Source organism: Anguilla anguilla, chromosome 9 (assembly GCF_013347855.1).
Source record: "Anguilla anguilla isolate fAngAng1 chromosome 9, fAngAng1.pri, whole genome shotgun sequence".
Classification (NCBI taxonomy): domain Eukaryota; kingdom Metazoa; phylum Chordata; class Actinopteri; order Anguilliformes; family Anguillidae; genus Anguilla; species Anguilla anguilla.
The window spans coordinates 42,765,170-42,880,852 of record NC_049209.1 but is presented as its reverse complement, the minus strand read 5'-3'; the positions used below and the strand labels follow the sequence as shown (position 1 = coordinate 42,880,852).

At 43.5% G+C, this 115,683-nt stretch overlaps 7 protein-coding genes and 1 long non-coding RNA gene across 17 annotated transcripts; 2 read left to right on the top strand and 6 right to left on the bottom strand.

Moving 5' to 3' along the window:
* Positions 1 to 499: 499 nt before the first annotated feature.
* LOC118234910 (flotillin-2a) lies at positions 500 to 24,630 on the bottom strand. Of its 3 annotated transcripts, none has more exons than XM_035431769.1 (11): positions 24,410 to 24,630; positions 16,165 to 16,246; positions 12,602 to 12,692; positions 8,752 to 8,875; positions 8,510 to 8,628; positions 7,759 to 7,872; positions 6,488 to 6,607; positions 5,967 to 6,181; positions 5,462 to 5,645; positions 4,837 to 4,986; positions 500 to 4,495 (listed from the first exon to the last, which is right to left on the bottom strand). In XM_035431769.1, the coding sequence occupies exons 1-11, from the start codon at positions 24,456 to 24,458 to the stop codon at positions 4,457 to 4,459; spliced, it is 1,287 nt and encodes a 428-aa protein (XP_035287660.1). In that variant the 5' UTR covers positions 24,459 to 24,630; the 3' UTR covers positions 500 to 4,456. The 3 variants fall into 3 exon arrangements, with proteins under 3 accessions (XP_035287660.1, XP_035287658.1, XP_035287661.1); XM_035431767.1 differs by lacking the exon at positions 12,602 to 12,692 and adding an exon at positions 11,895 to 11,985 and having other exon boundaries at positions 24,410 to 24,629; XM_035431770.1 differs by lacking the exons at positions 16,165 to 16,246; positions 24,410 to 24,630 and adding an exon at positions 11,895 to 11,985 and having other exon boundaries at positions 12,602 to 14,534.
* A 2,674-nt stretch (positions 24,631 to 27,304) lies between these two features.
* On the top strand, positions 27,305 to 38,414 carry si:ch211-283g2.1 (sodium- and chloride-dependent GABA transporter ine). The gene is made up of 13 exons (XM_035432633.1): positions 27,305 to 27,562; positions 30,671 to 30,805; positions 30,932 to 31,136; positions 31,592 to 31,724; positions 31,944 to 32,078; positions 32,350 to 32,453; positions 33,290 to 33,414; positions 34,553 to 34,665; positions 36,325 to 36,465; positions 37,143 to 37,242; positions 37,344 to 37,444; positions 37,560 to 37,727; positions 37,910 to 38,414. Exons 1-13 carry the CDS (start codon positions 27,436 to 27,438, stop codon positions 38,045 to 38,047), a joined length of 1,725 nt encoding a protein of 574 aa, XP_035288524.1. The 5' UTR covers positions 27,305 to 27,435; the 3' UTR covers positions 38,048 to 38,414.
* A 1,717-nt stretch (positions 38,415 to 40,131) lies between these two features.
* Positions 40,132 to 72,354, bottom strand: dhrs11a (dehydrogenase/reductase (SDR family) member 11a). Its single transcript, XM_035435310.1, has 7 exons — positions 71,885 to 72,354; positions 49,365 to 49,574; positions 45,472 to 45,566; positions 43,185 to 43,314; positions 41,857 to 41,949; positions 41,642 to 41,707; positions 40,132 to 41,152 (listed from the first exon to the last, which is right to left on the bottom strand). Exons 1-7 carry the CDS (start codon positions 72,014 to 72,016, stop codon positions 41,111 to 41,113), a joined length of 768 nt encoding a protein of 255 aa, XP_035291201.1. The 5' UTR covers positions 72,017 to 72,354; the 3' UTR covers positions 40,132 to 41,110.
* Positions 72,355 to 73,206: 852 nt separating this feature from the next.
* ggnbp2 (gametogenetin binding protein 2) lies at positions 73,207 to 83,429 on the bottom strand. Of its 6 annotated transcripts, none has more exons than XM_035433346.1 (14): positions 83,316 to 83,429; positions 81,844 to 81,972; positions 80,623 to 80,703; positions 79,501 to 79,754; positions 79,121 to 79,219; positions 78,462 to 78,575; positions 78,085 to 78,294; positions 76,844 to 77,018; positions 76,319 to 76,507; positions 75,568 to 75,715; positions 75,011 to 75,136; positions 74,741 to 74,907; positions 74,388 to 74,636; positions 73,207 to 73,940 (listed from the first exon to the last, which is right to left on the bottom strand). In XM_035433346.1, exons 2-14 carry the CDS (start codon positions 81,934 to 81,936, stop codon positions 73,734 to 73,736), a joined length of 2,112 nt encoding a protein of 703 aa, XP_035289237.1. In that variant the 5' UTR covers positions 81,937 to 81,972; positions 83,316 to 83,429; the 3' UTR covers positions 73,207 to 73,733. The 6 variants fall into 6 exon arrangements, with proteins under 6 accessions (XP_035289237.1, XP_035289243.1, XP_035289241.1 ...); XM_035433352.1 differs by having other exon boundaries at positions 78,091 to 78,294; XM_035433350.1 differs by having other exon boundaries at positions 78,462 to 78,572.
* Positions 83,430 to 83,651: 222 nt separating this feature from the next.
* Positions 83,652 to 85,965, bottom strand: pigw (phosphatidylinositol glycan anchor biosynthesis, class W). Its single transcript, XM_035433353.1, has 2 exons — positions 85,687 to 85,965; positions 83,652 to 85,395 (listed from the first exon to the last, which is right to left on the bottom strand). The coding sequence occupies exon 2, from the start codon at positions 85,361 to 85,363 to the stop codon at positions 83,870 to 83,872; it is 1,494 nt and encodes a 497-aa protein (XP_035289244.1). The 5' UTR covers positions 85,364 to 85,395; positions 85,687 to 85,965; the 3' UTR covers positions 83,652 to 83,869.
* Positions 85,966 to 86,055: 90 nt separating this feature from the next.
* On the top strand, positions 86,056 to 99,305 carry LOC118235704 (unconventional myosin-XIX). Of its 3 annotated transcripts, none has more exons than XM_035433343.1 (24): positions 86,056 to 86,381; positions 88,770 to 88,914; positions 89,081 to 89,229; positions 89,421 to 89,534; positions 89,615 to 89,747; positions 89,830 to 89,899; positions 90,051 to 90,153; positions 90,276 to 90,372; positions 90,589 to 90,665; positions 90,777 to 90,867; positions 91,012 to 91,180; positions 91,720 to 91,793; positions 91,899 to 92,020; positions 92,143 to 92,256; positions 92,888 to 93,064; positions 93,243 to 93,383; positions 93,544 to 93,651; positions 94,161 to 94,231; positions 94,439 to 94,518; positions 96,196 to 96,356; positions 96,704 to 96,833; positions 97,456 to 97,541; positions 97,707 to 98,024; positions 98,266 to 99,305. In XM_035433343.1, the coding sequence occupies exons 1-24, from the start codon at positions 86,265 to 86,267 to the stop codon at positions 98,380 to 98,382; spliced, it is 2,964 nt and encodes a 987-aa protein (XP_035289234.1). In that variant the 5' UTR covers positions 86,056 to 86,264; the 3' UTR covers positions 98,383 to 99,305. The 3 variants fall into 3 exon arrangements, with proteins under 3 accessions (XP_035289234.1, XP_035289235.1, XP_035289236.1); XM_035433344.1 differs by lacking the exon at positions 86,056 to 86,381 and adding an exon at positions 87,928 to 87,951; XM_035433345.1 differs by lacking the exon at positions 86,056 to 86,381 and having other exon boundaries at positions 88,776 to 88,914; positions 89,131 to 89,229.
* A 612-nt stretch (positions 99,306 to 99,917) lies between these two features.
* On the bottom strand, positions 99,918 to 102,351 carry znhit3 (zinc finger, HIT-type containing 3). Its single transcript, XM_035433354.1, has 5 exons — positions 102,201 to 102,351; positions 101,901 to 101,932; positions 100,851 to 100,922; positions 100,652 to 100,729; positions 99,918 to 100,202 (listed from the first exon to the last, which is right to left on the bottom strand). Exons 1-5 carry the CDS (start codon positions 102,266 to 102,268, stop codon positions 100,012 to 100,014), a joined length of 441 nt encoding a protein of 146 aa, XP_035289245.1. The 5' UTR covers positions 102,269 to 102,351; the 3' UTR covers positions 99,918 to 100,011.
* A 1,424-nt stretch (positions 102,352 to 103,775) lies between these two features.
* Positions 103,776 to 104,989, bottom strand: LOC118235708. Its single transcript, XR_004766904.1, has 2 exons — positions 104,750 to 104,989; positions 103,776 to 104,019 (listed from the first exon to the last, which is right to left on the bottom strand). It is a non-coding gene; the product is annotated as an uncharacterized LOC118235708 (long non-coding RNA).
* Between the last annotated feature and the right edge of the window lie 10,694 nt (positions 104,990 to 115,683).

Below are 115,683 nucleotides of genomic sequence, written 5' to 3'. Positions count from 1 at the left end.
AGACAACTGCTAACCACGGGTTCAGTAAGTTGCAACATTGCATGTGTGCTTGCGACTCCTTATAGCTCAGCACGTCAAGAGTGTGCACTTGTGGTCACGCACAACACAGACCGCACGGAACTTGATATGAAAGTAACGCATCTGTTTAATTATAGGCATTCAGACCAGACCATCCACGCAACTCAAAGCTCAGCGGTGCACATGCACAACAAGCAGGACAACTCTCAAGGAGTGCATTTTCACGTACAACGAAGTACCACTTCCTGTCCACTATGCGATGCGCAACATTTGAACAGGAAACAATTTGGTTGCCTCCATTTCTTAACCCACAGTTTCATGCCCACGTAACGTTATGCCACAGAATTAAAGGGGTAGTGACAGGAAGTACTCTCTACTCCGAATTGTGTGTGTGTGTGTGTGTGTGTGTGTGTGTGTGTGCTAATGCTAATGACACTTTTCTCATCAAATTCACAGATCAACAAATCAGCTGGAGAACAAGTATAGTGACTGAACATTTATTACATGAATGTGGATAACATTTCAACAAGTCAGGATCCTATGGATGAAGATCACATGCACATGTTCCCATGCGGGTCTTTAGGATTCAGGAAAAGTCACACTGAGACAATTAGTGATAACTCAGGTTTAAGTAGACAAACTTTTCAACAGCACACACAGATATAAATGTATATATGCATGTAAAATGAATGAATACATGTCTAAGGAGGATTCTAAAATTTGGTCTTCAGCCAATTCTTATCTCTTTAACACTGCAAAGCGATTCTATGCTTAACACACAACTCTAACAGTTTCACAAGTGAAAATTCTACCAAGCCAAAGTGTCCCAATCTTGTTTCACTTTGGCACCCAAAAAGGTTCAAGCCAAGAAGATTGGGAATATTGTGAAAAGACCACCATAAACAAATGTTTGAACTTCACAGAGTATACACAACAATATGACGATTCTTTTGCTATTGATTTTAAAAAACGAAACATTATGAAGATACTTCAATATTGAGAAAAACTTAATGAACTGAATCAGTACAACTATAAAATAACCATAAACAGATATATATTTTTCTTTTTTTAATACTAAACAATTTCCGTAACATTGACCTTAGAGAAAGATAAACTATCTGAACATGGATGAAACAAGCTAAATCTTTGCATCAGGGAGGCAGCTGACGTATACATTACTGGTTGCCCGGTAACAAAATACAAAATGTCAATGTTCCACAAAAAAAAGACACAAAGGCCAAGTAGTGGTAAATCCCTGTGCGTAAAAAAAAAATACTCCAAAAGTGCACCTTTTTTCAGACAGCCAAAAGAAAGTTCACTTTGGTATGTAAAAATTTTCAACGTTTCATGGGGTTGGCCCGTGTATTTGAGGATTCATAAAAATAAAAAAAACTTATTACATCATGACTCATGATTTGCCATGGTCACATATGGTCTCAAAATGCTTTAATATTTCATTTCAGCAGCATAACATTGCAGTTTGGAGTGCCACTGATGACTACAAAGTTTGTGGTGAGTTTTAACAATTTTCCTGAACTCCTAGACAAAGCTAAAAAGACTCATTGCAAGAATTCTTCCAATTTGGTTTGGCAAGTACAGAATTCAGACTACAACTGTTGTAGACCACTATATAGTTTGCAGAACAGTAAAAAGACACTTAAAAAAAGGAATACAAATAACTTTTATAGCTTGACCATTGGTTAAAAACAACCTTGTGAGGTTGGAGTATTTTAGTTTCCACAGTGAAAAAAAAAATGCACATACAAAACATCTGCTAGTTTAAACAACTGAAACAACAAGGAAACAAAACCTTTGGGCAAGGTATATGACGACAAAGACACAAATGGAATGCAAAAATTAGAAACTTTTCACGCATAAAAAAGAATTATCTGTAACTATCTTGCACAGAATCACATGTTAATCGTAAAAGAAAAACGCAGAAAAGAAATCTGTCTGTGAACACCAGAACTATAAAATCATAAATAAAAACGTACACTATATAATCCCTTCTCTATCTGTTCAATTATTCACAGCCAAAAGCACAGCTAGGAAAACCTAGCTGATACACAATAGTGATTTAATATAACAGGTTCTTATTCACACTACTGTGGTGTCACACTAAACATATCAATTACCACAAGTTACAGTAGTAAAGGAGCAACAGACCTTTCCTTCTAGACGCCACACCTAATAGACATAAAAATATCTTACCACAACTACAAAGGAATTTGCAAGGTATTAAAGCTAAGGTCTTGCGAACAGCAAGGTGAAACTAGAGTCTGGTATGCAGAGAGCCTGACAATCGTATAACCATGGGCTCCTATTAAGGCTATTTCTTATGATATGGCTTGCATGGTATGCGCATGTATACATGTGTGTTTTAGTATGTGCATACGTGTATGTATTTTCATAAGACAAAATATAAATATACAAACACATAAATACATACATCTACCTGTATATAATAGGCATACGCATACATACTCGCATATTTAAATATCCATTGTCCTGCTATTTTAGAACGATGACTGGTATGACCGTTTTGATGGCCTCTGCTGTATCTCCCGTGTTGTATGCCTAGCCGCAGATAGAGCCATGTCATTCTGTCACCAAGCCACACACGAGACACCAGGTCCTGCAGCCAAAGCTCGCTCTGGAATAACAAATCACTTCCTGACTGACGGGGGCTATGCAACAGGCAAGGCAAGCAACAGCAGAAAGTGTAAGACACGTCAGAAAACTGGGGGGGGGGGGGGGGGGGGGGGGGGGTGGAATGTGGGGTGAACCTCTACAGCGAGAACAGCACCGAGAACCGCAAACCAGCCCCGGAGGTCATTTTACAGGCTGAAAGATAGTACAAAAAAAATCTCCCGCTGAAGCGCATGGCTCGCGGGCGGACTACGGTTCTGGCGATCGACTGGCCGCTGCGTGTGGTTCTATTTAGTGTACGTCGACCTGGCCGCCGTCGACCAGGCACATGACAGGCAACCCAAAACAGGCAGATTCATTTCGTTGACGGGCGTGTGGACGGAATGGCTAATGGAAGGTTCACGGTTCTATGGGAGTGAGCACGTCGGAAGGCAGATAACTAGCTGGGCAGGCACCAAAATAACTAACTGACTACACAATAACTAGTCAAGAACTTTGTGTGAGGAAGTAGGTACACCTGCAGTCTGTGTCTTGTGACTGTCACCTTATATATACTAATCCCCCTTGATGTTATTATTCAGTGGTATTGTACACTCGACTGCCTCCACAGGGATTAAAGCTCAGCTCTACTTCATTGATTTTATATAAAGAAGTGCCCAATGTAAAGAAATACCACAGGTTGTAGCCTATGGTATTTAGGGGAGGGCAGGGACTGACAGGAAGTGACATAGCGAAGTGTCAAATTTCACTATCCTACTCACAGGATACTGTGTGTAAAAGTGAATGAGGTAGGCTGACTGACCTGTGGACAAGATGGCTACCCTCCTTTCCTACTGAGGCCGAAACAGCAGCGCAAACGCACAGACTGTCAGTTTTGGACTTTGGGGAGTCGAGCTCAGCGTGAAAGAAGGGGGTGGGGGTGGGGGGGGTGAACTCTGGAGGCTGAACTAGGAAACTCAGCAGCCAGTGAAGGGTGGCAGTGCAGACAGAACACTGGACTGCGCGATGGTGATGTGAACTGGGGAGGGGGGTTATTTCAACAAAACGGGGGCACAGGAAGGGACAGACTTAGGCTGTGTTGTCATTTCGCACTTCATCGACCCACAACTGGGTCGGCTGCCCCGTTGAGTAGGCGACGGGAGACTACCAATGACCTTTCCAACCACCCCACAGGGGGCGGAGACAAGGGAAACCGTGGCCTCTTTATAGCACAATCTCAGTGTCTGTTCAAAATGAAAACAGAACAAAAAATAATTGGGGGGGGGGGGGGGGGGGGAAGATTAACAAACAACCATAAAATCATCAATCACTAATATGCACAAGCCTCAAAAAGTACAGTAACTGTGAAAGACACTTCTAACCAAGACCATATTGGGGACTCCACACTATTGCTCAGGCTAATAGAGAGGAATCCATCTTAGGTTGCAAACTGCCACAGATTATGCTACATAGACACGCCCGAACTACAGGACCTATTTTCTCAAACCAACTAAAATTAAAGTGGGCTCCCCAGCTTTTGCTCATGCCTTTCTGTGACCACTGTAAATTTATACATATATTTCTTTTTTTTTTTTCCTGAAGTTGCTTCTAATCCTTTAAGAAATGAAAATGAAAGATGAAGGGAGCAGTGGCTCATGCAGATTTTCTGGTCCTATGGAACTAAGGCACCAGAGGTCTAAAAAAAACCCACTTGTCTGTAGAAAAAATTCCATTTTCAAGTGTTTCTGTTGAAGGCAGTCGACGTGAGTGCATAAAACGAACGCAGTGGAGTAAAAGGGGCGGATTGTTTTCACGCTTGGGGATTGGTCATCTTCTGCAGTAGAGGAATCTGTTGGAGGGGGGGGGAAAGAAAAAAACAAAGATTAGCTGGTCCAAAGCTAAGGACAGAAGCGTGTGCAGAAGTGCATGTCGTGTGATCCAACTCACGGGAAATACAAAGGAGCAGGGCTACGAGAAACGCGCTACAACAACGCAACACGACCACACAACCTGCCAAAAACAAACAGCAAACCAGACGATAACAACTACAGTACAGCTACTCAAAACAGCGTTGCTGGGTGCGCGTGTGCTGTACGGAAAGGCTCGCTTCAGGCCGAATGTGTATGAGCGTACGCGGTACCGGCGCGTCTGCGCTATCCGTGAGAGAGGGGACTCCCAGGGGCGGCTCACCTTCGTCAGGTCCACTCCCGTGAGGGCGTTGACGGACACGGGCAGCTCCGCCAGCAGGCGGTTCACCTCCCCGGTCCAGCGGCTGCCCTCCCCGCTCAGGATGACGATCTCGTTGGTCCGGGCCAGGGGCGCGGCCACCTTGCCCGCGATCTGTTAGGGGGGCACGGCGGTCGTTTGAGAACGCGAGCAGAGGGAACGCGCTTCGGGGAGGACTGCTCTCCAGGAGCTGGTCAGCCCCCCAGAACTCGCAGTTCCTTTCAAATGCTTTAAACATTATGAGCTTCCCCTGATGGGTTCAAAACCTTCCGAACGAACACAAGGGAATACGTTTCCATGTAAAATGACGCGCACTTCTATTTGTTAGCCTTGCTGACTGAAGTGGCTGCTTTCATCATTCGCCCTGGAGCGCTGTCCTCTCTGCAATGACCTAATTAGGGAATGCAACTGCACGTCCACAGCAAAATGGCTGCCAAGCTGTGCTGCCTCAGCGCGACACCGCGCTCGTGCGAGTCACGTACGCGACGGTCACAACGGCGCTAAAACCCGCTGCAGCTCCCCCCGGACGCCGAGCGGCGCTCAGACGCCCCCCCCCACCCCCCCAGCGGGATTGGGAAGGCCCACTCACCTTGGGCAGGGCCTCCAGGACCAGCGCGGTCTTGGCCGCCTCTCCGTACTGCTGGTAGGCCTCCGCCTTCAGCCTCATCTTCTCGGCCTCCGCCTTGCCCACCACCTCGATGGAGCCGGCCTCCGCCTCGCCTATCCGCCGGATCTTCTCCGCCTCGGCCTGGGCCGTCAGCACCGTCTTGATCCTGGTCAGAACGGGGCGGTGGAGAAATGGGGTGGGGGGGGGGGGGGGGGTTCATTTTACACCACAATGAAACATAACTCCACTTCAACACACAAACACTCCATCCCCACCCAGAGATTCTTAGCATTCCCAAAACTGTATTGCCGTGTACTTCCTGAAATGACAACAGGCTGTCGTCACATGACAGGCAACAGCTGGATGGGTAGGAGGGGGGTCATGTATAAATAACCCTAAAACCTGCACAAACGCCCAACGGGAATTAGCGCTAGCATGCTTGCATTTATGACGCTGCAAGGCATTCTGGGAGGACGGGGAGACCTACTTCTGTCCCTCGGCCAGCTGCTGCATCTTGTAGGCCTCGGCTTCGGCGGGCCTCTTGACCGTGGCTATCAGCTCCTTGTCGGTTCGGAGGATCTCCTTCTCCTCGATGGTGATCTGCTTCCTCCTCTGCACCACCTCGATCTCGATCTCCTCCAGCCTGATCTTCTGCTGCTCCTTGGCCGCCTGCAGCTCGTAGGCCAGCTGGGCCTCCGCTTTCTGATGTGGCAGAGAACATAGTCTCAACCCGACAAGCCCGGGCCTAATGCCTGAACTGCATCCTCACCACCAGGAAAAGAGACTCATGAACCTTATTCAAAAATGGTATATATAACATGTGCATGAGGCACTGAAGAGGCACATGTCAAAAATGCCAACTGGTTTACATTCAAGCTATACTGTAGGAGTTGCATGCAATTATTCATGTTTTATGGGAATAAGAAGAAACCCTGTCCATTAGTGATTAAAAATACCATTTTTGCGACATGCCACGTAGCAGCTTAAATGTTTCCATGTGTCCGGTACCTTGGTGTTCACTTCCTGGTTGAAGGCAGCTTTCTGCATCTCCAGCTCGCGCTTGGAGTCGGCCATCTTGGTGTCAGCCTTGAACTTGATGTCCATCATCTCTTTCTTACACTCAGCTTCCTGCATTGAGAAACGGGGGAAGAGCATCCTTCATACTGGAACAACGGCAGGTCCCCATTAAACACAAGACACAAGACAGAGTAGCATAAACATAGTGATGTCACTGTTCAAATCGAACCACATAACTGAACACAAATAGACCTTTGTTACTAACCCCACACAGGAGGATAACTAGCACAGTGTCTTTGTAAATTATGTTATAAAAACTGCATTGGTCAACCCTTCAACTTCCTCACTGCAAGGATAAATATTAAACTCAATGAGCAGTCTCTCACTCACTCTCTCTCTCTCACACACACACACACACACACACACACACACACACACATTCTGTAGCCACGTTGGCTTTTTTAAAATTAGTGGTGCCTATTTGTGGTGATGACAGGTGTGTAGAATACTTCTATCCTATGCACACCATAAACAAATTAAGTTGGACAGACAGGTGAGAGGCGTGGAGCTTTACTGGGGAAGAGTCATAAGTAGTTGAATTATGCCTGGAACACAGGATTTGAATATGTGCCTTGAATTTGTTCAAGTAGCTGATGTCAACAAATGCTGAATGACTATCTTTTACAGCAGCATAAAAACACTGCCAACAGCAAATTTCATGTAAATAATTTACAGTGGATCAACTGCTGAAATAAGGTCACTTCAACTGACAACTCAATATCTAGGCAAGAAGAGCTCAGCTTGAACCCAACGTCACACTGTGTGTCCCAGGGAACAGGGTTGGGGGCGGGGGGTGGTCTATGATAAAAAGAATTCTATAATCTGTTGTGGCTCCCTGGTGAACGATCAGGGGAGTATTTCACAAAGCAGGATTACAGAGTTAGCTGGATAACTGCACTGGGTAAAACCCGGAACCCTCCCGAACCTGGAACATGGACTGAAGTAAACAGAACTTTTCCAGGTTTTACTCAGCACAGTTACTGAGCAAACTCAGTAATCCTGCTTCGTGAAATACCCCCCAGTTCTCTCATGGGCAAATCAGTGATTTGAATCATGGCCAATGTGACTCTCTCCCCTGTGACTAGTCACATTAAGCACAACAGAACTCCACGATCGTGAAAAATCAACAAAGCAATGGTTTCTTTATAATTATTTATCTCACAAGCTTCCATCTCCAACTGACCCCCAGAAATACCCCTTACCCGGATTCCTGCATCCCTCTCCGCCTCCGCCACCCCGATGTCGGCGTCCCTCTGGACCGCCGCCGTCTGCGTCTTTCCCAGAGAGCTCAGGTATTCCACCTTATCGTAGACGTCCTGAAAAAACAACAAACCCCATTTCAGCACATGCCCATCACCTAGCACAAGCTCCGTGCTTTACCCACTGCACAATGAAAAATCTGGCTGAGCTGGACACCTGTAGTGCACTATGGAAAACCTTTAAAAGTCTAAACATTAACAGATAGCTGTTTTACAACAAACTTATCGCAAGTATAAAAGTCCCACAATCACAGTTTTTCTGTACTTGAATGTATGTTGGTTCAATTATTCATGTCCAGATCCCAGATTTGGAGTGTCAGTAGATGACGAAAATGTAACATTTCCACCATAGTTTAATGATTCCTGAGTGAGTTTAATTACCTGCACCAGAACAACATAGTTTTTACCAAGCAGGTCAGTGAATGTGTCACTTTTTTTATTCAGCAAAAATCTCTGTGCTGAACCTATAGATCAGGCGTCTCCAAACACTGGTCCAGGAGGGGAGATTTTTGTTTTCACCTTAAAATCAACAAGGTAAGGTGAGTAAACTGATCAAATCAACTGATCAACGCAGTGCTAAGTGGCTACAAACACTAACAGACCCTGAGGTCCCCCAGGACCAGAGTTGGAGACCCCACTTTAGCCCATAATTCAGACATGGCTGCCCAGTTTGTGTCCGGGGACCACCGTTTACCTTGATGGTGAAGCTGAGGATCTCGATTCCCATTCGCCCCACGTCTGGAGCCGCCACCTCCCGCACCAGCCTGGCAAACTGGTCCCTGTCCTGGTAGATCTGCTCCACCGTCAGGGTGCCTGGACACAGGGGTCAGGGGTCAAACGGTGCTCTACACAACAGGCAGGTTCTAGGTGACGTGCTCCACAGAAGGGTGTCGTGAGCATGGCAAATGACTCGGCTGAAAGTCGAAATCCGCTCACCCAGGATGGAGCGAAGATGTCCCTCCAGGGTTTGCAGGACCACGCTTTTGATCTCCATCACCGATTTCCCCAGGAACTGCTCGCAGGCAACTCCCAGCAGATCGTTGTCGGTCATAACTTTGACCTGGCGAGGTGAAATTCAGCAGTGAGTGAGCAGTGGTGGACTGAAGGGGTTCTCCAAATCTTAAAAAAAAAACATGCCTCTTAAATTGGAATGCAGCTAGTGTGGTCTCGTCTCGGATTGTTTAAACCGTTCAACAGAATGTGCAAATACAGAATTCTGTGGTTGATTACATGACCTGTGAATAATGTTTTTGCCTGAAAGTTTTTTTTGAATGTTTTTCCAGCATAATCAAAGTTGCAGACGCCGGGTTACTATGACACCAGCTGGCTCATAGTAGTGAGTGTCAAGAGCAAACTCCTCCATGAATATCTATCTACAGCACAAGGCCAAATTTCATGATAAACCCTCTGTTTTGAGTAGCTGGGATTCAGCAAGAAAAGTTGTGTTTACTTTTTACAGAGTGATCACTTCTGGGTGAAGTTTGCTTTAACAAAGAAACCCTATGACCACAGAAACGTCATTCCATTACAGTAGAGCACCAATTAAGACTATGAAATTTTAAATTATGCATACTTCACAATATGATAGTGTAGGCTGGAAAGCTACTACTGAAAGCTACTGTACAAATTAGTGTGAACCCATACATCTTGTCTTGACTCCTGAAACAGTCAATCAGCTTATAAAAAGGGTTTACAGTCTCCAGCACACTATCAACTATAGAAAATAAAATGTATGGATCTTACTGTGAACAACCATTATATTTACTAGTGTTTGAATGGAAACTCTTGACAACATCATACTGTGTACTTAAAGGGAATTTTTTCAGATCAACTAAACCACCCAGCCCCCCCCCCCCCCGCCCCATTTACAACTGTAGTATATGACCCCAGTTCTGGAACGGACAGAAATGAAATGACCACAAGTAACTTGAGGCGCTTCCTCGAAAATCAAAACCAGGACCAATTCTTAACACCCTTGAAACCTGGTTAACTACCTATATAGCGGTTACAGGGTGCAACAGGGAGCTGCATGTAGCCCACTACCTATGGCCCACCAAATTAGGGATGAGCACTGTACTGAAACACCCCCCCCTCCCCACCAAAAACAGTAACGGAAAGACCAAGGGAGCAGGTACTGCTGGGGGAAAGTGGGAAGTTACGAGCTCCGCAGGAAGGGGAAGACGATGAGGCCCTTGAGGAGAAGCAGAGGAGCTGACCACTGGAACACACAAGGCATGCACTCGGAGGGAGCAGCCACCGCTCACGGACGTGGCTCTTCGTCATTACGGGGGGGGGCGGGGGGGGGGGACCCAAAAAAATATATACAAAATAAATCTCCATCAGCGGTGGGAAAGCAAGCAAGCAAGATGGACGGCGGCTCATTCGTGACCACCCCCCGCTTTTCCACAGCAACAAACCCCCCTCCCCTCCCCCCTCCACCCCCCCACCCCCAATACACACAACAGTTTGTACAGCATGCTCTGAGAAGTTCCACACAGGATGAAAAAGAAGAAAAATCAAATGATATCAAACAAAAAAGAAGAAAGACTTCAGTGCATTTCGTGACTGCAGTTATTCTGGCTATTCTTCGTCCCTCAGCTCACAGAAGCCATTACAGATTTGAATGCACTTATACCCACGTGTGAATCGTGAGTAGCGATATATCACCATTATGGGTCTGTTTTAATGTCACACACAGGTTCTTCTTCACATGTTTTAACAGTGATGCATTAAGAACTCCAAGTCTGCATTTAAAAAAAAATATGTTTGCTCTTCGGGTGCAAGAGAGTTACTTGACCAAAATATACAAAAATGGCTTGATTACAGCCAGATGCAGAGAGACACAATTGTGACCTGCCCCATTTTTGGTATTGCCCCAGGCTCTGTTTTACAGGACTAGATTGATTTGAGTCAGTAAACAACAGATGAATGAAGCATTATGGGACACAAACACTTAGTGGGGAAAAAAACATTTTTGAAGATATTTTCACCAAAACTGAGAAAACAACTAAACCTGAACCTAGTGTGATTTTGCAGTCATATCGAAGACAAAAATACGCTTATTGCATACAATGAACTAAAATAAATATAATACACATAACAATAAACCAACGATCATATGTACAGAACCTAATGTGGCAATAAATAGATTGTATAAATGACATTTCAGTTACAGGATCAGACCTCAGTACAAGTAAAGGAGCCTTTACTTTTCAACGATTCAAACTTGTCAGTAATTCAAACGGACGTGGAGTATTCTTAGAACGTTTAATGTCTTCTTGAACACACTGCAAATCTTGGCACAGAAACAACACACATAAGGGCAAATCAAAGCATACACAAATAAACAATGGAATCGGATGCATATATATATATAGAAGGCCTTCCAAGTCCCTCTTCTCTCCCACCCTCCTCCAAGCATGAATTTAAAACAAAACACAGTAACTGAGTGAAATGCCACTAAGGTCAATGACTCTTAGCAAACACAGATATTTGCAACATCCTGTTTATTTATTTTTTTTTAAATTTAACATCCGGGAATTATATTTTTGAGAATAAACATTAAAAGTAAAATTTTCCAAACCGGATCTCCAAACCAAACCATACTTCAATGTTTACGTTTATAAAGCAATAATTCGAGTTCCGTTTAAACTGGAACTCACATGAAATGTGCCTCTGCTACTTAAATTTCAAAGAGCAAAAACATTTTTTCATCATTATTGAATGTATTGGTTAATATAGATCAATATAGTTTGGCTGACACTCTTTACCCAAGGTAATCAGCGCAGATTACATCTGACGCATTATATAGCCTATGCGTGCCATGAGAACCGTAAATACACAGTAAAAACATCTATAAATTTAGCAGATGTAATTCTGGTTCACGGCCACGAGAGGTAAAGGTTAATTTGAGAGTCTGTCGGATGCTTTTTTTGAGAATGATTGACCTTTTGTGTTGGGGTTGTGTGCGGGTCAGTGTGGAGCTCGCGCTGGCTCAGCTACAAATAAAGCTTCCTTGGAGGTCTGTGGGAGACTGGGCCAAACTGAGCTGAAAAAGGCATTCCCAGAAGGTGATTTACCTGTGCCACACCTGTGACAGTAATAGCTACACCCTCCGCTGTCTCTACATCCTCACACTTGGGCTGCAGGGTCATTATCTCAAGGGTAATCCTGCGGAGAACGTAAGAAATTGGCATGTTCCAGGTAAAGTAAAAGGAAAAAAGGAAAAAAATAAAAATAAATGGAAGAATGCCTTTAAAAAAAAAAATGTATTAAAAAAAATAAATAAATCAAGAAACACAAAGAACAAAAACAAAGAAACTTCACCCCAGAACTCTGAAGGCCCCAGTGTGTTCACAACAAGGTCAAGGCAATGGAACTGCTTTCGGAATTTTGGTCAGATTCCCAATAGGCAACACAACTACCAGCGAAGGAACACGGTGAACTTCTCAAAGAGTCATTTTACGGTTGCGTTGAATTTTTTCCCCCCTTCAGGAAGGGGGGGGGGGGGGGGTGTAAGCAGGTATTAGGTTGCCATGGATTTCCTCAGCAATCATTACAGGACCCTGTTGCCAACGCACGTGGGTGATGCCAGCAAAGTGAGAGCTGTGTTGAGAAGGCTGAAGAGGTTAGTGTCAGCTCCATCCCTTGCTGCAGGAGGGAGTCAGGCAGGAAGAACAGAGAAGCACAAAGTTAAAAGTCGTGTTTAGTTGCGTTACTCGTCCCACCCTCGCGGGGCTTGTTTTTTCTTTTTGTTTTTCTTTTTTTTTTTTTCGCGGTTCATTACCTGAGCGACCCCTGTCACGTCCAAGGGGACACCCTCCGAGGTTTCGATATTCTCGCAGCGACAGAGGATGGTCATAACCTCCAGACTCAGTCTACGCAGCAGAGGGTTGGAATAGGAGAGGCAGGACAGCAAATATACAGAGGTCGTTATATCAGAGACATCGAGGAAGGTGCCTGCTGACACTAAAAAGGAACAAAGATGTGGACCGCCTCAAGTAAGAAAACCGCTTGACTGCAGGATTTCTCGTCCAATGACCGATTAGCTCCTCAACACTCAATGGGCTCTTCAAACGCGAGTCGCCCAGACGATTTATTGCAGAGCCAAAGCCCATCGCCGCAGCCTTCGGCTGAGCCGGCCAGGGCGAATTGGGAAAGCGGATGACTCATCGTTCTCAGCCCCTTGGGGCGGGGCCCTGGCGTCTTCGCCCAGCACCAAAGGGATAAGACCGCTGAGCTAGCCCAAATTAACCTGTCCGGTGTCCCCAGTCTGGATCAGGCCGTCTGAACCCGTAATGAGAACGTCAAAGGAAAAAAAAAAATCTCCGAGCTAGAGAACAAAAATAGTAGCGTGCGATATAAATTGTGTTCTGACATACTACCCAATGTCACGCTAATGGAATTAAGCCACTTAGACTGATTAGGGCACCAGGACTACAGGACTACAGGTTTCGGGATGCAGGGAGGAAACCACTGCCTGGGTTTCAAATGCAGGAGGCACAGTTTCTCATGCCCAGTCCTCGATTCCAAAATCAAAAGCACTGAAGTAAAACTGTAAATCATTTAAAAATGGCCATCCAATCAAAACGCAAGGTTAAAGGGAACAAAACGCACACGGTCGTGGGGAAATTACAAACGGTGGCGAAATTGTACATAATCATCAACTTGCCCTCATCTATTCTTTCCCATGAGTTGTAATGGTCTTTAAGGGAAACTTATTGAGCGGCAGGAGAAATCCTCATTCAAGCACGTGACTCATTGTTTGTTCCTTTTTACTGGAAACCGACTCCCAAACAACTTAGCCCCCAAAAATGTACAAGGCTTTTTTTTTTGTTGTTGCACTATTTAAAGCGGTATATAGCATTTTAAAGATTAGGTAACGAAAGTAGGAAATAGGAAACGGTGTTCTTTGAGACACAAAAGGAAACGAAGGAAAATAAAAAGAACACTGAATTTCCTGTCTGGATCGGGTCTCCATAACACAACATTTGATAAGTTCTGCCTCTCCTTCACTTCACAGCAATAATTATTTATTATAAATAATTATAAACTGACTGACTTCAGAGAACCTTTTTGGCGCTTAACAAAATTTGAAATGATAAATCTGCTTGATGCCACAATTCTTTACAGGCCTCATTCTATTTGTGGGAGCACGTGGGTGAGAAGAATGTCTGAAATTATTTTATACGAAAAAGGTGCAACTGTCCACCCAATCTCATTCCTCCGAGTCTGATACGGAGTATATAAGCTGATGTTCTTATTCCCAGAGAATTAGGTCAGATGTTCTACTCTGTGTGCTGGGTGTTTAATGTGATTGCTGGGGTTGGGACGAGGGACTACCATAACTCCCAGAGCTTTGGTGAGTAAGAAGCTTACTGCAATCTTTGGTGGCCAAGTCCTCTTAGTCTAGTATTAGTTACAAGCGTACATATGGAAGGCTCAGATAATCCTTCAATGAATGGAAAAATGAATCGCAAATAGTTGTTCACTTAATGATTAATAGGTATTATTAACATTACAGCAATATATTAGGAAGTACTGCAACAACCCTGACAGCTGTCCAATCAATATTTGTAGTATGTGATAAGAGCCAGTTGAGGGCCTTTTTCAAATTGAGCTCATTGAAAACACATCATATCACTTATGCATCATAGAATTTGATTCCTGTTCATGATTGATAAGGAATCAAATTCTACCATCCTGAAAAGTGTGTATGTATATATATATATATAGATTTTTATATGTACAAACTAAAAACTGTGTATGTGTATCTGTTAGTTAAAAAGAAAAAACCATTCTACTCCATTGACAGGAATAATCTGAGCCATCCATTTAGAGTAGCTAAAATGCTTTGCTTATACACAAAACTAACAAAGTATTCAAGCACTAGACAAAGACCTCCATCAGTTCAAGGCACGAAGCCAAGGTCTGAACCCAGCAAGGTGACAGTTGTGAGTTCAAGACGAGGCAAGCAAGGAAGGTTAGCATGGCAGAGAGAGAGAGAGAGAGAGAAACAAAAAAACAAAAACAAAAACCAGTGTGAACACGTCTATTACTGGAATACTGTACGGTTCACATACTGTAAATAAACATCAGTGACGTTCGATTCAACTTTGAAAATGGAGACAGATGAAACAATGACAATGTTACATATTACCATCGGAACAAACACTGTAAACTGCTGTCTCCAGCTGCTGCTTGGTGGGTCAATGATTTCCAATGCAGAGGGCTGCTCTCTTTGTGAGGATAGCAGCAACCTAAGAGACCATCACGAATCATTTCTCTTTTCAGCGTGCAGCTAGTGAAGCTGAACCTTCATAACAGGAATGCGAAAAAAGGAATTTAACTTCTCTTTATCTGTTTTTTTTAACCCAGTTTGGACTGCCCAACTGTATTTGTAGGCCCCTGCAACAGCTGCACAAACCCTGGTTATTTCAAGACGACACCCTGCTACGTGCACTCTGAAATGCGCACTGCTCACCACCTCTTCTTGTTATTATTCCGCATTCCAGCAGCTAAGCCGCGCAGTCCGCGCGTCGGACGACTACAGTACCTGCGCAGCTGGCGCAGGCAGACTGCTGTCGGCTGACCGACCAGAGTCGTCGCTGTATTTTAGGAGGAGGTGAGGAGCCCGAAACCCGCCCTCCTTGGGCGATGTTACAGCAAGTTCATACATCACAATGGGGCACTGGCACTGTCAGGAGTCTATACAGACCTTGTGTTCACTGCTATTACGGTGTCAGCACATATTAGTGCATTCTCTTAGCTTACTTAAACTGCCCTAAAAATGGCACTAACAAACAGGGAATGTGTTCAGCTGGATGTACAAAACCAAATCAGCATCACGAGGCCCAGTGACCTGGAATGTGCTGTGTACATCGAACAAAACACCCTCCTTGGAGGTTTACATTTCCAAACACTCTTTGTCTCCTTCGACAATTCATTTAGAGTTTGCAGTCAAACGTGTAAAATAATAGCCTAACTGTTAATCTCTTTCAGTTTCTCAGGGAAAGATCAGTGTCTTTTAAATGCCAACTGCCATGTTCACATTTTTGCCAACAAGTTTGCGTGAATTAAACCGTAAACCATTATTAAAATAACTTAATGTTTTACTACTTGCGCCAAAAAAAAAAAAAACACGCTCCAAGACTCACAAAGAAAGAATTTGGTGATTGGTTTTGTTCAGTCAAATTTAGGGCTGCACGGAGTAATCTTTGACCGACCAGCAAGCACGGCTGTCCAGCAGACATGGATTAAGGGTGCACCGGAGGGACCTGGGGGCACAGTCAGTGTGATGAGGGGGGGGGGCAGTGGGTCCAGCCGCGCTGGCAGAAAGAGAGGCCTTACTTTTGAATGTCTGAGATCAGCCACCAGGCCCAAGCCCAGCCTCCCACCATATAAGTCTTCTGGTCTGAGCCACAGCAGCCACCTGCAGGAGGAGAGGGGAAAGCAAGGGGTTAAAAAAACCGGACCCTGGATGCCACTGGGGGGTTAAAACCAGACCCTGGACTCCACTGGGGGGTTAGAACTGGACCCTGGACTCCACTGGGGGTTAGAACTGGACCCTGGACTCCACTGAGAGGGTTAAAAAGAAACCAGGCACTGGACTCCATTAACAGTAATCTGTGCCACGGTTCCAAAGCTGTAGGGTGGGACCCATTGGTGGGATGTCAGAAGGGCTAGAGGGTCGTAACATCCAGGTGAAAACACGGTGTGCTCCTTCCAATCTTTCCCCTACACAGAGGCAGCTGTGGCGCAGTGCCACCACTGAATCTCTGGCACTGCTGCTAGATTTTGTTTTCTTTCTATTTTATAAAGCTACACTTGGAGGCAAATGGGTCCAATGGCACAGAATGACTCTGCTGAAACAAACAAGTAAGGCTGTGGCCTAAACTATCTTGTAAAACATCTTTTTTCCTCTCAACCCAACTATCAGCAGAACATTAATCTTTTGCCATATTGGCGCAAAACTTGTGTAAATGTTTGTAATAATTTACTTTCGCTTTTAAGTAAACTTGTCACGTGTAATGTCTTCGGTCGTTGTGAGTTGTTTCAGGAAGCGTTATGACAGTCATTTGTACTGAGTTGTAAACACATGAGCGGTGCATGACTGGCTTTATAATACGTGTGAACAAGATGTTGGCACGAACATCTGTGAATCACCTGAGACGAAAATTAGCAGTAGTAAAGTTTCAAGAATTCGTTGTGTACGTGTGTGTGTGCGTGTGTGCACCATAAACCTAAGAACCCTCACAAAACACATGCATTGCTTTTGGAAAGCACATAGGTATTCATATGCCTTCCATAGTTATTCACATGAACTAAACTGAACACATCACTGGTTTGCATACAAGGTATAGCCTGAGATTTTGGCAGGATGATAACCTTCACCAAAAATATTGCAAAATCGTGATAAAATTCTATCCCATCCCAATTCATCTAGGTGCCGCAACACATCCCTAGTCCAGCAGTTATTGTTTCGTAAGCATATGAACCAATCAAGGTTTCCACATTTTGTGAAATCTTAACGGCACTGACATACTAGTCACCTCCTCCTTTGTTCAGTGCACAAGTTACTTCAGAAGCCAAGCATGTCTGTGCTCGCTGGATGCACACAAATTTTCAGTTCATTTTTCCTCACAGGCCAGTTCCACAGTTGCTGCAGAAATGAAGATGAAGAGCCTTCTAACAGACCAACCTTAAATCTGACTGCTAACTTCCCGCGTTTTACCATTAGTGTCGGTCAGCTGGTCAACATGCGGTTACATTAGCCATGGACCTGGAACATTTCTTGCGCAGCCGCCACGCTAACCTTTTTTGCGAGCTTTACCTGGGAATGCTGCTGCTTTTGCTCAAACTACAGCCGTGGCAGTAGACTCCCATAAATCTTACTAGGTCTCGACCTGGCAAACTGGAGAAACACCTTACATGGAAGATCTACTCCTGCTCCTGTTCACACATGACACTGACAGGAAACAGCCAGAACACTGGTGGGTTAAAATATATTGTGTGGAAAAGGCTTACTTGTAACACCGGGCCCTGAATAATGTACTTCCTCACTGGGTAACCAATGGTGTGGTACAGGTGAAATGACAGGCCTTGTCCTCTCAAAACTCAAGTTAAACATCCAGACCTAGAGAGGCTGTTTAATAATGTCACATAGCTTTCAGCTTGAGCACAAACACATTGCATTGGACACCTTGTGTACGACTAACTGTTTGTTTTTGAAGACTGACGACAACCCCTCTGTTTTGCATCTTGTTGTAAAGCCACAAAAAAAAATCCCCTCAATCGATCCTCAACATTCAACAGTTTCACACAATCAAAAACTAGGTCACCAGAACTGTAGCCAAAAACGAAGGTGTTTATTCAGCTCTCCGTGGATCACCACAAGCCTCTTATTCGCATGAAAACTTTCACAGCCCGAGGAAGCTCAGATGATGCTCTCAAAACCCACAGAAAGAGCCTAGCAGTGCGCGCAGTACCTGTCAATGCGTACACGACTGCAAACTAAAATAAGCTGAAAGTAAACCGTGACTCCAAAAGACTGCATTTGATTTCATTCACTGTCTATCTTTCCTTCAATGCATTTCCCCCAATATGTAAACTTAAACCAATATATCCCCCAATATGGAAACTGGGGTGACATAGCTCAGGAGGTAAGACCGATTGTCTGGCAGTCGGAGGGTTGCCGGTTCAAACCCCGCCCTGGGCATGTCGAAGTGTCCTTGAGCAAGACACCTAACTCCTAACCCCTAACTGCTCTGGCGAATGAGAGGCATCAATTGTAAAGCGCTTTGGATAAAAGCGCTATATAAATGCAGTCCATTTACCATTTACCAAAAAAGGGAAAGACTTCTGAAAGTACTTCCCACAGTGAATTAGGAAGTGAAGCAGTTCCCATAAATCAGGTGGTAACAAAAATACCAGACTGATTAAATCCACACACAAAGCCCATTGAAAACCAGCCTTAATAGCCAAGAAACAGGCTTTAATGTTTAAGGAATGCATACTCTTACACACAAGGACTGTAGTCATAGAAACAATTGGCAATTCCGAGGTTCCAATCAAGCTGTCAAGTCATACCATTGAACACGGCACAGCCATTTTCGCCTTCGTTTATGCTACGGTACAAATGGAAATATTATTCTCATAATTTGTTCGAAGATTTTGAATATGTAATTGAGGGTTTGAGCTCGCAATCTCGTTGCCTAGGCAAAATAAGAAGCCCAGCTGCACTCAGCGCTCACCTGTATTGTGACAAGGACAAAACCACATTATTGTTTTGTCTGGAAGGTATATCCTTACGTAGCCTAAATAAAGTTTGTGCGTGAGTCATGCCATCCATGCAGGCTGTAGGCTATATATTAGAAAAGGAGAAGCCAAGAAAAACTGCAACTCCACCGCACCTCGGGTGTGTCAAATATTACAAGTTCGATTCCACTGGAGACAAAAATGACCAAGGAGAGAGTGGAAAGCCTGCAAGGTGTGCAAAGCGGCAAATGGCCTACCAACCCTCCAAAGGCTGACATATTTTTCTCCTCCAAAGGAGATAGGCCATTTGAGTTTAGCCATCCCAAAACAATGGCATGGCTTAGTAAGTAAGCCATGCCATTGTTTTAAATTAAGGATGGACTAATGCATTTATTTTTCTTTTTTCAGAGCAACAGTTGTTCCAGAGAGCCATTATATAGCAGTGAATGGCATCATGTGCCATTAGTATGATCTTCCTTGGTTTTATTTAATTTAAACAAAAACTTCAAAATACCGTCATTATTTCCTAGTTAGCCAATAGCCTAGCATATTTAGCCACCAGTTTAATGGAAAATTCACACAGGGCCATAATAATTATACATTTAGGCAACGTTTCATTAAAATTTTTTACATATTTTTAACTAATTTCTCTATTAAGAGATTTGTTCAAACTCAATTTTTGGAAAAACTGTCTGTGGCTTCCAATTAGAACACGAACATGGTTCTAGCAAAAAACATGAAATGGCTCAACCATCTCAGAAATGGGAATGGTATTTATTTACAAACCTTGCAAAAACAAAACCTACATTTTTTTTTTTTTACATTACATTACATATTTTACATGTCTTTAAATGTGTATTATTCCTTCTCCACAAATTACATTTGCATGGAAATGGAAACATGGAACATGGAAAAAAAACAAGTAAGCCAAATTTCAGCGAGACAAGTATTCAATTAATAATTCCTTTAACATCTATTCTAAACCCACATTACTCTTACCATATAAGGAATTTAGGGGTCCAAATAGGTTGTCATGGACTACACTAATCAGTTGCCGGCTTTCATTTGCAAACCTGAAATTCCTCCACTCAAGCCAATCAAGTCAGCCCAAAATAGAACTAGCCCCTCCAAGCTTCCATGCTACCTCTGTGAAACGCCACAAAACTAAAATATAAATGTGTATCTCATCAGAGCACTGCCCCAGCAGCCAAATGCAGCCCAGTGTGCTTCTCAGGGCTTGACCTGGTGTTGAGGGTTTGCTTTGTAACTATACTTATAAGTTTAATACTAAGATGCTGGGTTAACAGACATTTTTTCCCAATTTTGATATCCCAGCACTAAGACACCTGATTCCAATTATAAAGGTCTTGGTTGAAGGCCATGATTAGTTGATCAGTTGTCATAGTGCTGGGCTAAACAAAAACTCATACCCACATTGGCTCTTTTAAGAAAATATTGGACACCCCTGCTAAGGACCGTGAAATAAATGTTATCCCTAGAAACGAATAGACTAAAGGCATGGTTCAGGTGTAGTTTGAAAGTAAACAAGTGTATCATTATATTATTATGTATAATTGGAAAGTTTTGATTTTGTGTGAATGTTGAGGAAAGTTTGATTTCATCATGTGTCCCAGACTAGACTAAAATGGAGAATTACTTATCTTCCTACTGCATCTATGTATCCCAAGCAATGTATCAAGTGCAAGTTCGTCATTATGTCATGATATTTTTTTCACTTCATTCAACAGAGCCTGGCCGATGCCTTGACGTTTCCAACCAATCAGAGTGTTTTGGCCAGGCGTGGTCTGAAACCACCAGAAAACATTACCGGAGGCAAATTTTTCCACAGACCCGCATCAGTTCGCCAGTATTTGGGGAAAATGATTGTATTGATTGTAACGGGCAAACAATCAAACCCATTGCTTATTCTGTCCATTTTTCTGTGTATTTATTTGACTGCATACCGTAGGCCATGCTTGAAAAATTAAACTTTTGCCAAATCCTGTAGGCAAGCAAACGAGTACATCTCTGTTTGATAAAAGCGAATCCAAACATACGCGCTGAAGGTTCTTCAACAAAGTCACGCCATGTATTTGGCAAGTCCGTGATATAACAGAATTAAAATCTTCTTCGAATTTGTCCATAATTCTGTTTTGAGCAGATAATTTGGGCTTGATAGCTTTGTCTGTTTCGCTGGTGTGTGTCAGTTGGGACTTAGATTGCAGCACACACGGAACAGAGGGAGTGTCGGGGGGGGGGGGGGAGAACCAGCACACTGAGACAGACAGTTTGATTAACCGATAGGGAAGCCTCCTCCCTTTTGCCCCAGAAAGTACATGCGTTCGTCCAGACTAAGCACTGAAGGGACCCCTTTCTTTTCCAATGGAGTCCAGAGGAATCTTAACTAATACGTACACACCACATTTATACAATGAAATGAAACCCATGTACACTCCTAATCAAGTTACTCAAGAGCTTCAGTTTCCTGTTGATCATCTACTGAGAATAAAAAATACTGCAAGTCACATTGCAAGTCACATGATAGAAATCTACCATAAGAACAGCAAGCATCGAAGTGTGGCCAGGACATGCAAAACCTCAAAGATAAAGTTGGGAGTCTCAAAGACCAATGTCCGTACTGAATAACTTGAGCTGCATGCCCCTAACTGTTGAAAACAAACTTTAGCTTTGTTAATGGTTCCCTTAGCCTGGTATGTAAAGAGGAAATGGGTTGGGATCTTCTGCATTGAGGTGTGCTTGTATGTGTTAACTGGAAAACTAGACTGCAGGGTGTGAACCACAAACCAGAATGAAATCCCTAATCTACACAAACTGTTACAATTGTCAATTGTTCCATCAAACCAATCTCATTATACATTAAACATGTGCAGTGATTAAATTTAGAAGCCATTAGTCCTATTTGTTGATGCCTATCTGGTATTAATATAACCTACTGCAATACATATGGCAACACATAGGACTGAACAATAATGCACATTGTAAACAAACATAACAGCATATCGGCCATGGTAAAATCCTAAATTTGATACAAAAAATAACATTCCAAATTAGAGTATTGTTTCGGACAGTGGACTTTCACTGGTAATCCATACATGTTTTATGGAATCTGTAGGTTAAATCAATTAAGTGCACCTACCAGTGAGGCCAGCTCCTCTAGGTTACACTGTATAAATTGGGGACATTACACTGCTTACCATCACTCAATAAATCAATGTTTTTTAGCTAAACATAAAAGGAAACCCGCAGGCTTGGTACTTTTCTTTATAGATACAACGCCCCACAAATTCTGGCTTCCATTTAGGAGACTAACCAGTTTACTGAAATTATTTGAGGTACAGTGCACTGGGATGCCATTTCCGTCTTTGAATTGCAATTCTGAATCCCTGAACATGTTGGGTTGGGAGTGAGCTTGTGTTTATATATATATATATATATATAAATAAATAAATAAATAAATAAATAAAACTCCTACTATGCGGTAGTCAATTGTCCTCACTTGTGCCAGACAAGTCCGTTTGTCCTGAAGCTATAATCAGTGGATTAATGTAGGCGGCCTGAATGATGAATAGACGAAATGTTAGCGTAGGCCTATAACGTTGAAAAGATAAACGTGGTCGCCTGTGAGATTGAATCGTTTCCGAAGAATACCGTTTTTTGTCAAGTTCAAAACCTATTCCTAATATCTTTTATTTTATAATGTACTTTGAAAAATCAATTTGAACGGTCATCCATTCGAGATCACGAAACAGCCTACAGAAAGTAAACTAGACCTAACGTTAGGGCGACCTGTCAGTACGCATAAAGGACAATGCAATAAACATAAAATATCGAAGGATTCTCGTATGTCATTTTCACTATATGTGCGGATCTACGGAGTTCTGAATTCAATGATATTGAATACAGTAACCACGTACAAAATCACGTTTTTGTACCAAGGTTGTTTGAAGACGGACACTAATGCACACTAATCTCTCATACCTCCCTACGACCGTTAAGACAGGACGTTAGCTACACTTCAGATCCTACAAAAAGAAAACCCAGCTAAATCATACAAACCCTTCTGAGATGCAAGTTAGATTTGCAAGCAGATGAAACCGCGCCTATTGTAACTGTATAACGTTAGCTATCATAGAAAGTCCGGTCAGCTAGCTAGTTAATGTTAGATATCAAAAATGTAATTGCTTGTCACGTTACGTTACGTTGTTATAATGCCTGGAAATTTCGTCATCTGGTCAGGTGCTCGTTTCCCCCCGAACAGTTCGTACTCAACCTGAAAACATTTTCCCCCAGTACGTTCAATTAAATTACGTAACTCGCAACGGACTCCTATAATGAAAGTTTAGCCAGGTTTGCCGTCAATCCCTGCGCTGAGCGTGTGATACGACTCGCCAGCAACAGCATCTGGGTGGGACGGCTCGATAACGTTACGGCGGCCACCATATATATTGTATTTCAAAAGCGAGGACAGGGGCGGGCGGCCGTTGTGGACATAATACTATTCTGTTTGTTTATGTATTGTCTGTGGAAAGAGCAAAACCTAACCAGACATTTTGTAAATCCCACCTGGAAGGATTTTTTCGGGCCCAAAATCAAAAATGGAAAAAGACGACGTCTGATCGGCAGTCTACATAGGTCCAACATATACACCTGATAATTCACTAGCTAACGTTAGCCATCGCACACAGCGGATGCCATGTTGGATTTTCCAACATTGCATTAGGACGATCTTTCAGATGAAACGTTACACATAGACATTTCTTCGTTGTTAACGGAACACATGGGGAAAGCCCCATTTCACCAGAAACCATTTAGGCTAGCTCGACCCTCGATAACTTAACGTACCTTATATTAGCGCAAGTCACCAGGCTTACAAGAGCAATATTTGTAGGTTAAAATTTGCTGCTTACAGAATATAACCTTATATTGTGTGATCGGTTTACTAGTCCACTTAAAATGAGGAAAGTTGTGCAATCGTAAAGCTTGTGCTGCGCTAACAGTTAAGTTAGCTAGCAAAGTTAGCCATGATTATAATTTATATATTCTGTAGTTATAGCTAGATCTAACCTCTGTTGAATGGGATTCGTCATTATAGAAAGGGAATGTAACCTTCCATTAGTCTATATATAAAATATTAAAACATGCATTTTCAACATATAAAATCTTGCAGCAATCGACCAAATAAACTGGAACCACACAGCAGAAGACCCTCATGATTCCAAGGATTCCACGTTTTACGTTTAACCATTCGTGGTGCGCCATGTTTTATTCGAAAAGCCAAAACAAAGCATGGAGGGGCAAACTACGTTTCAAACGTTACCTGAGACCACAAGGGCTTCGTTTGGTCCAACGGTATGGCAGTTACCCATTATTCAATATTCGTCTAGTACACAATGTGCAAGTTCTTTTTCCCTTCACGTCCTCCTCGACCGATGAAGTTGCTCGCTGTAGCGGGAATGTAATAGCGTTAGCTAGCTTTTCCACATATACTCATGGCTCGCTACCTTCAGTGCCTCCACCCTAACAACCCGAGTGACGAAACGTATCACAACAGTGCTACGCACATCCAATGTTGCCAGATGCCGGGAATTCATTCCCAATAGAAACTCCTCAAAACTCCATATCTTCAATTCACTCCCGTACAAATTTGTCACAGGCCTCGTCCCTCTATTTGAAATTCATCATCTGTAATTGACTCCCACACATTTTTACTGTAAAACCAACCCTACATTTTCGTGTAAATCTCCCAATCTGGCAACCATGCGCACATCAAACATGAGGGTTGACTATATTCTCAGTTCTGCCTAAAGGGGAGTGTCCAAGGCTTTTTCCACGCACGTATTTGTTTATTTTTTATTTCCCCCCATTCTGCAGGGATGACACAACTTGCTAACAGAATAATATCGAAATATGATCACGACTGCGAAAACAGTATCTGTTGTGTAGCTCTCGTACTGCGTGATGTGACTGGAGTTCCGGTAAAAATTTGCTACCATTGATGGTATTCCATGTGGTAGGCTATTCACAACAGGGGCTGGGTGGGGCCCTTGCCAATTAATTGAGTTACAAATCCTTTCCTGGTTGATTTCCACTGCTGTGTCAAAGCCACAGCAATAGTCGCCGCTGTTTTTCCACACGAAACTGCAAAATATCTTGTGTGCATCATGGATTTACAAAACTTGATACACCAATCTTACTTGCTAAATGGGATGGAATTTCACCAATCATTTAAGACTAGTGCAGGTAGTGTACCGGGGTAGTGAGGAGGACGCGCGAACCGGAGACTCTTTCTGTATACTTAAATGCATAGCCTATGTGATAAGGCAGAGGCAGAAATGCAAACCATATTGATAAAGCATTTGCACTGCATTGGGTCTTCCTGATTTGATGCGGGAAATGCTTTTGGATGTTAGTTTAGTAGAATACGTTATTTTGAGTACATTTGGAATGCAGGCAGTTATACACATTCATAGAATCCATTGTTCATAGGAGCCCAAAACATTTAACAATTATTTTAAATTTCATACAGCAGCAACATTTTTTTCAGGAGGTAGCCTATATATTAAGCAAAATATATTCGGAACAGTTTTTAATGAATACAGACAATCTCCATGAGCACATTTTCATCACGAAACTGTAGTAGATGAAATGTGCCAAATGGTGATGCCAAATACATTTATTATAGGCTACAATACAGTGCAACAACTTATGGATCGTTGATGAATTTATATTTTATCTGGAGTTAAAATAAGCAAGCAGGGCCTGGCCTGAGAAACACTGCTGAATTAAATTAGCTGTTGCTTTCATATTGAAATGGTTTATGGTTGGCAATATGTAACATGAATATGCAGGTTATGTATCTGTAGTTTGCGCACAGCTGCCTTTTAATTTATGTTGCAGTGTTCGCTTGCCATCTAGTGGCTACAAATTGAGAAAAAAGCTATTTGTATATGAGGTCTGCATTTGACGCCTGCCCCGTTTCCAACGGAACTATAGGCCATTTCAATACCCGTGATATAAATGAAAACGTACACATAGGTGGGCATGTTTAAAGTCGAAAAAATGACAATCATGTTGGCTCATTTCAGAATGTATTTTTGCCTAAATATATATCATCTTCTTGGATAGCCATATGATTATATCTATAGGTTATTGATGTATTTGTAATTTTTGCACTTTTAATTTAATCCTTAATGCTGCCAAAGACACCAGGTAGTGTCCATTTTAGACATCAACAAACCTCTGGCTGTTCACAATCCTTACTTAGATAACCAGAATAATTTGGCCACAGTTCCTCTTAAGAATTGGGGGTAATAAACGATATAATTTCATTTTCATGGGTGAACAACTTCTGGCCAAAAATATTAATTTCACTCTACGTATGTTCATGAAGTATGTCAAGGTCCATTTGCTGGGCTTGGTATTCATTCAATCTTGAAAATCCTGAATGTTTGGAGATTGTTCCTTTGTTACTGTACTTGTACACAAATTTTCTGGCTTCTTTCCTGAAACTAATGATAACGCTTTCTCCTTGGCTCAGTATGCACTCTAGCCTGACCTTCGTCCTGAGCAAGGCAGATATTATGAGGAACTGAGTGGACTATGAGTGCCACTCTCACTCTTACAAGCACTATTGGATTGGTCATTTGATATTTACACAAGCTTTACGTGTGTTAATTTTGGGCTGTAAAACACAACATAACCATTTTATTGACACTAAGCTTCAGAAGTTACCGTTAACCATCCTTGCTAACCATTATTTTGCTTACAAAATGGAACAGATTGGTATAGTTTTAACACAGAGCTGCTCAACCCTGTTCCTGGAGATCTACAGATCTGTAGATTTTCATTCCAACTTTAACAAAGCACAACTCATTCAACATCTTTTTGCGGATTAGTTGAATCAGGGGTGGGGTTCATTTCGAATTGGAGTTGAAATGAAAACCTACAGGACCATAGATTTCTAGGAACAGGGCTGGACAGCCTATTTGTGAGGTAAATAATTATATCAATATCCAGGAAGAAAAAGCATATCAGCTAAAATACATCTGTTTCATGATTATCTATTGTAAGATAACAGCATTCTACAAGCAGTGCACTGTGCTCTATTGCCACCCAATGTCATTTGTATCTTAAAGGAGCAGTGGATTTGAACTTTGGCCGTATGAAACATATAAGACCCATAAGGATTGCCTCTTTTGTGTAACTTGCCCTCATCATCCAAATCTCTGCTAATCATTATTGGGCATAGAAAAGATTAACAGAGAAAGAGAGAAAAGATTTTTATTTTACTCGAAGTAAACAGAAGCCATCTTCATCGTGTGACACAGAACATTGTCCTTAAACATGGAGCAGGAGGTGAACAGGCCAACTTGGAGCAGGCAGATAGAGTTTACTTTGGCTGCGATTGGCAGTGCCGTTGGTCTAGGAAACGTATGGAGATTTCCCTATCTATGTTACAGGAGTGGTGGAGGTAAGACAACCATTTCATCCTGTTTTTTTTTGTTTTTTTTACCTTGCACTTCCTCTCAAGTTTCATTTCAACACCATCTCTGTCTTTAAAAAGATTTCAGTTTCAGCTAAATTCAGTTCTTTATAATAATCCCCATGCGGCAATTTGGTTGCAGCATAAAACCATGACACAGAACATACTGGTAACACACAGGCAAAGAGACAAAAAAAAGTATTTGCAGAGAGATAACAAAGATCTCAAAGATCTCTGTTAATGTTATTGCAGTTGGAATAAATAAGTGTTTGATTATACTTCAATCTAGGCAGCTTGTAATGCGAATCAGAAGGAAGAACAGAAAATTCTGTACACAGCAGATGTTTACAGTTTGAGAGGATGACCTGAGCATTCTGCAGGGCTCTTCTTTCCCACAGATGAGACGAAAGTCCTCTGTCTGACACCAATTATCTTCCCACACCGGCCGACAATGCTATTTAATGCCTTCCTGCTCTTGATGCTAAGATGATAAAACCAGCATATCACATAGAAACACAAAATTAAATATATGATTTATAAAACATTTCCATGAGACGTTTATCAACGTAAAAGTCTCATGGAAACAACAAAGCTGCTGCTGACCCTTCTTGCGCATGGTCTTTGCATTTAAGATGCAACTTAGGGTCAAATGTTTTGCTCAGGTATTTGTTACTACTGACACATTCCACCAACTGTCCTTTGATATAAGTGGGTTGAGCAGCCTGTGGTTGAGTTGTAAATTCAATGACCATGTTTTTAGTTGCAGAAAAGAGTCACTACAATATTGAACAAAGTCATTAATGGTCATTAAGGATTTGTTTTAACCATGAAAATATTATTAATGAACCATGCTAAGGCATATCTATGATGCACTGGCAAGCTCTGTCTTCAAGCACCTTTGCCAAATTCTAGCACCTTTCCCAGTATTAATTATTATAAAATGTGTACGGGAAGTTTCTTGGCGTGGAACTCTTTCCTGTGTAGGGAGGGGTGGGTGTGTCAACAGAGCCCGTGGTTTGGGATTTGTTTCCAAAGTTTGGGTACTCTTTGAAGCCTGAGTGACATTTTAAAGATGTTGTAAAAGACAAAGCTCAACCGTTCAGCACAGGCCTTGAGTAAACGACCTCCGACGTCATCGGGACCAGGACCTTTTCTCACCTTACTGCCCTTAAAGGCCTTTATTACATCTGTCGCATCAAAAGAGTTAACCCTTGTTTCAGCCTTCAGTGCCCCTATTTTATTTTTAAAAATCAAAAACATCAAATCTAATATTAAAACTTGTTTAATTCTTGTGCCTGCCGCTTATCAGTTCCAAATCCAGTCAGCTTCACCCACTTATTCTTACTGCTCATAGAGCTGGTAATGGTGCGCATCTGTCCCAAACCGAACCAAGATTATCACTGCTTAGTTCTGCCCCCAGCTTCTCTTTGTACTCATATTCTGCCTTCCTAATTTCACACTTAATTTCCCAATTCAATCTTTTCTTTTTAATCAAATCAGCTTCATGAAAGGCCAAATTTTTCTCTTTCATAAGAGCCTTGAGAGATTTGGCGATCCATGACTTATTGGCGGAGTGTATTCTTTTGTGGGAGGAGTAGCCTGTGTGCTCACAAAAATGATGTAACAACTTATAAGACCTGTAAGTTCATCAATATCTGAGCTAAAGTCAGTGAAGATATCCAGTTTGTGCGGTCAAAACGTCCTTGCAGAGAATAAGTAGAAACCTCACTCCTCTTAGTTTCTGTGTTTTCCCCTCTTTAGGAAAGTCTGGTAAACTGGGATGAGGAGCACAGTGTTGTGGTCAGCAAACTCTTGCGGTGGTTATTTAATAGACTTTCATGTGCATTTAATGGATCCATATTAAGGCTCCAGGATCTTACTATCTTACGTGGGGCAGGTGACATATTGTCAATATGATATTGATAGAAATTATGCGAATTCTGCTTCATGTCACAATGATTGAAATCCCCCACAGACCCTAGTCTACGCAGAATATGTTCAAGAAACTCTGCTGCATTCTGTTCATTTGCCTCTGAGTCTTATGTAAATCCCATGGCAAACAATTCTGGAAATTCACAAGGTCACGCATTCCCTCACAATAACAGAATTGCACCATCTTTGATTAATATAAAGACAAACACTGTCTCCCAGCTCAGTGTTTTCCCTTGATTTGAAATTGGCATTGACAGGTAAATGAGGATGCTTATGTGGGTGGCAGCACGGTGGTGCAGTGGGGGTAGCCTCACAATCTGGCCTGGGCCTTTCTGTGTGGAGTTTGCATGTTCTCCCTGTGTCTGCGTGGGTTTCCTCCGGGTACTCCGCTTTCCTCCCACAGTCCAAAGACATGCCGCCCAATGCACGCTGAGATAGGCTCCAGAACACCCGCAACCCTGCTCAGGATAAGCGGGGGTAAATAATGGATGGCTTGTGTGGGTGACAGCTAATGTGGAAGTCTATTTTTTAAACTTCAATCCACTAGCCTACTGATGACTGAGTTCATTGTCTTACAGTTATCTGAAGATGAATAAGATGGACAAACATTATTTGAGAAAAGTTTACTTTGGATCAATTTATCTTCGACCAAAATTTGTTGTGTAACAGAACATTATGGAGTAATGGTAGAAGAACAAGTTAAAAAAGGTAAATAATTTGGGTAAATATTCATGCAGTGATGTAAAATCCTAAATACAAACCATTGGGCAAAGTATACTAGCGTGAGTTTCAAGTAGAGGGGATTTGTTCAAGGTAGGATTGTATATTCATGATGCTACAAATGTAGTGGCTTGAAGATAACTACAGTATACGAACAATCCAAAATCAGAAAAGAAGCCAGCCCAGACACATTGCTGTCATGCTTCCAAGTGATTTACCTTTAATATTTTTTTAAATTTACCTGTGAGCATTTACTACTCACAGGTAAAACTGTATAAATTCTTTTCTGTTTTTAGATCGTTATTTTTATTGCCATGCACCTATAAAAATGTATGGATGTACATTTTCTCTGTTAAACTATGGTGCTAGAAGAGCCATGAACTGTAAATTCAGTATGCTGTGTGATCTGGTCTTATGTGACTTAACTGCTTCTGTTCCTCTCAGGTGCTTTCCTAGTTCCATACCTCCTCATGCTGGTGGTCTTGGGGATTCCACTCGTGCACATGGAGCTGGCACTGGGACAGTATCTCAGAAGGGGGCCAATTCAGGCACTGGCTAAAGCTTGCCCTCTGCTAAAAGGTAGCTCACCATTACATGCAAATGGTTTTAAATGTTGTTGTGAGATTTACATGTCGTCCTCAACTAAGCAATTCTGGACAGAAAAAGTAGTTGAATTCTTATCTATGTATTGTGATCTCTCCTCAGGGGTTGGCCTGGCCACGGTGGCCATTTCCTTCATAATGTGCACTTACTACAATGTCATCATCACTTGGGCCCTGTATTACCTGTTCAGCTCGTTCCAGAGCCCGTTGCCCTGGGAGAACTGCAACAACACCTGGAACAGGCCCAACTGCACTGACCATATGACCAACAGCTCCTCCTCCAGCACCGCCAGCCAGCAGTTCTTCAAGTATGTCCTGCCGCACTGTGCCTGCAAGGCCTCACCATGGCAACACAGCACGAGTCACCTGGTGGGGGGAGGGTCGGGGCTGCGGTGGCTGAAGTCACAATGTGAAAATGTGGGTGCACTGAGCTCTACTATAAAATTCAATGGGCTCATGCTAACCAAGGGACTGTTCAATTGAAAGTCAATATGCTGTAGACTCCAAACTGTGCTGAAGAAGATTTTACATTAAACAATCAGCCTTTTAACATTCTCTAATCGCAAAAGGCCTTTCAGCAGTGAGGACAAATAGAATGCATTGTTTCGTTGATTTACAAACACAATCTCACCAAACAGCATACCTGTGGTATATTACTTTGGCATGGACTCAATGGTTATCTCATAGTGCCGTGTCATGGTGGGGAGAAAGGAAGGAAAGTGGTTTCTGCTCTGATCAGAAGTGGCCTGGCGATGTCTTGCAGCTACAGGGTGCTGGAGCAGACGAGCGGAGTGGAGGAGACGGGGACTGTGCGGTGGGAGCTCGTCCTCCTGCTTCTGGTGGCCTGGGTCCTCTGCTACCTCTGCATCTTCAAGGGAGTCAAATCTACTGGGAAGGTGATCTGAAAAGGTCACAGCCCTTGTGTCACCGCAACTGATTCATGCCTCACTCATTAATTTGGTTCACTGCGAAGAATGTGTAACCTGTGCAATATTAAGTCTATTCACGGATGTCCTTCATACAGCCTTCAGGCCAGAGGACCTCAGTGTTGTCTTGGTACCAGACTGTTTACCGTGGGTGTGTTTGTGTGTTTGTGTGTGCACGTGCGTGTGCAGGTTGTCTATTTCACAGCTCTCTTCCCCTACGTCATCTTGGTGACCTTGCTGATTAGCAACATGCAGCTGCCTGGAGCCATGGCCGGGGTCCGTTTCTTCATAATCCCCGAGTGGGAGAAACTCAAGTCGGTGGAGGTGGGTGCACTGGAAGATCAGAGCGGAGTGTTGTGTACAGTAGCACAGCGGTTCAGTGAGGCGTACTTGTTGCCAGGTCTATGCTGAAATTCCATGCTTGAACAAGGCGTTTAATCGAAATTGATCTCAGCGCATCCAGCTGCATGAATGCTTAGGGTCTAAAGTGAAAGCTGGATAAAAGTCTCCCGGGATTAGCATCCACTTAGCAAATAAAGAGCATGTGAATGAAAAGAGTTTCTGGACATTCACCCTTTCTGCCTTCACCATTCAGGTATGGGTCAATGCTGCAGCTCAGATCTTCAACTCCCTTAACATTGGTTATGGCTCGTTGATAGCTATGTCCAGCTACAATGCCTTCAACAATAATATCCTAAAGTGAGATTACTTTTTATTACATTTTTACTCTCTTAATCTGTTTTGCCCAGAGGGTTTGCCCATTAAATAACTACAACAAAGAGTGGCAATGATCATGAGCTATAGAAACAAGCTTAAGCCTCGTGTATTAATGCCTTTGGAATATGATTCTTATCATCATGCATAGCTTGAAATTAATCATTGTAAATACACTATATGACTAGAAGTATCTGGACACCCCTTGGTCTGGGGCTTTTTCTCATGGTTTGAGCTAGGCCCCTTAGTTTCAGTGAAGGCAAATCTGAATGCTAAAGCTTACAATCACATTCTAGAAGATTCTGTGCTTCCCCAACAGTTTGGGGGAAGGCCCTTTCCTGTTTCCGCAGGGGACACAGTGAGGTCCATATAAAAATGATTTTGTCGAGAACGGTGTGGAAGAACTTGACTGACCTGCAGAGAGCCCTGACCTCAACCTCATTCAACACCTTTGGGATCAATTGGATAGCCAACTGCATACCAGGTCCAATTGCCTCAATGATCCAACATCTAGTATAAAGCCTTCCCAGATGAGTGGAGGTTGTTATAGCAGCAAATGGTGGACCAACTCTACTGTATATTAAAGCCCATAATTTTGGATGAGATGTTGGATGACAGGTGTCCACATACTTTTGGCCATGTAGTGTACCTTTCCTTCTATACTTCTCTACATTTCCATAATATTTGAGCATGCAATGCCACAACATGGAAGCATCAGCATTGTGAAAGTTTTAAATATACTTCTTACACAGTGAGAATTTTTGCTGAAGCAATGTTTGCATCTTACTAATTCTTCAATGGTTCTGCTCTTGCTCTTGCAGAGATACCCTGACCGTCACCATTGTCAATTCCCTGACCAGTATCTTGGCTGGCTTTGTCATCTTTTCAGCATTTGGCTACATGTCATACCTACAGGGCATTCCAGTCAGTGACATTGCTGTGGATGGTAAGTTACTGTCTGTGATTCATTTATAATTACTGGAAAGTATGGCTTGCATCCAGCAGAGAAATAACAGTGAGTGTGACTGATCATTTCCAAGCGGTTTACAAAGGCCACTTCTGTGAATATTGAATAGAACTTCAGTTCAAATACATTACATTGAGACAGCGTTTCCCAACCGGTGTGCTGCGGCACTCTGGTGTGCCGTTAGGCGAGGTCAGGTGTGCCGTGTGAAAGATCCCTTAAAAAAAATGTTCAAATGAATTTAAAAAACTTAAATGAACAAAGCCCATTCACAAAAGCCAAAATAAATGTAATTAAAATGCATACCGCTTAATTAAAACCTCAAAAGAGCATTTAGGCCTACTGTTGGCACGTCTCGTCAACGTCAGTGCGTTGCTCATGGTTTTTTTCTGTCGGCGTTACTGGTGACGCAGTTTGCAAACGATAGCAGTGGTGTGCCATGAGATTCTGTAAATTTGGAAAGTGTGCCGCGGAAGGAAAAAGGTTGGGAAACGCTGCATTAAAAATTTTAATTACAGCTAGAAATAAGATTAATTAATCATTTAGGAAATTCTACTAAAAACTTCCATGCACAAATTACATAGAACCTATATATATTATTTAAAAACAGGATAGGTAATTGTAAATTATTCAGTATAACAACAAGAATTCATTTCAAATGGAAATCAAGTGCCACAATAATGTCACCTGAACTCCACAATTTATTTCCCACAATAAAGCACTCCACAGCACTTTATTGTGGGAAATAAATAATGGATTGCTTTTATGTAAGAATTGCCATCATCATAAATAACTTTATTGGGCAGAAATTTCATGAGCATCTTGTTTTTGCACTGAAAGTTTTATTGGTGACCAAAGAGCAGTTGTGCAAAGGCCCTGCCGGATTTCTGTTGAGTTAATTATATGAATCTAGCCAATGGCATGAACAAACAATATAGTTCGATTCCAGGACATCCTGACAGAAAATTGGTATGACAAATATATTATTGAGTAATGAAGGAGGTTTGCTGAGCTCTGATTTGGAGAATGTATCATTTTGAATAGCTTTTGATTCATTACAAAAAGTTTTTTTTTTGGAATTAGGCAATTTGCATCTACACTGAATTTATTTGTTGTGCAGGTCCAGGCCTCGTGTTCGTGGTTTACCCACAAGCCCTTGTGACAATGCCGGTAGCTCCCCTCTGGGCCGTCCTCTTCTTCTTCATGCTGCTCTGTCTGGGTCTGGATAGCCAGGTAGCGTTCAGCCTATCCCTGACTTTGATGGTGGTCAAACATCGCAAGGCCACACAAATGAGCACGATGGCCTCAGATTGAATCTAACCCGTGCTGGTGACTGCTATGGCTGGCAGTGTCCGTTGCTCGAGCGACCTCTTTTGGCCACCCGGGTGTGGCTTGCCCTCCACGCAAGCGTATGATTGGGTTTCATGGCTGCAGTATGAAAAGCATTTGGCTGACACTGTGCGTTTCGGAGGAGAACCGCTCGTTGTCTTCACTCTCCGAAGCTGGCAGCAGAGGGCGTATATGAGCACTCCTATATATACGTGGTTCACCAATTGGACATTCCAAATTTGGGTGGGGATTGGAGATACAGAATTAAAAACAAAAATAAATAAAAAGTCACAAAGCATTCAAAAGCAGTATTGTAATGGTCAGCACATATTCACATATATCCACAAACATGTTTTCAGCAACATGCTTGTATGTTGTCTTCACAGTATTCTCACCATAGGTGATCTGTGTATCATATAATCAGATTATGGAGTATTCTGTATCATGGTATTGTGTAATAATGTTTCCCTGAACACAGCCAAATATTAAAGCTTTTCTGCAAATCAGTGTAAAAAGGGCATAGTCAGCCACATTGTTCTCATACATTTTTAACCAGTGCAGACGACTGGCATCGCTGGTTAAACTTTGGTTAAGCATTGCTCTGTGCACAAAAGGTAATAGCTCTGCTACACCAGTGGATTATAATTGGTAGACAGTCACAGAAGGAACTCTCTGATGATCCTTATTTATTTATTTATTTATTTATTTATTTATAAACTGTATTTCCCCTTTCTCCCCAGTTTGGAATAGCATATTATATATATATATATACAGGTATATATATATATATATATTTCTAGAACCTCCACCATTAATTCTGGAGAGCACAGACAAGTGCATGCGCTCCTCTGAAGCACACAATGCTCCATTTAACTTATCACTCTGCAGCTTACAAGGTGGGCTTGCACAGAGGTGAGTCGGGAGGAAGATTCTTTGCGTACGGCATAACAGGCAGACTTGCAGGTGCCCATTCCATCAGTGGGGGTCGCTAGAGAGCAATGCAATTCAGGTCCTTACTATCTGAACCCCTCCATAACCCTGGGCCAATTATGCATGGCTGCCAACCACAGTTGGCACTGGCGTGCACTAGAACTACAACTACACCTCAGACGGTTTAAAAGTTTTAGGTTGATCACAGTACAAGCAAAGCAGGCAACCAGGACGGCCTAGAGACTGGCTGGGGGGATTTCTTTTTGCAGACTGAAAGGGACATTGATGCTGCTGAGACAAGCCTTAAGAGGAGAACTACTATGTTTTTGTGTTTAATTCACCCCTCTACAACTGAAAGGTTAAACGATCCTATTTTCTCATTTTTGGTTGATCTAGATTCCTATTTATTGCGCCCTTCATCATAATCCTGCCTCTTTGACTATACGCGACCAAAAACGACATGCTGGCATTTCCATTTATTGAACCAACTGAATTTACTGAATTTATTATTAGTTTATTATCAGATCAATTTCATAAATTTAGGGTACAGTTCCCCTTTAAGCCCATGACTGACAGCTACGCATGGAAGGATGAGGTAGAGACTGAACGATGCCGTTTTACACCGTCCTGCAGTTTGCGATGGTGGAGGTGATGGTGACCAGTCTCCTGGATGCCTTCGACGGGGCGATTCTGAGGTATCTGAAGCGCAAAGAGTTCGTCATCCTTGCCGTCTGCTTCACAGCTTTCCTCCTAGGAATCCCTCACGTGATGCAGGTAAGAGACTCGGCCGTCTCGAACGGCTGGTATACCTGAGCCCTCTTCAGGAGACCCTTATGAGAGCACCTTGTGTCGTCAGAGCAATCAAATAATTAGTTGAAGCCAGCGACCGTTTTAATTCACGTGAACACTCTCTAAAAGGATGCGTTAATATCCAACGCATCTTTTGTGTTACTACTTTTTTTGTGTTACTTTACACATTTTTGTCATAGTTACTGCTTTTGTGTTACAAATATGGAATTTATGTCTTACAAAAAAAAAGACCATTTTACCAATGACTCTGTTGAAAGTATCACAAAATGTGTTGTCCTTAACTAGCCATGGAGGTGTGTTAAAAAATAACACATTATGTATTGTTTTTAGTGCATCTGTTTTGGGAGTGAAGTCCTATTTCCTTCTACTCCTGTGATCCTCTTCTGCCATCTTCAACATCCTACAGTTGCTTAACACACATATCAAACTGGAGTTTGAAATCACTGTTACAGAGAACACCATCATTTGAAAATGAACTCCAGAGAAAGTCTCTTGTACCAATCGTACCCTTGCCCTACTTTTGTAAATCTTGTTCTTCTAGAATCTTCCCAGCTGCTCTTCAGTACATGGCAGGCACCTGTTCTCTTTGTTTACATGCAGTTCACATTGAACCCTTGGGTAACTGTACTTCCTGTGACCAGGTGGGGATCTACGTGTTCCAGCTAATGGACCACTACACAGCCATCGTGTCCATCCTGTTCCTAGCCTTTTTTGAAGTGGTGGCCGTTTGTTGGATATATGGTAAAGTAAAGAGCACAACCCCGCTGTACTGAAAAGAAGGGAGGTCACATTTCCACATGACCTATGACCTTAGCCAAGGCATTTTTCCCCCCTCCCTGTAGGAGTAAAACGACTCTCTCAGAACATCGAGGAGATGACAGGAAAGAAGCCGAGCATCTTCTTCACCATGTGCTGGATAGTGATCTCTCCCATAATAGTCGCGGTGAGCCAGTATTCCAGCTGTGCTGGGAGCACACTCATTTTGGAGCAGCGTGGGACTTTGGCCCATAAGCAGACCACAGGGTGTTAACTGTGGGCTTGGTGTGTGTCATCCACAGGCAATCCTGGTGTTTTCCGTCATTCAGTTCAAACCAGCCCGCTACGATAGCTATGTCTACCCTCCGTGGGCTCAGGGGATTGGCTGGATTATCGCCATGGCTTCCATCATCTGGATCCCTATTGCGGCTGTTCACACGCTGTGGGTCCTGCCTGGTTCTTTCAAGGAGGTACCTTTCTCAGTTTCAAAACATGCAACTTGCATTACCAGTGAGTAGGAAAGGAAAATTGATTTTCATTTGCACATCAGTGCAATGTGACAGGTGGAGGAGTACATTTTTTTGACACTTACTTGTTCCTGCTTTTTCTTGCATGAGCTGGTAATAAGGCTGGTTTTCTTTTCACTCTGCAGAAACTACAGAAATCGGTCTCCCCATTTGCGCTTGATAATACTTCAAAACACCCTGATAATTTGGAAAAGATAACAAAGACTGAAGTTGTGACCACTGTGCCCCTTCCGGAGAAGTCTATGGTTCAGACCCATCTCTGAACTCTCATTGTCACACCTCGATGGAATCTGTCCTCTACACATACTCTTCTTCTATGGACAGCACATTAAGCTGGTTCACCTGTACAGGTCCGCACTTTTGATGGAGCCAAACCCTGAAGCCCGACTGCCACCCCTGTTTCTTCAGTGCAACCAATTAACCTCCCTAGCTATTGACATGTGACTCTTGTGTATCGTAGGACCCTCTTCAAAAATGAGATGTGACTTCTCAAGGGGCTTGTCCTGCTAATAAATAAATTTGAATTAATAACCTTAGTGTTCAGTTATGGGCTGTTTCAAATGTCTAGAAAAAGAGGAACCTTTAATATAAATCACATTATCACAAATAAATGACACTTTCGTTTTTAAACGTGAACTTGGTTAAACGTTAAACATGAGGTAAATGGCAACCATTAACCAAGCATATTGTTGATATTGTTTGGAACTGGGATAACGGTAATTTACACTACATTTCCAAACGTGTGTGGATACCCCTTTTAATTAGTGGTTTCAGTCACACCCATTGCGAACAGGTGCATAAAATCAAGCATACAGCCATGACAAACACAGTCATGGCAGTAGAAGTAGTGGATTGTACTGAAAAGCTCAGTGACTTTCAATGTGGCATTTTCATAGGATGCCACTCCTCCAACAAGTCAGTTTGGCAAATTTCTGCCCTGCTAGAGCTGCCCCAGTCGACTGTAAGTGCTGTTATTGTGAAGTGGAAACATATAGGAGCAACAACAGCTCAGCTGCGAAGCAGTAGGCCAGAAAAGCTCACAGAATGGGACCGCAAGTGCTGAAGTGTGTAGTGTGTAAAAATCATCTATCCTCGGTTGTAACACTCCCTACAGAGTTCCAAACTACTTCTGGAATCAACGTCTGGAAGCACAAGCCTAAGATCACCATGTGCAATGCCAAGCATCGACCATTGGACTCTGGACCAGTGGAAACGTGTTCTCTGGAGTGACGAATCACACTTCGCTATCTGGCAAATCTGGGTTTGGTGGAATGCATAATGCCAATTGTACTGGGCCAAATAGTGCCAACTGTAAAGTTTGGGGGAGGAGGAATAGTGGTCTGTGGCTGTTTTTCATGGTTTGGGCTAGGCCCCTTAGTTTCAGTGCAGGGGAATCTTAATCTCACAGCATACAATGACATTTAGGGTGAAGAATTTTGAGGCATCAATTGTACTGTACAGCATACAATCACATTCTAGAAGATTCTGTGCTTCCCCAACAGTTTGGGGAAGGTCCTTTCCTGTTTCAGCATGACAATGCCCTCGTGCACAAAGCATGGCCCATAAAGAAATGGTTTGTTGAGTTTGGTGGGGAAGAACTTGACTAGCCTGCACAGAGCCCTGACCTCTACCCCTACACCTTTGGGATGAATTACAATGCCGACTGGGAGCCAGGCCTTACTTACCCAATACTTGTGTATACTTGTGTAGTTACACAGCTATATTTCAAACCACATATGTACATACAACATGCAAAACCGCTGTGAGCATAGGCATAGGTTTCCAGAGTTTGCATGTGCTAACATGAAGGAAAGGAGACGCATTCTGATTTATTATGAAACGTGAAAGACCGCCCCCTTGTGGCATGGACCTGCAAGCAGGGCTCAGGAAGTTGTCATGAAGTGTCTTATCACCACGTATTGCCACCCCTCACCCGGCGATACCAAGAACAACTTGGGTGCTATTTAAAGTCCCCGTCACGCTTTGAGTCATACGCTCATTAGGGTCCCAAGAAACGTGTCCTTTTATTATCAATGGTTGACAGGCTAAGAGGTGCAAACACTTACAAAAAGGCCTTCTGTGCCCAGTGTAAGAAACAGAATCTGTCCATCCAGAGAGATGGGCCAGATGAATTGCATGCAGTGCAATCTTCATCCTCTGTGAGATTCATAATGAGCACTCATAGATGCAGGTCTTGAAAGGGCACTCCAAACACTCACAACAACAAATGCTCGCCTTTGAAGACAGCGTCCATTGTTAATACAGCAGCGCGCTTTCCCTTGACGATTCAGTATCGAAACGGACGCGAAAGAAGGACTCCAAAAGCAAGAAGCCGCCGGCAGCAAAGTAGCAATAAAATGTTTTTATTTTAATTTTATTGAGAATACCTATGATTACAGTACACACTCACGAGTAGTACTTTTAATTATACACGTGCCCATTTCTCAGTTAGAAACATTGTGTCTAAAGACATTAGTGGTTTTTCAGCAGGTTCCAAAGTGCAAACTGATTTCTGTTACATGGTTGGCATGGAGTGGTGGGGGGGGGGGGGGGGGGGGCAATAAAAGGTAAGGGGAGTTCAGAAATGCCCACAAACCTTCACCTTCACCATGGCTAACAGGTTAATGCAGGATTCCCATGGGATGTGCGAGACCAATGCGTGGTCAGGAGCGTCATGCTTGTTGACAGACAGACAAATCGGATGCCCAGTACTAAAACAGAAGAGTTTGGGAATGAAAATGGATTGTTCCCCTATGGTTATGGTATGGAACCACATCAAACTACAATCAAAGATCTAAATATATTTATAAAAATAATAAAATAATAGTAATCATTAACAGCAGTGTTTACTTTCATTTATACTCTTAAACATATATGTAATATGACTGAAAAAAAACAAACAAAAAAGAAACAAACAAAAAAAAACCCGAAAGAAAACATATGTGCAACTGATGGCAAACCTTCCCATTGTAATAATGACCGTGCACTTGGCCACACAGCTCAGGAGTGCTGCACACCAGTTTCGTACTCCTTTTGCAGGCATTCATTCATTTATTTATCCATTTTTATAAAGAAAGGCTTAAGAAAAAAAAACACCAACAATCTGACATGATCTATTCCCTGCAGCACTCCAAATCACTCTGTAGTGTCCCCAAGAGACCAATCAGACTCCCACTGTACTCAAATGAGGTTTTATGTACCACCCGAACTCCAAAAATCTGATCCTTCCAATCCAGTTTAAAACTAGTTTTGTCCAGCAGAGGTCGCTAGGGAGTCACCCAGGCTGCTGGCTCTATCTGCTGCACCAGCGGCTTCCTGCTCAGTTGCTATGACACCTGCTCTACTGGCCTCATCTGCACGTCTCCAATCTGGGTATGAGGGGGGGAGAAAATGTCTCAGAAGCAGAAGGACAAAATTTTTCAAAGAGTATTCTGGGCTGATTTCTTTGAAAAATATTTGTCTTTGAATGGAATCTCATTTGGAATATTCCTTTCCTCCTGTGCACGTACATAAGAAACGGCACTGTCACCATTTCCTGTCTGAATGTGCATTTTAATTGAGGTACAAGAAATGTAAGCACTTTCAGTTCAAACGAAAGGAACGGCCAAAATGAAAGGAATACATGTTCTAACAAACATGAGGAAAAGCTAAGCTTATCATCTTAGAGATGGGCTGAGCTTTTATACTACTGGAGAAAATGTGATGAAAGGTTTCAAAAATAGCTCCATGGAGCCGGCTAACGAAACCATTGGTCAATACACGAGATTTAGACGGCATATGGATTAAAACAGAAATGGTCTTGGCTTCGAATAAGAGGCTAAAACAAAGGCCGTGTGAAACACAGGAGTGCGGCTTACCTGAACATGTGGAGGAGCACTAAGGACGTATGTGACAGTGCTGGCTATGTCCTCTGCTTTCAAACACTGAAAAAAAGAAAGAAAAAAAATGTAGGTATGCAAAATGTGCTGACAGCTCAAAAAGTGTGAACCGCGTAATGGAAATCCAATGTCTGACCCAATCGCCCCCCCACGACCCCCAAACCCCCATCCCCAACCCCCATCCCCACCCTCACCTTTATACTCTCGTAGGCAGCAGCAGCCTTTTCTGGGTCGCTGTTGTGATGCCGGAAGGCAAACTCAGTTTCCACTATTCCCGGGGATATACTCTGTGGGAGAAGCAAAGCGGGAAATTACCTCCCGCGTGGAAGCATGACAAACACAGATTTATACCCATTTACCCGAAAGCGAAGGAGAAAAGAGATAAACAGGACGTGCGTGTAAAAACACACTCCTGAATCACAAGCGTGCATGAAAACGAAAAGCAGGCGTGTCTTCACACGGTGACAGTGAACCTGGGGTTGGTGTAGAAGCTCTTGCTGTGGTGTGTATGTTACTCAGTTTGGTGTAGAAGCTCTTGCTGTGGTGTGTATGTTACTCAGGTTGGTGTAGAGCTCTTGCTGTGGTGTGTATGTTACTCAGGTTGGTGTAGAAGCTCTTGCTGTGGTGTGTATGTTACTCAGGTTGGTGTAGAAGCTCTTGCTGTGGTGTGTATGTTACTCAGGTTGGTGTAGAAGCTCTTGCTGTGGTGTGTATGCTACTCAGGTTGGTGTAGAAGCTCTTGCTGTGGTGTGCATGTTACTCAGGTTGGTGTAGAAGCTCTTGCTGTGGTGTGTATGTTACTCAGGTTGGTGTAGAAGCTCTTGCTGTGGTGTGTATGCTACTCAGGTTGGTGTAGAAGCTCTTGCTGTGGTGTGTATGCTACTCAGGTTGGTGTAGAAGCTCTTGCTGTGGTGTGTATGTTACTCAGGTTGGTGTAGAAGCTCTTGCTGTGGTGTGTATGTTACTCAGGTTGGTGTAGAAGCTCTTGCTGTGGTGTGTATGTTACTCAGGTTGGTGTAGAAGCTCTTGCTGTGGTGTGTATGTTACTCAGGTTGGTGTAGAAGCTCTTGCTGTGGTGTGTATGTTACTCAGGTTGGTGTAGAAGCTCTTGCTGTGGTGTGCATGTTACTCAGGTTGGTGTAGAAGCTCTTGCTGTGGTGTGTATGTTACTCAGGTTGGTGTAGAAGCTCTTGCTGTGGTGTGCATGTTACTCAGGTTGGTGTAGAAGCTCTTGCTGTGGTGTGTATGTTACTCAGGTTGGTGTAGAAGCTCTTGCTGTGGTGTGTATGCTACTCAGGTTGGTGTAGAAGCTCTTGCTGTGGTGTGTATGTTACTCAGCTTGGTGTAGAAGCTCTCAGGTCGGTATAGAAGCTCTTGCTGTAATGTGTATGTAGTCTCAGGTTAGTGTAGAAGCTCTCAGGTTGGTGTAGAAGCTCTTGCTGTGGTGTGTATGCTACTCAGGTTGGTGTAGAAGCTCTTGCTGTGGTGTGTATGTTACTCAGGCTGGTGTAGAAGCTCTTACCGTGGTGCGTATGTGGCTCTTGGCTTCCCGCAGCTCTTGCCGGAGCCCCTCGGTCAGCGCGGTCACGGCGTATTTGGTGGCGCAGTAGAAGTGCTCGTCAGCGCTGGCCACCATCCTGTGTCCACCCATGCTGCAGAGGGAGGGGGGGGGGGTTATCAAGCCGCCGGTCAAAATTCGGCACCCATGCTGAGACAATGTACAAAATGATCGGTGCCTTTTTCGTGTGAATCACATCTTGTTCAGAGAGGGGAAAAATAAGTGAATTTCCAGAAAACATGACTGTTCCCGACCAGACATTTTGTAAACAGTCTTTAATGACAAACACCTGCTAAGACATGGAGATAAGGAAGAAATATTCACAATGTTCAGGCACATTTATGAATCCGATCCAAATTCCTCTGTTGTTTTTCTGACCTGAGCTTGATCCATTTTGAGAACATTTATTGGACCTGACAATGTCTTGTAACTGAATCAATGTTTTAATCTAAAGTGAACAATGTGAAACATCTACCGTGAAAAAGATAATCAAATAAGAAACTCCAAGCTCTGGATACGAGTAACATGGTTGTCATGACAAAAATGAGAAGAGAACAAACTAAATTAAGGCAAGATAAATACTGCATCTGATACAGTGCCGTGAAAAACTATTTGCCCCCTTCCTGACTTCCTCCATTATTGCATATTTGTCACACTGAATAGTTGCAGATCTTTAGACAAAATGTAATAATTGAGAAAGTGAACCTGAGTAAACACAAAACACATTTTTAAAATTTTTATTTAAAATTTTTATGAAAAAAAGTTCAAGTATCAAACATTCAAATCACCCATGTGAAAAAGTAATTGCCCTTCCCCCCCCCCAAACATAATAACTGGTTGCAACAAAATGCTTCCGATAATTTTATATCAATCTTTCACATCTGTGGAGAAATTTTAGCCCACTCTTCTTTTGCTTTAATTCAGACAAATTGGTAGGTTTTCAAGCCTGAACTGCTAATTCCAGGTCCTGCCACAGCATCTATATTGAGTTCAAGTCAGGACTTTGACTAGGCCACTCCAAACTTCAAACTTTTTGTTTCTTCTCAGACATTCATATGTGGACTTGCTTTTGTGTTTTGGATCACTGGAGAGATGACATTCTCCTTAAGAATTTTCTGGTACAGAGCAGAATTAATTGTTCCTTCAGCAATGGCAAATAGCCCAGGTCCTGAGGCACCAAAGCATCCCCACACCATCACACTACTGACACCATGTTTGACTGTATTTGTGTTACACCAGACATAATGGGACCACTGTTGTTCAAAAAGTTCCACTTTTGACTCATCTGTCCATAGAACATTATCCCAAGAGGGTTGGGGATCATCCAGGCATTTGTCTGAAAGTGTGAGATGAGCATTGATTCTCTTGGTTAGCCGTGGTGATAATGTTTTTCATTAAAGGAATGAAATAATAATTTAAAAAATGTATTTAGTGTTTACTTGGGTTCCCTTTGTCTAATATTACATTCTGTCTAAAGATCTGAAACCATTCATTGCGACAAATATGCAATAAATATGCAATCAGGAAGGGGGCAAATACTTTCTTTCAGCACTGTATGACCATGGCACGTCTGAAAGACTTTAAATAAATCATCAGGATACTGCTATTCATGCCCACATTTAATATTCAGGAGCGCACACAGTTGACAAGAGGAAGCAGAGCGGCTGGGCGATGGGTCGGTTTTTATCCAGAGCAGACGCTGTGTACTGTGCACACAGACCCGATCGCTCATGTTTGGGATGGACGAGCACCACTCAGAGGAGGAGCAATCAGAGATAAATGGCTGACTGTGTGCCTGAGTCACTGTGTGATCTGTCTGTCTGGACAGAGCGCAGACCTAATTGCAGTTCTAGACGGGCGCGTTTTTGGGGTTTTTGTCTTGCTGGCCATCCAATCAGGGTTCGGGACACGTCCATCTTTCAACGTGGAGGGAAGACACTAAATGAACGACCGTGCTAAGGAAGCACATCGGTTTTAATATGTACTTCCAGACAAGGCAAAAAAAACTTGCCACCTAATCATCCCGGCTAAAAAAAAATGTTCTCTCCCTTCAGTGGAGCTGCTCAGTGGCCAACAATAGAGGATTGTGTTGTTGTACTGGGCAGCTCCCAGGTGTGAATGTGCACGAGTGTGAAGCAGGGCGTTGCTGCAAATGAGCATCCGTGCTCAGCGAACCTACCCTGGGTAAATAAAGGTTAAATAAAAAAATAAGAATGAAGACGGAGGTGCATGTGCGGGAGATGCACCGTACCTGTTTATGTTGATAATGTGTCCGTCGTCCACGTGCCTCTCCTTCATCGACTGGTAGGCCTCGCGCGTACAGATGGACAACGCCAGGACATTCACCTGAGGAGACAAAGGCACCGAGTTCGACGGGACCCGCGTAGTCACGGCACTGCTAAAACGATGCACCTTACAGTAAAACCCAGAATGACTGTTGACCCATAATCCATTTAGGTTTGCACTGTAGTAACCAAGCCTGCTGTTTAACATATCACCGAAACACAGGAGACCGATAAAAAAATGAATAGATAAAAATAAAATCCTAGGATTGCATTATATTGCATTTCAAACCGACTGAAACCACATTCAGTGAGAGCTTTCCTCTCAGAGCCTTGGAACAGGCATTAGCCACGTTTGCCCTGGGGTGCGTGTGCTGCTGCACGTTCGACAGCAAGAGAAACAATTCCCCAACCCCATTAGAGGGTGTTCCTCCTCCCCTGCTGGGCTCTAAAACCCATTCTCCCGTGCGGCGCTTCCCCCTGGAGCCGGCATGGCTGCCTTTTCCTAAGCTTTCAGGATAATGAGCCCAGGCTCCCTCCCGCCTCCCAGTAGATGGGCCGTGACAGACAACACTTCATTTCAGCATGCATCCTCGACACAGAGGCCTGCATACAGATACCAGGCTCCACCCCAGAACAAAGAGAAACCCTCAATGCATGCACCTTGTTCTAAAAGGCTCTTTCTTCTCTCTGAATTACCCGGCCAATTTCTTTGCTTAAGTGTACGCCGCGTATCGCGCAGTAATTAAGGAGCTCTAGTCTGCTGGGCTGAACGGCAACAACAAAGAAATTTCGACAGGCTTACGCAACAAAAGAGGACACACACACAAATAAAAACACAAACAAATATAACGATACACAAATAACGAACGCCATCGTGAGATCTTTTCATCCCGAAAGACGACACTTTGGTGCGGAGCCGACTCAAGCCCCCTTTGTCTGGGTCTCGATGGGCTCTTCCCTGTGAAACGCGAGTGTATCGGGCTTTCCGGCGGCTCTTTTGTCCGCGCTAAGAGCCTCGCCGCGAGGGCAGGGCCGCAGCCAGCGACGCGCGGGGGCGCGGCGGCTCAGAGCGCGGGCCTGAGGCCCGGGCCGCTCGCCACTCTGCCGCCGTCCCAGGCCGAGCGTCGGGACGACGCGTGAGGAGGCAAAAAGAGAGAGAAAAACCACGGCAACGGCAGGAATACGCGGCGACACGCGCAACCGGGAAGACCAAACACAGGAAGCGCTTCACAAAATCATATATTTTTTTTAAATGCGGGGGGGGGGGGGGGGGGGGGGGAAAGCAGAGGCGAGGCGAGGTGACGAGTCCCACGAGGCCGCGGCGCCCCCGGGCTGAGGTAAGCGCGCCGCCGCCCGCTGAACTCCGACCCGATTTTAATCCGCTACGGCCGCTAACAGCGGGGGAGCGAGAGGGGAAGCACGGGGTCACAAATCGCCGACCGTCACCTCCGCCCGCCAACCCCGGAGGCGCAGCGAGAGATCACGAGACGCCGGGTTAATGCCAAACGAGAGGGAGAAACGAGGTCAGTATGCAGATTAGGCCTGCTAAAAATACCCCGCCGCGACGCTTTCGTCTTGGACGCCATGGCAACAGATGGATGTGCGGGAGAAATGCAGCGCCAAGGTGGATGTGCTTTTGAGCACATCGACGGCTCGTTTGAGAGCCCGAATGGCACAGGCTTAATCGATCGCACGCAGCCCCTGTATGAAAGCGAGGAAGGAAGCCATAAAGACTGTACAAGTGCTCTTCTGTGAGGAGCCAAGCCTCCCTCCCGTAGCCAATGAAGCAGCTCCAAGTGTTCATGCGTGCGTGCGTGTCTGTGCGTGCGTGTGTGTGAGGATGTGAGTGTGTGTGTGTGTGTGTGTCACTCACTCTCTCCAGCAGAGCCAAACAGGGACTCATTCCCCCAGGTCTGTACCAGGGCCTGTATTTCCAAAGTGTCTCAGAGTACTAGTGCAGGTCTAGGATCAGTTTTGCCTTTTAGCTCTTAATAAGGTTAGGACATGGACAAAGGAAGCCTGACTTTAGATCAGCACTCCTACACTTAGGACAGGTCCTTACAGGAGCCATTTCTCTCTCCCCATATCACTTTTATTTTATGTATTTTTTTCCTCAAAACATCTCCATCCCAAATTCGAACACTACATATTTGTATTTTTGAAAATGAAAAAACACTTCTCATTTAAATAAGTCTGTGGATGTGATTTTAGAAAAAGAAGGAAAGTGGTAATGATGCCTAGTTTCCAGAAGATTTGACACCATATAACCCTCCATGTAGCTCTCCATAAACACTTTTATAATTAGGAAGAGGCTGTGTTGCTAAGGCATGGCATGGTTTAGGTGGGGAGAGAATATTTTTTAATCACTATGAACACTAGACTTTTCTGAAGCTGACTAGCATGTCGCTTGGTTCATTCAGGCAAACGTTTCAAGGAATCAATCGCCAGTGCCATTCAATGGGTCCACCCATCTCACAGAAATAAATAAAGAAAGAAAGGCAGACTTGCATTCATGTACTACCTCATAGCTACTCTCATCTGATTCATGATACTGTCTCTTTCCGCTCGCCTAGTTATTTTTAAGCATCTGTTCTGGGTGAAGGGTGTTACTCAAACAAAGAGGGAGCATACTGGATGGGGTAGGAAAGAAACAGAATTGATTTCATATAAAATATTCAAAGCGGACTCTGTCCTTGCGAGAAAAGCAGATTCAGTGCTACTACTGTTATACAAGGGTGTATTTTCCAGGAAATGATTCATCTGCACTTGATGAGGACATACGAGAAGTAATTTGGCTCCCATAACAAAAATGGGAAAGATTTTGATGATCTTATTCAAGCATAAGATCATTGTCTAGCAAATCCCGACATTATCATTTATTCAAGGCAAAGGAAGACCAGAACTGAATTTTTCTGTTGCAGTATCCCTTTAAGGTTTGAGAATGGCCTATTGCTGCTTCCTTCCGGAAGCCCTTCTTCTGTTAGGTCTCCTGACCTCGAACAGTCTGGCCATTCATTTCTCACCCTGCCATTGTTCGCAGACATCCTTCTCTGCTCCTCGAGCGACTTCAACGTGTGAACGACGTGCGAGGAGCAGAACCGGTTACGCCCGGTATTAGCCGGCCATGGAAAAGGCGGCGGCGTTCGGCGCGGGCGGGGCCCGAAGCCGCACGACTCACGCTCCCCGGGGGGGACTCTACGTCGCGGCCATGCTGCGGGGATCAGGCGTGAGGGGCGCTCCCTCGCCCACGCTCGCTGGAGCGGTGGCAGATGGGAATGCGGGAGGGGGGCCAAAGGCCGTTAGGCGGGGGGGCGCTCCAATCCTCATCATTTGCTCTCGCCGCGCAGCAAGGGGGCGGGGCTATCCGGCCGCGCGGGCCAGAGACACTGCTCTCCCGGGTGCGCAGCCAGGAAACGAGCCGGTTACATACATCTGCTGCTCCCGGAGGCCGCGCGGAAACGGCCACAGCGCCCTGCGGGAGGGGGGAGACGCGCCAGCAGCAGGACACGGGGACGGCGCTGCGGCGGGGGCTTCCAGCCCGTTAAACTAAGAGGCTGAAGATATCGGTCCTTTTAACACCTTCTGCCGTAATTCCTTTGTCTCAAAACCACAGTGAAGACTCAAAGTGAAGAAGAGCACCAGGACACCGAGTTTAAATTGGGGATTGGGGGGGGGGGGGGGGGGGGGTGGAGCTTGTGTTTGGGGTGGAGTTTGTGTTGGGGGGTGGAGCTTGTGCTGTGGGAGCAGGGCTTGTGCTAAGGGGGTGGAGCTTGTGCTGTGGGAGTGGGGCTTGTGCTGCGGGAGCTTGTGCTGGAGGGGGTGGAGCTTGTGCAGGGGGGCGCGGGCAGGAGGTACTCACTTCAATCATGTTCCTCCAGCCTTCCGTCCGGCCGGCCAGCAGGGACTCGGCGTGGGCCAGGCCGGCGTTGTTGATGCACACGTCCACGCCCTGGTGCAGCGTGCGGATGGCGGAGAACATGGAGAGGATCTCCTCCTCGTTGGACAGGTCGCACTTGTACGGGATCAGGGTGCCGCTGTACCCCGCGCTCTGGCACTCGGCTGCAAGCTTCTGTAAAACCGGAAAACCGGCAGCGGAAAGAAAAAAAAACAGTTAAGCTCAGCTGGCCACCACTCCTCCGCTGCTGCTTAATTAGAACCCTGTTGCACGGGATTAATTGGCTCGGGTTCCGAATTACTGCCGAGTAATTAGCGGAGTAAAAAAAAAAAAAGGCGCCGTCTATTTTAGCCTGTCTAAACCACAACGGGAGCAAGACGGCAACACTGAAACGAACGGCTGGAGCCAAATCATAATCTTTCCATTTAGCAACAGAGGCCTGCTGGAAGGCGGCCAGCTTATGCCGAAAGATGTTTATTGTTAGCAACGCACACGCCCAGCACTGATACAGGGGACATTGATCCGTTTCAAAAACCCACACGCCTCTCCCGGTACACAACACCGCCAAACACGAGAAACTAGCAGGTCCTTGGGCTGTGTCAGACAAAACACTCAAGGCCCCGTGTGTGGGCAACGTCCCTGCTTTATGGCAGGCGTGATCAGGAAGGCCGTGTTTAATTAGGCAGAGAGCTATCGCAAATCGGCCTATAAACTAGGCGGGAGAGGCTGAGGAACACAGGAGAGCCAAAGGCCACAGTGCAGCTTCTCCCGGCTCCCTCCCCACAGCAAGGGGCCAGAGCGGAGAGCCACAGACGCTTAGTCACGAGCACGGAGCTGACGCACAGCGCGATGGCCCAGCCCTGCCTTTCAGACAATAGCAGTCTTTATTTATACATGCTATAGGAGCGGTATCGGAATTCGGTAATAACTCAAGGAGCGCACGCGAGTTCAGGTTCTCAAAGTCAGCCTGAACCTCATTTGCGCCACGCCTTCAGCGCTTCAGTGGCCAAAAAATACCGAGTTCTGAAATAGTTTTTATCCTAATCTTGTGCATATTTTAAAATCAATAAATTCTTAAATTCTCTTATTATAGATAACTGTATCCCCATACTTATCTATTCATTACTATGACTATTGTTACCTTATTTAATGTTTTACATATTAACTTCATATTCTTGAGAGATGACTACAATACATGCATTGTGTACTTGCATATGTTACATAATCAACATTATTGACTGTAGAATAAAACAAGCCCTACTCCCCCATGAAGTAACCATAAAGGTGATGTCAACCATAGAAACTACATTATAAAAACACAAAAACATCAAACCAAGGTTAGGGCTACATTTTAACCACCATTTCTCATTGAAGATGTAGAATTCAGGCGCCTTGTTCATCACATTCATATTTCTTAAAGGGCAAAGCATATGCAGGCTTTGCGACAGGAATGCAAGTATACCTGCAATTTTTTAAAAAAATCCTAAAATCGAAAATGAAAACAAACAAATGTCGCAAAGGGACAACAAGCTTAAATGTAATCTGAGCAGGACACACCAGAAATACAATATGTACCAAGAACAATATGCACTAAAAACAAAGCAACCCTTCCTCCTTCCATTCTCCGTTGTCAAAAGAATGAAGACCAAACAACTAACTCAAGAGCACTAAGTGAGGGATTTACGGGGTTAGAGATACTGTAGTTAAATGCAGAGGCAGGAATGCTGCTCATAAGTGCATTCTCTCACTGCGGCAGGCCTTCTGTGGGCAACGTGAAGGGCGTGGGGGCGGGTGGCCACGGCGGGGTCAGACCAGGTCAGACCAAATTCGACGCCTGCTGCTCAAAACAACCAAAACTAAATTAAACTTTCGTTCTCGGCTCGATTCTGTCAGGTGTAAAACGACACACCGGTTCTTTCTACGGAAAAATACCCTTGTACATTTTAGACTGCTTGTATATTTTTCCCCTAACGGAAGCAAAAGCTTTGTGGTGTGCTCTATTAAAATGTCTGTACTGAAGTTGGAATGAGCCTATACATCTTTAACTGTTAGTCTAGAGCAGGGCTGCCCAACCCTCTTCCTGGGAATCTACTGACCAGTCGGTTTTCATTCCAACCATAGTTTGACACACCTGATTCTACTAATCAGCAGCTCAACAAGATCTCTGGCTGTTGAATCACAACATTCCTCTATTAATGGCCACACGGGCAGGCTATATCTTAAGATGACTGAACATTGCTTGAGTATTAGTTACATCGGATCATTAGCCGACTTTGCTGAACGTGTAGACCCCTCTGCGCAGACAGGACTCAACAGGGAGAAACACGCAACAAACCCAGGGGCGAAGCAGAGGGGGGGGAAGCGCTTGTTTTCATGTGTGGGAGGATCAGGTGACACAGGCAGACATGCAGACTTCCCTTTCACGGCCCGGCGAGCTGACTCTTGCGAGCGCAGAGAGTGCGCCGTTATCGAATTAGAGACACCCTAGCCTCCCGGTACCTGGATCAAACGGCCGGCTAATTCGCGGCGGCACCGGCCGATCTCCGCGGCCTCGGCCGAGCGCACCTCCAGTCCTCAGCCCTACCGCCGCCAATGCGAAACCGAGAGGCAGCGAGAGCGACGGTAATAGCGTTAGCGTCACATCAGCCGTTCGGCTCAGCCAAAACTGCGAGTACCAGCTGGGCAACTGCATCTTATGTTTTCTCTTAGCTTATTTACCAGATTACCGATTTTGATCACAAATAGGGCAGCCGCTGAGGTATGGGTATGGCACCGCAGGAAAGTATGTGAACCGAACCCACGACCCACAGGTCAAAGGTTCAGGTGCTTCATTACTACCGCTGCCCGTTCAGCTGTACGACAGCGGCCACGTCATTTTCACCAGTTAAATTTTATTTTTTATTTTTGCTCATGGCTGGAACGTAGAGGACGGGAAGAGTTGACAGCACTGCGGCCTCAGACTGGACCACACCAGCACTCTGAATCTCCTCTGCTGGATCTGATGGGCTCTGACATGTCCCCGAGCACAGATGAAGGGGTCACATGATGTCTGGGTCTGGACAGCACTCAGACAGAAGTGGGGGGGGGGGGGGGGGACGACGACTATGTACCGCTCTTTTTTCTTTGGGCTCTCACCATGAGCAGAGTTTCATCTGGGACATCCACATGCCCCTGGTCTCTCTGCACATACCCAGAGGACATAAATGAGGTGAGCGGTTACGCAGAGTGCAAAAACCATCCCGAAACAGAACTGCACAGACAGTCCTGCTGCACCATTACAGAACCCCAGGAGGTAAAACAACACAGAGAAAAGCAGACTGACTCCAAGTACCTGCAAAAAGTGATCCCTTAAAGGAGACCAATCCCTTACAGAAGAGTGACCCCTTAAAGACAAGCAACCCCTTAAAAGAGAGCAACCCCTTAAAGGAGAGCGATCCCTTACAGAAGAGCAACCCCTTAAAGGAGAGCGATCCCTTACAGAAGAGTGACCCCTTAAAGGAGAGCGATCCTCTAAAGGAGAGGGACACCTTACAGAAGAGTGACCCCTTAAAGGAGAGCGATCCCTTACAGAAGAGTGACCCCTTAAAGGAGAGCGATCCCTTAAAGGAGAGGGACACCTTAAAGGAGAGTGATCCCTTAAAGGAGAGGGGCACCTTAAAGGAGAGCGACCTCTTCAAGGGGAGCGATCCCTTAAAGAGCAATCCCTTACGGAAGAGCAATATATACACTGTGAATCAATAATAACGTTACGATATCATCGGTTTAAGATGATAATACCTCCTTTAAATGCATAATCCCTAAATGATAATACGTGCTGATATGCTAAGATACACTAAGATAAGATAAGTTTATTGAATCCACCCTATTCACAGATAGTGTGTATCACAACACACACACATATTCTGTGGCATTATTTTTTTTTTCCACTATTAATAACTGCAACTGCTGGACAAAACAAAGGAGTTAACCTCCAGTGCAACCATCTTACGTCACCTAATCAAAGTGCATTGCGCGTCTAAAATAATGGCAACCTCCATAGCTCAAAATTTCTATTAAAGGCTGGCATTTAAAAAAAATAACTGAAATCTTGTATGGTTTTAACAATATATTTCCATAGTTGAGGACATTTACAACATATTAAGGCATACAAGTCTTAACAGGCAGGGTTCCCTTAAAAGGAGAGTGATCCCGTACAGAAGACTGCTCCCTTAAATGAAACGAGAGCGTTTCCTTAAAGAAGAGCGATCCCTTAAAGAAGAGCGATCCCTTAAAGAAGAGCAATCCCTTAAAGAAGAGCGATCCCTTAAAGAAGAGCGATCCCTTAAAGAAGAGCGATCCCTTAAAGAAGAGCGATCCCTTAAAGAAGAGCGATCCCTTAAAGAAGAGCGATCCCTTAAAGAAGAGCGTTTCCTTAAAGAAAAAGTGAGAATGGCAGAACCCAAGTATTTCTGGAGCAGGCACGGCTACGATCTCCGCCAAGCAGTTCAGTGGGATTACCTTCTGCTGGGGCTTTGCCTGAATGAACGATCTGGGATTTAGGAGGCTGGCCGGCCTGTCGGATGTTTAAGCTCCGAATGTAAACAACTGAACGCCGCCATTAAGCGCAACTTAAATTTGTTTGCAGTCTTAACACAAGCTTAACGCACATCACTCAACACTCAACACAAAGAGAGGGAAAAAAAACCCTAAAACATAAAAACAGAACAAAAGGCAAGCTAAATGACAAGTGTCAGATATTATATAGAAGCAGCTGACTTCAGAAGAGTGAGTGATATAAAGCTGCTACATTCTAGAAGATATGACCATGTTTAATACCCCACTCTGGAGAAAATCTGGAGAGCCATAAATGGTGAAACTCGGTGTTTAGAGGCTGAGAGGTCCGTCTGCCACCTGCACTGCCGCACAGCCCAGTCCCTGACCTGCAGTCTGAACAACGGCAGTTTCCTCTGTGAACCCAGCCTTCTGAAAGCCACTCCAGCGGTGGCTAGAATTTGAACCGGATTCAAGCGAATGACGGCACTGGATTGGTCCTCGGTGGCAAGCGTTATAGTGGAAGCATTATTGGTCTGTTTTCTTCTTTCTCTTTTTTTTTTGGTGCCAAAAGGAACATGGAGGGGATGGGAACGGAGGGTCGGGGTGGGTGGGGGCACAGGCCGGAATTTTGGCTGGAGAGAAACGTCAATCACGCAGCGTCTGATCTGGAACCGTGGCTCAGAGGCCTGTCTGTTTGAGTTCCCACTGGAACGCTGCTGTCAAGGCGTCGGTCACAGTTCACCATGAAACCACACAGCAGGACACACACACTACTGCTCTCTCACTCATTCTCTCTCTCTCATATACACACACACACTATTGCTCTATTTCTCCTCTCTCACTCATATACACACATTCATGCACACACACACTATTGCTCTCTCTCCTCTCTCACTCACACACACACACACACACACACTATTGCTCTCTCATATACACACATGCATGCACACACTACTGCTCTTGCTCTCTCTCTCTCTCTCTCTCTCTCTCATATACACACATCCATGCACGCACACATACACTATTGCTCTCACTCATTCTCTCTCTCTCACACACACACACGCACACGACTGCTCTCTCTCTCATTCTCTCTCTCTCATATACACACATGCATGCACGCACGCACACACACAGTATTGCACTCACTCACTTTCTCTCTTTGTCATACACACGCGTGCGTGCACACACACACACACACACACTTTGTAAGGGTATAGGACAGGGCATACAAAGAAGCATACTGTGACAAATCCTTAATAAAACGTGCCACATAAATAAAATTTGATTGATTGATGGATAGAAAATTTGATCACCGGTTGCCAGTCTAGGGCCTCCGATTCAGAGAGAACTGAGAGGAAGCCCAGTGGATTATGGGATAGGTAAACCACGGCCTGTCCGTCGCCCTCCGCGATGATGAGGCTTACTCAAAGCCCCTCGCTCTGCTTAACCAGAGGCCCAGCCTGTCAGCTATACCTCACACTCCATCTGTACAGCCAATGGCACTAAAGAGAGACTGAAAGGTTACCGCTGATGCTCCTCAAAACAGGTCAGAAACTGGCACTCACCGTCAACACCTCAAAGTGCTGGGGGGGGGAATGAGACAGAGAGACAGAGAGAGAATGAGAGAACGAGAGAGAGAGAATAAGAGAAACAGAAAGCGAGAGAACAAGAGAGAGAGACAGAGAGAATGAGAGAATGAGAGAGAGGACTAGCGAGCCATCGGGGTCACTCCAGCTCAAATCACACAAGTACTAATCCAGGCTGGCCTCTTATGTAAGGAGGGCAGCCCTGCATCCAACACTGCCCAGGCCACTGAAGCATTTTAAGAATGTTTAATCATCAATGGTCAACGCCGTTCCCCTTTCTCAGTGTTCAAAATCTAACGTTCAGAAGCCCCTCCCATGTTCAAGAATGGGAGGGGCTTCCGAACAGGTATCCTGTAGATGCAATGCTATCCTTAGACTGGAACGGACTTGCGCACTAATAATTTGTGTAGCCTTCTGAGAGTAGGCTACACAAAGCGGGGCAGCAAGGCCCAACAGTTCCGTTAAAAACGGCCTTCATGAGAGCACTCTATTTCAGTTCCGCCCTGTCTCTTTCAGGCACCTGTAACACACAAACGCAAATCAGCTTGTCACTTTGGATTTCTATCATCATTACCAGAGCTGTTGCCCTCAGCTGAGAGAGAGAGAGAGCGAGAGAGAGGGGGAGAGAGGGAGAGATAGAGAGAGAGAAGTGTAAGAATGGGAGGCAATTAGGGAAAGCGAGGTAAAGAAAGACAGGAATGAAACGAGACAAAGGTACAAATGGAGAAGAAAGACAATGAAGATGGAGAGCGCGTGTGAGTGAAAGTTTGAATAAGGAGGTAAAGGGATGGAGAACAGAGCAGGACCCGAGCCCCGGTCTGCCCCCATCGCCCACATGGTTACACAGCCACTGACCCGGTTTCACCACAGACTCGCAGCTCAGTGAAACACCTCACATGGAACTCCCTCCGTTTGCATGCACTTAAAACCCACATCACTCAAACCTATGGTCTCTACCAGCCGACTGTATGTCACCCACGCCCAATGTATTCCATCCATCAAATGCTCTGTGAACTGAGCATGCCCAGTCATCTAGCCAATAAGGGTCCCACAATGGGAATACGTTCTCTATTTTATTGTGTTATTCTCATTCATTTTAATGTACTTGGTTGTGTATGTTTTTTTTTAACGAGCAATTAAACAAGAAAAATAAAATCATTTTCACAGAGCACAAATGCAATATTTATTGGAAAGAACACTAAGGACACAAGGACACATCTCATCCAAGTCTAATGTTTCATATAGAAGGAAGTTTCACGTATAAGTGCTCAGACATTCTGACATAGCAATGGAAACTTCAACATCACAGCCACTTCAACAATAGAGATTTGCAACCATATCACCTGGACTACAACATTGAGCATGTGATTTTCTTAGAATATGCATTGTTACTTTTATTTTTATTAGCATTCTGGCCACAAAAGGCATACGTTTTGCTATATTAAACCAAATTAAAAGCCCAATAAATGATAGAACAACTGGTAGGTGAATTATTATTATTTATTTAAATTTTTTAAATAGGTGATCACCTGCATTCTTTACCTTTACAGACATGGGCGAGGTGAGTCATTTGTTTTGTTAATTTTTTTATTTCTCAAACGGATACCAATTACCTTATCTCCCATGCCCTGCCCTCCCAGGCCTGCTTACCTGGAACACGCTGCATATTATTAAATAATTACACGCAGGAGACTAGTCTACACATCTACGGCCAATCAAAATGCGCCCTGTCCGCAGGCCTGTCAAACTTGGGCTGTCTAAAGGTAAAAATGGATCAGTTTACTCAGCAAAACCTGCCAATCAGTAACCATATATACAATGAGGAGTAGGGGGATGGGGGGTGACCTAGGATTCTCCCCAGCCTTCAGTCGGGTTCAGGCCACAGTAAACAGATATAACCTGACAAGATCTGATAGTACCGAGAGACAGGAACCAGCATGCCGTTCGCCCCACGCACCGCCCTTATCCACCGGTGTCTGCACGCACCCTCCAGTCATGATAGCCGTCACAGTCGCTAATGGCCACGGGACAGCACTGCATTTCACAGGATAAAGGGGAGGGGCCGAGCGTGACGGACAGACGGGAGATGCTGTGACAGACTCGATGGAAAACCCAACAAACTCAGCTGTGCTGGAATCTGTCAAAAGGTCTGTCCTGCATTTTCCTTTTAATGAACGGTCCATGGATCAATGTAGTGAGAAAATACTACTCGTGTTGCTCTAGCACTGCATGCCGATTCAAAATACAGCATGCAAGTCATTACTTATATAAACCTGACAATGCAGATATCCAGAGGAAAAAAACCATGAATCATGGGGAAAAACATCCCATTAATAATTTTCTAGCTCAGAGTTTTACTGCGTTTTATTACTGTGAGGATGATAGTCAGGACAGAGCAATCTGGGAATACGCACAATAGAGAAGGAACCAGTAAAGCAGGATCTGGTTTCACCTCGCAGAGCAAGGTTTACTATAAACACAGGACTCCTGTCTCCCGTGTCACCAACACGATGACTACAAGGCTAACAAACCTTTGTCCCAAAGAGGCTCATTTCACAAGCAATATACAATAAGAATGCAACTGCAAGAAAACACAATTCTAAATGATGTCATAGCCGAGCTCGTGTTTTGGCTAAATGAACAACAAGCCGAGGAATGTGTCCCTTGTACCTGTTTGCCCTGCCAGCGGAACAGGTCCGACGTGGGGGAGCAGAGTGATGGTGAGCGCAGATGGATTTGGTGAAACTGCGTGCGTACCGCATGCTTTTTCTGCCATTCACACAGGGACAAAAATGCAGTCGGACAGGCTTTGTAGCACCATCCTCTCCTTGGACTTTCTGGTGTGCGCAGCACCACTGGGGCCATCAGCAGCAACACACACACACACACACACACACGCGCGCGAGCGCCCGCACACACACACACGCGCGCGCGCTCGCACACACACACGCACGCCGTTAGACACACACACGCAGACGCATACATACACACACATACATACACACAGATACACACAGATACACAGACACAGATTCAGTTACCAACTGAGGTAGTTAATGTATTCTTTACCAACTCTCTGGATGTTGGCTAGTTAGCGTCATTTAATTCAGCATTAATACAAAACATTGGCTAAGTGCTTAAAAAACAGCGAGGCTTGTTTTTCTTTTAACAAAATATGAATGAATCACAAACATTTTAAATGGACTAGCAACACGCAATCCCAGAAAATGTGTTTTACTTAAAAGCATCAATTGCTGAACTCAGAACTGAAAAACAGGGAAACTAATTTATATTATTTCTGCATCTTCTCATAAAAGCTATTGGATATGGAATAATCAAACATAATGCAACTTTCTCTTGCCTGTGGCCACTGGAAAACAGGGAACTAAATTACAAAATTCAGAAAGTGCAAATGGGATGTTAATACATAATACAATAATTGCATTTCCATGTATCAGGAAATGAGCCAGTTAGCGTCACGTCTTTTAGTTTTTCCAGAGCGACAAAAACAAACTAAGAACGAACAAAAAAAAAAAAAAAAAAAAAACCAGCACACTTAAGACTATACCAAGACATGGAAGAAAATGGAACATGTGAGCAGGAACATGTCACGTACATAGCATGTACACTGTCTGTTCCTATGGAGAATCCCAAGCATGCGGAATGTCATAATTAGGACCCCTGTGGTCCAGCGCTGCCTTGTGGGTCAGAACAATGCCCCGAGGAGAGACGGCCCCCCACCACAGAGCAGCGGGGGGGGGGGGGGGGGCGGCGCTCGTCTTCGCTTCCTGGCTCTCCGCGCGCTCTCTGCGGGCCAACAGCAAGACAGCAACGGTCACGTGCGGCTCAAACATGTCAGGGGCTGGGAAGGGGGCGGGGTTTAGAGAGGGCTGTTCTCCAAGGCGGACTCTGCCCCTTTCCCACAGCAAGGGGGGGGGGAGGGGGGCGGGGTGAAGCTGGTCCAAATGGACCAGGATGACCCGCTCCTGGCAGGCTGGAGCGACACGTTATTCAAACACCTGACTGCTGCCGTGTTGGACAGCCATCTCTTTCATTTCAGCACCACTCAAAAGCGTTCAACAGGGGGCCGCCGGGAATGCTGGGTAATGGCAGGCAGGGGTGTCACAGTTGGGGGGGGGATGGTGGAACTGATTACTCAGGGCCCAGGCAGGGAGGGAAAGAGGGAGGGAGGGAGGGAGGGAGGTGGGGGGGGGGGGGGGGGGGGGGCGTCAAAAGGCCCGGACTAAGAAGGGAAAGGGGGCTCACAGAGGCGGAATTTGCACAGGCCCCAGAATCTCACGCTACACCCCTGACGACAGGTGCCCCCCGCACGCCCCCCCTAGACAAGAGGTCTCGTGAAATTTAAGGTCGCGCCAGGCGCACGCGAGAGGCAGAAGCGGTGCGGGTCCCGCACGCTAGCCGCGGCGGCGGCGGCGCACATCCCTGCGCGGCTGCCCCAGCCTTCGCGAGCCGCAGACCTGACATCTGTTTCCGAGTAGCGCAGTAGCGCAGCTGGGGCTGTTGTTAAAATAGCACGCCTGCCATTTTCAATAATAGGGATGACAACATGTTCCCATTACCCAAATGTTCTTACCGCCAGTGGATTATACCATTTCTTCCGTGGCAAGGGACCGAGGCAGGAATTATCCTGGATTACCCCTGTAGAAACATTCGTTTATATATTTATTTAGTATGTTCCCAGCATCAGGAGCTGCTCCAGGACAGTAGATGCACTGTGATTTAGAGCCCATTTTCCTTTGATGCAAGGAAGCATATCTCATTTCAACTTTGGGGGGGTGGTAACAACAGGCAACAAATTTTCTATCAGTATCACCCAATGCAACATGATAATATTGTGGCGAGTCATTTATATGTCACCACAAAATTCGAGATGGAGGGGGATTGATGATGATGGCCGACTGTCCCTCCATCAGTTCCCCACTCATGGTTCTGAGGGCTCAGCTCTTTCTCTCCCCCTGGACCAGCCGCCTCAGGCAGTGAGCCACAGCCCATGACGAAATGCCCGTGATACAGCCCGACCTTCCTGACGGAATTAGTTCACTCCTTAGATAAGGGGTTCTCAAACTTTTTTCCACCAAGGACCCCTTTAATGGGAGAACATTTTTTGAGGACCCCCCTCACATAGGTATCGAACAAATAATTTCATATAACGCCTATTTCTCACGCCCCTGTATAGGCTATGAGTTTGTCATTCATATTCTATATGATTTTAATGAATGAATGAGAAATATATTTAATTAATTAAAAAGAAAAAATCTATCAGAACAATGTGGCCTATAATTTTTCAGGGACCCCCTGGCCATGTGCCACAAACCCCCTGGGGGACTGTGGACCCCAGTTGGAGAACCAGTCTGGCATGGCTCTCCAACCCTACCCACATCCCAGCAAACTCGAGCCGCCCCTCACTCTGCTCCCCTCACTCCGCTCCGCTCACTCTGCCCCGCTCACTCTGCTCCCCTCACTCTGCCTCGCTCACTCTGCTCCCCTCACTCTGCTTCCCTCACTCTGCCTCGCTCACTCTGCTCCCCTCACTCTGCTTCCCTCACTCTGCCTCGCTCACTCTGCTCCCCTCACTCTGCTCCCCCTGCCTCGCTCACTCTGCTCCCCTCACTCTGCTCCCCCTGCCTCGCTCACTCTGCTCCGCTCACTCTGCTCCCCTCACTCTGCTCCCCTCAGTCTGCTCCCCTCAGTCTGCTCCCCTCAGTCTGCTCCGCTCACTGCTCTGCTCACTCTGCTCCCCTCACTCTGCTCCCCTCAGTCTGCTCCCCTCAGTCTGCTCCGCTCACTCCGCTCCGCTCACTCTGCCCCGCTCACTCTGCTCACCCCCTCACTCTGCCCCCCTCACTCCTCTCCCCTCGCTCTGCTCCCCTCGCTCTGCTCCCCTCGCTCTGCTCCCCTCGCTCTGCTCCCCTCGCTCTGCTCCGCTCGCTCTGCTCCGCTCGCTCTGCTCCGCTCACTCTGCCCCGCTCACTCTGCCCCGCTCACTCTGCTCCCCGCTCACTCTGCCCCGCTCACACTGCCCCGCTCACACTGCTCCCCTCACTCTGCTCCGCTCACTCTGCTCCGCTCACTCTGCTCCGCTCACTCTGCTCACCCCCTCACTCTGCCCCCCTCACTCCTCTCCCCTCACTCCTCTCCCCTCGCTCTGCTCCCCTCGCTCTGCTCCCCTCGCTCTGCTCCCCTCGCTCTGCTCCGCTCGCTCTGCTCCGCTCGCTCTGCTCCGCTCACTCTGCCCCGCTCACTCTGCCCCGCTCACTCTGCTCCCCGCTCACTCTGCCCCGCTCACACTGCCCCGCTCACACTGCTCCCCTCACTCTGCTCCGCTCACTCTGCTCCACTCACTCTGCTCCCCCCACTCTGCCCCGCTCACTCTGCTCCGCTCACTCTGCCCCGCTCACACTGCTCCCCTCACACTGCTCCCCTCGCTCTGCTCCGCTCGCTCTGCTCCCCTCGCTCTGCTCCGCTCGCTCTGCTCCGCTCGCTCTGCTCCGCTCACTCTGCTCCCCTCACTCTGCTCCCCTCACTCTGCTCCCCTCACTCCGCTCCCCTCGCTCTGCTCCGCTCGCTCTGCTCCGCTCGCTCTGCTCCGCTCACTCTGCTCCGCTCACTCTGCTCCCCTCACTCTGCTCCGCTCACTCTGCTCCGCTCACTCTGCTCCGCTCACTCTGCTCCCCTCACTCTGCTCCGCTCACTCTGCTCCGCTCGCTCTGCTCCGCTCACTCCGCTCCCCTCACTCCGCTCGGCTCACTCCGCTCGGCTCACTCTGCTCGGCTCACTCTGCTCCGCTCACTCTGCTCCCCTCACTCTGCCCCGCTCACTCTGCTCCGCTCACTCTGCTCGGCTCACTCTGCTCGGCTCCTGACGTGCTGCTCACTGCAGGTGGCCTAAAAGCCCGGAAACAGGGCCCTGCTCTGACATAGGACTCAGGCAAACAGCGCTTCTGCTCTCCAGTCAAACGAACAAACAATTTAATATAAAAACCTGGCAACCCGCAGGAAGCCCTCATTTTTATGTTGCAATGACGGCCCCAGGTAAGACAGGGAAGCGGGTGAGGGCACCGCAAAGCCTGTCCAAGCCAATCAGTGAAAAGATCGACCTTTTCATATCAGTTTAGAAAAAATCTGGAAACGAGTGGGGGCAGCTCACTGCCCGGGGTTGCCCCTAACCCCCAAAACACACATTAACCAAGAGCAGCACTCGGCAGGCAAGCCTCGGCGTCCTTGCAAACAGGCTTAACGTTACCTGTGGTTATGTAATCTGCAACTGTCACGGGCCGCTATGAACACGCAGCCTTCGATCCAGTCGCGCCCAAGAAATAACTCTCGGCCGCAGCGAAACTGTTCTTAAATCACAAGTCGCAAGCGTCCGAAAGTGCGGAGGCGGCGGTACTTATGACCTGATGGTAAAGGTGATGTAGGGAAGCAATTGTCTGACACTATGGCTGCTGGGGCACGCAGAAGGTTCCGGAACTCAAAGAAATCCGCCATATAGGTCTGTAATGAGTCCACCGCACGGCCACCGCACACCACAGTAATTATTCAGAAACATAAATCTCTGTGAACCACATTTCAGAACCTCGGTCAACGTATTTACATCGGTTTTCTGAATAGATTTTTTTTTTCTTCAATAATGGAACTTTGGGGCTTTAAACCAAATGGGTCCTGATTTGTAACTTTGTACAGTATTCCCCCCACCCCCCCCCCCCCCCAAAATACACACTTTAGAAAAGTTAAGGGATTTATCATTTGTACACTCCTACAGGTGAGGTAAACATGGAGTATTTCAGTGTTGAAACGGTATCACGCAAAATTCTGACAGGAGAGATTCCAATAGAACGGAGTCCTGTCGGCACACTGTCAAGGACCAACATTGAAAAAGTGTGTCAAAAAGTTACAGGTAAGAAAATTAGCTGAGAAAGTATCTCACCTAAATTACCTTAACAGACACTTTGGTAATCAGCGTTTTTACAGATAGGGGTAACAAACCTGTTGTGAATTCCGCAAAACGACAACTGACACAATGAGCGGCACATGACCCTGCATGATATTTTGCTTACCGTGATTACCTGGGAGTTTTTCAGCAACCCAGTGGAAACATCATTCAGAGGCACTCCCACGCTACCAAGTATGACCTCGTCATTTTGTGGTTTCCACTGCAAATAGAGCCTTAAGAGGCAAATAGAGCCTTAAGATTGAACAATATGGTGCAACAGCAAACTACCCCATTATTTTACTAGCCTGGTTAAGCAGTACCCTTTGTCAACAGGATAATTGCTCAACACTGGTTAAATTACACAGTGCACTCTCCGGCTCTGCTGAAGCAACTCTTGTTTGATGTGAAGTCACAAAGATAATGGCTTTAAAAACAAAGAAACACTAGTTTCTCACGAGCACAAAACGTGGCTCAGAACCCGTCAATGACCTTTTATTACCCTCTGCTAGGAACGGTGTACAAAGGATAGGAGAAAGGGCCATTTGCAGTCAGCAAAAGGAATCAAATCCAAGCTGTCTTCTCTCGACCCTTTAACTAAAAAAATGTAATTTAACAGCCAAATTGCACATTGGTCTAACAGTAATGTAAGTAATGCATAAGCCTTTTCTTTGAGTAAATCATGGGGGGGTGGGGGGGGGGGGTTGTTGGGCAGCAAGTGTTGAGGTCACTCTTCTCAGGCCTGACCCACTTCAGAGCCATTTCTTAGCTAGACTACTCACCATAAACAAGCTGCAGCTGGCCGTGGGCCCAGACCCACTGAAGAATGAGATAGCCAGTCACTCGATTGGCACCGACTGGAGCCCTAGCCTCACACGGACACAATGAGTGGCAGCGACCGATGGAATTCAGCGGCAACGGACTCCGTCCAGGGCCACAGGAATAGAAGGAAAAGCTCAGAGATCCGGCCCCCACCGCACTATTTATATTTGATTGAGGACTTTTTGAGCATCGCGCTGAGCCGTAAATCTACCCCCGACGTGTCCGGTAACCGGGCAGCGCGGAGGGAACTCGCACAGCTGAACTACGATCCCACGGCCGACAGACTTCCACATTTCAGCCAAGACGGTCGGTCCGCTGATCTTTACTTTAAACCTCACTGGTGTTTTTTGAGTGTCCCCCTGAGGGAAAACAGATCATAAACCATCCACCATTCGATATCAGGTTCTGCGCCTACAAAATGGCCGCAGACAAACCGTTTTTCCCCACTTACCCGCCGCAGCCTCGTTTGAAAGCCCGCAGTAGCAGTTTCTCAGAAAGTCACATTTTAATTAATGGCACCTGGCAAGGTTTTAAATCAAGACGTGGCTTCGGCCGAGCAATTTCAAAGTGTTATTTACGGCTCACGGGCGCTCAGGGGGGGTCTCCAGAGGGAGAGGCTGCTGGGATCCCCTCACAATGGCAGGAGGGACGCACTCCACCGCACCGAGCCCCCCCCATGCATCAAGACTTTTACCCCCGCAATGGGCGTCAGTGCCTTTCAAAAACACTACGCATCGCTAGTCCTGCTGTGACTGCGTGCACCCCGAAATGGAAATTGCCCTTTCAGAGACAAAGATACAAGGGCTCAATTCACAAAGGTGATTTGTGACTACTTTCAAGACAATGTATTTCACTAAATTTTGTTGTTCGCAATTAGCAAAAAAAAAAAATTGCTACAACATACAAACAACAGGGTTAGCACAAACCCACCGTCCCCTCACAAGTATGGCATTCATAATGATTACCAGTTGATTTCTCTAGCAATTTCCAAGCACACGCTTTGCGAGGTGCTTTCATCAAACAAAATGACAATTTTTTTTGTTAAACACTCCAAAGGCAAGATGGAAAATGGCTGCATCTGATAAGATACTAGCTTGCACATCACTTATTTTGCGGAACAAGCCCCAGGCTAACAAGAAGAAAACAACATTTCCTTGGCTACAACAGTGTATGCGGATCAATTATTGGGCTTTGTCGCAAGAAAGAGGCGGGGTAAGGCGTTACTGCGAGAACAGGAAAAAACCAGCGCTCCTCGCAACCTCAGAAGACACGGATTCCCTTGACACAAAAAAACACCGTAAAGGGCGTAGAAACCCTCGCTAGAGCTGCCGCAGGCTTCTGGGAACCGGCTCGAGAGAGAGTGGCAAGAATGTACATCAGCCAGTTTTAAAAGTTATGGAACTAGGCTACATGTCAGATTACCCTTGTATGGCAGAGTGGCCCGGCCCAACTCACCTACTGGACACTGTAAATCCATCATCGCTGCGGGTCCCTCCTTGTGACACCACCCCACCCTTCCCCATTCAGGTCACATTACTCCATGGCTCTACGCACAATCAAACCCGTGAGCCTTCCCTTGTACTGGCACTGAGCCATGAACAACTCATTCATTTTCTGAGAATTACCTGATGCTAATGTGGGCACTCCCCAGATGCCAGCACCGTCACCCAGAGACCCTGTAGGCCTGCCAAAGCTGCAGGTGAACCTGGAGTAGACAGAACCCAGCGACTTCCAGCCAGGCTCCTGACTGAACGATTAACGAGGCAATTATTTAACTAGGACCAAATTTAAACATTAAATAAGCATTTTAAAAAGCGTGTCTTGTACGTCAATGATTCACAGTTACTACCAAACAGTACAAAATACATGTGAAAATGTGAAATGCCACTTATACACAAGCAAAACAAACAACGTGTGGTTTTATGAGCATTTTTCACATATTTGTTTCACAGAGGAAGATAAACAGATTTAGCCTACGGAGTACAACTGACACCACACCCTCAAGCCCCAAGAATAGGAATACAGTGAAACAGTAGGAAAAATAGCCATCACTTACAGTAACTATTGCGACATGCAAACCGGTCCTTCATATACTGTTGAAATTTGTTATTGGAACAAGCAATACATTTTAGTGACAGTGCACAAAAACAAAACAAAAAAACAAAAACAAATTGTGTGTGTGTGTGTGTGTGTGTGTGTGTGTGTGTATATATATATATATATATATATATAGAGCAAAATTGATGAACTGTACAACAGTCCAATAGAACAACTGTCAAAGCCCTGCTATATAAAGTAGGCCTATTTCCCTGAGCAATGTTGAGAGCAGTGTAGCATTTGGATTGTGTCCAGTGCGTTCCATGGCTACTGATTTCATACAGCCGAACCACTTCAATATAGTCTACTATCTAATGTACCTTTCTATTGGTAATGGAGTTGTAATAATTCTTGCACCAAGCAAATTTCACGTTTTTAACATAATTAATACAATCACTCTCCAGAGGTTTCCAAAACTGGATCTCTGAAGGAGTCCCACAGGGCCTTCAACAGAATGGAAAAAACACTTTCACCTTTTGGAATGTTTTACTACCACATTAATAAAATATATATCTTAGAGGGGGTTCTAAATCACAGGCGGCTCATTTTAGGGGGTCTCCAGAAGAACATCTATTCTATTCTATTCTAACATCTCTATTCTAATCTGAAAATGGCCCCTGAACACAGGCGGGACAAACTTGTATTTCTATATTGGGGCTCCTCTGTCCAAGAGATGGTCTTTAAAAAATGCTATTTGGAAGATGAAGAGCACGCTTGTAGTTTGCATTTGTCATCGTGGTGTCAGCAACAAACAAAACAAACAAAAAAAAAAAAAACATTTCCAGGAGCTCTGACCTTCAGTGGCTCCAGTTTTCATTGGCTGCCATCGAGCGTAGCAGTTCAACATCAATCAAGATTTTACCGTGCCCATTAAAACGACCACATTGCTGCATACAAACTGCATTGTAGGCATATAAATTAAACATTAACCTTTCAACCTCCTGCTCAATAACCAGAATGCCTGGTGTAACTCGCTCGCATGGTTCTCTTGCTTTCTTCCATTGACAAAAAAACGGGTCCTGTTTGTAAACCGTTCCACTCATCCTTTCACAAAGGGCACGACCACAAAAAAATGCGACTTTAGAAGAGGACACCGTCCCGAAGGTGATGGCACTTCTATTACAAGATGATCAGCCTTTAACAGGTGTGGCGTTATAAATGACAGAGGAGTCACCGCAAGGTGGACTGCATTTATTAAACAGGTCAGATAGGATAGTCTATTAGGCGAAAGTACTGCGCACTCACGCATGTGGGACAGCGCAACAGGTGTCAACCCTTTGAAGAGTAGATTCTTTTGGAAAGCTTTTTCAAATTCCCAAGGCAGCGTTCTAGAACTCCATTGCTTCCAATTACCAGTAATGATCGTTACATTAGAATGTTACATTCAGTTACAAACATTCTAATTACATATTTACAATCTTACATGTTAAAGGGTTAAAAAAGAAACCCTGTTCATTATCTGTTTGAGGAGTCTGAATTTCATCGAAGAACAAAGCTCTGCTTTTCTTACGGCTTCAATTAGCTTAGATCGAGTTTCAGCCTTTTCCCCCACACAAATAAAATCTTATTTCGTCCCGCAGGCAGGCAGTTCATCTCACAGGCAGTTCAGGCCTACGTCTCGATAGCCACCGCAGGAACCCCCATTTAACACACGGCCAAGAGCTGCACCGAGCCCACCACTGGCCCCACAGACCGGAGGCACCCTCATTCCTGTACCCACACCATGGTGACCACACGTTCGCCACCAGTGCACGTTTTTTTTTTGTTTTTTTTGTTGAAACCCCTATGCAGAAGCTCAGAAACAAATGGCTGCCAAAGTCTCTTTTACTCCTCGGCGCTGTTCATCCAGACTCTGATATGCATATATAAAATGACACGTCCACCTGAATTCACTTAGTGTTTGTCACACAGTTTTAAATGTTTTCAAAGCGCAACTAAAAAAAAGGCATGTGAGAAACTTCAGTCGCATTTTTAAATATTTTATTTTATTATTTTTTTTAAAATTGTGATTTAAAAATGATACAAAAAGCTAGAAGTAGAGGTGATTTCTGAAACCGCTCTACTTCAGAAATGTTGCATTGCCGTGACGTTAAACATGAGAAATTCAGGAAATTTCATAGACTGGGATCCAGATTATTTACAAGCACATATTTCTGCTAGTTTTTAAGCAAGAAAAATGAGTTCATACACATAGCCTACCTCACAGTGAGCCACAGCCCAGGCATTGACCATTATGCCCCTCAGATGCGCTCAGAGCCACGCCCCTTTTACATGTATGCCTTTTCTTACTTCCACCCCCCCCCCCCCTTTTTTTCTTCCAGTTTGGAATTCCCAGTAGTGCTCCCTCACTGGTGCAACCTTGACTACCGTTTCAGGAGAAAGCAGAGAAGCACAGGCTCGCGTCTGAAACGCGACATGTCAAGCCACAGCTTCTTTACAGGCTACAGCTGGCACTGGCACAGTCCAGATTTCACACCAGAGTGTGGGGCCCACCGGAACAGAGCCTTAACAGACAGCAGAGCGCTGAAGCAGTGCCTTAACTGATACCAGAGCGTGGGGCACTTCCACACACTGGAACAGTGCCTTAACTGATACCAGAGCGTGGGGCCCATCCACACACTGGAACAGTGCCTTAACTGATACCAGAGAGTGGGGCCCATCCACACACTGGAACAGTGCCTTAACTGATACCAGAGGGTGGGGCCCATCCACAAACTGGAACAATGCTTTAACAGGAAGACTGAACACGTCCCAGTATTAAGGTGTTTTATGAACACAATCCTGAAGTGAATTAATTACATTTGGTTGTATTTTTAAATTAAAGTGAAAAATTGCTTCAAAGTGGTACTAGTACCTAAACAAATGTCTCAGTTTGCTTTAAGAGCTGAACTGAAAAAGGAAAAACAATACAATGTATGCTTTAGATATACAGAACATAGCCTACTCTTCGTCTTGAGTTCGTCTACACATGCTTTAAGTAGCCAAATATAGGCTAACCCATATGAATTGGAAGGAGTGGGTAGAAGGAACTTGTTTCCAGTATTTGCTACTAATTTGCCCACACGTCCTCTCCTCCACTCCTGCCGGAGCAGCTGTGCACCCGGTCTCCGCTGCTCTCCAGGGGCACGGAACACGTGCTGCTCGCACAACGTCCCCCCCGAAAACAACGGGCACCGTTGTGAGACAATCGGATGCCACTGGACACCTACAAAAAGAACACATAGAGTTCTCTTTCAGGGCCCTTATCCCGCCATAATTACAGTGGCCCTGTGATCTCCAGCGGACCGGGTACAATGCCACCTTTGTGGGCGCCAACTGGCGGACACACAGACAGCTCTCACGAGTCGCACAAGAGGAGAAGCCCGCAAGAGGGGAGGCGCGGACTCGCAGAATCTGACACCCTTCACTTCACTGGCCAACAATTAGCAAGCGGCCCATTCAAACAGCCTTCACCCCCAAGTGGATAAATGTCCATTGTGTGAAAGGTCCTCCCCCCCCCCCCGCAGATTTTCTTGAAAGCTGGGACGAGCTGCCGTTGTAACTGTTAAGGTCAGGTCAAATTCTAATTTCTTACCTTCATTTCTGAAATTACAAGGTCCTCTTAAACCTTATGCATTCCTCATAAGTCTACCTTAACACAACTTTTGAACTACATGAATTACAATGACAGGCTGTTTGGTTCAATACAAAATCGGACCCAATTAATTGAACAGCTGTTTTAAAGAAAACATGAATCTTTATTTTTATTTTTTTTGGGGGGGGGGGGGGGGGGTTATAGCAGGGGCTCTCAAAAAGTAATCTAATCAATGCTAGGAATCAGGAAAGCCTGGAGCTCATGCATTGCTGAACTGAACCCTTTGCATGATGCACTTACATACCAGCCAACTCATCTAAAGCTTCAAATGAGTGTAGACTATCTGTTAGAATATTTCCTTGACAACCCATACCAATGCCCCATACAAGCACTCCACTGGTGGCACAGAGTGTTGAGGAGCAACCATTGCCCGTATAAGACACCACTCTGTGCTGAAAAAGACAGTGACAACACAAAATCTACTAAACACCAGCGCACCTGTCATTCATTAAAGTGTTCAGAGGCCAAGGCCAAGCAGTTACCCTTACTAAGCACACAAAATGTTTTATGGTTAGGTATCATTTTTAGGCTTCTTTCAGAAAGGGCTTAGGCCTTAGGGGCCTACAGTCAGGTTGCATTTTTCATGCCAGAAACTCAGGTTTTTCCTTCACCTTCCCAATGGCAACTCTGCCATAAAACAGTAGGATCTACCTTTTCAATCATTACATTGCAGAAGGGTCATGGAATCGTATATATAAAAAAAGTCAAGGGCAGGAGTTCTGGCACTGAATCAGTTGGGTTAATGTTTGACTTAACTCCATGATTGGCAACTTAAGAGTAGTAGAACGGATGTGTTACAAAACCCACATTACTCATTATTCAACATTATTTACATGTTTACCTTAACCTTACCTGAGTTAAAAACATAACCAAATGATGACTCGGCTATTTCGATTCAACAAGTATTATCATTTCCAAACCAGAGGTTATTAATGTTAACATTGTTTGGTGACGTGTGTATGTGATTTCCTAAGGAGAGAGATATGTAGTAGTGTGCACTTTTGTATGTAGTGAATTGCTTCACATTGGAAGCCGCAACAGTGATTTAGGCACAGAGCTCGTCAATAACGTTTAGGGAAAAAAGACTGGCTTTAAAGGCAATCATGACGTAATTCGCAAAGGATTTATTGGGTTGCCAACTCTCCCCGCAGAAGCAATCGATTCTAGCGTTCATTCTCTAGAATTAAGTAACATACATCGCACGAGTTAAGATCAGTATCACGTAATACGAATGAGTATTTTGGTATGCTCAGTTCAAAAATAGTTCAGCTACAGTAGCTTATGCAATAGCTTATATGATAACTCTTTCCCGTTTAGCAGGCTAGCAAGCGGTGTCAAGAACGCCTCCTGTCCCAATTCATTCCATCCCGATAAAATACCTATAAGGAAACCTTCGTCAATGCTTGTTTTAGCTTTCTTATTGGCAAATACAACGTGACGGAATTGACGTGTATTCTGAATTAACAGATATAGCTACCTTGTTATCCAATTTAGAAATTAATCATGGAGTTCCTTTAAATCACTAGCTTGGTACCAGCTTAATTCACCTCTTGAGTTTATACATTTGAATAATGAGACTTGTGTGTTTGTTTCCTATTTCCAGGGTGCGTGCCAAACTGTCTTTTTTTAATGTAGCGAGATGAATGTACAAGTTCACAGTCAGGATTTAGGACCGTTCAGTTAACGTAACGTAGTTTAACTGCTACTTTGCTTGTAAAACGCGCATGCTAAAGCTATCGTTAGCTACAAAGCGACGGCGCTGGCTGAATGCAAAAACTACATAGGCCTAACTAAATTATGAGTGACTGCAACATTTCGCACAATTTAAATAGTTGACCAATTGTTTAAAAAATACCCACCTCTATTTTGTCAACATTCCTGGCACAGCCGACCACCTTCATGCCGTGCTGGACAAGAGCCCGTGCTACAGCGGCTCCAATCCCCACCGAGGCTCCAGTCACGAGAGCCACTCTGCCTTTCCAGCGCTCCATTTCAACAGAATACAAGAAAATTAACTTAAAGAACCCGTCGAATGAAGACAATTTCGCGGATCTCTATCTCTATGATGAAAATAAAAACCAATCACTTGTGCTATAGGGCGGGCACTAGTCCTGTCCAGCCCTCCCTAATCCTGCTCTCTCAGCATCCAGGAAAAGGCACTGTGAGGAAGCTCCAATCCCTGCACTCTGGATTAAATATTAAACGGCAAACAATACACAGCCTCTTTGGTTGACGTTGCCTCCCGCTCCTTTCTGCTATTTATGTTGGAAACATAAAGAAATTCCCAAACATTGGTTCAGTAGCCTAATAAATGCATTACGGATTTTAAATAGCGTCGCTTGTATTATTAAATGTCACATTTTAAAATGGCGTTTGTAGGCCTATGCTTATCCAAGGTTTAATTAACGCGCAAATTATTCACAGATTTACTGTTCATACTACAAAGGGACTATGGACATATCTTTATATAACAGTACAATTTGTTTTATATGGCAGTCAAACATTTATTTTGCAATATGGTGTTACTTTCTTCTATTTAGGAATCATTTTAATCAGTGGTTTATTACTTTAAAAGTGCATTTCACAAGTATATCCGCGCGATTAGGAATGGAGACAATTATCATGGATAGCAGTATTTCATTAATGCAGCCAGTAGCCCACTTCCTAAAACACATACTCCCAGTATTTACATTTTTATCCAATATTTTAGGTTAAGGATTGCTTTAGTTTGAAAAAGAGTGAAATTACAGCCAGGCAATAATTAGTCTATCAAGTCATGTGTCCTTTTACATGACAATTCTATCGGTATACTTTCGCCACCTAGTGGCAACATGGAAACCGGGCCCATACAACAGGTGCCTCGGTTAAACATTCGCTTGCTTTCCCCTCAAGCTCAAGCTCGTGCGAAATACATTGAAGCTTTCATTCGAGATAACTAGAGATCCTACTCATAGCTTTCTAAGCCTTTAGATGCACGGATCATTGTTACACACACAGGGCTTTTTATGCACCTTTTTATCAAATAGATTATTAAATCACATAGCACAATCATCAGCATACTTTACTGCTATCATACATGGCAGTTCATGCGTTCAAAAAAAAATCAAAAAGTCAACCAACCCTCAAAGCCATTGTATTTCATGACACACACACACACACACAAAAGAAACGATTTCTGATGCATATTAATAAATATTCTTTATTTAGTAAATTTTGCACATTGCACTCAACATTAACATCCAAACCTCTTTATAAATGGATGTCTTCTGTAAAATCTTTATATTCAGATAATTTCATTTCTGTACACATTTATTGGTACAACATTTGCCACTAAAATGAAGTCAGAGAAACAATAAATGCAGAACGGAAGAGAAACATAAGAGAGACTACCACATCTACTCTAATGTCACAGCCTGCGAAGCTTGAGCAATCGAACGAGCTGCGGTCTCCATCGGCAGCCCTAAAAGAGTGATGCCAGAAAGAAAGAGCGGGGGGGTTGGAGGACGAGGGGGGGCTGGGGGGGTGGGTGGGGGAGAGTACAAAAGAAAAATCACATTCACTTTCTGACAAAAAAAATTCATTGAACAAGACACCAAAAGTACAGAAATTTGAAAGGCGGCGCAGTGGTCATTTAGAGCGTTTCCCTAAAAAGACAAGGGGGGGGGGGGGGGAGGGAGGGTTGGGTGGGACTGTTTTGTGTAGAGACCATTACTTCACCCCGGCTGTGGGCAGCCAGTCCCCGCTGCAAACTGGCTTCTTCTGCTCATTGGAACGGCAGTACTTGGTAAATCTATCTTTCAGGTGCTGTCGGTACCGATCCCGGTTGTTGTAGAAAGACTTGTTGTTTTCCACAAAGGACTGGATCTCGTCTTGCGTCAGACAGTTCTCCTCGTCTGAGGTGACTTCAGATTCATCCTGCACAGGACAAAAACAGCAGACTCAGCCGAAACGCAGCAGACTGGTCCTAAATTCTACCCTCGAAAATAAACCGAGAGCATGAACTAGGGTAATATTATGCAAATTACACAAGCTGATGCTTTCTTTGCTCCTATAATTACTGTTCCCGAAGAACGGATGAAACAAAAGGAACTTCAGGCATCACCTCCCTCATCCTTCTTCTGGTCTTTTTAATACTATGGGCTTGCCAAAATTAATCACTTCTGCATTCTGAATTTTCTCCTCAACAACAACAGCATAATTTTATGATTTATTCATTTAAAAAGCAAAATTATTCCTGAAGTCGGACATCTCTCCAAGGCCAAAACAGGCCATCCTGGGATTTGAACCTGCAACCCTACGGACTAAGGCCACTCATCAAACCCCACCCCGCCCGCTGCTGCCGCCCGCGGCGTGTCTACTTACGAGGAGCTCCATCAGGCTTTTTGTGCTACAGTCCCAGCGTGTGCAGGGGCTGGGGTCTGGCGGCCCGGCGGAACAGTGCATCAGCTTCCGGCGCTCGGCCCAGGGCAGCTGCAGCGCGACGCTGGCGAGGGTCTGGCAGGACAGCTTCGCACACGTCTCCTTGGCCCTGCAGGCGTGCGCCGAGCCGTGCGCCTTCCCCGCGCTCCCCCGCCTGCTCCCGTCCGCCACGCAGCCGTCGGCCTTCTGGCCCTGAGGAGGCGAGCGGAAACCGCGTTTAAAAAAAAAAAAATTTTTTTTTTTACCGGGTTCGGGACGCCAGGTGGAGAAAACCCGCTTCGGGGTCGCGCGCTTACCTGGTCCTCGCCGCACCCCAGAACCTTGTTCTTCTTCTTCTTCTTCTTGTTCTTGCCCTTGGCGTTCTCCTCGGCGTTGGCCCAGCACTCCACGCAGCTGTCGATCCCGTCCTCCTCCTCCTCCTCCTCCTTGTCCCCGACGCAGCGGTGGCCGCAGGCGTCGTCCCCTGAAAAAAGCAAGAGGGGAGACGCGGAGTCAGCCGTCGCCCGTGGAGACGCTCGGCGACGCGCGGGAACAATGGGTCGGGTCGGGTGGAGGGCCGGACGAACCGGTTTCGTCGTGGTTGCAGATGCCTTCAGTGCAGGCCACTTCGGAGCCCTCCCGGGAGCCCGTCTCACTGCCCTCCATGCTGGAGGAGTAGCCACAGTCGCTGCCATTGCTGTGGGGTGACAGGCCTGTAGAGGGGCACACCAGAGGAAAACAACTCAATTCAGCAGCTCGCCTTTAAATCAAGTGCACCCGCGTATTTCCGAAAATTGTGCATCGCGATTTCTGTTACAGGCCATTGCGGCTGCATTTACAAATGTCGAGAGTGTCAAGAACGCGCCATCGTGTCGCAAATTACCCATAATTCACCACAAAAAAAGCCTCAAATAAAAATGGTATACACTTTTAAAATTGCTTTGCGCTACAGTTTATTCTTGCTCGGTTGCGTTGGCTTATTCACAGACGGCTGCGTTGCGGTTCCCTAGCGTTAAAACGTGAGGCCCTGAAGCCTTCTCGTCCCTACAGCGCGTGCCCTCCAGCGGTCGTACAGGAGGACGCGTCGGGACCCTTCAGTAATGGCGGCTGTTCGACTCGCTCCGAAGCGCGCGAGCGCCCGCACCTTTCTTGGCGTTGGGCGAGCCGGGTATCGCGCGGTCGGGGCAGCTGCAGGTGGTGGCCTCGTTGGTGACGATGACCTCCACGCAGCCGTTCAGCTCCTCCGGGCTCCCGCAGGCTTTGCACCCGTCCTCCACAGACTCCAAAGAACCCTGGCGCACAACATCGGAGCACAATTCAGCAGAGTCACAGCAGAGACTGGTACAGTACTCATCCTATCACCAGCATATTCGTTTCAAGTAACTGCGGCGCCTTAACTCTGGTATGTTTTCAGCATGTTTAAATTACTGCTACCTCCATCCATAATGCCTTCAATATATTCTGATGTGCAACAAGTGCAGAGCAATCATCAATTGTAAAGCAATGAGAAAAAAAAACTACTGCGCTTTTTTAAAAGCAGCTTGAGTAGATTAAAAAAAATCTAGAAACTAGCTGAAACTAGATTCACATCACGGTCATACATATGGACCGTGACGCAATACATATGGCATTGCCACAGAAAACCTGTTCTTAGCTGAAGCAGGAAGCACTGCAATAGTTTATTTCAAGGCCGTTGTACAACTTTTTTTTTCCCAGCAGTGATCTGCGTGCCTACGCCCACGCGCCCGCACACAGTCCAGCCCTTCACCGGGAAACAAATCGAAAACGGCTGACAAAAAAGAAAAAAAAGAAAAAAAAGAGAAGCAAAACACGGCACTGAAATCTGCCAAGGTTTTCTCGAAAGTAGAAAGGGGCGGAGCGTTCCGCGGGACTACCTCGTCCAGGCTCTTCTCCTTGTCGTCGCCCTCCTGCCCGGGCGCGTCGAAGCCGCACTTGTTCTTGCGCCGGTTCTTGCGCTTCAGCCGCTTCTTCTCCTGCTTGAGCTCGCGGACGCGCTCCTCCTCCGACAGCTCCTCGCACAGCTGCTCCAGCCGGCTGATCCCCTGCACCTTCTCTATGGCCATCTGGCGCGAGGAGAGAGAGAGGCCTCGCGATCAGCACGTGTGGGCATGTGCAGTGGGACCCATGTTTAAAAGCACCGGGCACTTAACTTTGATTTTGCATGTGGTCAACGCTTAAAATTTCACACTTGTATGTATTGTGGTATTGTCCGTGTACAATGCATTGTGTATATGGACGTATATGCTTACGCAAACAATATTCACTTAAAGGCCTGTGCAATTTTCCCATTTAAACATATGGCAAAGGTAGATGTACATATTCTCTCTTACGGCTTAATAAACGCTTACGTAAGAACTCAAGCGTTTGCAGAAGGTCGTTAAAAAAAAAAAGGGCGTCACCTCAAAGCTTTTGCGTAGCGCGTCGACACCCAGGTAGAAGAGCATCTGCCAGGTCTGCTCCTCAGCTCTCAGCTTCTGCCATATTCTGTGCAGGCGCTCGTACAGGTGGATCCCCAGGCAGGTCAGAACCTCCTCTTGGGCGATGTCGATGGTCTTGGCGTGCCGTTCCCTGCGTCTGGGAGGCAAGGGCATCGTCAATCGGAGCCGACCGAAGAATAACTCGCGCTATCTTTAAGTGTGATCAGTGATGTGCCGCTCGTGCTTCTGGGCCAATGCTGTCTGGCCATGCAATGTCTAACGGTACCTTTATTAGACAAGGATGCTACGTGTATGTTAATTAACACTGTGGTGTGCATCGCTAATATTAGGGTACGGCTTGCAACATGCCAAAAGCCAACAGCAGCAAACTGCATGCTTCTCGTTTTAAAGATCATATGCATTGGGTATACAGTATACCTTTGACCAAATCAAGCATATGCCAAACAAATCAATGACATTAATTTGTGCCTATGACTGAACTAAGTACAAAGAAGGCAAGAAGTCATCAGTTTTAAAGGTAAATATCATGTCAGTCCCATCACATAAAAAATTATATTTTAACTTTCAGTTAATTTGGTGGAAGCTGTACTGCCATAATCCATTAGAATACTATAGATTATAGACATCAACTACTCAATGGATACTTTTCTACAGTTCAAATAAACTAACAAAATAAAATTCTAAAAAAAAAATGCTTCCCCCAACCAACTGGTATGAAAAGGAAATACTAAATATTCCCGTTCCTGACCATTCTCCTAACGGCCCATTCAAAGACCATTTCATTTTATATTATTAATAATATTTTTTTAGAAGCAGACCAATTTAAAAGGTATCAAACATTTTCTTCATAGAACAAAATAGCCATGTTAACTGTAAAACTTCATGTCACTCCACTGCAATACACAAAAATTACTGGAACTGATAAAACTCTGAGAAATCAAGTAATTTTTTTATCCTAGTTTGCTTTTTTGGTAAAAATACCAATTTAAAGCATATAGCATTTCAATACAGACAGAAAACGTACACAAATTAATAAATGATCCAGTAAAATAAAAGCAATGTCTGTACACAATAGGGAAAGGCTTCTTTCATCTAGAACAGAGTGGCTAAAGTGTGTGTGCGTGTTTGTGAGAGAAAACAAAAAAAGTGTATAAAAAGCGAACAAAAAAGCGCTAGATAGCCCATTCTAGCAAACTACATACTCATACCCTCCGGCAAACTCGGGCTCGGCGCGGCCCAGCAGGTGGGCGATGAAGTCGGTCTCGCAGCACACGTGGATGTGGCGCTCCTGGGGGCAGCAGCGCAGGCCCTCGTACAGAGCCGCGCAGTAGCCCTTCTCCTTGCTGCAGTCCAGCTCGCCCACCAGGATGTTGTACGCCCGCAGGACCTTGTTCTTGCAGTCGGTGCAAAATCTGGGGGGGGGGGGGGGACAAGCCGCAACGTTTGAAACGCAAAAGAGAGAGACGCAAAATGGCAGCCCGCAAGAGAATGTCAAATTACTATCGGTTAATGAAAGGGAGTACAAGTTTGTGGGGGGGAGGGGACAACAAAAAAAAAGGTAAAATCGGGAATGTCTTACCGATGCTTGCGCAAGTACGTTTCAAGGGTTTCTAAAAGACAGGCACTGTCGATCAAAACGACCTCGTCCCTGCACTCCTGAGACATGAGCTCCCACACGTCCATCCAACAGCTGCTGCAAGACAAGGCTTCGCCATCAACGCTCGTGAAAGAACGATAACTCCGCCCGAATTCACACACCTGTCTGTCCTGCCAATTACTGTATCATTCTACAATGACTTAATACAGGAAAAATACAGCAATCTGATGAGTCTCATTATTGTATACAGTTCAAATGTTTTGTTCTTCTAAATCTAGTACAGCAAACTGTCGAGAATACATGTGTGTAAGGCAAACTTTTTAAATGTTTTTAAACAAGCTACATTAAAGCCTCCCTTTGCTACCTACCTGCTGTTTCCCTGAAATGGTCCAAAGTGAAAAACGATGCTACATCTGACTTCTTGCTGGTCTCCTCCACAGTCTTTATCTACAACTAAACCCTTTTCTGCGCTTCCTTCTCTACGGTTCACAAAGAAACATCCAGCAGTATGGATTTTTTAAAAAGGGACACACTTATTTTTCCACACAGTTAGCACTGACAAGACTCAGACCACATCACGCGTTAGATCTCAGAAACCACTGGATTCAAGGGGAAAAGAATGAAAAGGAAACAGGACTCACCCCAAAGGCTTGGGTTTGTGCGTATCTAATGAGTGCAACTGGCAACGCTTGTTCTTTTTGCTTTTTGGAATGGCGTCGATCATGTCATTCAACTTTGACCTGTAAAATAAGACCAAACACGTTAATTCACTGAAGACACATTTCCTCAAGAACTTCATCATCTATGGCCAAACCTTCACAGTAAGCTGTGCGATGAATTTAGTCATCCTAGATGACTCCCATCTTCACCACGTTGTCTGAAGTCTGTATTTTAATCTTTGATCCAAACACAACTACTGTATTATACAATTCCCCCGTGACTGACCAACTCTTTCCATATGAAAACTCTACAAACAACACCACCGAGCAAGCTGTCCAGCGTTGCGACTGGCGCCCCTCACCCGTGCACGTAGAAGAGCATGTAGAGTTTTTTGGCGTCGGCCATGCAGGCCCGGGTGACGGACAGCACCCCCGTGGACCCCACGGTGAGGGGCTCCAGGGCCGGGTTCCCCGACTCCACCAGCTGGGAGAAGAGCCGCTCCACGCTGCGCCGGCAGCCCACGCAGGGCACCAGCTGGGAGAGCGCGCTGAACACCTCCCGCGACGTCACCATGGTGGCGATGTTCAGGTCCTGCTGCTTCAGCATGCCGTGATTCTGCCGGGCAGGAGAAGCCCAGAGCAGGCGTTAGGACCGCGTCTGCTGACCGCACACCCCGGTGGCTAACCGCACCGGCTTTGGCAAATACACAGCGTCAACATGCATTTCACATCACCGTTTAGAATTAAACTTTCACCTCCGGAAACTTCCATGAGGAAAGCCTGCAGAACACTGAGACACTGCTTGGTATCCACTGGTACTGAAGATAGAGCACTTCTAAGAGGTGGTGTGTCATACATGTAATATATGATGGGTGGATTCCATTTTTTTTTATTTACATTTTTTTAATTTTACCAGAAAGGCCCACTGAGATAAAGAATCTCCTTTCTAAGAAAAAAGATATTGCTGTAACACATTGATTTATTATAGATTGTGTTTAATGTTCAGTTATTTGGTATTAAATGTAGGAAAATGAAATGTACAATTTAATTTTGCATGCAATTATATCTTGTATTTTAACAGACCACATGATTTGATTCATCCAAATGTTTTTTTCATCCTATTTTTTGGAGAAAAAAAATATATGTAGGTAAAATTATTATAATTTTTTCTTTCCATAAAGTTTTCACCACCAACTTAGTCTCTGATATCATGCCTAATGACCTCACAATATTTGGTCACTTATCAGATTAACAAAACGTTACCAATTTAACTACGCTAACACCACTCCACCCCTTTGTATGGGCCCTCACCCCAGGTGAACTGTGCCAACTTCTGCACAATTAAAGCAGGAAAACACAAGCATTGGTCTAACACTTAAAAACATGTCCAGAAAAAAAGCAGCAGCTTTTCAGCCCTGTGATACACTGACCAATGTGCCTTCCACTCAGCAATACAGCTTTACGCGAACTGTCAGCAGACATACCTGTATGAACTCTTTCATCTGCGAACTATTAATCTGATGACTTTCAAGGTGCAGGACATTGTCAGAAAATTCCATCACCATCTGAATGAGACAAAAACACATTATACTGATATTCAAAAAGCCTGTGTTTTTCTTAAAATTTAAGTAAACATAGGAGCCATTACAACTCTCCTGTCTAAAACAGGTTTCAGGTTGAGGACTTAATACTGGTGTATGGAACATAGATTTTCTTTTCAATGTTTACCCACAAATTGACTAAATACAAAGAAAAAACATGACGACTACAACTAACAAAAGCTTTGGCTGAAAAAATGAGTAACATCCTTACGTTCATTACAATAGCGTGTAATCTTAAAACCCATAAAAATTTAACCCAGGTAAATGTCATTACAGCAAACACAAGCTACTATATTCATCACGAAGCAAATAAAATTAAACGTATTTATATTTTAATTCATTTGGGCTCTGCGCAATTACCATAGATGGTTGTAAAAAATATAAGTTTCAATTTTAGTGTGAAAAAAATTGGCCGTACGTCCGTAAATTTTAAATTATAGCTAACGTTAGCTAATAGTGCCTAGCTGTGTCAATTGTAACAATTGTGACAGTTTAATAATGATCTTGCAAGTAAAGAAATTGTGGCGAGCTGTATTCAATAATTCTGCCACATGCCCCACCAAAACATTTAGTTAATGGTTAAAAGGACACCACCAAAACATAAGCAAAGTGACAAGTTATCAGCTGAGTAATGTTGTTAAAACAGGGCCCGGCTGGCAGTAACTACCAAGCTGTCGCTTGGAAACTAACTAGCTAGCTTGCTACCTAACTGTCGAACTAACGTACGTACCCAGCAACGCACAAACCGAATGTCTTACTACTCATAAGTTACATGGCTCAAAGAAAATGCATATAAAATATGATTGGGACTGCGAGCCACCTGAAACTAGCCAATACCAGTTACACCACTCCTGCTTTCCGTCTGAAGCAGTTATCGCAAGCTAGTATTTTAATTAACCTAGCCACGGCCTCTAATACTAGAGCCACATATGTAGCTAGCTAACGACACAGCTATTGAAAGAGGCCTAGTTTTCTCGCTCTCGGCCTCCCAGTTTATTTGTCCTGAGTTTCCTGATTGTAACTTTCATACGAATTACTGTAAAATCTAACCGAAAAGAGCGACCGACCTTCCCTCGGTACTTGCAGCACAATTCAAAGACATACCGTGAGCGTGTCATCGATGTACAGGGGGATCTGTCTTGCGAGGAAAGGGAAGTCCTCTTCCCCGTCCCTGCAAACGGCAACCAGACGCGCCATGTCTTCTTCCAGCTTCTGTGTAGCTAGTAGTACTGCCTGCATACGGAGGGGACAGTCTGAGTAACTTCAATAACATTCGCAGTTTCACCAGAAACATTTTAATCACGGGCCACTGGGGCAAATTTTGATGCCTCGAATTTAACAGCACGTTGTGCGTACCTTATTTTCAGTGACGCAGGAGAATTTTGTCAACCAACTAGCTAGCTATGAGCTAAAAATGAGAGGATTGTCAGTAAGCATAATCTTCAGTTTGCGAGCTACTAACAATACACAACACAGTAGCATATAAATATTCACGTTGCTATATTGCATGCAAGCTTGCAAACGTTAGCGAAGTTAAACAAAGTAGTTTGGATTTAGCTACAGTTAACTGACTCGAACTATAATATATAGTCAATTTTGGCAGCTTAGTTAGCTAACGTATATGGCTACGGTTAGCTTGCAATCTCACTATAAGAGCACGACATTGGCTGACCACGGCGACCAGACGAGTTACCAGCTATCCAAAGGTTCGCGAAAATGAGTATACTAGCTATTAAACTTGGTAAAACCTATGCTAGTTGGCTGCGAATTTTCTTCATGATAGGATAGCTTACTTAAATATGGGTATGCACGCTAGTTAAATTAACGACAGTGCCCATGTGCAAGCACAGTGAATTATATAACAAACATTATATAACAGAAATTTGAAACGATGGACCTTAGGCTAAGAATTAGCTAAGTTAATGCTGGCTGAGGTGTACCGTGAACAAGCTAACTAAAGAACTTGGCTTCCAATAAATTCTAAACGTCTTCTCAGTAGCTCTTCGATCCAGTACCGCTTACTAACGGCAATAGACAACTACAGATGTAGAGTAAGGCAGGTAATGTTAGCTTAGTGATCCAGTCTTACCTTGTCAACCTGCTAGCTAATACATTTTGAAATGCTGCTGGGCTTCGCTCCACCTTATCGCGACACAACCCCAGCTTTCAAGAAGCTAAGTTAGATGGTATCGTTAACCTCTTCTTTCGATATGTACCCAAGTAGCTCGCTAACAGGCTAGTATCAGCTATCTAGCTTACTTTAGCAGAAAGAATCAAGGCAAATATCAGTAACCACAAAATAATAACAAATGCAAAACGCCCTCTCACTGTAATTTCAGCTTGATTTCACGGGTTGTCTGAGAAGAAATTCGAATACAAACTGATGTGTCAAACGGCTACGTTAGCTAACTGATCGTGATCCTCCAGATCCGCATCAATGCTAGCTAACTGGCTACCAGACATTTATTTCAAGTTTAACTTTCTTGAAATTGATATAAGTGGCAATTGCACATAAATATATTGGTACAGTTACGGTACAGTTATATGAAGACATGTCCGGGGTCCACTTAACTTACCTGGTTTTGAAAGGTGCGATTTTATACAAAAACAAACAAGCGTAATCACAAGCGTATGTGGCGACTAGATCACTGCAACCTTTGACCCGAGGGACTACACCGAAAAGTAGTTCCGGGCTCGTGAAGGGGAACAGATGACGTAAGCAGAGGGCGCACACTAGCAGTTCAGTGGCACACAGAAAATTACAGTTATTTAGCAGTACAGTCTGAGTGTTCAGGGAAAGTGTAGACAACTATATTGTAGGTAGCATACAAAAAGTAACAAGATATGTTAGTATTCCTCAAAACAAAGGAAATGTGGCTGCTCTGCTTACAGTACAAATACAGAACCCAAAACGTTTTCTGAGTAAATTTATTTAGAAAAGTTTCATAGCACATTCATGGTACAAAGCAATGCATTTAGCACAACCATAAGTATATTTCTCCCCAAAAGAACATTTCGGAACATTGTTGAATATTGCTGGATTACTGTCATTTTATTACCAATATTTTGAGAATGTATAACATGCAACTGTACTTTGGTAATGTTCAAATCTCATTAAAAGAGGAATAAATTACCAGAACTTTGCTGTTATTTTTTTCAGATGCAAGATGAATATGATAAAACAATTCATAAACATGTAACACAAGAGCACACATACTGAGTGGAAATTATTACAACTGACTGTGTCAACAACAGCATTAGTAAAACCAGTGAAAATATTTGCCAACAGAAAAAACAATAGCTGATTTCTGTTTACAGCCTGAATGAGACAGAACCCCTCCATTTTGTCTCTTATTTTTTCTGCTGATAAGGTTTCGGACTTGGCATTTTTAATTGGATTCCAAGATGAAGATATCAGGGTACAGTTGGCTAATGATTTGGAAAAGACTAATACAATATCGGCAATGCCGAAGCAAGACAGGAAAAAGAGAGACTGGGCAACAGTCCAAACACAAAAGGAAAGGTTTGCCATCCTGCGAGAGACTGGCTCTATAACAGTCTGGCAAACATACAAAAAGGCAAACAAACCAAAACTTCCCAGCAAGAGATTACATACAGCTTTGATCCAGTCTTTAACCAGTGTTCTTGCTTGCATAACATAAAGTCCCACCTGGACCCCAGCCAAGTAGATGGCTATGTAGCCTATGACTGAAAACACCCCTTCTTTGTTGGCACTTAAAAATCCTCCCATTCTATCACTGTTATGGATAATAAAGGACTTGAGTTCAGTCATCTCAAGCGTGGTCTGGTAAAGCCCACCAATGATAAGAGCACAAAACCATGACCTATTGACAGGAAACAAGGCTAGAATTACTGAGGCAACCACTCTGACTACAGCCAGTGTGAAAAAGAAATTCCAGTGCACCCCATATTCCGTTACATGCTCATGGTAGCCTGTTACTTTGAGACTGATCAGTCTTGCCATTCCAAGTAAAGCCAGGGGCCAAACAGACAAGAGCTGCTTAGCAACATAGCTGATCTTGGACACATAGACTTCCTTTCTTCGTGCTTCAGGACAAACTAGTGCATTAGCAAAGATGTAGGCTCCTACTCCAAAGTCCATAACCCCAGTCCCATAGGTTTCAGCTTTTGCGTAACGTCTCGGAAACACACTGAAGTCCACAGCAAGAATGCTAATGGCGGTCTTTACGTTGACAAGCACTCGAAAGAGAGACACAAAGGGGATGCGGTTGGTCTCCAAGTTAATCTGTAAAAAGTTCTTAAACACATCCCGTGAGTGCACACTTGAACTGTGCTTTTTTCTGTAGTAAACACTGAACAGCAAACTTGTGTTAATGGCTGCCAGGCTCAGAATGACCACTTGAAGGAAGTCACTAAGTATTGTACAAGACAGGACAAGTGGAAGTATCAGAAAGGTGAAGTCCATAAGAAGGTGTACCTTCCAAGTAAATGGAAGCACCCCCTTGCCAAGGTAATAAAGAACCAGAACCAGTCCTCTGCTCATCAAACATAGAGGAGCAAGGACAGAACCGAGTGAGACCTCACCAAGGCTCGTCCCATTCAGGTTGCTGACAAAAGCCTCTTTCAGTTCTTTCTGGGACATTTTGAGTTTTTTAAATACAAAATAATAATTATCTGAAAAGAAACAAAGTACAGTACAAATTAATATATTTACATTTTATTGCTGTATATTGTCAGTTAAGTGCGTTCCAATGTTGCGTCTTTAGTTTTGATAAATCTACCTGACATGCGTGATTTCTGCAGTTAACAATACATAGGCAAATTCAAAAAATACAAATACAATAGTACTTATACAAATCACGTTTTCACAAAACAGAAACTACTTCACAAAATGCTTCTCAAATTGCAAACATGCAGACAAGAACATTGACGAAGAACAGGGAATAGAATATATGATAACCGTACCTTGCGAACCGCGGTCTATGGAGGAAATATACAATCGTATGTAGTAATTCAGCCGTTCAGGTTGGCACACTGCATAAAGCAAACTGCTAATAAACTATGCTTATTCTACTTAAAAGATGTCTACCTGGTTGTGTCTTTTGAGCTACCTTGAAGTTGACTTTTCATTTGCTAGCTTTTAAGAAAGCTATCATTTTGAGGGTTTTTTTCACTATCTATTCGCAATTTAAAAAACCTCACTCATTAGCCAAAATATTTTCGTACTTCCGTAGTCAGTCAAGTTAGGCGTTCCAGAGTAAAATGTCACAAGATGGGCATGACGTAAAACGCGTGTTTCGTGGCCGCCGGGTCTACGATCCACACATTTCCACGGCTGGGATGAGAGCGGGGAGGGATTGGGTGTTTTGCCCTTGCGCCAGTGGAATTTCACGTTTGAGAAGAAAAGGCGAGTGTGCGATTTTATCGCTTGCAGGAGAGTAAAATAAGGAAATGTAACATTGGGAAAATTAACAAGATAACATTTTTATAAAGTTGAGCATACCTGTATCACTTTTTAAAAGTTAGCTAGTAGATAACGTTAGATGGCAAGTGTAAAGAAGAAACTTTGGGAAAACAACGGTACATTCTCATCAAATGACGGGATCCGTGCCAGTTCTTTGAATTTTGAAAAGGGTCAACGTACAATACATCTACAGAAGGTATTTACCGGGCCGTGAGTTAGCATGCGTATTGGGGTGTTTTGCGCACGTGTCTTCTTCCAAGTTTATTTACTAGTCCCTGTAATTGTTTTCACTTTAGACTAATGTATTGTGTTACATACAGTTAGTTCTTCTTCAGTAAAATGTGAATGTTTGCTGGGGTCTGAGATTAATTCAGAATATCGGATGATGATTTTAGTGGTAGCGAAGTTAAGATAAAATAGCCAAAGTCAGTTATTTAACGTTAATAATAGCTAACTTGGCAAACTAATAATATTTATTTTCCTTTTTTTGCGAGTAGCTAAGTAACCGTTAGCTATGCTAGGCTAGTTGTTTTGTGGGTGGATCGTATGGAAAATGGGCGTTTTAGTTAACGTTCGGATTGCCGTCTAATTTATGTCTAATTATGACATGAGTTCTAACCAACCAGCTATGCTGCTTAATACTCTCCGATCATTTGAGAAATAACTACAGCAGCGACTGCGTTTTTCTGATGAACGGTAGCTGGCCAGTTTACACTATTTGCACTCGCCTGGCTAGAATGCTAACTAGTTAAACTGTAGATAAAATATCGAAATTGTTCAGTGTTTCTTTTTCATGTTGCCGTTTTATAAGCAAGCACGTTAACATTACTTGCGAACCAGCTTGCTATAAAGTAACACATCTCTGTTAAACATTAGCTGTGATTAATGCGCCATTTGTTTAAATAATATTGATATTAATTAGCATTTGGCTGTCCTGCAGCAGGTGAGACTGATAGTATTTTCATTCCCGTGGCTGCAGCACATGACTAGGACGTGTCGGATTAAGATGATCGCTAAAACAAGGACAGTCCCTTTCTATTAAATCTCCTAGAGCTACCCCCGTTAATTGTCCATTTAATCCGTTCGTCACAGGTAGCCTTCTCGTTGCCTGAGTTCACATTGTAATCTGGGGAGATATCATTTACCCGGTGATTTTAAATGCTTTTCCTGCTGTGTAGCCTACGACGTTTCTTTTTCAATTTCTGGTATACGTTCTGTAATTGAAATAAACCCGAGTTCGCCTCTGGAGTTTCTGAATCATCAGTTATTAACACAACGGCGTCAGGTTATAAAATGCACTTCGACTATTCGTAATCATGGATTTGTAATGGCTAACTTATCCACATTCTGAAATTAAATATAGAAAAATCTTTATGTATGTTGTATAGCCTACAGAAATTAGTCTTTTTATGAATGTAAACTTTGCTTGTAGCCTAAATATGGCACCACTGGAAACTCCGGTGTCATAGGAGAGAACTTGGTCTCATTATTTATATTGGGGTACTAGAGTGTCAGCTTTTGTGCTTTTGCCGCTTGATTCCTGTAAATGCAGTGTAAAAAATGCAAGTATCTGCTAAAAGGTGCCATCCTGAAAATCCAACCGACGTCTAGAACGGTCTACTCAAGACTATTTAAGAACGTATCTGCAAGCTGTGGGCCGAATTCTCTTTAAATTGTATGCTGCCCATTTTAAACATGGATTTTCTTTCTGGTTCTCAGAGTAATTTTGTCAGATTTTTCAAGCTTTTTTGATAAAGATGTTTCTGGTATGTTGAACAAAATATATAATATGTACGTTGTATATTTAGGCATTTTTGCTGTGTTTGTGGTTTTCTTTTGATAGGTATTCCTGAACTACAAACTGAATGACTCTGATAGAAGCAATGTATGAAACCGTGGACCAAGCATGTTCTTTCTGTCATGTTAAATGGCATTGTATAGTCAGCCGATGTTATGCAGCGTCTGTCCTGTGCCTCTGTAGGAAGGCCACACCCTCAGCTGGGGAATGTTGCAACAGGACAAGTAGCCTAGTTTTTCCCACTTGCATTCCTTAACTGCAGGAGACTACTTCCCCCTGGTTTACACTAAGAATTGATTGAATATTACCGTCAAACTAAATTTATATTTATCACTGATACTCTTCAAAAACTTATTAGTTGTTGAGGAATTTTTCACCCGACAATGTTACTTGTTTTTTGGTATTGATTGGCAGAAGTAATTTCTTTAGAATTATGTCAGTGCCTTCATGCATTCAAGTTGGGAGCCACATTCACTGAGACATTCTTGCTCCAAGGTGAGCTGTGTCTGCTTAGCCATAAAGCCGTAGAGCCAGGCAGAACCTGTTGCTGCAAGTACAGAAATATATACACCATAGTTTTCATAACAGTGATTCACAGAGGAGACAAGCACAGCCAATTCATGTGGCTTTTCTTATGCTTTCAAAACGTAAAGGACTCCTTCAGTATACTTTAAAGAAGAGCATAAGTTGGAGGATAGCTGGAGGATATTTAGTATCGAATAGCAGGAAGGACCATCTTGGAACTTAGCTACAGTGAATGGACTGAGACTGTTGTGTGTTTTGTAGGGCAATGGATTCAAAAGGAAGACCCAGACCCACCCGTCCTTCAATGACTCGTTCGAAGGAGAACTGCAGGCCTTCCTGATTGATGAAGATGCACTCCACACCTACGATGACCTAACCAAAGTCAACCCTGTGACCCCCACTACAGGTAATATTTCCATAAGTGGTGCTGCTGAAACGGCCACATGAATACTCAAGCAGATTGGCGTGTCCTGCCCAGCTGGACCATCTGAGAAATGGAAAAGCTGTTGTTGCTTCTTCGTGGGTTAAGCAATGACGATTCCATAATGGCATTTCCTGTTCTTGCTCTGCAGTCCTGAAATGCTTGCAGGCAAGGTACCGAGCAAAGGTGTTTTACACACAGGCTGGCTGCACTCTGGTGGCTCTCAACCCTTTTCAACCCGTTCCTCACCTGTACACTCTGGACGTGATGAGAGAGTACCACTGTGCTACACAACCACAGGTATAAAGCCCACTCTAAAACCCAGCTGCCTCAGAGGCAGTTTGAATGTGCAGTGTTTGTGAGCTCTTAAAGATGCAGGCGCTTATTTTCATTGCTTGTAGCCTTTGGATTGTTCGGCTTTGGGTACGGAACAGTTTTAACGCCTGCCACCGTTGCCTCAAGGTAATCCTGTATTTCGGTTGGTTGTTCAGGAATTCAAACCGCACATATTCGTAGCTGCTGAGGAAGCTTACAGGAACGTCCAAGGTCAAGTGGAACCGGCAAACCAGTCGCTGGTGGTCAGTGGGGAAAGTGGAGCAGGAAAGGTACAGTGCATTGTACTGTATCAGTACAGCTTTAGTAAGTATGAGGAAACTCATAATCCACACTGCTCTGTTTCCTCCAGACATGGACGTCTCGTTGCCTCATGAAGTACTACGCCACGGTAGCGGCCTCGTCATCTTCCCAAAAATGCCAGGATACCGTGGAGAGGATAGAGAAGCGGGTTCTGGACTCAAACCCAATAATGGAGGCCTTCGGTGAGAAGTGAGGGCCGGGGATCAGGTGATTCTGTGCACTGCTGTGTAGAGTCCAGCCGGTTTACCCTGTGCTCTCTCCCAGGAAACGCCTGCACTTTAAGGAACCACAACAGCAGCCGGTTTGGGAAATACATTCAGCTCCAGTTGAACAGGTCAGTCTAGTTGTGCTGTACAGTACCCGCTTATTTGCAACGCTTTTGCCACCTTATTGCAACAATAAAACGTGATGCTGGTTTGAGTAACAATGACGGTGGTCAGTTGACTTGTGCCTTCTCTGACCCCCATTGTGCTGTTATCTTTCAGATCGCAACTGTTAGTGGGGGCTTCTATTCAAACATACCTCTTAGAGAAGACCAGAGTTGCTTTCCAAGCTGCTAATGAGAGAAATTTTCACATTTTTTACCAGGCAAGTTGAGAATGTTTGTTTACAACTTAGGAATCTGGCTTTTAAGCCTTGCCTTGTACAAGGTCATCTGCTGGACTATTTTTGTCTGTAGTCTGTATTTGATTGAATGTGTCTGTTTTTAGATGGTGAAGGGTGCCACAGAGGAGCAGAGACATAAGTGGAGGATGTCATGTGACCGGTGGTTCAACTGGCTGCCGAATGCTGACAAAACACTAGAGGGTAAGCAGCAGTTGTATTGATAAATTTTGTCAGTGCATGGATAATTACACGTTTTCATTATTTCTGTAAGTTTGGTTATGAAGCCTAGGGTTGTGGAGCATGTCGGTAAAACACAGAATGTACAAGTTAATCTCTACATTGCACACAGTGCGAACGATGGCTTGTTTGTTTTCCTGGGGCTTTAGTCTGATTTTTTTTTTCCTTTGCTCTTTGTAGAAGATTGTTTTGAGGAAACCACAGATGCAATGACAAACATGGGCATTACCAAGGAGAAGCAGGAACAGATATTCCAAGTAAGATTTCCAAATGTGTGCATAGTAGTTTTTGTAGGAGCTATGAGCATGTTTAGAAAATACTCTTCTAAATACTGATACAGCTGATGTCTCTCCCCCCTCTGTGACCAGATTTTAGCAGGCCTCCTTCACCTCGGAAACGTGAGTTTCTGCCCTCCGACGGATGAATCACAACCATGTGACCTCCAGGAGCAATCCAAAGGTACCCGCTGGGTCACCCCCCATCCATGGCACGTCTCTGCACTGTCTCCACATCGCCTCCACACTGAACGAATGAGAACGCGTTGATTGTAGCCAGCAGCCGTGGTTTACCTGTGCCTTTTATTCCTGCCTGCGGCCCTGTCAGATTTCCTGCAGAGCACGGCCGAGCTGCTGCAGATGCCGCAGGAGCAGCTGCTGTCCTGTCTGAGATTAAGGGCCCTGAAGGCTGGGAAGCAGAGCGTGCTTTTGAAGCCTTGCTCTCTGGCAGAGTGCACAGTGAGGAGGGACTGCCTGGCCAAAGTCATCTACGCCCAGTGAGTGCTCATCGAGAGGAAATTTGTCACTTGTTGACGTTTCTCTTGTGCCAGTTTTTGTCAGAAATTTGAAGTATGCGTGGCCAACCTAAACGTAGGCTTTCCGATTTGTTGCCGAAATCTCCCCATCATAAAATTACTGCAATACAAATGGTTTCAATTGTTTATCACTGGACGATGAGAGGATGGAACAGCATTTCCATTGTCATCCTGATGGTTATCCACAAAATCTCTGCCCATCTGTTTTTGTACAGTATGTAATTGTGTTTAATGACTAGTTTAGTTTCATGCCCTGAGTCATACGTGTTGGCACTTATGCTGGAAAATATTAGCCGTTGTTGACAGTGAAGCTCTTGCCTGCAAGTGAGGGTGCTCTCAGAAAAAGAGAACATTTCCTGCTTTTTTGGCCCTCTTTAGGCCATGATACTGGTATTGGCAATGGTCCATCAATCACATTTGGGCTGTCTGTGGAAGACTAGGAAAGGGGATCCACTGCGTGTAGTGTTTTTTTATCTTTCTTTTCTCTCCTTTCTGTACAGTGTGTTCGACTGGCTGGTAGCATTCATCAACAACAGCATCTGTGCGGACACGTCCAGCTGGTGCAATTTTATAGGTACACACTTCCTCTACTCATTACACATTGTGCACAGTCTTGTGCCGGTTGATAATTTGCCTTCTGTATGGAAAACTAAAGCTTCCTTCTGAATGTTCCGCAAAGGTGTCCTCGACGTCTATGGATTTGAGTGCTTTGCCTTGAATAACCTGGAGCAGCTGTGTATCAACTACGCCAATGAGAAGCTGCAGCAGCACTTTGTGGCCCATTATCTGAAGGCACAGCAGGTAATGTGTTTTGGTGTGGTGTGAAGATGATTGCTAACCTGGACGATCGCTAATGATCTGTGTGGCCGTGTCTCTTTTTGGGGAGACGTATTGTTCTGTAATCCCGTGTGTCTTCTGTACAGGAGGAGTATGTGTCTGAGGGACTTGAGTGGTCCTTCATCAAATACCAGGACAATCAGAGCTGTTTGGATTTGATAGAGGGAAGTCCTACCTGTATCTTCTCTCTGCTGAATGAGGTATGCTTATTTTATTCTGATTTACTCAGGCTCTGAGATCAAAATACAGTAAAAGCAAAAAGCAAGAACTTGCTTGCAGAATATTCATATCCATGAAACATGTTTACTTCTTTAATTATTTCTGCTCATCTGGCTTTTTATTGCACATGGCTAAACTGCTTTTTACTCTGTTTGCATAAGTATGTGTTTTTACCAATTATTCCAATTCAATCTTCATTGAGATTGGGCCTCATTCACTAAACTTTTCTTAAATTCTCCTTACCTTTGTACTTAATAAAGGTTCCTACAAAGAACCAACTTGGGATTTAGTCTATACCAAATATAACTTAATTCAAGTTATAAATCAAACCTCTTCATAACAGGGCTCACTTGGATGTGCACCACGGTCTTTGATCGAATCCAGCCAGTGCCAACTGTGGCCGGCAGCCCTGCAGGGGCGGCGCACAATTGTCTTTGCGTTGCCCAAGGGATTTATGGGAGGAATTCAGTCAGCGGTGTTCATTACTCGAGCGACCCCCCCGTTGGCCGTCCAGGCTGCCTGTGGCTTGCTCTCTGCGATCGCGTATGATTGGGTCTCCTCCTGCTGCTGGCGGAGCTGCTGGTGAAACGTCCGTCTCGCGCTTGTTTTCAGGACTGCCGCCTCAATCGCGCCTCGGACGCCAAGCAGTTCAAAGCTCGGCTGGAGAAGGAGCTGTCCGACAACGCCTGCATGAGCTGGGACAAGTTCAGCGAGCAGCCGCACTTCACGGTGTCCCACTACGCGGGAAACGTTTGCTACCAGATTGAGGGCATGATGGAAAAGAACAAGGTTTTTGTTCATTTTATTGATTGCTTTTCTTTATTTTTTAGTGTTGTCGGTTTTTCTAATCGTCTCCTAATCTCCTGTGAACTGTACTGCTGGACATGTAGGACCCCTCCCTCTGTTCTGTACATTTATGCACAGACTCCTTGCTGGTGTGTGATGATGTGTGCTTGTTTCACTGCAGGATCCTGTACCTGTGGAGCTCATTCACATGCTCCAGGAATCCCAAGATCCTCTGCTTCAGGGTCTCTTTACTCACCATGACATGGAAATGAACAGCAGTCGGGGACACGGAAAAGTCGTCACCGTGGTCTCCAAATTTAAGGTTGGAGGACAAATCAAGAGCAGCTTTTGAGAGGGCCACTCTCCTTCAGTATTATTATTTTTTAACGTGTGTATTTGTAAGTTCATTCGACTATTCGGCAAGACGTCAACTTTTCCCTTTCTTGTTTGTGTTCTGAGTTTAACCAAGTTTATTTTTGCAGAATTCGCTCGAGAGTCTGATGAAGATATTGCACAGCACCACTCCACACTACACCAGATGCATAAAGCCCAACCCGGAGTGCCAGCCTCTGACCTTTAAAAAAGAGGAGGTTGGTGGCTGCAATTCAGAGTGCTGTACAGTGTTAATGCCTCCTGAGAACTTATGTCATATTTGCTAAATGGCAGGGCACCTCCCTGATTTCATAATCGCTGCCTTGCACGGTATTTTTCTTATTGTTTTGCCCTTTAGCTGATGCCCTTGACAGGACCAACTCAAAAGTGCATTAGATAATCACAGTACATTATCAAAGTCAGAGGTGAAAGCAAGCAAATAAATGTCTTATGAACATGAAATGTTGAAAAAGAAAATTGAAAAGACATGGATTAGATATTGTTCAGAAATTAAAATAAGCCGCGTCACAGTCTCACAGACCTATGAGCAGGGGGGGTAAGCAGAAGTTTACTGAATTGTCTGATAAAATATGTGAACAGGTCCATGTCTTGGCAAGACACACCTGCAGTAAATATTACATCAGCATTTGGTTACCCATGTATAAAGCAAGTAATTTCACAGTTTTGCAATGACCATTTGATTGCCAAACACGCTCTCTCTCACCAGGTTATTGTCCAGCTACAAGCATGTGGCATTGTGGAGACAATTAATATAAGTGCAGCAGGATTTCCCATCAGGTAAATTATGCACTTACAGTACTCCACTTCAGTGTTTCTGAGTGCTTCCAAACCCCCAGTATTCACTATGAATATGATTAACATTGTGCATAATGTAGTTTGCTGTATACGCTAGTTGAAGTTATGAAGTGGCTCCTCGTATTTGGATTTCACGTGTCACTGTTCAGTATGGTCTGACATTGATTTCGTTGACTTTTCCATATATAGAATACCTTATCCAAGCTTTTTGCAACGCTATGGACTGATTGTGAACTCCAGGATGTGCAGGCAGTCGCTGAATGGAAACGGTAGGTCTGATTTGTTTTGTTCTGACAGTTTTAGAGCTGAGAGTAATCACCATAAATACAGTGTTCTTCTACAGGAGGCCTGGCTGCCACTGTTTAACTGATCAGTAGTGGGAGTGTCTGGACAGCCACTGTCGTGGTGGTGTTTTACATTACGAGCATTTAGCAGACGCTCTTATCCAGAGCGACCTTTCTCTTTATTTTGGCTTGTCAAACTTTTCCACCATAACATTGAAAGTGGTGTAACGTGAATGTAATTTTGTAATGGAAATAACGGTATAACATAATATTGACCCATTTATAGGGCAGCATGAGTAGATTTTGGTGTTTTACTCTTATGTTATATTATTAATTCTGGCATCATCTTTGGAAAATTGAGCAGTGCTGTCTGAGCCATTAACACTTAAAATGAGTAGTTGAGAGTGTAATGTTTTGGGCTTGAGAAATGTGCTCGTGCTTGTTTTAAGTGTATACTAAAAGCCAGAGAGGCAAGCCGGAACTTCTGGGTTAGCCTCTCCAGAATTCCTAATGCTATAGCTCTCATAATATTTCCTGTAAGACATAATTAATGAACATGCATTGTTTATATACGTATATCAGGTTTTCTGCTTATTAGAATATATACTGCTTTTGGTGGGTGATCTTAACGGGATATTGTTTCAGTACCTATTGTTGTTTTTAGTGTACTTTTAGTGTGTTTAGTGTGAGTGGACTGCTAGGCGCACATGATTTCTGAAATGTCATTTACTTCCAGCACACAGGCAGTTTTGCTATTGCACATTATTAACCATTTGAAAAGGAGGTTGATGTTTTTCTTCAACTTTTCAACTTTCTCTCTCTAGAACCTTCTCTTTCGCTCTAGAACTCCATTGCTTTCAATTACCAGTAGTGATTGTTACATCAGCATTAGAATGTTCAGGTAACATTCTAATCACATATTTGTGATCTTACACCTTAAAGGGTTAATGTGATCACACTCCTCATATTCCCTTGCTGACATCTCTTCTTTTTTCCTTCTCTCCTGTCACTCCTCTAGCTAAAGTTTCACCCCCTTCTCTACTCTACCCAATTTCTGTATGGCTGTGAGGAAGTAACTTAAAACGGGAGACTATGTACATGCCAATCATGGTGTTTTAAACCAAATCTGGCAGGTAAAAGCATGCTTCACAATTTTTGAACCTGTCAAGCGCAGTTGCTGCGTTAAAAAAATAATCTTAATGTTTAGAATGCAAAGCATAGTTACTGTACTCAGCCAGTTTCTTTTGCTTGGAGGTCCAGGGTCCAGTGATTCAGCCACCGCTCAACGTGTTGCCACACACAGCTATCTTAACGGAAAGAAATTTGCATGTCTGAGGTTGTCTGAGTTTAGTCTCCTATCGGGATTTACAGACTGGTCCCACTATAATGCGAAGATGGAGAAAAACAAGGGTTGAACGGCTGCAAGGGCAGCCCTGGTTTAAGTTAACATGTACACTGGTACATTGACGTAAAGCTGTGATTCATTCGGCCATTTTAGGCCACTTAGAGTACACGCAAGCTTGTGTTATGATTTTGCGCCGGCCCACTGCGAATGACTATATTGTAGTGTCCCTTATAAAATGCGGGGGAAAAATGCGGCATGCTTCAGTTAACAGTAGCATGCAGCTGTTCAAGGTCTCCTCCCCTCTCTCCATCTATCAGGACCAGAGGCGGATAAAGACATCCTGAGCCCCACGGTTGCCGATGTCCTCAGTGTGGTCCTGCGGAGTCATCCCCTGGAGACCCCCAGTGCCTCTGAGACAGAGTCTCACAGCTCTTTGGTGCACTGTGGAAAAACCAAAGTGTTCCTAACGCACTACATGGTTCGTATGACTGTACTTTCAAGCATTTACTTTTGCATGATTTTTTTTTTTGGGATTGATAAATGGAATTCCAGAATGGAAATGTGTTTTTAAAGCGCTAGTCTTTGATATTTTCGAATTCAGTGGTAACCAACCCTGTTCCTGGAGTTCTGTCATCCTGTAAGTTTTCACTCCAACCCTAATAAAGCCTACCTCATTCAACAGCTAGAGGTCTCGTTGAGTTGCTAATCAGTAGAATCAGGTGTGCCAAATTGGTGTCGAAATGAAAACCTACAGGACGGTGGATCTTCAGGAGCGGGGGTTTGGAACCACTGTTCTAATTGCCTTTCCAATATCGTGCTTCGCAGCTGGAGCTCCTGGAGAGCCAGAGGGACAGGGTGCGCTCGCAGAGAGCTTTCTGCATCCAGTGCTGCTGGCGGAGGCACTACAGGAGGAAACAGGAGGCTCGGAGGCGAGCCGTAGTCAGGATCCAAGCAGGTGCGTCCCGCTTGTGTCCGCTCCAGTACTGTCACTGACAGTTTCAACCAAGTATCAGCTGATGGGTATACACATCTACAAATAAAACATTAAAACAAAACAAGCCACACATGCAAACCGAGGGTGCCCAAAATGGCGATCACGATCGACCAGTCAATCGCAGGGGCCGTGCTGGTAGCTTGTGTCGTTTTTAAAAAATGCATCTAAAATGAAAATTCAGTTAAAATGAAAATTGCAGTTAAAATTCTAATCCTACGTGTTTTCAGCCAAAAAAGTGTGGGCACTCCTGATGTAAACCCACCTGTGCACTTCAAACTGAAGTTTGTTTTGAGTCATATACCTCAGTAGTGACAGCCCTGACATTTGTACTTCTCATTGTTGTTTCCCTTAGGCACACAATTGTCAGTTTTGAAGCAAAGTCACCCTAGTCAGCAAGTTTGGATTTATGCCGGGCTGTTATTTGTGTAATAAACTCTTGCTAAGAGATGCATTTTAAAAGGGAAATACTGTTATATTTATAATGCCGTATTTATATTGATTGTATAATCTGCATGAAATGGTCAAATTAGCTGGTCAGGTTTCTGTGCTGCACTCAAACTAATGGGGTTTGTCTTCCCTAAAGCTGTCAGGGCTTGGTTGATTAGAAGAGAAGTCTTGCAATGGCATGAGGCTGCCAACCTCATCCAGAAGACTTGGAGAAAGTGGAGAGTGAGTAAACCAGTGTGTGTGTGTATGCATGTCTCCCACAGATAGAAACACGCACGCACGCACGCACACACACACACACACACACTCACACTCACACTCACACTCTTTATAGCTGGTTCAGAGGCTTGGCTGTCTGCATCCTCTCATGCCACACTCTGTCTGTAGACTGCGATGGAGGCCTTGGCTGAGACGGAGCTGGACGACGCCGTGGACGTGAAGGAGGCCCCCGTCTACGACCCCGCGGTTCGGGAGAGCGGGTCCGTGCAGCTCTCCACGTGCCCGGAGCCAGTAACGGTGCGGGCGTGGCCCCTCGGTCTGGCTCTGGCTTCAGCTCCCAGCATCACCGTTGCCATGACGGCCAGTGGCTTCCAAAAGGTGATGTCCCTCATGGCGTGCCTCAAGCTGTCCTTCAGGAGCGGGGACTACAAGGTGGAGACCAACCAGTTTGAGCAGGGTGTGGCCTCCATTCGAGCTCAACCCCAGGTAACCCTTCCCCCTGTGATGTCACAGGTTCAGCATTTCACTTGAGGCAACTCCGTAGCCAATTGTAAGGTCAGGATTGGATTTCTACTTCTGTATCATTTGCATGAAATTTTAACTATATATCTTAATTGGCTTGTCTAGTAATTTTCAGTTCTTCTCTGCTTGAATGCACAAGCATGTCTTTTCAGTATTTTCATGGTGGATTTTTGTACTTCATCTTTGTTCTCCCTTTTCCATTTAGGAGTCAATTAAACTGCATCTCCAGAGATCTCCGCTCCTCTATGCTGACATATGTCCAGGAAGCAAAGGAGATGGAGTTACTGGCTTCAACCAGATTCTGTTGGAGAACATCATCTGACCTTCATTTTTAACCAACACTATATAAAAATCTTTAATCACAGCACATTTTTTGCAATAACCAACCATGGGAGATCTTTTAATCTACTTTTTTGTTCTCGAGCATAAATTCAAATCTGTATATAATTCTGGTCTTGGGTTGATTTCACACACAGAAACATAGTGCCGTCACCAATCGTGTCTTAACTGGAATATGTATTATCAGTTTTGTATTTATGTATGCAGATGTTTTTGTCTTAAATCTGTAACCCTTTACATGTTTAATTTTATAGGTTTTGTTGTGTGATCCTAAATGATGTGGATATGATTATTTTAGCAGAGATACATGTAAACTCTAAATAGTGTGCTGTTCTGAAGTATTACACTACATCGACATATGTTTTAAATGTATAATTATGTTTGTGCGCAAAAGTTATCTGCAAACGATGTTATGTTAAATTAATGCTGAGCATTTTTTGGTCCAGTTGTATTTTAAGAGATCCATGTACTATAATTTATATTTGGGACAAAAACACTTTAATTTATGGAGAAGTCTAAATGTTCAGTTCTTCCCGTGTCTCAACACTATTGCCAAAATGAATGCGTGGCATATGGGTCCGTATTATGGGATGCCAGTTGCCTTACTGCTGAACACTAAACAGAAACCAAAGGGCAGGATAAAAAGCACATTAGAGCATTGTATGAGTATGAACTGTGTATATGACATATTTTGCCATGTTGATGCTGCTGTCACAAAACAAGGTGCAAAGCGAGGGTTTGCAAAAATGATTCCAGATTTGCTTGATTCCAATACCTCCATCATACGGGTAAGCACCATTTTCTGCCTTCGTGTTGTATAAATAAATGTACAAACTAAAAGTAATTTCAGTTCACTATTGGTCAAAGGGACTCTACAGCTTGCAATAAATGTATTTTTGAAGTTACTGTCTTGTTCATTATAAATTTGTGTACTCCAGGGGGGAAAAAACAAAACAATATATAGTTCTCAAGACAAATTGCATCTGTTTTGGCAAGGCGTAGTAGAAAGGAGAGGAAATGGAGGCGTGCATCGCTACCTTCATGGACCAAAATCCTTAAGGAATGTTTCCAGGAGGCGAACGAGGGTACTAGATAGGTGTACCTAATAAAGTGGCCACGGTGTCCAATCTGGCAAGAAATATATAAATCCAGCAGCAGCCTCTGATGAGAGCATATGTAAATTTGGGCCTTTGAGATGATGGTTTTCCAGTTGTTGATTTAATCATGGTTGCAACTTGGAATGAGATGCTGATGTCATGTTAAAGTGTATTCTCAATCCCACTCTTTAAACTTGATAAGAAAATCATTGCTTATCATCTGCAGAGTCATTGGAGGTGCTCGAGCCTATCCCAGCGTGCATGTCTCTTGACTGTGGGAGGAAACCCATGCGGACACAGGGAGAACATGCAAACTCCACACAGAAGGGCCCAGGCCTTCTTGCTGTGGCGACAGTGCTACCCACTGCACCACTGTGCCACCCAGCACACAGGAATGCTGTATAAAATAATCCTCATTTAATAAAAATTCACAGAATTTTATTAAATCATGAAATAATGTTTACAACAACACTTTACAATGTACAGTGTGGCCATGATGCATGGACTTCTGATGGCTAATCCATTGGAGTGTTCTCTTCTGTAGTTGGCTCAACAATTTTCAGGCACTGGTCAGCAAACTCCACGAACAAGGGTTCCTGCATGGCAACTTTCATGATGGCCGCTTTATCCTCAGCTTGGTCTACAGTGAGAAGCAGTTGCCTGAGGTGTGGATTACACAGCAGTGCCTCCAAATCCTTTGATTCGCCTGAGGAAACCAAAAGAGAAGGGTTTAGTACAGTAATCAAAATTAGAATTCGTTTAGTTTCACGTTTTTTGTTTATGTTCAGCTCGATAAGTGTGAACGATTTCATTAAAACAGTACAATATGGTTTAAGAGGGTAAATAATCCATCAAACATGAAAAGCACCTAATTAAGAAAAACTGACAGCTTTTTAAAATTCTAAAATTGTAGTTGTTGGAACGAAAACCTGCATACACAAGGGGTCTCCAGGACCAAGTCTGGGAACCACTGCTCTGGGGAGATGATCCGCAACGTGACACGTGGCAAAAATTAAATAAATAAAATCATGCGGAGTTGTCAATGGTAAATAATAACATGGCCCCAACAATGAAATGTACTAAATAAAGAAACCTGACTTTTCTAACGAGTTCCACGTTTCAGATTTCTTTTGTGAATAATTTCATAAATCATACCCAATTCTTTTAACTTCTGCAGCGGCACTCTGTCAGACTGCTCGTCTTCATCCAACAGATCTTCAACAGACCAGTCTCCTTATGTTAAAGAATGGTAAAATTTTTAAACGTCACGTTTCAGTTTTATAAATGTATGTATTACATACACTGGTTAATACATGTAATGAATGTATTAACCAGTGGAGCAGACCTTACTTACCGCCGCTGTGTGTAGCCTTAAAATCTGGTGCCAATGCGGGCGAGGCCGTCTGTTTCACGGGCAGGCAACCATCTATTTAAAAAGGTGACATATTCAGCCATTACTAGTGACATACCAAGCCCAGTTTTCCTAAAAATATAAACTATTTATTTTCTGCTTGAGTAATATTGAAACAACTTTAAACCTTAAACATAGACATAGCACTTTGAGCGTTCGGGAAAGTGCTATATAAATGCAATAGCATTGAACAAGATTAACACATTACATTTGTCAACAAAGACATCAAGGAAAAGTTTAAAATGGAGAAATAAAAATGAATAACTCCCATTACTTTTAAGTATTATTACTATATCCAACACAACACTTGGCCATGAGATTAATGAAAGGTGAGGAAGAAATTAGAGTAATTTAAATTGTATCACTTTAACCATTCTGTGCTGCCTTGTAACATCAACAATGCAGCTTAACTCAAATAAATATGAAAATGTGGCCAAGTATTACGGTGGTTTGGCAAGCAGAATTAGAGTGTACAGATTGTTTGGGAAGGTGCAAGCATCACATGCTCTGTTGCCTCCCCTGGACATACAGTAGTGTCTCAATGATATGGGTGTGTTTTGAAAACCTGGGACCCTCCACTCTTCAGATACGGTGCCACATATCAATTAAGTGTCACTGAAAATGTTGCCGACACTTAATTGATATGGTGTCACTCTTTCGTTACAGTGATAATGCCAATTACGTGTCTTGAGGAACGTTTACATGTAAAGGCTTTTTACTTTGTGCCTATTGCTTCGCTATGTTTGAAAACAAACTGAGATGCGCGTTTCTCGCTTTCGGCAGGCGAAGAATCTGCCGTGTTACTGTCGTTCAATTCACAGTACTGGTAACTTGGCAATGGGGTCTGTCGCCAGCATTACCATTTCCAGACACATGCGCATCAGTAAAGCCGTTCGACCTAAAAGGTCACAGCTAATGAATCTGAAGCAATCGATACATGCGTTTAGCTTGAATATATGTAGCTAACATTAGCTTCGGTAAAGATCTGCATACCTTTGTGGTTCTTGTAGCAACTGACCGAGCAGCTGAAATAAAGAAAACAATTAGCAACTCATTATAAATTAAGTAAAGTCTAGCAGTGGTTCCATTGTGGCTTTACACAGCTTGACTCCTTTAAAAAGCTCGATATTTCACAAGCCTTTTCTTTAGAATTGAAAAATACCTCCCTCCTGGTCCCGGCCGTCCACACCGGTACCGAGTTATTTTGTCAACGCCATCTTAAAGTAGCCTACATTACCAATGCTAGGCACAGTAAATAAGCACACATAACTGATATTTAAAGTTAATACTCACTATCTGATTTTACAGGCCGGACATTTGTATTTTGGCACATGTTCGCTACACACGCTGCAGATCTGCATATTTAAAACACCACCCTTTCCCACAGTCTCACACGTGGAAGTGTCTTCCACAATCTTGCTAACTGCGACTGCGCTGGTATGACGTCAATATATCCGGAAGTAGGTAGTGACCACTTAAAGGAGAAGTTCACCCAAAAATGAAATTGAAGTATGTTTCCACTACAATACTATCTTGAACTGTCAGTTCAAGAAGATGTACAAAAAAAATTATTTTTGAAAGGTACAGGGATGTGGAATGAGGAAGGGGCCTTGTTTCTCTCAGGACTGAGACGCTCGTCGTTGATGATGTTGTTGTTGTTGTATATGTTGTTGTATGTGATTGTTGGGACATACTGGATGGGCACCTGCACGGTGATTATGTATGTGTAAATTCGATACACATTAAGGTAATTATTTGTTATATTTGATAAAAAACTAAGGTAAATATTTAAGTTGTATATGATGAACTTGAAGGTAATTATTTATGTGTATATATGATAAACATGAAGTTCACCATTTAAGTTATGGAAAAGGGGTAGGACCATATCATTTGTGTATACTTCTTCCTACTCCTTTTCGGACATGTAATATTTATTTTGTTTATGGAGAATTTGCTTTACATGCTTACTGTTCATTTTATTGGTTATTCTTTTTTGTGTGTGTTTGTTTTCTTATTTGTTACATGTTCGAAATAAAATAAATTCAGTCCCTCCATCCAGATAGTTTCGCTGAGTCTTGGCGAGTTCTCTATCCGCTGCAGCTCTTCCTGATACGACGGACCTTACCGTCCCGTGTTTTTGTTGCGGTCAATACGGCGAAAATTTACATTTAAAAAAAAAACTCAGCAACATCTCATCTCAACGTCTCTTTCCAAATACCATGTCACGATTACTCACGAATATCCATAGAGCAAACTTGTGCACGGTTTCCATAACTATTTCTTCTGTTGAAGTACGCCAACTGTGTATATCCGCGCAGTCTCAACCAAAAGCACTGTCTGTGTTCTGAGGCAGTGTCATTTTTAAAACAGAGTGTTAGAGTCCCTTTTTGGGCCAGCCTGGAAGTTTCTTCTGCCGTGGGTCCTCTAGGTAGATTTTCAGTGCTTTTGTCCACAGGGTTCTCGATTTATGCAGAAAATAAGGTCTGTGGTTATCGTAAGCATACGATTGTTTAACACTCACGTAAAAATTGGGATGGCAAGTATACCCTATATACCTATACAGCACAGAGGATTTCGGACTTTCCAGGGTTCCCTACAGAAATAACTATAATGACCACAGACTCTTGGCTCTCAATTTCTGTACCTTCTGACTTAATTTCAGACAGAATTTCACATCCTCATAAATAAGGCCCACATTTAAAGGGATTTTGCACGTTTTCCTTCTTATTCTTTTTCCTGACTGATTATATCACAAATGCTCCAGGCCGACAAAGAATGTGTCACTTCTTTGGACATTTAGGTTCATCAATAAAAACATTGAATAGACACAAAATGAATATATGTAGTGAAGAGATTGTATGAAGACGATTTCAAAATTCACAGAATTTTATTAAATCATGAAATAATGTTTACAACACTTTACAGTGTGGCTATGATGCATGGATTTGGACGGCATTTATACAATTTTCAGGCACTGGTCAGCAAATTCCACGAACAAGGGTTCCTGCATGGCAACTTTCACGATGGCCGCTTTATCCTCAGCTTGGTCTACAGTGAGAAGCAATTGTCTGAGGTGTGGATTAAACAGCAGTGCCTCAATTCTTTGATTCGCCTGAGGAAACCAAAAGAGAAGGGTTGAAGTCCAATAATCAAAATTAGGATGTGTTTAGGTACACTTTTTTTGCTTATGTTCAGCTCGATAAGTGTGAACAATTTTATTAACAGTACAATATGGTTTAAGAGGGTAAATAATCCCTCTAAACATGAAAAGCACCCAATTAAGAAAACTGACAGCTTGTAAAAATTCTGGGATTGCGGTTGGAACGAAATCCTACGTACACAAGGAGTCTCCAGGACCAAGTCTGCGAACCACTGCTCTGGGGAGATTATGATCTGCAACGTGACTCGTGGCAAATTAAATAAAACCATGCTGAGTTTAATGGTCAATAATAAAATGGCCCCAATACGTCACCCCATTGGACATTTAGGTTCGTCAATAAAAACATTGGATACAGACACAAAATGAATATTTAAGATATTGTATGAGGATGATTTGAAGCAGAACGCCTAAGCACCCTGCCACTGATACGGTGATATGGTAATTCGGCGCTCTCTACCTATGGGTCCGGGATACAACCTGTAAAATACGAAAAACTGTTCAATTAAACGTAATGGTCACGTTAACCAAGTGTCCCTGACTCTGAGTTAATAAGTTCACTACACAGTGTTACTTCATACAACGATTACAGATACTACTACTCCAGGGCTCTTGCCAACCTTTATTTACAACGTCAACGTCAGTTCACGCATGTTACTGATTTTTTCCACACGGCTTATCACACCTGGAGAGTTCGAATGTCTGCGTCCAATACCGTAGCCCAAGGAGGAAAGCCCCCGACAGGATTCCGACCTGCAGACAGCTGCCTCGTACTCCCGTGAAGAGAATCTCACTCGTAAAAAAAATTATGAGATCGAAACAAGGGATATTCTGGTCACTAAGCGTGGAATAAATGACGAGAATGCGCCCTGTTTTGCCGCAGCGGTTCGAGACAGTCCCGCAAAAGATCTCTTCGGCCTCCTACAGCAGGGCTTATGTTTGGCCACAGGCAGGTGGAGGTAATCAGGCAATTAGGTAGGCTAATTAGCTTCACCTGCGCTACCCAGGCAAACCTAGGCAGGGAACGTAACAAAAACCATCTAAAGAGATTATTATTCCACTTATCATGTAATCCTGTCATCAATTTCATGACATTCCAGACAGACTTGAGGTCACAGTTATTAAATTTGAACCTCAATTTTATTCTTATTCTCAGTTTCAGAATGGATTTCTTTTCTGATTTAAGAATAAATACTGCTCCCGCCCCTTCTAAAAGCAGCCTTTTTTCCCGAATTAGACTTTTAATTTTTTTGAGACCCAAGGCTTATTATTTGGGTAAAAGGAAACAACATTAGAGAGAATCATACTGTCCCCACAAAATGATATATAGCTGCACAGTACAACAATATAGCAACTTGTTAGTAACTCACTTTTTCAAAGCACATTACAGCTTTGAAATTTGTGGTTTAGACATCACTGGGTAATTTATGTCATAGAACAGGGCTCTCAATGTTATCCAGAAAAGGCCTGTGTGGGTGCATGCTTTCTTTCCAACCAAACAGTTACACACCTGATTCTACTAATCAACAGGTACAGTCACTGCTAAGGACCTTAATTAGTAGAATTACTGCTTGGAACAAAAGTCTGCACCCACGCTGGCCCTTTCTGGATAAGCTTGACAAAGCAACAAAGCAGGCTTATATTAACTACGGATGCTATTGCCTAAACTGAAAACCCTATGGAGGAAAAAAGCCTTGGAAAAAATTCTCCTTCATGATTTTTGTTGTATTTAAAAACAGACCAAAACATAAATTTCCCATCAATGTATTCTTTATTTATTGACTATTCATTTGATCTTTTCAGAAACTACTAGATTTCAGATGGTATGATAGCTATATTTCAGTAAATTACACCCATGTACTTTGCCTGTTCTTGTACACCTTTGTGACACCTGCCATTCGCAGGTCACATTACAGTCACATAAAGTGGAATACAAGTAGGACATTTTCTCAGGAACAGGATCCAATGCCATATTCAAAGGAGCACCACCGTCTCCAAGTAGTTGAACCACATTCAAAGGGGTACAGTACAGCCATCTCTTCAGTCCGTGATTCTGAAATTAAATGCATTTTCCTCTGATTTAGTGATTCCTCTATTTCACTAGTGCGACTATACAAGTTTGAATGAACACACATAACACAGGTTTTCATGAAGTCTGCGTCCAATTGATACAAATGAGATAATAAAAAAATTATTAAAAATTCAATTTATTTGTGGAATTTGTATCTGTGGGTTGAACTTAGGTGCATCTGTTAAAGTCCAAGTGGACCAAATCATGAATGTCACACAGATAGAAACATGGGATGACTCATACTGACTGCCTGGTCATGTAGCTGGCTTTATTAGAAAAATCAGAAAATAAGTTGAAATTGGCTTAAAAACAAATGTGTTATATTAATGACATTAATATTTAAAGAGAACTAGACCACCGGTACCTTGATACACAGTAAGCAGGTTAATAACTAATCACATTTGTGGTCAAAGTCTAGTTGATTGTAGGGCTAGTCATTTCTGTCGGACATCCCTGACCTCAATGCTGTAGGTGTTTTTAAATATTTGTTTTACTGGAAGGGTTTCCAAACTGTTTATAATTTGATAAAATATTTCAAAATTTTGGAAAAACCTATCTGCAATACCCCAGGACAAGTGAATATATAAGACAGGAGGGTGCTGCTACCTTTGGAAGATTTTCTTGCAACCTGTTCACTCAGCATGGATGTGCTTACTGTGGCCGCTGTCCTCAGCCTCCTCTCTGTGAGTGCAGCTAAACCCCTGAACTGTGAGGGTCTCGATCAGCCTTTGGCCCTGAATGAAACTCAGGTAAACCATTGCATTCCGACATGAGACACATCAATGTATGATGAAGACACATGGAGTCAAATAATGTGCATTTAATTTTAGTTTAACCATATAATTATGTATTACCCATGTATGTGTGATTCAAAATTACAGGAGGTCTTTGTCTTTTCTAACTGTTAATATTATGTCCTGTCTGTATAGTGTCTTGTCATTTTTCTATCCATTTTAATTCCATGTAAGGTGACCCTGAGTGTTCAAAAAGGTGCCTGATAAATAAAATGTATTATTAGTATTACTATTATTATTATGATTATGATGATGATGATGATATTATTAAAATAAGGCAATTGTGGATGTATAATACAGACTGAGCAGAATTGGGGATATTTCACATAATGTTAAGCACATAGGCATATATAATACAAAATATCAAAATAGCACTAAACTCTTGGAGAAAAAGCTGAAATAGAGGAGACAAGATAACTGTCAAGCTGGGTAAAGTTATTTGCTTAACAATACCACATTGACGCCTTCCCTCTCTGATGTTTGTTTTCAGATATCAGGGAAATGGATTTTCATTGAAGGAACAACAGATCACCAGAAATATGCTACAATACTGAAAACAGTGAACAGCTCCTTGATAGATTTTGTGCTGCCATCACATAATGGCACTTCTGTCATGAAACAGAAAAATATGTTGTAAGCAGCTTCAAATCATTCACATCACTTTGAAGAAGGCAACCGTCCTCACTCGATTTTACCATTACTAATGTGGCTTCTTTTCAATTGCAGGAATGGAAAGTGTCATTATTCTGTTCAAAATATGATTTCTTCAAACAATACCTTTCATGTTTCTCGTAAGTAATACATATGCATCCCTCTTTTTTGTAGCAGATGGTAGTTGGGTCTTAGGAATTTTTACTTGAGATGCATGCACAATTTCAAGATATTTATAGGATGTAAATGATTATATTATCAAGTCAGTAAGTTTGAATATATAAGCAATTCATGAAGAACACATGAAAAACCATACAATTACTATGACTATGAGGCAACAGTTTGTCTATACTTGAATGGCGGGTGAATAATCTTGAAACATTCAGGGAAAATCTTGTTTCTCACGGAGAAACATACATTTACCCTCAGTTTGGAAATGAGAAATAATTCTGCAAACATACTAACCAAATAGGCTTACAGGATCTGTTTTCATCTTCATAATCGCCCTCCCATTGTTAAATTTCCCTGTAATCAGTGACCTATTCCATGCATTCTGACCATTGTCTTTCCCGCTTTCAGAAATTGTTCTACGTCACTTCAAATAGAGATACTTGATCATTTAACAAAGCTATACATCTGTTAATTACTTCCTACTATGGTATGCCTGCCTAACAAGAACTCCTGAGGCCATTTTATCAGGGTGCTTTCTAACAGGTACACTGATTTTTGATGGAATTTAGCAAGCAAAATGGACAGTGGGTTGGTGCCTTGGACTATGATGGTCCGAGAGCTTCTGTTAAAGCAGAAACAAAGAGTGAAGCTGTAGGCTCATTGTCACAGTGTTTTTTTTTGTTGTTGCGCATTTAGCACGCTGAAGACTGAAACATCTGTGCTTATTGTGTTCCATAAACCTATGTTATAAATGATCAGCTTGAGTTTTCTAGCAAGTTCTGTCCATGTTTTTCTACTCAATGTGACAGCTAGCCTCAGGACTATGGAATCCCATTTCCCCCACAAAAAAGAAAAAAAAACGTTGACTTCATTGTAACTTCATTTATCAGTATAACGAGTGAATTCATGAGAATTCAAACTTTTTTTCTGGCAATTGTGAGTTTATTCCTCACAGTTCATAGTTTTTTCTCACAATTGCAGGTTTATTTAAAATATATAAAAATATGTTCAAGTATATTGCTAGTGGATTTGTGATGTTTTGTTCACTTTCATATTTTAAGTAGGCCACAACACAGGTAGCAAGTGGCTCCGGGCTGGATGTGTGCCGATTCTGACTGGCTGAAGTCAGCACGGCTGGGCCGGAATTTGCGCAGAACACTGGTTAGAAGATCCAAGCAAAAAGATAACATTAGTCACCCCATTTAACTAACAGCCATCAAAGAAAATACAGTATGTAGCAGTGGCTAGCGAAGCTAGCTAGCAACCGAGGACTAGCTAAATGTTATAGCTAATGTTTATTAAAGTGTGTGCATGTTTAGTGGAGGGTTGTAGTTAGCCACAAAAATGCAATATGTTCCAGATGTCACAGGTTCCAGTATTGTCGCCAATGGGCCTATTTCACTCCAGACCTGAAGTGTTAGATGGATGACCATTTTTGCAATTGAAGCTATGTGAAAAACGTAGAAAGCGATACATACATAAGTGATGCATTTTTTCGCAGCTCTATAAAAGTTAATTTTCTTCCCCAGATGAAAATGGCACTGTGACTGGCACCTTCCTGCCTGCCGGTCCTGACAGTCTTGTCCTGAGGTTGCTCAGTTTGGATGTCGGGGACATCATCAAGTCACTCTATATCTTTGGTATGTCCACTCTGGAGGCAGCCATTGAACTTACCCTTTATGTTGCAATGTGATGTGAATGCTAACATAATACCTAATGGGTATATACTGCCATATTTGACTCAATTAAGTGAAAGGAATCAGGCGCTGATGGATGGCCCTTACCTAAAAATTCGTTTTTCATTTTTGTAAATTAAAACAATTCAAAGGGGTTCTAAATCAGTGTATAGGTAGTTTTAAGGGTAAAGTGTACAGTACCTACTCTTCATATTTTTTTACTGTCTCAGTCTCTCTGGCTCATATTCCACAGTCCCATGCTAGCTCTACAGGCAATCAACTTGATATTACATGGCTCTGTCCACATATGATTTTACAGGGAGAACAAAGACGGTGAGCCAGTCTGCCTTGGAGATGTACCACAAACAAGTGAAGTGCCTGGGGTTTCCACAGCCAAGCTTCAAATATGATGGAAAGCAAGGTCAGTGACTACTTTATCGGTTGTGTCTCTACCCAGCCCTGTAAAGGCATTACATCACATTACATTTAGTGGCAGACACTTTTATCCAAAGCAACATACAGTAAGTGCATACCGAAGGTCAGTGCAGCAACTACAAACCACAGGTCTGATAAGGTACAATACTCATTATGTAACAGTTATTCATAGCCATGAACACATTAAGTTCCGTTCACACTGTAAAAATAGACTAGGTCAGAAAGTTATGGTAAGTCAAAATGGGAGGCGTGGTAATGAGCTTCAACATCAAGATAATGATACGAGTGCAATATAAGTGCTGGATGGAGGTACAAGTGTAACATGAAAGCGCTACAGGAAAAAATTAGAATACAAATGATAAGAGCGATTATAGATTGGGAGTGCCCTGCAGAGTAGTCTTAGTTAGTCCAGGTACAGGCAGAAGAAATGCATCGTCACACCACGGTGGAAGATGAGGACAGAGTGGATCATAGAGGAACGGGGAGTTTGGTCCACCACTGGGGAGCTAGGGTGGAGAAGCTCCATGGTTGGGACAAGAAAGAACCATTCACCGAGATGGCAGGGAGTGCAAGTTGCCCTACTGCAGCGAGGTGGAGTGGTCAAGCTGGTGTGTAGGATTGAATTGTGTCCTGTAGGTAGGCGGGTGCTGTCCTGTTGGCTGCAGTGTAGGCGAGAGTCAGGACATTGCACCTGATCCTGGCAGAGACTGGTAGCCAGTGAAGTAACCTCAGCAGGGGAGTGATGTGTGAGAACTTAGGAAGGTTGAAGACAAGTCAGGCAGCAGCACTCTAAATCGTCTGTAGTGGCTGTATGGCACAGGCTGGCAGGCTTGCCAGGAGGCTCCTTGCAAAGTGAGAGGCAGTTACTGTGGTACCATCAACAGTGATTTAGAGCTGTAGTAGGGAGGTCTTGTAAGGGATGAACTGCAGCTCAGTCTTGTTAATCTTGATCTTCAGGTGATGCTTGGCCATCCATGTTGAGATGTCAGCCAGGCAGGCAGATGTTCTCTCATTGATGTATATGGCAGAGACAAGGAAAGAGAAGAAGAGTTGTGTAACATTAGCTGAACAGTGACAAGAGAAGCTATGTGAATTAATGATTGAACCAAGGGATTTGGTGTAAATGGAGAATAGCAGAGGCCCCAGTAGAGATCCTTGTGGGACTCCTGTAACAAGGGAATGAAGCACAGAGACAGACCCCATCCAGGTGACCTGGTAGGATCTATTTGCGAGAAATTAAGCAAACTAAGTGAGGGCAGTCCCAGAAATGGCCATATCAACTGAGATGAGTATTTTGTGGTTTACTGTGTCGAATGCTGCAGACAGAAGAAGAATCAAGACAGAGGAGAGGGATGAGGCTCTTGCAGTAGCTAGTGCCTCTGTCACTGCCAGGAGTGCAGTCTCTGTTGAGTGCCCGGCTCGAAAGCCTCATCAGACCTTGCCTTAACAATAAAACAGACCATATACTGTAGGTCTGTAAGCACCACACTGTAGTTGTGTCCCTTGTGTGCACACTGCCACTGTGTTACTGCAGTTATGACCTATCTTCACCTTTAACCGTGTAAATTGCATTTACAAGCATTTCATTCCATGCCTTAACTTATGTTCTGCATTTGTGATTATTGTATCCTATTTTCTGAGAAGTCAGCTTGATTGTGATTTTTTATTATTATTGTGAGACAACATGATGACCTCAAATGGCCTTATATACCATACTTTATGTAATTATATACACTGTTTTTAATTTGTTTGGTGTACTTCAACTGCAGTAGTAAATATCCAACTACACAGATTTGCACTAGAATGTAAGAAGCATGCACTGTGAATTCACACAACCATGAGATATTGTCATCATCAAAATTTGCACATGATATTGACAAAAAAATCAAAATCCAGTGAAGAAAATGTACATTTCCATTTACACAGCTGCATGTAACAGGAAGACAAAGAGTTTGATGACAATTTTTATTCTCATTTACAGATTTCTGTCCTGATGAAGAGAAGCCTGCAGTCACAGAGGAGGAAAAACAAGCCGTCAAACAATGAAAGAGCTTGGTGAAAGTGGTCATTGAGTGACATATTAGGTACACTTTAGTGGTAGGAAAATGGCAAGCATTGTTGGGCTGAATGGCCTAGTCTCATCATCATGTTATGTTATGTTATGTTATTTGGAAATAAATGTTACATTTTCCCATGGCATATTGTAATTTCTGTTATTTTCATCGCACACTATTAAAAAAATCATTGAAATAAGGATTCATGACAAAGGGACAAGAAAAATATTAAAAAGCAGCACACACATGATTCTGTAATTAAATAAATCCTAACAAACTACTAACTACACATGTCAATTTTTTGCTGTGTATCATATGCAGTAGTATTTGGTTTCCAGAGAAGAGAACATGATCACTCCCACAGTAAAAAAAAAAAAGGAAAAACACAAGACACCCACTTGCACAGCGGCTGACTGAAGAATCTAACATGCCCATTTAGTTAACTATTGCATTTTCTTAAGTGAAGGCCTGCAACTGGGGAAACTTCTCTGGGAGTGTAGTTGAACATACCACCAATGATGTCACACTGAAAGTAGCTGAACTACAGCAAAGCTACAATTTCTCAAAAAATGTAGTTCAAACTATTGTGTGAAATTTTTTTTTGGAATGATCATTTTCATGTTCCCCAAACATGATGTGCATGTGAGCAATGGCCTCTTTTTGCTCACAGGGAGAACCACTGTACAGCCCAGTGGGGTGAATGAGCAATGTGTGGCAACCGGTAATTGACCACTGGCAACCATAGTAGAGCAGAGTGTTTCTCACCAACCAGAATTAGAGTAAAAAGAGAGGCAGGAGGCAATATTTGCTCAAAGGGGTTTGATTTAAAAAATAAAAAATAAAAAAACTACAAAAATTAGTTGGTAGTTCCTGTATTTAACTACACCTGAAAATGAGGAAAAAATGTAATAAATTACTACAACCACTAAACAAATTTCAACACTGTTGAACTGAGATTTGGAAGTAGAAAGGCACATTAAAACAGGACCAGCTTAGCTTTCTTTGCATCATATTCATTATTGTAGGTGCTCGTTCCAAAATGATTCTATTCCAAGTCTGAGTCTCTGCCCATCAAGATCCAGTTCTTACACATTCACAATTGCATGCACCATGGCCAACTTGGAGGGCTTTACTGTTGTTAAGTAACCAACCTCTCTTTCGGACTTCGCAGGTATTAGATAGTTAGCTTTGAGGAGGAAAAAATGCAAAATTACTTTCACTTGCGCGTGTATTAATTTCCTGTTTTTGGAATCAGAATTTAGTATAAAAAAAAGAAATAATTTCAGATTTTATTCAATTTATTTATACATTTGGAATAGGAATTAGAATCAGCTCCACAATTTTCTGTCATCTAACAACATCATATATCTGTCCTGCTTGATGACTATCATTCCCTACACTATTTACTTATTTGGAAGGGATGATTTGACCAATGAAGACTGACCTAAGGGGCAAAGTGTGAGACAAACATGAGCATCAGGAAAGTGCTGAAGATGACTTAAATGGAATATATTAGTATCAGAATCTCATTTGTTTTCCTTAAATAAAATTAAACTGAATAGTTATATAAATGTGGAAGTTAACATATCGTTATTGCATTCTTCTATTCAGAGTGGGCATCCAGATATTTATGGTTGATTTGCTAATGTTGTATCATTTTTGTTGTATTTTTATGAAATATAAGAATACTTATCATATTTTATCAGATTTTCAAAACAGTAAGTGTATTTTATATACATACAAGAAACATCACACATAGAGGAGTCACCAATTAGCATATTTTCTATGCATTTAGTTTTCAAAATGTACATTTATATTTACTCTTAACACTTACATTTGTATTTAACATTAACACTCATTTAAGATTTACTTTTATATTTAATATTTTCATTTTATATTTACATTTAAAATGTATATTTATTTATAATATATCATTTTTCAATCTTACTTTAATGCCAAACATTACTCTTAATAATTACAATGTTTTAGACAAATTGTCAAATTGTTCTCTACATGTTTAAAAAAGTAACATTTGAAAACTGTAGTGTATTTAACCGAGTAACCTGTAAAGATATGGCACATGAAGCACCAGTGCAAGTTAATGTTATGCTAACCAAGAACCAAAGTACAAATTCTACATACATCCACACATATACCCATAAAATATTGATAACTAGCTAATTCGCAAGGGTGGACAGGTATAGATGTGACCCTGCATGTGTTATTAGTAGTTTGGTGCTTTTGTAACAGAGCCAAGTATTAGAAATCCACTATAATTACCTGATAATTATATGCTGAGAACTACAGTAAAACACTATGTATGCTTTATCATGTAATGTTTTCCTTTAGGAATAGTTTATGACAATGATATGCAAGAAGCATTATATGTCACAGTAACCTTTTTCATATCCATATTTTCAATACTTCATGCGGAATGTAGAAATTAAATGCATTACCCCTGATTCAGTCATTCCTCCATTTAACCAGTCTGACACACAACACAGCCTTTCATGAAGTCTGTGTCCAACGAATACAAATGAGATAATTAAAAACTTGAAACCTAGGATGACTCATGCTGATGGCTTGGTTATGTACCTGGTTCTACTAGGAAAATCAGGAAATAAGTTGAAATTGGCATAAAAAACAAATGTGTCATTGATAACAATGTTTAAAGAGAAGTAGACCCCCAGTACTTGGATACTCAGTAAGCAGGTTAATAACTAATCACATTTGCGGTCAAAGTCTAGCTGATTGTAGGGCTAGTAATTTCTGTCAGATGTCCCAGACTTCAGTGCTGCGAATGTTTTTAAATATTTGTTTTACTGAAAGGGTTTCCAAACTCTTTTCTAATTTGATAAAATGTTACAAATTTTTGGAAAGCTCTATATGCAATACCCCAGGACAAGTGAATATATAAGACAGGAGGGTGCTGCTACCTTTGGAAGATTTTCTTGCAACCTGCCCACTCAGCATGGATGTGCTTACTGTGGCCGCTGTCCTCAGCCTCCTCTCTGTGAGTGCAGCTAAACCCCTGAACTGTGAGGATCTCGTTCAGCCTCTGGCCCTGAACATAACTCAGGTAAACCATTGCATTTCGACACATCAATGTTTGATGAAGACACATGGAGTCAAGAGATATGTTTATAGTTTTAGATTAAACATATCATTTCGTATTAACCATGAAATAAGGCAAATGTAGGCATATAATACAAACTGAAGCGAATGGGGGGCATTTCACATAAACTGAAGCACAGTGGCGAATATAATACAAGTATTAGGTATGCCAAATTAGAGTTGAAATGAAAACCTACAGGAACAGTAGATCTCCAAGAACAGGGTTTGGAACCACTGACATATATATACTACAAATGAGGGGCTGTCTGGGGGCTCATGCTGCTGAATTTTCAGTGTATTCTCCAGTGCCTGGTTAGTGAAACCCCAACGTCACCTGTGTGTATGTGCCCAATACCCAAGAAGACAGGGTATCCATCAGCATGAGTTCGGAGAGTCCTGAGATCCTGAGATGCAGCCCTCCAATCTGGTGGGCTGCAGAATAGATGGAGGCAATGGCTAGGATAACCAATTTTGCTGGTTGGACAGGCCTGCAAAATAGCACTAAACTCTTGGCAAAAAAAGCTGAAATAGAGGAGACAAAATAACTATCAAGCTGGGTAAAGTTATTTGTCTAACAATACCACATTAACGCCTTCCCTCTCTGATGTTTGTTTTCAGATATCGGGGAAATGGATTTTCATTGAAGGAACAAC

What these genes read in the sequence shown, in the direction of transcription:
- si:ch211-283g2.1 (XM_035432633.1), top strand. Translation starts at nt 27,436, where the DNA reads ATGGAGCAGGAGGTGAACAGGCCAACTTGGAGCAGGCAGATAGAGTTT. An exon ending in AGAAACTCAAGTCGGTGGAG is followed by an intron (nt 32,079 to 32,349) that starts GTGGGTGCACTG and finishes TTCACCATTCAG; the next exon opens with GTATGGGTCAATGCTGCAGC. An exon ending in GGCCGTTTGTTGGATATATG is followed by an intron (nt 37,243 to 37,343) that starts GTAAAGTAAAGA and finishes CCCTCCCTGTAG; the next exon opens with GAGTAAAACGACTCTCTCAG.
- dhrs11a (XM_035435310.1), bottom strand. Translation starts at nt 72,016, where the DNA reads ATGGAGCGCTGGAAAGGCAGAGTGGCTCTCGTGACTGGAGCCTCGGTG. An exon ending in GCTGGAGGAACATGATTGAA is followed by an intron (nt 45,567 to 49,364) that starts GTGAGTACCTCC and finishes TTGTCTCCTCAG; the next exon opens with GTGAATGTCCTGGCGTTGTC. An exon ending in AGAGCCACATACGCACCACG is followed by an intron (nt 41,950 to 43,184) that starts GTAAGAGCTTCT and finishes CTTCTCCCACAG; the next exon opens with AGTATATCCCCGGGAATAGT.
- pigw (XM_035433353.1), bottom strand. Translation starts at nt 85,363, where the DNA reads ATGTCCCAGAAAGAACTGAAAGAGGCTTTTGTCAGCAACCTGAATGGG.
- LOC118235704 (XM_035433343.1), top strand. Translation starts at nt 86,265, where the DNA reads ATGGCAAGTGTAAAGAAGAAACTTTGGGAAAACAACGGTACATTCTCA. An exon ending in TGCTGACAAAACACTAGAGG is followed by an intron (nt 90,373 to 90,588) that starts GTAAGCAGCAGT and finishes TGCTCTTTGTAG; the next exon opens with AAGATTGTTTTGAGGAAACC. An exon ending in GCAGTCGCTGAATGGAAACG is followed by an intron (nt 94,519 to 96,195) that starts GTAGGTCTGATT and finishes TCCATCTATCAG; the next exon opens with GACCAGAGGCGGATAAAGAC.
- ggnbp2 (XM_035433346.1), bottom strand. Translation starts at nt 81,936, where the DNA reads ATGGCGCGTCTGGTTGCCGTTTGCAGGGACGGGGAAGAGGACTTCCCT. An exon ending in AGATGAAAGAGTTCATACAG is followed by an intron (nt 79,755 to 80,622) that starts GTATGTCTGCTG and finishes CCTGCCCGGCAG; the next exon opens with AATCACGGCATGCTGAAGCA. An exon ending in TGGGGTGCGGCGAGGACCAG is followed by an intron (nt 74,637 to 74,740) that starts GTAAGCGCGCGA and finishes TCGCCTCCTCAG; the next exon opens with GGCCAGAAGGCCGACGGCTG.
- znhit3 (XM_035433354.1), bottom strand. Translation starts at nt 102,268, where the DNA reads ATGCAGATCTGCAGCGTGTGTAGCGAACATGTGCCAAAATACAAATGT. An exon ending in CCGGCCTGTAAAATCAGATA is followed by an intron (nt 101,933 to 102,200) that starts GTGAGTATTAAC and finishes TCTTTATTTCAG; the next exon opens with CTGCTCGGTCAGTTGCTACA. An exon ending in TAAGGCTACACACAGCGGCG is followed by an intron (nt 100,730 to 100,850) that starts GTAAGTAAGGTC and finishes CTTTAACATAAG; the next exon opens with GAGACTGGTCTGTTGAAGAT.
- LOC118234910 (XM_035431769.1), bottom strand. Translation starts at nt 24,458, where the DNA reads ATGGGTAACTGCCATACCGTTGGACCAAACGAAGCCCTTGTGGTCTCA. An exon ending in AGAGGGATGCAGGAATCCGG is followed by an intron (nt 6,608 to 7,758) that starts GTAAGGGGTATT and finishes TTCTCAATGCAG; the next exon opens with GAAGCTGAGTGTAAGAAAGA. An exon ending in CGGGAGTGGACCTGACGAAG is followed by an intron (nt 4,496 to 4,836) that starts GTGAGCCGCCCC and finishes CCCCTCCAACAG; the next exon opens with ATTCCTCTACTGCAGAAGAT.